This window comes from Bufo bufo, chromosome 4, assembly GCF_905171765.1.
Source record: "Bufo bufo chromosome 4, aBufBuf1.1, whole genome shotgun sequence".
In the NCBI taxonomy this organism is placed as follows: domain Eukaryota; kingdom Metazoa; phylum Chordata; class Amphibia; order Anura; family Bufonidae; genus Bufo; species Bufo bufo.
The window spans coordinates 212449692-212593870 of NC_053392.1; the positions used below are offsets into that span (position 1 = coordinate 212449692).

At 44.6% G+C, this 144179-nt stretch overlaps 3 protein-coding genes across 7 annotated transcripts; 2 read left to right on the plus strand and 1 right to left on the minus strand.

Moving 5' to 3' along the window:
• Positions 1–1231: 1231 nt before the first annotated feature.
• Positions 1232–9837, plus strand: ZNF639 (zinc finger protein 639). Of its 3 annotated transcripts, none has more exons than XM_040428259.1 (5): positions 1232–1373; positions 4014–4079; positions 6395–6490; positions 6814–6921; positions 8272–9837. In XM_040428259.1, the coding sequence occupies exons 3-5, from the start codon at positions 6406–6408 to the stop codon at positions 9375–9377; spliced, it is 1299 nt and encodes a 432-aa protein (XP_040284193.1). In that variant the 5' UTR covers positions 1232–1373; positions 4014–4079; positions 6395–6405; the 3' UTR covers positions 9378–9837. The 3 variants fall into 3 exon arrangements, with proteins under 3 accessions (XP_040284193.1, XP_040284195.1, XP_040284194.1); XM_040428261.1 differs by having other exon boundaries at positions 6875–6921; XM_040428260.1 differs by having other exon boundaries at positions 4017–4079.
• A 9286-nt stretch (positions 9838–19123) lies between these two features.
• On the plus strand, positions 19124–72810 carry MFN1 (mitofusin 1). 2 transcript variants are annotated; one of them, XM_040428265.1, is made up of 18 exons: positions 19124–19169; positions 26151–26270; positions 27220–27355; positions 28162–28324; positions 29034–29158; positions 33796–33904; positions 34895–35002; positions 35243–35396; positions 36229–36296; positions 40764–40885; positions 50082–50208; positions 56949–57053; positions 64178–64280; positions 68117–68343; positions 68822–68974; positions 69736–69932; positions 70012–70146; positions 70927–72810. In XM_040428265.1, the coding sequence occupies exons 2-18, from the start codon at positions 26156–26158 to the stop codon at positions 70994–70996; spliced, it is 2217 nt and encodes a 738-aa protein (XP_040284199.1). In that variant the 5' UTR covers positions 19124–19169; positions 26151–26155; the 3' UTR covers positions 70997–72810. The 2 variants fall into 2 exon arrangements, with proteins under 2 accessions (XP_040284199.1, XP_040284200.1); XM_040428266.1 differs by lacking the exon at positions 19124–19169 and adding an exon at positions 19184–19211.
• A 16943-nt stretch (positions 72811–89753) lies between these two features.
• GNB4 (G protein subunit beta 4) lies at positions 89754–127855 on the minus strand. 2 transcript variants are annotated; one of them, XR_005778255.1, is made up of 11 exons: positions 127552–127855; positions 110000–110108; positions 107440–107478; positions 107243–107349; positions 107029–107092; positions 105834–105996; positions 99601–99667; positions 94433–94634; positions 93986–94202; positions 93258–93788; positions 89754–93107 (listed from the first exon to the last, which is right to left on the minus strand). XR_005778255.1 is itself a non-coding variant. In XM_040428268.1 (10 exons), the coding sequence occupies exons 2-10, from the start codon at positions 110054–110056 to the stop codon at positions 93682–93684; spliced, it is 1023 nt and encodes a 340-aa protein (XP_040284202.1). In that variant the 5' UTR covers positions 110057–110108; positions 127552–127855; the 3' UTR covers positions 89754–93681. The 2 variants fall into 2 exon arrangements, 1 of the variants encoding a protein (XP_040284202.1); XM_040428268.1 differs by having other exon boundaries at positions 89754–93788.
• Positions 127856–144179: the final 16324 nt, after the last annotated feature.

Consider the following 144179-nt stretch of genomic DNA (forward strand, 5'->3'; position numbering starts at 1 on the left):
TCCGTGAAAAAAATAGGACAGGTTATATTTTTTTGACGGACTGGAACCACGGATCACGGACGCGGATGACAAACGTTGCATTAGCCGAGTTTTCAACGGACCCATTGAAAGTCAATGGGTCCGCAGAAAATCACGAAAAAAAGGAACAACGGACACGGAATAAAACAATGGTCGTGTGCATGAGGCCTTAGGCTACTTTCACATTGGCGTTCATGGCTCCCACAAGCGGTCCAAAACGGATCAGTTTTGCCCTAATGCATTCTGAATGGAAAAGGATCCGCTCAGTTTGCCTCCGTTCAGTCTCCATTGCGCTTTGGAGGCGGACACCTGCTTGCAGCGTTTTGGTGTCCGTCTGATGAAACTGAGCCAAATGGATCCATCCTGACACACAATGTAAGTCAATGGGGACGGATCCGTTTTCACTGTCACAATCTGGCACAATAGAAAAGGGATCCGTCCTCCACTGACTTTCAATGGTGTTCAAGACGGGTCCGCCTTGGCTATGTTACAGATAATACAAACTGATCCATTCTGAATGGATGCAGACAGTTGTATTATCTGAACGGATCCGTCTGTGCAGATCCATGACGGATCCGCACCATACGCGAGTGTGAAAGTAGCCTAAGATTTTAGAAATTTCTATACTCAGATAGTTTTTGCACTTTTGTGTAAAAGAAAGTATCGAAGTGTATAAATATGTAGGAACAATGGATGTTCCACACAGTGAACCATAAGTGTCCCTCTTTGATGGTCCAAAACGTTGGGAGGTATGCAGTGGAGATCAGGTGAACAGCAGTGCCACTTGCCCAGCGCTGTGCCCAGCCATTGGCTAAAGAGGTGGACGTGACCCCGGTCTTGCAGGAAGCTTACGCCCAATGAAGAGAGCCTGGGAGACACTGAGCCCAAACAGTGGTAGGGAGCAGAAAAGCCAGCTGGGCAGGTGGGACGATTTCAAACAGTAATACTAAGCCTGGTGATACTTTGCAAGACTTGAAACACAAAGTATTATATTTTATATTCCTAAAACTCCCCTTTGCACTGGCATATGTATGAAATAGCAGGCTAGAGAAGTTTTGTGGAGAAACAAATCTATCTCTTGTAACACGTTCACACAGCACAGTGAGATTTTCAGCGTCGCCTGGGCTGCACTTGTAGTAACATAGGTGACCACTAGACGTCGCTGACATATTTGCTCGCGCTCTCCTTGCCGGTGCCTTTCTGTTCTCCTTTATCCGCTCGCTGCTCTCGGGTCTCGGGAAGGGTTGAGCTTCAGCTGCGTGACTTTCCGGCCTGTCAGGGGAGAGGCGGCCGTGCGGTGAGCTGAGTCAAGTCGCCATTTTACGCCGTCTTCCCCGGCTCTTTACACGTATCTGGTAAGGTAATCGGTGCCCCTTTTAGTTTGGGGGTACAAGGTAGTGTCCTCATTCATTCCCTTTTTTCAGGTGTAGGTCGTGTACCTGAAGGTGCGCATGCTGCACCTCACCTTCTGCGGGGACACTGTTAGTCCCAGCATGCCCTCCATCTCCGAGCTCGGCACCTGACCCTGAGGAGGACAGGCAGTGCAGGGGTTAAAGGTCCCATCAGTCTAGTGTCATCATCTACCCAATCTGTATACTATTTCTATAACTGCCGTATACTATTACTGTAATGCTCCAGTCTCTGCCGTATACTATTCCTATAGTGCTGCGGTCACTGCCATATACTAGTACTATAACGCTGCGGTCACTGCCGTATACTAGTGCTATAACTGCCGTATACTAGTGCTATAACTGCCGTATACTAGTGCTATAACTGCCGTATACTAGTGCTATAACTGCCGTATACTAGTGCTATAACTGCCGTATACTAGTGCTATAACTGCCGTATACTAGTGCTATAACTGCCGTATACTAGTGCTATAACTGCCGTATACTAGTGCTATAACTGCCGTATACTAGTGCTATAACTGCCGTATACTAGTGCTATAACTGCCGTATACTAGTGCTATAACTGCCGTATACTAGTGCTATAACTGCCGTATACTAGTGCTATAACTGCCGTATACTAGTGCTATAACTGCCGTAAATTACTATAATGCTCCGGTCACTGCCGCATACTATTCCTGTAGCGCTCCGCTCACTGCCGCATACTATTCCTGTAGCGCTCCGCTCACTGCCGCATACTATTCCTGTAGCGCTCCGCTCACTGCCGCATACTATTCCTGTAGCGCTCCGCTCACTGCCGCATACTATTCCTGTAGCGCTCCGCTCACTGCCGCATACTATTCCTCTAGCGCTCCGCTCACTGCCGCATACTATTCCTCTAGCGCTCCGCTCACTGCCGCATACTATTCCTCTAGCGCTCCGCTCACTGCCGCATACTATTCCTCTAGCGCTCCGCTCACTGCCGCATACTATTCCTCTAGCGCTCCGCTCACTGCCGCATACTATTCCTCTAGCGCTCCGCTCACTGCCGCATACTATTCCTCTAGCGCTCCGCTCACTGCCGCATACTATTCCTCTAGCGCTCCGCTCACTGCCGCATACTATTCCTCTAGCGCTCCGCTCACTGCCGCATACTATTCCTCTAGCGCTCCGCTCACTGCCGCATACTATTCCTCTAGCGCCCCGCTCACTGCCGCATACTATTCCTCTAGCGCCCCGCTCACTGCCGCATACTATTCCTCTAGCGCCCCGCTCACTGCCGCATACTATTCCTCTAGCGCCCCGCTCACTGCCGCATACTATTCCTCTAGCGCCCCGCTCACTGCCGCATACTATTCCTCTAGCGCCCCGCTCACTGCCGCATACTATTCCTCTAGCGCCCCGCTCACTGCCGCATACTATTCCTCTAGCGCCCCGCTCACTGCCGCATACTATTCCTCTAGCGCCCCGCTCACTGCCGCATACTATTCCTCTAGCGCCCCGCTCACTGCCGCATACTATTCCTCTAGCGCCCCGCTCACTGCCGCATACTATTCCTCTAGCGCCCCGCTCACTGCCGCATACTATTCCTCTAGCGCCCCGCTCACTGCCGCATACTATTCCTCTAGCGCCCCGCTCACTGCCGCATACTATTCCTCTAGCGCCCCGCTCACTGCCGCATACTATTCCTCTAGCGCCCCGCTCACTGCCGCATACTATTCCTCTAGCGCCCCGCTCACTGCCGCATACTATTCCTCTAGCGCCCCGCTCACTGCCGCATACTATTCCTCTAGCGCCCCGCTCACTGCCGCATACTATTCCTCTAGCGCCCCGCTCACTGCCGCATACTATTCCTCTAGCGCCCCGCTCACTGCCGCATACTATTCCTCTAGCGCCCCGCTCACTGCCGCATACTATTCCTCTAGCGCCCCGCTCACTGCCGCATACTATTCCTCTAGCGCCCCGCTCACTGCCGCATACTATTCCTCTAGCGCCCCGCTCACTGCCGCATACTATTCCTCTAGCGCCCCGCTCACTGCCGCATACTATTCCTCTAGCGCCCCGCTCACTGCCGCATACTATTCCTCTAGCGCCCCGCTCACTGCCGCATACTATTCCTCTAGCGCCCCGCTCACTGCCGCATACTATTCCTCTAGCGCCCCGCTCACTGCCGCATACTATTCCTCTAGCGCCCCGCTCACTGCCGCATACTATTCCTCTAGCGCCCCGCTCACTGCCGCATACTATTCCTCTAGCGCCCCGCTCACTGCCGCATACTATTCCTCTAGCGCCCCGCTCACTGCCGCATACTATTCCTCTAGCGCCCCGCTCACTGCCGCATACTATTCCTCTAGCGCCCCTCTCACTGCCGCATACTATTCCTCTAGCGCCCCGCTCACTGCCGCATACTATTCCTCTAGCGCCCCGCTCACTGCCGCATACTATTCCTCTAGCGCCCCGCTCACTGCCGCATACTATTCCTCTAACGCTCCGCTCACTGTCGTTGTAGACGGGATATAGTTCTGGTAAAGCTGTGGTGTACAGTATTGTGCGTCAGTCTTGTCATATAAGGTGGAGTAAAGCTCTAATTGGCGTTTTGTTTTTATGTAGAAGAACTGAGAATTGTAGACGACATATTGTCACCTCTGGCCGATGATAAGTGATTGGCGACCATATGTAAGTATAGTTCACTGGTATAACGGCAGGAATGTCTAGTATTGTGGAAATGTCTAGTTGTGTCGACACCTGAATAGACATCTTCTGCTATGAGTTTTTTTCCTTAAAAGAGATGATATGGCATAGATAATCCTTTTCCATTAGGGACCCTTCAATCTACTCTCTCTACTGAACCTGGGTGTAAATCCTGCTCCAAATGGGCAGCTCACACTCTAGAGCAGGGGCGCACACCACGCGGGCCGCATGCGACCCCTGTCCTGCTGGGCAGAAATGCAGCTGATCGCGCATAGCAGCATTCCAGCTCCTGCACTTGAGCAGAACGGGTCGCTGGCTGTTGGTGACAGCAGTGGCGGGCGACTGGTTAGGCTGATTGGTGGAGGCGGCGGAGCAGCAATTGGCTCATCATACAGGGCAGCAGTGCAGAGAAGAATCACTCTGCTCTTCTTTGAGCTGTACTTTGGAGGCAGTGCACAGGACATGTGGGCTGGCGGCATTTAGCTTCAACGAAACTGGATTGGCAGGAGGCAGTAATAACCAGTCAGTGCCGTCCTCTGTAGTGTAGAAAGCGCTGATTTATGAATAGGAGGCAAGATGGAAGGAAGCGTTGCCACTTTTCTGGGTTTTTCCAGTAAAAAAAATTCTTAACAAGTTCCTGCTGCATAGCTCCTGAAACAGAAGATGCATACTAACCTGCTGCATCGGCTCTCTGCACTGCCCCTGGCGCCTCCATCTTCCGGGCCCTGCGCTGTTTACACCTGGCAGTGTATGGGCATAGTCGCATACACCGCTCCAGTCAATGATCGGCTTCAGCGCTGACGTGCTGCTTGTGTCCACATTACTGCTAAAGCCAGTCATTGGCTGGAGCGGTGCAAGTGACTATGCCCATGTACTGCCAGGTGTAAACGGCGTGGGGATTGGAAGATGGGGGCAGTGCGGAGGACCGGTGCAGGTAAGTATAACTCTTTGGAATCAGGAATGTACTATCGATAATCAATATAACTAAATGAAGACGGAATGAACTGTGGTAGTGATCATTCCTCCCCGTTCATTTTGCATTGGCTTGTGTAGGAGGCCAATGGAAATGTGCGATTGATATTTTTTTTATTTGCTGCCCCTTAAAATAGTGATGTGACAATGTGGCCCTCAGGCCAAAAAATGCAGTGCCCCACTGCTCTAGATGAAGACCATGCTCGGCAACTGAAATCGGTAACCATCAAGGTGCTGTGAAATTCTTAAAGGGGCTGTCCTGTTATTTTAGACTTATTCCTCTGTATAAGGCCCCTTGAAAATGACCGTATGGCTTTTTCAGTATTTTGCGGTCCGCAACAAAAAACCGGATCCTCAAAAAATACAGATGACATCCATGTGCATTCCGTTTTTTGCGGAATGTAAAATCTGGCCCCTAATAGAACAGTCCTATCCTTGTCCGTTATGCGGACAATAATAGGACATGTTCTATCTTTGAACGGAAATACGGAAACGGAATGCATACGGAGTACATTCCGTTTTTTTTGCGGACCCATTGAAATGAATGGTTCCATATATAAACCGCAAAAAACGGTACGTAAACAGAAAAAAAAAGAGCAAGCAACAACTCCTGACCATGAACTACATGACAAGTCACTCATATGAATGGAGACCATGGGATACCATATTTGTCCTGTAGCGCCCCATAGAGCCTTAAGGTACCTTTACGCGAGGCAATGATCGGTACGATTGTGTGCCAAACGAGTCGTTTCTAGTTGTAGTGAACGTTTCCACAATGACCCTTTAGACGTGCCGATTATCGTTCTCAAAATCGTAATTTTGTTCACATATTCCATAGTTTGTAAAGCAGAGTGTTGTGAACAAATAAATCATCTGTAATCGTGCGTGCAGTGAACCATTCCAGTTTTCACATATGAAATTAACGTCCAAAAATGATTTTTGTGCCCACACAGACGATTGAACCAACGAGAAATCCACCAATTGTCGTTTGTTGCCCTATCGCTCAGTGCTTTTACACTGCTCCTATAATCGTGAGGTTTCACTCGATTTAATGATAATTTACAGAATAATCGGCTAGTGTAAAGGTACCTTTAGCAATTATCTGATTATCCAGACAATACACAGGATTGATGCAGTTCACAGAAGCAAATGGCCCCTCAAACTGCCACACTCACCATCCATTGTGTTGACGCGGACCTACGACCTGAACAAGGGATTGTCCAAACCAAAGAACTTCTCTAGTTTTATTCAGCTGTTTTCTATTGGTTTCTGTCTTTATATTTCTCAGTAATTTATGAGGTAAACTAAATGCCTGATTCTGTTCTCAGACTGTAGAGAGATGAATGAACATCCTAAGAAACGCAAAAGGAAGACCTCTTTTCCTTCTCGGTATGCAGGACAGGCTCCAGCTGTTTCTTCTACAGGTAATGCCACAAGAGAAGTCCTTTCCATACCCGGAAACGCATCATAAGGGCTCATGCAGTAGTCCCGCAGGCGGCCTGATGCGCGCAGCCTCATAGTAACCTACGATGCTGTGCGCTCCCGTGCGCACGATGTACGCCGCTCCGGGACATATGGCCCGCTCACGGACGTTATGTCTCGGAGGGCATACAGTCGTGTGCATGAGCCCTAATCCTCATAATAAAAAGCATACTTCTAGCGCTGTAATTCCAGAATGCGCATATATCATAATCTCCTCCTATATATTACTTCTGTAAATACCAGCTTGTTTTTCCTCTCTTCCTAGATGTCCCTCTTCTGGTCAAAACAGTAGAAAATAATGGGATATATTTCGATCACTGTTACAGTGTCTGTTCTATAATTCAAGCTGATCCTAAACTTCCAGAAAGTGAAGGTGAGGAAAAAAAAACAACTGATATTAGGATAGAAAATCTAAGTGATCTCAGTGAAACATTAAAGGCACATTATGGACAGGATGACATCAGTGAAAACAAACATGTAGCCCATAGATTTAGGCTGTGTTCACACCTTTGACACTACACTGGATACTGACAGTGGTGTCCATTGTATCTGGCAGACCTTTAGGACTCTTAAAGGATTTGTGCAGTGGCTTAATATTGAAGACCTATTCTCAGGATAGGTCATCAATGTCAGATCGGTGGGGGTCTAACTCCTGACACCCCCTCCAGTCACCTTTTTGAAGGGGTTATGGTGCTTGTATGAGTGTTGCTTCCTCTGCAAAATTACCTGTGTGCCATTTCCTTTGCAGCTGCAGTGTAATTACAAGTGCTCGTCCCATTCAGGTGGACATAGCTGTACCCTATAAATGTTATAGTTAGTGTTGAGCGAAGCGAGCGTCGGATGCTTCATCCGAAGTCACTTCATTCAAAACTTTGTAATAATACTGTATGGAGATCAGTCTCCGTACAGTATTAGAATGTATGGGTTCCGATCATAAAGTCACATGTGACCTCATTGAATAACTTCGGTAGTTGATTTTAAAAGTGGAAAATCACTTGAAGACTTAAAACTGAACTCGGTTCCGACTAGTACCTTGGAACCAAAGCCGAGCTTGGTTTCAAGTTTTAAAATCAACTACCGAAGTTATTCAACAAAGTCACGTGCGACTTTGCGAAAAACTTACTTCGGCTCATCAGAGCCCATACATTCTAATACTGTAAAGAGACGGATCTCCCTACAGTATTATTCCGACGTTTTGAGCGATGCCTTTATCCGAAATCACTTAGTTCAAAACTTCGGAATAATACTGTATGGAGATCCGTCTCCGTACAGTATTAGAATGTATGGGCTCCGATGAGCCGAAGTAAGTAATACTAGTTATAGTAGCTTCTTCTGTTTGATTCCTTGAGCAGGAGGGATTGTCCCCTTGTCTGCTATAGTAGAAACCGATGTTACAACTCTGACAATTTTAGCTTCCATTTATGTTTTTTTAGGTCACTTTCACACAGTCCGTATTTTGGATCGTATTTGTAGACCAAAACCAGGAGTGGACCCTACATGGACAGATTTCTACCCCTTCCATGTTTTTGACCTGATCCTGGATTTGGTACTGGCCAAATACTGATGGTGTGAAAGTGGCCATGGGCTTTGATTAGTGCATAACTTGGTTCCATTGCCCGTCCAATGTCCAATGCATTTTTGTTAGTCACAAGTCATTTGTAGATGTGGTTGATGGATTGTGAATAAATGAAATATTAGAAATGTTACTCTGTTTGATTCTTAGAGGAACAGCCCAGTACTAATGGAGAAAGCAGAGAGATGTGCGAGTCTCCCACACTAATCCCCCAACCAGTTCACGAAGAGGCAGTTGTAGAAGTCCACACTGAAGAGCCAGAGTGCGTCCCATCCCCTGTCAATGAGGAGGAAATAAAAGATGTCCCACTTCAGATAGAAGAGAGCCCGGAAGGCAGCCCCTCCTCCAATCTGACAACCCCTCAGAAGTGGCCATTGCTGAGGGCCAACAGCAGTGGCCTCTTTCGTTGTGAGCAGTGTGACTACAACAGCAAATACTTCTCGGATCTGAAGCAGCATATGATCCTGAAGCACAAGTGCGCAGAGTCTCACATCTGCAAGGTCTGTAAGCAGAGCTTTCCCAGTGACGAGCTCCTGCTGGAGCATGGGAAAGTGCACGAGGAGGAGGAGGAGCAGCTGAACTGTAAGCACTGCGACTACAAGACCAGCTCGTTTGAGAACCTCAGTCACCACGTGACAGATGTCCACTTCAATGACTTCTTCTACTGGTGCGAGCAGTGTGATTTGCAGTTTTGCACAAGTAGTGAGCTGTACCTGCACTTTCAGGAGCACAGTTGTGATGAACAGTACTTATGCCAGTTCTGCGAGCATGAGACCAATGACCCAGAGGAGCTGCATAGTCACGTAGTGAATGAGCACACGTGCCGTCTAATAGAGTTAAGCGATGCCTATAACAATGGCGAACATGGACACTTCAGTCTATTGAATAAAATTACCTTTGATAAATGCAAGAACTTCTTTGTATGCCAGGTATGTGGCTTCAGCAGCAGGCTCCACACCAATGTGAACAGGCACGTGGCCATAGAGCACACGCGGTTTTACCCACATGTCTGTGATGACTGTGGCAAAGGGTTTTCTGGCATGTTAGAATACAGTCAGCATTTAACCCTGCATTCATCGGAAGGTGTCTACTTGTGCCAGTATTGTGAATACTCAACAGGTCAGCTGGAGGACTTAAAAACTCACCTCGATTTCCGGCATTCTGCAGATCTGCCCCACAAGTGCAGCAGCTGCCTTCTGAGGTTTGCGTCCGAAGATGATCTTAAGACCCATCTTCCAACACATGAGAACACCTGAATCATTGGACATTTGGCATGTTAGACACCTGTTCTGGCGCCTGCCAAGAAATTACTGTATGAGATCCAAACACTTCAGTGTCTCCTCAGACTCCTTGGTCCTTTCTTGTGTAGCAGGCTTTATAGCCAGCTATGGACTGGACTTCTAATGATATGATTCCACCATTCCCAGAAGATATCATTTGTGCCAATGATTAAATGAAACACTCTTGTTTCTAAAGCAGTAGTAATAAACTTTGTAGTGAGAAATGATGGAAATAAAATAAAGCCATCACTGCATGCTCGGTGGATATCACAGATTTTCTATATCTTTATGTATTCTTCCTGAATTTGTTGTTACCTTGTGAAAGTGAAAATGAAACTGTAAGACACTTGATTCCCACGTGTGAAACCCTCAGTGTGAGGCTGAATGGAAATCATTCTCTGTATGTCAGCAAAATATTAAATTGGGGGAAAATAAACTTTGTCATTTGATTTGCAGTCATTGTTGATGTGCCAAGGAGTCTTCTAATATGCATACTACATATAGTAAAGGCGAGGCTCACATCTATGGTATAGGTTTCAGTCTATGGTGCAGATTCTATTAAAATAAAGGACCAAATACCGTTATCCCTCCTGGGAACCCATCAGGCAGCATAATCCAGATCAGCTATTCTATGCCAGAAGAGAGAGGTCATTTCTCAGCAGATGGGAGCCTAGCCTCACTATACATGTGTATGGTACAGTCATGATTAAGTGTTCTTAGAAATTAGTAGGTAATTTTCTATATAGTAACATGACATGGAGATGTATTACTTGGCTTTTGTCTGTGGTCAACGCTAGAAAATAGAAGGCATCTCCTAGAATTTTAAATAATTGACCAAGGACTCATCAGAATCTGTGTTATGGCCAATGTCAGCAGAGGAAGAGTGCTCTAAATATAATGTCAGGGGGGAAATGATTCTAATGTTTGTAAGGCCTTAAGACACGTTTGACATGGAAAAACTATTTTTATATGTTAGAGGTTACCTTGAGGGGAAAAAAAAGTTGCCGGTAGTTTCAGTCTGCAGTCTTTATTCCTTCATTCATGTTCAGATGCCCTGATATTCACTTGCTCATTCTCATGTAGATGTCTCTCCAGGTAATACATGCTGGATCTGTGTGTCTAGGATGCTGCTGTTGTCCCTTACAAACTGCTCTCCTCTGTCACACAGCTGCCACACACAACTTCCTGCTGCTATCTCAAACACTGAGGAAGCCGTCACAAACAGGAGCAGTGCTTTGATGGATTTAGGATGGCGCTGTGTGGAAGCTATGGTGCTCACAGTAGCACTGTAGTGTCATCAAACAGCTGATAGGCGGGGATGCCAAGCATCGGTCACCCGCCAATTACATTCTGAGGACCTATCCTGAGGATAATTCATCAATATTATGACCCAATGTTTACATCACGTTTTTATGTTTAAAGGGGTTGGCCACTTTCTATTTGTGACCAATATATGGCACTTCTTAATATAGGCTTTATTGATATTCTTTACCATTTGCTATATGTGATAAGTCATGCCCCCTTGTTAGGCAAATCTTTGGTGCAGTCCACATAGAGGTCCTGTCCATAACATGGCCACTAATGAAGGATCATGTGACCAGACACATCACTTCCATGTGATGTCTCCTTTATTCAAAAACTGCACCTGCACTAAACTCCCAACAGTACAAGTGCAGATGGCAGGTGCAGTGTACTTGAATGGAAGGGACATCACATGACTTGCCTGGTCACATGACCCTCCATCAGCAGCCATTTTATGGGCAAGACATATGTGGACAGCCCAAAACACTTGGTAAACAGTGAGTCATAAAATATAGAAAATGATACAGAATCCCAACAAAGGCTATATAGTAAGTGCCCTATAATCATCTTAGAAATACATTGTTCAACAGTAACCAGAAAGTAGTCAACTCCTTTAACATTTTAAAGCATTTTTGATGGCTGTTATTTAGTTTCCATGTTAATATCTATATTTAAACAAAAACTATAAAATTCAGATATTTAGAGAGGGCTCACCTACTGCTCAAGAAATGAAAGGGTGCACCTACAAAAGGATTCACCCAATCCTTTAAAAAGATTAAGAAAACAATTTAAAATAGTAGGGCACACCACCACTTGATGTCTCACGGATATTTATTATAACATATAATATTTATGACATATACAGTAAAATTACTAAAACATATAAATTACTACTAAAAATATGATCAATGATATAGTCAGCTAGGCTATGAACACAAATTAATATATTCAACTGGACTGTAATAAAGTTGCAATTTTTCTTATGGGTTAGTAACCCCGATGTAATGTCCCAGGAAAAAAGTTCAATCCAATGGTTAGATTCAATGATTATATGGAAGTCACTTATATTTATGTAGATTACCACTGGATCGCGGTAATGTCGCAAGTAAAACGCTGCCTAATTGCAAGACTATGCCGGAGTGGTTTTACTCACTATTTTAGATGATGCCGGTTTCCATATCACTCGTGGCGTCCCACGTATAGTGAAAGTCTTTTGTAGGCTGCGGTATAGTGCGGTTTTCAGTTGCGGCAGAAGTAAATGGAAGAAAAACGTGCGGGATCCTCGGTGGTTGTAGTTAGCTGTGCCGTCTCGGAGGTCACCTGGAAGTATGTACCTTCTGCAGTGTTTTGTACTAACCACTGAAGAAAGGAGCCGTAGTCTCCGAAACGCGTATGGTAATTAATCCCATGATATGAAAGTACAGAACTGAAGATCAATAAGCGCTTTAAGGAAGGGATCGGTGAACCTGCAGTCTGTTGTAAAGAAAAGCTGGATATCCGTCTTTTTACGCTGAGCTCTCCATTTCCTGGTGAAAGTAAACACTGCAGAAGGTACATACTTCCAGGTGACCTCCGAGGCGGCACAGCTAACTACAACCACCGAGGATCCCGCAAGTTTTTCTTCCATTTACTTCTGCTGCAACTGAAAACCGCACTATACCGCAGCCTACAAAAGACTTTCACTATACGTGGGACGCCACGAGTGATATGGAAACCGGCATCATCTAAAATAGTGAGTAAAACCACTCCGGCATAGTCTAGCAATTAGGCAGCGTTTTACTTGCGACATTACCGCGATCCAGTGGTAATCTACATAAATATGTGACTTCCATATAATCATTGAATCTAACCATTGGATTGAACTTTTTTCCTGGGACATTACATCGGGGTTACTAACCCATAAGAAAAATTGCAACTTTATTACAGTCCAGTTGAATATATTAATTTGTGTTCATAGCCTAGCTGACTATATCATTGATGATCATATTTTTAGTAGTAATTTATATGTTTTAGTAATTTTACTGTATATGTCATAAATATTATATGTTATAATAAATATCCGTGAGACATCAAGTGGTGGTGTGCCCTACTATTTTAAATTGTTTTCAAAAACTATAAAATCCGGCAGTTTTCCTGCTGGCTACTAAGCCTAATAATTTGCGCCACTTCTTGGTCTGTACAGATTACTTTACTGCAGTTACCTGCTTATCTATACACAAGTGGTATCATTACAGGCAGGATTAGTGACAGATAAGACAGTGACGATCCACCATTCACAATAGGAGGTCCCCTCCTGACCATTGTATCTATGGACCATGGGGTTGCTGTAAAGCAATTTTTTTTTTTTTTATGCCTTGTAAATCCTGTTAAGGACAGTTCAGGCAAGATGGCCGCCCCTATAATAATGTTCAGGAAATAAAGTAAAATCTACAATCAGAAAATAAAAATTAGAAAAAAAAAGGATATGTGTCGCTATCTGGTTTTAAATGGCAGAAAAAGAATTTGGTGACACATTTCCTTTAAACACCTTTAATTCAAGAACACTGTGCCAAAGATGTAAGTCCATGTCTAAGGAGCCCCCAATGAAGAGAAATTTATCACTGGCTTTTTGCTGGAAAACTGAATAATTTAGGTAAAAATTTGGGCACTTTCCCAGGAAGTGGGCAGGGTTTAGCTGGCATAAATTTTATTTTCGGACACACTGACAGCCAGAAGATGCAACAAATATATGAAGAGGCATCTTGTCGCTTTTTAGTTTTGTTAAGACTGAATCTCCAGACTTAGGCCTCTTTCACCCGGGCGTTGCGGGAAAATGTGCGGATGCGTTGCGGGAACACCCGTGATTTTTCTGCGCGAGTGCAAAACATTGTAATGCGTTTTACACTCGCGTGAGAAAAATCACGCATGTTTGGTACCCGAACGCTTGGGTTAGGTGTTGTGTAGATGTTATTATTTTCCCTTATAACATGGTTATAAGGGGAAATAATAGCATTCTGAAAGCAGAATGCTTAGTAGGTGATCAATTGAGGGTTAAAAACAAAATCAAAAAATTAACTCCCCTTCTCCTCTTGTTCGCGTAGTTCCCGGTCTCTTCTTTACTTCTTTAATGATGAGCTGTGGGCTAAAGGACCTTTGGTGACGTCAGATCACATGCTCCAATCACATGGTCCATCACCGTGGTGATGGACCATGTGATTGGAGCATGTGATCTGACGTCACCACAGGTCCTAGCCGATAGTTCATCTTTTAAGAAGTAAAGAAGAGACCGGGAACTACGCGAACAAGAGGAGAAGGGGAGTTAATTTTTTTTATTTTTTTTTAACCCTCAATTGATCACCTTCTAAGCATTCTGTATTCAGAATGCTATTATTTTCCCTTATAACCATGTTATAAGGGAAAATAATACAGTGAATAGACTGTCACCTAGCAACCAAGTGTGAAAATCGCACCGCATCTGCACTTGCTTGCGGATGCTTGCGATTTTCACGCAACCCCTTTCATTTCTATGGGGCCTGCGTTACGTGAAAAACGCACAAAGAGGAGCATGCTGCGATTTTCACGCAACGCACAAGTCATGCGTGAAAATCACTGCTCATGTGAACAGCCCCATAGAAATGAATGGGTCAGGATTCCGTGCGGATGCAATGCGTTCACCTCCCGCAACGCATCCGCGCGGAAAACTTGTTCGTGTGAAAGGGGCCTTATAGGGGTTTTCCAGGCTTTTAATATTGCTGTCCGATCTGACATTGATGTCCTATCCTGAGGATAGGTCATCAATATTAAAAGCCTGGAAAACCCCTTTAATAAATTCCCTGCATAGTTTGGGAATTTCCAAGTCAGAGTAAGCTAATGGATAGAGCAGTTTTGGCTCATTGCAGTATATTGTCAAAGCAAGTCACAAATATCACCTGGGTGCTGGGCCGAGTTAAGCTTTCACAGTTTTTGGGGCATTTCCAGAATAACGGTACTTTAACCAAAAAAAGATAATCTGTTTTAATGTTTCAGGAACAACCTACCGTAACGGCAGATATGTTCTATGTATATGTTTGCCAGCAAAATTAACTTGTATATTTTTATTTTTGCGGATTGCAATTTGAAGACAGATTACTGTTATCTATAGGCTGCAGTAAGGTTTCACAATTGGTAGCGTTAATCATGCTTTCTAAGACAGCGCAGAAGGCCTTCGTGCATCAAATAGAGCAAGGTTTTCACAACTGACACTGTTGATGGTCCCCTTTACACACGGGACTAGGAAGGTAAGAGCTGTGAGGACCTTACACTTTAGAGCCATTTTAGGCATCTCAGTACCTGCCTTGTATGATTCCTCCAGTAGACTTTGTAATCTACCAGACCAAGTCCTCCATTTCCCAGACCCCAGCCTCTGATAAGCGCTACTAGTCCAGTGTGTACATTATAGAACCATGGATGAACTGTGACCAGCAATGGTTAAATCGTAACCACACCTGTTCACATGGTGTAGTACTGCACCGCGGCCATTGTTGCTTTGGTGCTGTGCTGGTGGGTTGGTGGGGCCCATTGCCAGGGTGGCTTTGCCAGACAGCGGGGGTGCTGTTTGACTGCTGGGGCGGTGGTCGCTGTGCAGCGCTGCGCCAAGTTTAAAATAGGGTCCCATTCAAAGGCAACCTTGTCGCGGTGAGTGGGCCTATGCTTTTTGATCAAATTGTATACTAATGCCTCATGTACAGCATGCAGCATAGGGGTAGGTATACGATATATTGCGCTGAGAAGCGATGTTTATTATGCTGAGATGCAGTTAGATAAAAGCATAGTATTGAGGATGTGCAATCCAGTTCTTTTTCTTATAGTTTACATGGTTAAATCCTAAGTTTAATGTGACATCATTTTGGCCAATATGTCAGTGTGTGGTAACATAAACACCAGGTATTGATCCATGGAGACCAGCAAATGGGGCAAAGGAAAATTTGAGAGGTAAGGTTCTGCATGCAGATATGTAATTGATTACAGGTGTGGACTGATTAGACACTGTGTCTTGCCCCAAGAGGGTGTAAAAGTGCTTCCCCTGCTGTCCTGCAAGCTCACAGAGGCTACTTTTGGGTAGTGTACCTCTTGCTGATAAATTGTCGACTGCTAGACATGCCTCTATGGCAGAGTCAAATACATTTTGCCCAGTTGACAGACTATAAGGGGGGCAAATCATTGAACTGAAAGAAGCAGGGTGGCCATTTTTCAACAAATTGCCCGCCATCTAGGCCGTTCCAGCTGTTAGGAGTTGTTTGGAGCAGTGGTTACATGAAAGACCGCACACACAGCAAACAGGCTCTTTACAGCCCAGACTATTAAAATATAATCATATTTATTCCATATTGCAAACGGCATAATGGGGGGGGTTAATCTAAATGGTCAATTTACCATTTTTTTTTTATTGCTTCACCTCAAAAAATAAAAATTATCAAAAAGAAAAATAGAATCAATAAAAACTACAAATTGCCTTGCAAAAAATTGAGCTCTCACAAAGCTGCGTATATCTAACTATAAAAAAAGTTATGGGGGTCAGAAAATATTAGTTTAGTAATAAAACTTAACAAAAAATATATAACTGTGGTTTTGCAGTAATCATACTGAACCAGAGAATGGAGTTAACAGATCATTTTTACCGCACAGGGAACACCATAAAAACAAAACCCATAAAACTAAATTGCATTTTTTGGATTCTCTTTCCAGATTCCCCCTACATCGTATGCAATATTAAATGGTGCCATTAGGCAGATGGTGTAGGCCGATCTGTGTGTACTAGTGCTTTGGGTGGCTTATTACGCTTTGGCCAAAATGTACACCAATGCCTCATCCAGCATAGAGGCAGGGCAGAATGCTGGATGTAGTGTGCAATCACATTTGTATTTTGCGTTTGTATATGTATTTCGCCATAGCGATGTGCACCACATCCAGGGTTGTGCTGACTCAATCCCCCACATTTTTTCTTTGTAGTATGTATTGGAGGCGTGGCGATCTCCTTTGAGTCATGCACACCTGACCAGTTAATCTGTCCTGGAGGCTGGTTTTAAAGTCAGTATAAAACTGAGTCTGCTTATATAGAACCTACCAGTAGCCATTTGGCTCCAGGAGAAGTATATGGTGGGCTCAGCGTGCATGTTGGTACTTGCATCCCTGGATCCGATGAAAGCTGTAATGGCACCGGACAGGGTTAAAAGCAGAGTGTGCTTGGCGTGCATGCTGACCTGCATTCCCTGGACTTTGTGTGGCTGTCATGGCCCATAAACAGGTAGGAACTAGTGTTAGGGACCACTCCATAGAGGCGACCTTGACGTGGTGAGTGGCTTATTACGCTTTGGCCAAAATGTACACCAATGCCTCATCCAGCATGGAGGCAGGGCAGAATGCTGGTTGCAGAGTGCTATCAAATCTGTATTTTGCGTTTAGATAGATAGATGAGCCTGGCTGTGACATTTAGGACAGACTGAGGGTGGAGGGTTTAGTAAGACCAATTGGTAATGAAATACAGTGGTCAAGACGAGAATGAATCAAATCAACAACCATTTTAGCCGTTTCCGCCATAAGAAAAGTGTGGATTCTGGAGATATTCTTTTTTTTTTTAAACCAAAATTTTTTATTTCTTTTGATTCATTCAAGACAGATACATTGTATACAATCCAATGTTTACAGAGTTATTACATAAGTCCGTTAACGAGCTTACTCAGGATTGATATCATGAATCATTTCAAGACATAACTCAAGCCTCCCCCCCCCCCCCCTATAACTTCAAGAAGATCAGTTCACACCCTCTCTATCATACCCATAATCTTTTTTGGGAACCAATAGACGTCTGGTTATTCCAGCTTTCCCAAAGTGCCTTTCAATTGTTCCCGTAAGTACCAAGATGTTTGTCTTAGAGGATTCATTAACATTGTAATCTCAGCGTTTTCAAGAACATTAACAATAAAACCTTTCCATCTGGTTATCAATTTTTGCAAGGCCTTCTCCGTATTTTGCTCTGCCAAATAAAATTCCCTATGTAAGCACCATTTCACTTGTATGACAACTTCTCTAATTGAGGGAGTATCTTTCTGTAGCCAACTCTTAAGTATGCATCTTTTTGCCGCCAAAATGCCTATATGAGCCATTTGCGCTATTTTAGCATCATCAGGATTACAGTGAAATAGTATGAGGCCTGGCGTTATTGCAATCTCAATATGCAGGGTATTTTTCAGCCATTCTGAGAAAGCTGGTATTTTTCAGCCATTCTGAGAAAGTTTTTGAGGAGATATTCTTGAGGTGCAGACGACAAGACCGCACAAGTAATTGAATATGGGGAATAAAGAAAAGATCTGATTCAAATATGACCCCAAGACAGCAGGCGTGCTGCCCAGGAGTTATGATAGTGCTGCAGACCGAAATTGAAATATCAAGTTTAGGTGAGTTAGTACATGGGGGAAAGACAAGAAGTTCAGTTTTTGAGAGGTTCAGCTTTAGATACAGAGAGGACATGATGTTAGACAGCTGGCAGACAATTACTGGTGGTTTGTAGTATAGAAGGGGTGATGTCAGGGGATGAAGTGTATAGTGGGGTGTCCTCAGCTTACAGATGGTACTGAAAGCCAAATCTACTGACAGTCTGTCCATCTCAAACGCTGCAGAGATTTATTTATTTTATGCACTTATATAGCGCTACTATATTCCGCAGCACTTTACAGACATTCAGAAGAATCAGTAGAGAATAGTCGCCATTCCTTTTTGCTGTCAGGAGATCGTTAGAAACTTCAGTAAGGTCAGTTTAGCAGAGTGGAGAGGGCGAAAGGCAGATTGTAAGGGGTCAAGAAGTGAGTTTGAGGAGAGAGAGCTTATTAAGTGAGAGTAGACTAGACGTTCCAGGAGTTTCTAGCAGGAAACAAAGGAATGTCACGTCTTAGGAATAGATGCTCCAAAAATGGTATTATAAGGGGGATGCAAGTAGTTACTAAAACTGACATGTCAGGAGAGGTGACAGGTCCTCCTTAAAGACCACACAGCACTCAGGAGATGGCATTTATGGATTACAATGATTCTAACCAATTAAAAAATGACGTTTTATAAACTGTCTTTATTGCCCATAGCCCTCCACCAATCACAGCACAGGTTTAATTTTTTATATTGCTCTTAAAAACTGGCAGCTGGTCTATGATAGGTTACTAGGGACAGCAGTTTTTTACACAATTTAATATATCTACTCCATATGTCAAGGTTGCTGACAGAGAAGCCTCTGCTGGTAGAGAACATGCCCATGTCACTGCGTTATAAGGGGCACAGGTAAGCAGGCTCCCACTGAGTGCACAACATCAATACAATACGGGCCCACTCTAGGAGACAGGAAGTGAGCTCAGTTATCGCTCTCGTAACAGGATCGTGTTCCTTGGGAAGTGACGTGGCGCACTCCCTCTGTTCTGATTGGCTGTGGCCGTGTCAGGTTACCAGGGTCAGCACGCCGGTCAGGTAGGTCTGCTACTCTCTCCCGGGCGGGCAGCGGAGTACAAGGTAGTGTGTGTGCACATAGAGTGCGGGGGCTTGTGCTGGGTGTCACTGGTGAATCTACCCCCGCACGCCATTTCCTCATGCAGGCTCTCTGTGGAGGCTGGCGGCTTACAGGGTAGTGCCTTCATGAAACTACAACTCTCAGCTGTCAGGGCGCGCTGGGAATTGTAGTTGCTGCTCGTTTATTCTGGGATATATGGCCGTGCATATAAGTAATAGGACGTTACCTGTGCCCCCTCCCACAGACCTCCCATTTTTCCTACTTTCCCCTGTATTTGCTCGTTCTCTGTGGGCATTTCTAGTGGTGCGATACAGACTTCTCTGGTTACACCTCATTATATAATATATACAGGAAACCTTCCATGGATTTGTATACCCTTCACCTTGTGATGTCACCACTTCAGGTATACAAAGATTATCTGGTCAGTTTATGCAGCAGATTTCCAGCATGACTTTCACGTTATGCTCTTAATAGGCTGAAATCTGTGGAAAACTCACATGTAGCTCATTTTGCTGCAGATTTTTTTGTGGGGCTTGGACGTACCTATAAAATCGTGTGTGTCATAGTGACCACGTAACTGAAGATCCGGATCACAAATGCGCTGGTGATGCATTTCTTCGAGGGCACACGTGCCGCCATAGCGTCATGTTGTGGTAGTTCCAGATGTCTTATGTTTGTCTAAGGGTACTTTCACACTGGCGGCAGAGGATTCCGGCAGGCAGTTCCGTCGTCGGACGCAAACGGATGCATTTGTGAGACGGATCCGTCTGACAAATGCAGTGCAATACCGGATCCGTCCCTGATGTCATCTGGAAAAACAGATCCGGTATTATTATATATTTTATTTGCATTTTTAAAGATCTGCGCATGCGCAGACAGGAAAGCCGAATCCGTTTTGCCGGCACACTTAATCCCGGATCCAGCACTAACTGCGCATGCTGCGGTATTTTCTCTGTCCAAAAAACGTAAGAGGGACTGGACTGAAGACATCCTGATGCATACTGAACGCATTGCTCTCCATTCAGAATGCATGGGGATAAAACTGATCAGTTCTTTTCTGGTATTGAGCCCCTAGGACGGAACTCTGTGCCGGACAAGAATAACGCTAGTGTGAAAGTACCCTTATTTCTTCAGTCTTGTGATACGCCGTATGGTTGGATATTACCTATATCTTATGACCTGAAATGTAGAAGGTCGAGGGCCTGAAGCCCATTTCTGTGTGCGATTTCGGCAGTCGTTGGATCATGTGACTGCGCAGAACAGAAGGGTAGGACCAGGCGCCTTTGCTGTGTTCTATAGATCATTAAAACTTGTCAGCCTCTTGTATATGGCCCTGTGGTTTCACACATGAACCTGTGAAACCGTGTGGCATTGAGCAATAAGTGAGCGATTGACAACCAGTTTTAGTGATCTATAGAAGACTGCAGCCACCGTCACATCTAGCCTGGCACTGGGGATGCTGTGACTCAGTCGTGCCATTATAGTGACATGTGATCACCCACGTTATTACTTTCATTTTCTTTTACTCTCCTGTCTCATTATAAACTGAAACCGTCCGGCTCGGCCCTTGTTACACTACAGGGCACTCCTCCAGTAGCCCATATAAACTTGTCACTGTGATCTGTAAGGTATTTGCCTCCAGACAGATCATAAATTGCACCCAGTGGGCACCGCGGTACAGGCTGTCTGCTTGTGGCTCCATCAGGTTTGTACTGTACATTATGATCAGAGTGAAGGGTTAAATACCACCTTTCAGATAGCAGGGATTTTAATCACAGTTAGGCTACATGCACACGACCGTATGTGTTTTGCGGTCCGCAAATAAATAAATGCCATCCGTTTTTTTTGCGGATCCATTGTAACAATGCCTAAAACGGACAAGAATCGGACATGTTATATTTTTTTTGCGGGGCTACGGAACGGACATACTGATTTTTGCGAATTCATTGAAATGAATGGGTCTGCATCCTATCTGTAAAAAAAGGAACGGACACGGAAACAAAATACGTTCGTGTGCATGAGGCCTTACCAAGACTAAGAAAATATCTGTGAAAAGTGGATGTCTAGTGCTGGGATGTCTTTATCAGGTCGCCTTGTAACGGTGGAGGCACACGCCGGCTCCGGAGAGGGGGGAGATTTATCAAACTGGTGTAAAGTAGAACTGGTTTAACATCCCATAGCAACCAATCAGATTCCACCTTTCATATTCCAGAGGAGCTGTGAAAAATGAAAGGTGAAATCTGATTGGTTGCTATGGGATGTTAAACCAGTTCTACTTTCCACCAGTTTGATAAATCTCCCCCCATGTGTATAGGTCACAGCTGGCACACTGGCTCTTATGAGTGCTGTATTCTTTGTTACATTCTTTATTTTATGCCTTTCTATAGCAACAACATATTCCACAGCGCTGTACAGAGGTTGTCATCCAGCTCCGTCCCCACTGGGGCTTACAATCTAAGTTCTAAATTAGTCTCTCTATGTTTTATGCCATATGAGATGAAAACAGAGGAGCCCCATACAATCAAATGGGGAAGGTACAAACTCCCTTGGTCAGATTTGAACCCAGGACCCCAGCGCTGCTAACCACTGAGCCACCCGGCTGAACTTCACAGTAGTAATATAAAAGTGTGACTATGATGTAAGCAGAGTTCTCTGTGGAGCCTGTAGTGAAAGAGGTTCTCTGAGGCTTTTCGTTTGGCCAAACAGGGTGCAGGGGTAAAAAAAAAACGGAATCGCCTTTCACTGGAGCTCCAGCGTCAAGCTCCCTTCTTCACTGCTCTGGCAGTGGTCACGTGCCCTTCCTGCACTCGCCGTTTGAACCAGATCGCCAATGACAGGTTAACCGCTGCACTGGTCATATGAGAAGGGCTTCCCAGTCTTGGAGATTCTGAGGTGCAGCTGTGTTCCACATTTTTCGGATTACTCCTCTGAGTCTGTCGACCGTCTGCTTACACACACCCCTCTATTAGCTGAAGTGACCCCCACGTTGTACTGTGGTAGACTACTTTCACACTAGCGTTCCAGGTTCCGCTTGTGAGCTCCGTTTGAAGGCTCTCACAAGCGGCCCCGAACGGATCCGTACAGCCCCAATGCATTCTGAGTGGATGCGGATCCGCTCAGAATGCCTCAGTCTGGCACCGTTTGCCCTCCGTTCCGCTCAGCAGGCGGACATCCGAACGCAGCTTGCAGCGTTTGGGTGTCCGCCTGGCCGTACGGAGCCAAACAGATCCGTCCAGACTTACAATGTAAATCAATGGGGACGGATCCATTTGAAGTTGACACAATATGGTGCAATTTCAAACGGATCCGTCCCCCATTGACTTTAAATGTAAAGTCTGGACGGATCCCAACGTTTGCATTATAGGAGCGGATCCGTCTGTGCAGACACCAGACGGATCCGCTCTGAACGGTAGTGTGAAAGTAGCCTTAGATGCTATGATGCGTCATGATGGAAATTTCTCTTGTGCTCCATTTTTAAGTTCTGTCAACGCAGCCAACGGTGTAAATGATGGATGATTTAGGCTACTTTCACACTAGCGTTTCTATTTTCCGGTATTGAGATCCGTCATAGGGTCTCAATATTGGAAAAAAACGCTTCCGTTTTGTCCCCACTCATTGTCAATGAGGACAAAACGTAACTGAACGGAATGCTCCAACATGCTTTCCGTTCTTATACCGGCGAGCAAACCGCAGCACGCGGAGGAAGACAGATCCGTCATGACCCACAATGCAAGTCAATGGGGACAGATCCGTTTTCTCTGACACAATAGAAAACTGATCCGTCTCCCATTGACTTTCAATTAAGTTCATGACGGATCCGTTAAAGATAATACAACCGGATCCGTTAATAACGGATGCAGATGGTTCTATTCTCAGTAACGGAAGTGTTTTAGCTGACCCCTGCCGGATCCAGCAAAAAGGCTAGTGTGAAAGTAGCCTAACTTCTGATTATATTACTTGTAAAATAATTATTGTAATAAAAAAAATCTCTGTGATTAATAAACTTCATGCCTCTCAGGCTACTTTCACACTAGCGTTCGGGGCTCCGCTTGTGAGCTCCGTTTGAAGAGTCTCACAAGCGGCCCCGAACGCATCCGTCCAGCTACCAATGCATTCTGAGTGGACGCAGATCCGCTCAGAATGCATCAGTCTGGCAGCGTTCAGCCTCCGCTCCGCTCAGCAAGCGGACACCTGAACGCTGCTTGCAGCGTTCGGGTGTCCGCCTGGCCATGCGGAAGCAAACGGATCCGTCCAGACTAAGGCCTCTTTCACACTTGCGTTGTCCGGATCCGGCGTGTACTCCACTTGCCGGAATTACACGCCGGATCCGGAAAAACGCAAGTGTACTGAAAGCATTTGAAGACGGATCCGTCTTCAAAATGCTTTCAGTGTTACTATGGCACCCAGGACGCTATTAAAGTCCTGGTTGCCATAGTAGGAGCGGGGAGCGGTATACTTACAGTCCGTGCGGCTCCCGGGGCGCTCCAGAATGACGTCAGAGCGCCCCATGCGCATGGATGACGTGCCATGCAATCACGTCATCCATGCGCTTGGGGCGCCCTGACGTCACTCTGGAGCGCCCCGGGAGCCGCACGGACGGTAAGTATACTGCTCCCCCGCTCCCCTCTACACTTTACCATGGCTGCCAGGACTTTAGCGTCCCGGCAGCCATGGTAACCATTCAGAAAAAGCTAAACGTCGGATCCGGCAATGCGCCGAAACGACGTTTAGCTTAAGGCCGGATCCGGATTAATGCCTTCCAATGGGCATTAATCCCGGATCCGGCCTTGCGGCAAGTCTTCAGGATTTTTGGCCGGAGCAAAAAGCGCAGCATGCTGCGGTATTTTCTCCGGCAAAAAAACGTTCCGTTCCGGAACTGAAGACATCCTGATGCATCCTGAACGGATTTCACTCCATTCAGAATGCATGGGGATAAAACTGATCAGGATTCTTCCGGCATAGAGCCCCGACGACGGAACTCTATGCCGGAAGAAAAGAACGCAGGTGTGAAAGAGCCCTTACAATGTAAGTCAATGGGGACGGATCCGTTTGAAGATGACACTATATGGCTCAATTTTTAAACGGATCCGTCCCCCATTGACTTTCAATGTAAAGTCTGGACGGATCCGTCTGAAGCTACTTTCACACTTAGAATTTTTTCTACAATATAATGCAGACGGATCCGTTCTGAACGGATCCCAAGTCTGCATTATCCGCTCTGAACGCAAGTGTGAAAGTATCCTCATATAGTTGTTTATGCCATTGCTATGTATATACCTGGACGTACTCGTCAGACTCCTACCGGCTTCCCCCACTGCCCAAAATAATGGATACCTTTGGCCATATAGTGTAGGTAAATCAATGTTGGGCTATGTTCACATCACGTTTGGCACATACTCCACATATATCTACCGGTTGCCATTCACAGAATCCAAAAAAAAAGGCTGTCCTTTTAGCCTTGGTCGGACAGGATACGTTGGTATATCTTTTTGGGGAATGTAATATCATAATGGATTACACTATTACAAAGATGTACAGTAAGAAAGAAATGACACTGTACCAAAACTGAAGGTCCCTGTATATTCTCCCTGTCCTGGCAGAACAACATTAATTGATTGACTTAAAAGGGCATCTGTCAGCAGTTTTGTACCTATGACACTGTCTGAACATTTACATGGGCACTTGATAGCTGAAGGCATCTGTGTTGGTCCCATGTTCATATGTGCCCACATTGCTGAGAAATATGATGTTTTAGTATAAATGAGCCTCTAGGAGCATCGGGGGAGTTGTGGTTACATCTAGAAGGTCTGCACCCTCTGCACTAGCAATAAAACTGCAGGGATTGCAGCAGTTGCAGAGAGAGCTGAGCCTCTAGGTGTAACCACAACGCCCCCGATACTCCTAGAGGCTCATTTATAGTAAAACTTCATATTACTCAGCAATGCGGGCACATATGACCATGGGACCAACACAGATGCTTTCAGCTGCCAAGTGCCCATGTAACAGGCCAGACAGTGTCATAGGTACAAATCTGCTGACGGATACCTCCAAAGATATCTGAAAATGTCTAAAAACTTTGTGGACTTTTTTAGATTGTTATATTGTCTACAGAATCTGTTTTCTACCAAGTAAATGCAGAATAACTTGTAGTATCTTGGAGCTGGTAGCAGTTGTCACAGGGTTGGAGAGTACATGGTAGTATAGTATATGGTATATAGTTGCAGTAGAACAGGCTCCCCACATTGCATTCAGGGCCTGGTGCCGCTGCAGATGTCTGGGATCTTAGCCAGTGCCTGGCAGTGTGTGACCTTCTTTCTCAAGGACAGAAAGGCTCTATGGAAGGAGTAAACAGTGTCATGTTTCCGGCACATCTGAATTCCAAGCTAACAGTCTGTGGAGTGATTTTTGGGAGGCACTTATCAGTAATGTAACATCTGACGTGTGAAAATCCAGTGGTTTATGTCTACAATTTGTTATTTTGCGAGTCTGAAAACTTAGAAGGTCGAACCTTCCCTGAGTGTGTTCCTATCAGTTCATGTACAGTGATGGCATTTTTTTCGTGATTTTTAAAGGGAACCTGTCACCAGTGACCTACCTGTTTTAATGGACATATTGTAGCTGTGATTCACCTGATTAAAACGCTGGTTTTCTTTTGTTGATCTCAGGCTCCATTCCCAAGTCATGATACATTTTCTTAATATGCACATTAGGCCTTTGGTGCAATGAGGGTGTCACCGTTGCTCTGATTGCACACAAGCTCCCCTCCTTTCTGTGGCCAAAACAGCCAGGTTGTCACTGACCACAGAAATGGGTGGAGCTTGGACTCAATGATCAGTGGCCACGCCCTCATTGCACCAAAGGCCTATTTTGCATATTAAGAACAAGTATCATAACTTAGAAACCGAGCCTCCTAATAAGTGCATTTTGTTTACGTTGCATAGAAATCATGGAAGAAAAGGGCGTCTCCCCCCTGAAGCACTTTGTGCAGGCGAAGAAAGCCATCACCTCCATCTTCGATCAGCTAGTAGACTACATCAGTGATGGCGTTACATTTGTAGAAGGTGAGAGGTTTCTTTTATATTTCTCCTGTGATTTGCAGTACATTGTATGTTCATGTGATAGACTGGCATAAAGACTGACCTGCTGTAAGGCTGGCCTTGTCAATACCTGTCTATAGTATGCGTGTCCAACCAGCACCTATTACTCCCAATCCTCCCATACATTTCCATGCTGAGGTCAGCCGAGCAAGCCACTGCCAGACACCAGCAGCAGTTCATCTTCCTGACTGTACTCTAAGCCCACATAAGCATAAGGTAATTGGCTAGTACCTCCGAAATCAGTGACTTTGGCAGACAGACATCTAATGTGTATGGCCAGACTAAGGCTTCCAAAGTTTAAGATACTGGAATTGTGACCAATGACTGGCATTTGAGATGCTAACAATGCTGTAAGCAGCCAGTCAGATTAAAGGGGTTGTCTGGCTTACAGATATTGCCAACCTATCCATCAGTGTCAGATTGGTGGGGGTCAAAGAACCGGTGCCGCCACAGCGCGGAAGCAGAAGACTCTGTACACTGTGTAGTTTCCACCGTATGGCAACTCAGCTCTTATTCACATGAATGGGAGCTGAGCTGCACAACAGCGCCACGGCCGCTACACAGTGTATGGACCTATCTACTTCCAACACCGCACCAAAACTGTAGAGTGTGAAAAGTCCTCACACAATTGTCATTTGTGCTTAAAGGAACACTCCGGGTCTAGTGGGGCAGTGTATGATACAGGATTTCATTCTTGGTGATTTTTTTTTAATCCCTGAGTCATGCACCGTCCCCTCGGAACCTGCTTTAGGCATAAGACAGTGGATCACGCTTCCTTTAAGCAGGTTCTAAGACCAAGCCTTTGATTGGGAGAGGTTGTTGCCGTGTCACTTGGTAGTAACTAGTAGAGCTGTGGTCCCATCTAGATGTTCTCTTTTGCATTTGATATGTATAACATATTATTCTTTAATAGAAACCTATCGAAATCCAGAATTAAGAAACATCACATCAGAAGATGACTTGAAGGAGATTCAGGGTTATAAAAAGAAACTGGCTGGGATTGGGGAAGTTTTGTCACGCAGACACATGAAGGTGGCCTTCTTTGGCAGGTATTTCTAGCATTTTTAAAGTTCTCCATAGTGAAGCTCCACTGAATAAAACTAAGGCATTCAGAGGCCAGGCACTTAATGAAAAGTTAAAGGGGTTGCCCACTTTCGGGGTCCATTTGGGCAGACCCTCCACAGGCCGGACCTGCAGAGAGTTGCCTGCTTAACTGCTCCCTGCCTCTCAGTTCCAGCTCCTTCTCTCCTCCGGTTCCTGCTGTTTGACCGTGGTCATGCAGTTGATGCAGCCAGTAGCTGACCACAGCGGTGACATGTCCCCATGCATCATGGCACGTAATGCATGGGGACACGTAGTTCTAGCAGCCCCATGACCCGCGTTACACAGGAAGTTTTACCAGCTGGAACCTAGTGGCGGGGAGCAGGAAAGTTTGTCCGACCATGTGGTGCGGTCTGTCTGAAAGGCCCCCACAAAGGTGGACAACCCCTTTAAGGCGTCTTGCACATGAGGCGAGGGCTGTCCCTGCAGATTCATACTATGGAGACAAAGGGGATCTGTGTGTCTAGGGAAGAATAACTTTGTAATACAGCATCCGTTTTTTTTTCTTTTTGGCTTTGTATAAAAAAAAAAAGCCTGAAATCCGAGGTATGCAGTGAAACAGTGGAGTCCTGTACTCCTCTATGGGTGCCATGTTATTAATGCGTCATGTGCATGAGGCCTGATACTACTTATCCACTTACTTCTCCATCCTCATGGGCAGGAATGATTATGTATTAATGTGTCCAAAATGAATATTCCTCTGTGCCAGTTTTATGATGACGGATACATTTTTGGTTATCCATTATTGTTTCAGAACGAGCAGTGGTAAGAGCTCAGTGATAAACGCCATGCTGTGGGACAAGGTCTTGCCCAGTGGCATAGGACATACCACTAACTGCTTCCTTAGTGTGGAGGGGACGGATGGAGACAAAGCTTACTTGATGACAGAAGGTTCTGAGGAGAAAAAGAGTGTAAAGGTGACTGCAGTGAGAAGCTGGCTGATCATTATGTAGCATCAAAAACCCAAAAGAAGTGATGCTCACCTCCATCAATCCCCTGCTATTCCCATTCACTGCTACCTTGGTCCTCACTGGTCTTTGCTTCCTGGTCCCTGTCCACCTGCAGAAAATGGCGTTTGGCTGAGTGTTTGAGAGGGCCCCGGAAGTAGAGAGCAGCACAACCTGCTGAATGGGAGGGGTAGAAGGGAGTATCATCCACTTAAAGGGGTTCTCCGGGCTTTTAAGATTGACCAATCCTCAAGATCAGTGGGGGTTCGACACACCCAGCACCCCTGCCTGTATGAAGGGAAGGTGCGCGAGTGCTCTCCCTGCTGCTATGCCTATAAAGAGCAGGAAGAGAGATGGAAGGCTGCACACGTGCAACTTCCCTTCATACAGCTGATTGGTGAGGGTGCTGGGTGTCGAACCCCCGCCGATCTGATATTGATGACCTATCCTGAGGTTAGGTCATCAATATTAAAAACTTGGAGAGCCCCTTTAAAAGGGGTTGGCCTCATTTGAGGGCCGTTGGCCATGTCACCAGATCTGTTGACTCTCCGTGAGTTCATGCAGGTGACAAGTTGCTGTAATGTCGGTCTGCTACAAACTGGACTAGATTGAAATCCTAAAATGTCCTTTATGTAGTAGTTCTTGTGCATAGAGCTAACAAAGTCTTTTCTCCGCACAGACTGTGAATCAGCTGGCACATGCCCTTCATATGGATAAAGATTTGGAGGCGGGTTGTCTTGTACATGTCTTCTGGCCCAAAGCAAAATGTGCACTTCTTAGAGATGACTTGGTTCTTGTAGACAGGTGAGACTTAAGTGTGATGCCACGTAAGTTATTCTCACCATTCTCTTGTATCAGCATGGTACACCTGTATCTAGAACTTACAAGGGCTTCCTTAGTTACCCCATTTCACTATATTCCTATGCCCAGTTCTCGGATGTGGAAAGGATTTATAAGAGAGTACAAATTCTTACACCAGTAGGTTTCTATGGAAAGAGACTGGAACATAGATTTATGTGACCAGAAACATACATAAGGTATTAAAAATCATAATTACTGTTCTGCTTTGTAAGTGCTAGTACAGGAATGCACAGATTCCTGCAGACTATAGGAGCTTGGTGGACTTTTTTTTTTAGCCAGACAGTTCCATAGACATCAATAGAAAGGAGCCCCAAAAATGTGTTAAATCTGCAGTGTGCATATTTAAAAAAAAAAAAATGTGCAGCATTTTGGTGAAATAAAATTTCCAATGATGAACCTAAGGCTACTTTCACACTGGCGTTTCTGGGTCCGCCTGTTAGATCCGTTTCAGGGCTCTCACAAGCGGCCCAAAACGGATCAGTTTAGTCCCAATGCATTCTGAAAGGATAAGGATCCGTTCAGAATGCATCAGTTTGCCTCCGTTCAGCCTCCATTCCGCTCTGGAGGCGGACACCAAAATGCTGCTTGCAGCGTTTTGATGTCCGCCTGATGATGCGGAGCCAAACGGATCCGTCCTGACTTACAATGTAAGTCAATGGGGACGCATCCGTTTTCACTCACACAATATGGTGCAATTGAAAACGGATCCGCCTCCCATTGACTTTCAGTGTAAGTCAAAACGGATCCGTTTGCATTTATAATTTTTTTTTTTTTGTTCATGGTAATGCAAACGGATCCGTTCTGAACGGATACAAGCGTTTGCATTATAGGTGCGGATCCATCTGTGCAGATACCAGACGGATCCGCACCTAACGCAGGTGTGAAAGTAGCCTAAGGTGTTGGCCAACCCAAAAAGTAATTGCATGCAAAAGGTGACATAAGTGATCTTAAAGGGATATCCCTGTTCCAGTGCCGTGGTTCCTGTCCCTGCTGGACTGGACGTGGTAGTCTTCTTTATACACACATGTGACTGCTGCTAGCCAATTAGAGACCTCAGTGGTCACATGCACACATCGCACGTGGTACACTGCAAAGGTGGTTTGAACTGTCCAGCCACCCTTCAAATTCTATTTGATGTCTGACAACCTCTTTAACCGCCTCACGTCCGCCCATAGGATATAAACGTCCTATGGGTGGACGTCTATTTCTGACAGCACGTTTTAAAACGTCCTGTCAGAAATAGCAGCTGCACGCTAATCGTGCAGCTGCTGATCGGGTTGCCCGCTGTCAGTGACAGCAGGGCAACCCTAAGACAAGGCAGGGACAGTGCCCAGGTGTCCCTGCCTTCACGATCGCTGCAGACACATCGCTCACCGAGCGCTGTGTCTGCAGAGCAGGAAGCGCTGTGCGCTTCCTGTTCCGGCCCGGCGGTCATGTGACCGCCGTGACCGGAGAGTGCAGGGGCTGTGTGAGGTCTCTCAGAGACCTCGATCAGCCCTGCTGTGAGGCTGTACAGCGCAGGATTGCTGCTGTACAGCCTCTATAGGGGTGCATTTGTCCTGTAACTGGGGCTACTATGTCAGCCCCAGTTACAGGAGAAATCAACAGTGTAAAAAAAAATAAAAAGTGAAGTAAATGTCCCCCAGAGGTCTTGTATGACCTTATGGGGGACGAAAAGTGTAAAATAAAATAAAAATAAAATAAAGGGTTGAAAAAATAAAATAAAAAAAAGTTTCACATGTAAAAAAAAAAAAAAAATCCCAAGTAAGGAATAAAAAAAAAAATTTTAAATAGAAAAAATTAAATAAAATAGACATATTTAGTATTGCCGCGTCCGTAAAAACCAGCTCTATAAAAATATCACATGACCTAACCTCTCGGGTGAACACCGTAAAAAAAAACTGTCAAAACAAGCAATTTTTGTCACCTTGCATCACAAAAGGTGCAACACCAAGTGATCAAAAACGCGTATGTCCCACAAAATGGTACCAATAAAACCGTCACCTCATCCCGCAAAAAATGAGCCCCTACATAAGAAAATCTCTCAAAAAATAAAAAAACTATAGCTCTCAGAACATGGACACATTAAAACATTATTTTTTGGTTTCAAAAATGCTATTATTGTGTAAAACTTTAAATGAGAAAAAGTATACATATTAGGTATCGCCACGTCCGTAACAATCTGCTCTATAAAAATGTCACTTGACTGAACCCCTCAGGTGAACGCTGTAAAAATAAATAAATAGAAACTGTGCTAAAACAACCAATTTTTTGGTCACCTTGCCCCATAAAGTGTTATAATGAATGATCAAAAAATCATATGTACCCAAAAATAGTACTAATAAAACTGGCACCTTATCCCCTAGTTTCCAAAATGGGGTCACTTCTTGGGAGTTTCTACTGTAAGGGTGCATCAGGGGGCTTCAAATGGGACATGGCATCTAAAAACCATGTGGAGTTCCTTTCCTTCTGCGCCCTGCCGTGTGCCCATACAGCAGTTTATGACCACATGTAGGGTGTTTCTGTAAACCGCAGAATCTGGGTAATAAATATTGAGTTTTGTTTGGCTGTTAACCATCGATGTGTTAAAGAAAAAATTGATTAAAATGGAAAATCTGCCAAAAAAGTGAAATTTAAAAATTTGATCTCCATTTTCCTTTAATTCTTGTGGAACGCCTAAAGGGTTAACAAAGTTTGTAAAATCGGTTTTGAATACCTTGAGGGGTGTAGTTTCTACAATGGGGTCATTTATGGGGGTATCCACTATGTAGGCCCCACAAAGTGACTTCAGACCTGAACTGGTCCTTATAAAGTGGGTTTTGGCAATTTTCTTAAAAATTTGAAGAATTGCTTCTAAACTTCTAAGCCTTCTAACGTCCTAAAAAAATAAAATGACATTTCCAAAATGATGCCAACATAAAGTAGACATATGGGGAATGTTAAATAATAAATATTTTATGAGGTATCACTTTCTGTTTTAAAAGCAGAGAAATTGAAATTTAGAAAATTGCGAATTTTTCAAATTTTTGGGTAAATTTGGGATTTTTTCATAAATAAAGGTGAAATATTTTGACTCAAATTTCTGACTATCATGAAGTACAATGTGTCACGAGAAAACAATCTCTGAATGACTTGGATAAATAAAGGCGTTCCAAAGTTATTACCACATAAAGTGAGATATGTCAGTTTTGCAAAATTTGGCCTGGTCAGGAAGGGGGCAAAGGGCCCAGATGGGAAGTGGTTAAATACACACAAGAGCTAAGCTCACCACTCAACCTGGTGCCTGTATGTAGTGCTGAATACAGCCCTCTTCAAGGAGCCTCACTTTAAAACCATGGGACAGGCGCCATATCTTTGTTGGTTCACACTGTCCTACTATGGTGTCATCCTGCTTTGCTGATCTCTGTAGGGAGCAGTAAACCAAGATGACACCATGGTAGGAAAGAGTGAGCCAACAAACGTGGTGCCTATCCCATGGTTTTACAGTGGTTGTGAGCAATGAAGTGAGATCTTCCAGCATGATAAATACAGTAAGTCATAACTGCAGATCACATCAACATAAGGGTTCATTCACCTGTTCAGTATTTTACGCAGATTTCTGTGCAGATTCCTCCCCAAAATCAGAATTTAATTCCTAAAACTACATCCTATGAATCTGAAAAAGGGTTTGATAACCCCATTCATAAATCCACAAAAATTAGTAGCATGTTAATTATTCCTGCAGATTCCGCATGGAAAAGCCATCAGATTAGCCCATGTGGATTAAATCGGGCTGATCCTTGTGTATACGGTATCTGTGGCACATATCTGCACCAGAAATCCGAGTTCCAGTGTCGGATTTCTGCCATCGATCCAGTAGTAAATATGTACCAGTATACTGCAAATCCAAAGGTGTGAACATGCCCTAAATAGACCAAACTGTTGAAGAGTTAGTTCAGTGATGGCTAACCTCCAGCTATGGTGAAACTACGACCCCCAGCATGCTCCATTCATTTCTACGGAGTTCTGAGAACAGACAAGCAAGTGTGCATCTTGCGAGTCGTAGTTTTACCACATCTGGAGGTTAGCCATCACAGGGTTAGTTGATGCCCTCAAAAACTGTACTGACTGTAGTAATACAATCTGTAATCCAGCTTTAGTCGTCAAGTTGTTTTTGCATTAGCGAATACTTGAATGCAGAAAGGTGCTTGAACCCACAGAGCAAAACCATTCATTGCAGGGTCTTCAGACCCTCACAGATCCAAAATGCCTCATCTGTCAAACTGCACCTCTGTGCGTTCCTCTGTATTATGTTTCACACTGGTAAGAATATACAAGTTGAATGCTTGAATCTATCTACACCGCTCTGTCTTGTATGCCTTTATCTTGCCTGTAAATTGACCGTACTTCTGTTCGGTGTTGCCCAGCCAGAGCTGTTGGCATTTCAGTGTATGGAGTTATTTGTTAGTACATGCGATTTGCAAACTATCATTTTACTGTTGTAGTCACTCATTTTATGTATACTGTGAGGTTTTATATGTGAGTATATTATCAAAACTATTGGCTATGCTTTCTAAAAGAAGTATACCGTCTTATTGCAGCCCTGGAACAGATGTGACTACAGAGCTAGACAGCTGGATCGATAAGTTTTGTCTTGATGCCGATGTATTTGTTCTGGTGGCTAATTCAGAATCTACACTTATGAACACGGTAATACAGGATTACAAGTGTCAAATCTGTTCTTTTTGTTGTGCCTGTATCTGCAAATCAGAAAATAAATCGCTATGCACATACTAGGCAGCATGGATTATCCAGGCAGTCTATGCTCACCCACTCTGACTTAGTGTGCCTTGTCCTACCTGAAGTCATATTTTTATGTAGTTTTCAATAGGACTGCAGGAAACCCTACTACAGTCAGCTATTGGGGATGGTGGATCCAGGGGCGTAGCTATAGGGGGTGCAGAGGTAGCAGTCGCTACCGGGCCCAGGAGCCTGAGGGGGCCCAAAAACCCTTGTGCCACATAAGACACTGACATTATAGAAAGTGCATGCTTTTCAATTTACACCTCTGGCTGGAAGGAAAGGGTTAGGTCAAGAATTTGGCATGAGGGGGTGCCCTTTCAATGTTTGCCTCTGGCAGCAGGAAGGCTATGTGCTCACCTGCCCCTTGCCAACAAGCACTAAAGGAATGGGGGCCCAAGCTGAACTCTTGCACCAGGGCCCATGAGCCTTTAGCTACGCCCCTGGGTGGATCCTGTGTTATCTATATATAGAGGTGATATCTGTCATTGTAATTTTGTAAGCCCTGGCGGGCAGGGTCCGCTCTCCTTCTGTACCAGTTTGTAACTTTTCTTGTTCATGCTTAGTGCAATTGTCTGTATTATGTATGTATACCCCATTTCATAGAAAGAATGGCCCTTTAATAATAAAAACAATTGTAATCCTGCCTGTATTGATAAGCAGATGGCTGAAAGTGATCTGTGCAGACAAATAAATGCTGCCTGTTATTATGCTTAGTGGACAGTGCAAAAATCTAAGGATCTTTTGGATTTTTCAACCTAGATAGCGACATGGAAATTTAAAAATAACATCGCCGACAATGCTTTAAAAATGTATTTAACATAAAAACCTGATTTTCTCATGCCCTATGTTCTGCAGTGAAGATATATATAAAACTTCTTCTTATCTATACCGTTTTAGGAAAAACATTTCTTTCATAAGGTCAATGAGAGACTTTCTAAGCCAAATATTTTTATCCTAAATAATCGCTGGGACGCGTCCGCCTCTGAACCAGAGTACATGGATGATGTAAGTTGAACTTTGTAATATATTTATATGTATTTAGCACTGTATTTATCTGATACCGAGACTCCTTAATTAATAACTGTTAGTATTGTGCTTCTTATATTTGGTGGCTGTGTGTTCAGGGTAACTATACTGGGTATACTCTGTACAGCTGATGTGCCGCTCTTTTCTTGTGTATATTAGATGGCGGTTTTTGTACAGTTGCACGATACTGACATTATATTCTGCTATCCATACGGGCAGGTGCGCAAACAACACACTGAGCGGTGCCAGTCTTTTTTGGTGGATGAATTGAAAGTAGTAGATCGTTCAGAGGCACAAAATCGCATATTTTTTGTTTCTGCCAAAGAAGTTCTGAGTGCCAGGATGCACAAGGCACAGGGGATGCCTGAGGCTGGTAGGTGGAGCGCAACTTCAAGTACAGAGGACTTATTGTTCTTCTTTTACCCTGATTGTAATCCATTTTTAGCATGCTATAGGAATTCTGATTGCTGAATGCCAATCATTCCAGCAACATCCTTGTCATCTTTTCCGTCTGTCTCATTTAGTGTTTATTCATAATCATACATATTTGTACAGTACATGAAATGGACCCAGACACAGACAAGTCACATTAATATGACCACCATAAACTTTAATGGGTGTGTTTGGTCCAGAAATTAAAACTGATCAAAGCTGCATAAAAAAAAACCTCCTTCTGAATATACTCATTGAATTCAGAGAACATGAACCGCACACGTCCTTGATTCACTGACTTGAATAAGGCCTTAGGGCTGTAGGAACGCTAGTTAGTAATGATCTGCCTGTGTAAACATGCCAACGATTACCCGATGAATGAACGAATGCTTGTTCATTGAGTAATCGCATATTTTATGCGGTCACAAAAATCATCCTTTTTTTTTGTGGCAGATCATGCTGTCTAATGACGATTCACTGCCGGCAAATAATAATTCTGTATGGGGGCGAGTGATGACATTAGCCGGGGAGGACATCGCTGCCTCTCCTTCACTGACGAACAGGCATTGTTCCTTCCTGACAATCGTAATGCTCATCTGCAGGTGTAATACAGCTTATTTTACAGTTATTGAACAGAGCTTACAATTTATCTCCGCAGACTTTTAAAGAGCCTAGGGGGTGAGAGGAGTAGAATTGAAATGTTATGTAACACCTTAGTCCATCAACAAAACCTTAGTATTTTCATGTCCTGTTCTGCTTTTTTTCTTCTCTAGGTGGAGCTCTTGCTGAGGGATTTGAGATCAGGTTCTTGGAGTTTCAGAGATTTGAAAAACTGTTTGAGGTACATTGTTGTTATTTAGTATGAGATCCATCCAGCTTTCCTGGTTATATAGTGGATGTAGACTCGGTAAAGCAGTTCATGTAGTTCCTAGTGTTGAGGTGCTGTAGTAGTGCACCGGTAACACGATCAATAGAAACAAACCCACTCACTTCAGACTGTTTATTATAAAGAACACTGCATGGATTATTACAAGCCTAACTAGAGGATGTGATAAGGCAATGTGTTCCTCCTGTGCACTTACTAACCTCTCCTGTCTCAGTCTTTCCTCCATGTCTGTTCCTTCCTAATCTAGCTCTAGCAGTGTGTGCTAACTTGTCAGCTTGTTGTTCGTCATTGCTGACCTCTAGATTCATTTCTTTGGGGGACAATAACCCATTTTCTTCTCATTTTCTGCTTTCTTCACCTTTTTAATCTTATTTCATTTGATATGCTTGAGTGAGAATTATGTATAAAAAAATGTTCTTCCCTTCTTTTTCCTACTAAGTATATATTAGGCTTTACACATGACCTAGATATTACAGGTAGCTAACACCATCTAGGCTTATAGGTGTTGGGTATTCAGCTCCCTTGTAGGTTCCTCCCAATCCTTTGAGTTGTGAGTTTATATGGACGTTTCCTCTTGTATGGAAGTGTAATTGGCCTCCTAAGGCTGGGTTGTAGAGATTATTATGTACACAGTCCAAATGATCTAGTCTGTCGGATTATCTCGACCTTCCCATGGTTCTATTAAAATGGTGATGGGAAGGGTCTAGAAAGTATAAGGCTTAGAATTTCACTTTCCCATCCTTGCAAATTTCTCTGCTAAGCCAAGTATCTAGGAGACTGTAAACCCCAGAAGCATTCAAGCCACAAAGGGTCCAAGATCTAAAATAGCCCCTACAGGAGAGAAAAGATGGCACATACAAAACATCACCATGGGGGGAGATTTATCTTGTAGTTTGAGACAGAGTTCCAAAAGGGGGCGAAAATGGGACGTGGCCAGCTACCCTGACAAATGTATCTTCATTTAGGCCAGAATGAAGACAAATCGACTGCAGCTCTGAGCTGTCGTAGATTTATGTCTAGGTGAACAGACTGCTGGAGGATGCACCTAATTTATGACCAGGCCTGCTCCTCATCATAAATTTGGCGCATCCTCGGGTTATGAAGCCCGGCGCAGGCCTCAGTGTTTGTTTTTACACTGCTCTGCGCACACTGAATAAGGGCCGAATGATTGTTACTACGATTGTTTGCCCCCCGTTCAGTTTGTATATTGTTAGCAGCACATTCTGTGTGTACACGGAGAGATGTACTGTGGACAAGCAACAATTTTTGGTGTCACATTAAAGATGCCACCACCCAAAAAACTAGTGTACACATTTGCTGGCATGTTTTCATGAGGCAGTGATTGGGAACCAGTATTTTTCACTCCCATTCATTGACCATGTTAAAGGGCCCTAAGTTGCCCACATGTAGTGCTACATAGCATTAAAGAATGCCCAGGATCCGCATGCGAATAAAGTAAAATGAAAGCTTCACTCTCATGCTTAATTGATTTCAGTGTGAAAGGTCAGAAAGTTAAAGAGCACCTGTCACCAAAAAAATATACAATGCAATCTGAAAGCACATTGTTATAGAGCAGGAAAAGCTGAGCAGATATATTGTTTTGAAGGAAAAGATTCAGTAGAACCTGTAATTTATACATTTATATTTCAGCTTTTTCTACCTCCTGTGAAGAACTATGGGTACAAGAGGGCAGGGTTATCAGTGATTGATAGCACTGTGTGTGTAAGTGTGAATACAGAGATAGCGATTTCCTGTTTTTGTTCAATTAGGATTACCATAATTATTATTATTATTTGCCAAATGCCAGAATAATGAGAGGTTAAGGCATTTTTATTACTTTCTGCAAAGTCAACATTTTGGATATCATTCCACAAGCTTCTGACAATATAGTTGGTTGGAATTTGGGCCTATTCCTCCTGACAAAACTGGTGTAACTCAGCCATGTTTGTTGGTCGCCTTGCTCGCACCTGCCCTTTCAGCTTTGCCCATACATTTTCAATAGGATTGAGATCAGGGCTTTGTGATGGCCACTCCAAAACATTGACTTTGTTATCCTTATTCTGTCAGCAGGAAAATGGTTATTAACCTGGCTGATTTTAGTGATTGTGCTAATGTCAGCTGAACATAACTATATTAGTGCCATCACTAATGTCAGCCAGGTTAATAACCATTTTCCTGCTGACAGAAACCCTTAAGCCACTTTGTAACCAGTTTGGCATATGCTTTGGGTCATTGTCCATTTGGAAGACCCATTTCCACCCAAGCTTTAACTTTCTGGCTGATGTCTTGAGATGTTGCTTCAGTATTTCCACATAATCTTCTTTCCTCATGATGCCTTCTATTTTGTGAAGTCCACCAGTCCCTCCTGCAGCAAAACAACCCCACAACATGATGCTGACACCCCCATGTTTCACAGTTGGGATGGTGTTCTTAGGCTTCCAAACTTCTCCCTTTTTCCTCCAAACGTAACGATGGTCATTATGGCCAAAAAGTTAAATTTTAGTTTCGTCAGACCATAGGGGATGTCTCCAAAAATGTAGGTCTTTGTTACTCTGTGCATTTGCAAACATTAATCTGGCCTTTTTATGTTACTTTTGGACTAATGGCTTCTTCCCAGCAGAGTGGCCTTTCAGCCCATGTTGATACAGTACTCGTTTCACTGTGGATATTGACACAATCTTAATAGCTTCCGCCATCATCTTCACAAGGTCTTTTGCTTTTGTTCTTGGGTTGATATGCAGATGTCGGACCAAAGCACGTTCATCTCTGGGACACAGAACCTGTCTCCTTCCTGAGCGGTATGATGGCTGGACATTCCCATCTTGTTTGTACTTGCCTATAATTGTTTGTACAGATGAACGAGGCACATTCAGGTATCTTGAAATTGCACCCAAGGTTGAGCAAGACTTGTGCAAGTCCACAATTCTCTCCCTGATATCTTGACTGATTTCTTTAGACTTTCCCATGATGCTACACAAAGAAGCAGTGTGTTTCAGGTGCATTTAAATACATCCACAGGTGTGTCTTTAAATAACTCAGATGTTGCCAACAAACCTAACAGAAGCTTCCAAACACATGACATCATCATGTGGGCAGTCCAGAATTGTTTAAAGGCATAGTAATCTTAGTGTATGTAAACTTTTGACATTGCAGAAAGTAATAAAAATGCCTTAAAACATTCTCTCTCATATTATTCTGGCATTTGGCAAAAAATTATAATTATGGTAATCCTAATTGACCAAAAACAGGAAAGGTTTATTCTGATTTCATGTCTGATATTGAGGAAAAACATGCATATGTGTCTTTTTATATAGTGTATGTTAACTTCTGGTTTCAACTGTATAATCTGCTCAGCTTCTCCTGCTCTATAAGGGTCCATTCACATGTCTGTATGTGTTTTGCGGATCCGCTAAACACTGACACCGGCAATGTGCGTTCCGCATTTTGCTGACCACACATCGCCGGCACTCTCCTAGAAAATGCCTTTTCTTGTCCGCAATTTTATTTTTAATTTTTTTGTGGAACGGAAGTGCAGATCCGCAAATGCGGACAGTACATTCGGGTGCCATTGAAAATGAATGGGTCCGCACCTGTTCCTCAAAATTGCGGGACGGATGCTGACCCATTTTGCAGACGTGTGAATGGACCCTAATATGGTGCTCTCAAATTGCATTGTATTTTTGGGTGACAGATGCTCTTTAAAGGGGTATAGCCATCTCAGCCATTCATGGCTGGAGCTACAGAAGCAAATGAGTTGTCTGTGCTACACTATATCCATAGCTCCTATTAACTTCTATGGGAGTTACTAAAACAGTGTAGCACGGCCTACCGGGCTGTTTCTATAACCCTCTGGCTTCCATATGCGATGGGTATTCCGACATCAGGCATGAATAGCTGAGATTTTAATACCTATTTAAAAATACAATAGTGGATGAGAGGTCTTAATGGTTTGCCTCTCCATCGCTATATAACGTTTCAACTGAATAGAGTTAGCGAGCAGAGTTGTCACTTTTAACCATGGTGAAGATCAGTGGCACAGGATTACAGATCCCAACTGACTGTAATAGAAATTAGTCAGCTTTGGGTGAGGTCATTACATTTCTTTTCCTCACCTCTATAATAGTGATTGAACTAATGTGCTCCATTCCATCTCATGATGTATACCGGGCAGTCATTTCTCCTTGGTTGTATTTTGTTTTCTGCTAATACACATTACTGTGCTAAGCGGATTGTGGAAGGACACAGGCCTGCTGGTCCATCTTCATACCTCATGTTTCTTTTTCATTATGCCATGTCTTTAGTTTGAGTTTCATTTGCGCAGCAGCAGGTCCTTTCCTCAGGCACTAGTGTCACCTGCCTTTTCTTATTCCTGACTTGATTTGGATGGGATCACAGTAATGTGTTGTGACTTGGGCCCCACAGGAATGTATCTCGCAGTCAGCAGTGAAAACAAAGTTTGAGCAGCACACTATCAGAGCTAAACATATTACAGATACTGTAAAAGACATAATGGATGCCATTAACGTGGAGGCTGCTGATAAAAGGTAAGCAGACCTGTTTTTCTATATATCTCCAGGGGTGTTAAGTGCCAAACTAAGAACAGTCTTAAATGGGGTCCACAAGCTGTTTTTCCCAGGAGCTCCTGCTAGAAAGGTAGCCGATAGTCACTCCGTCCCATGTAGCGCTGAGCTTTTCCACAATGTAAAGCTGGCCATAGATTTTAGATAACGATCGGCCAATCAGTCATTCATGCGAACGATCCCACCAACTAAACTGCCCGACCAGGGGTCTGTATTTTATAAAAACAGACTCCCTGGTGCTTGAGCACAATGGAAAGTGATCGACTGAATTCAGCGTATCATGCCATCAACATGCAGTTTTGTCCGATGAATGGCCGAAGTTTTCCATCAAGGTGGATTGCATTTTTCAGCAGACAAGAGTCTGCCATCGGCGATAGTTCGTTTGCGCTAGTTTTCAAACAACAGTTGGCCAGTATGGCCAAAATCTGCCGTCCTGGCCGACTTTAATCCTACGTGAATGGCCACCTTAAATTGAAGGCACTTGGCATTTTTGTAATACAATGTTTTGCCTTGCCCTTCTAGAGTGAGAGCTCCCCCCCCCCCCCCCCCCCACACACTTATTATCTGCATCTGTCCTATTGGTGTAAAACCCTTGAAATTGTAATCTGTTTTCCTGATATTTTGAAGGGGTTTTCCGGGATTTTTATATTGATAGCCTCTTCCTAGGGCACGTCAAATTAATGGGGATGAGCTGCAATACCAGGCACAGGCACTCTCCAATGGATGGCGCTGTGAGGAGGCTAAGGAGCTCACCAGAACTATGGTGAGCACCCTGGCTTCCTCAAACAGACTATCTCATATTTATGACCTATCCTGATGGTAGGCTATGAATATGAAAATCCTGGAAAACCTCTTTTAATTCTGTAACTGCAGCAAAATCCCAATTAAGTTGCTCCATATAAATTTGTAAATGTAATAGCACTTTCCAAGATAGATAACGTTATAATAGTTTAATGAAACATGTGATACTATACCTCACAATATCTTTGTACAGAAGCTGTGGATGCACAAACTAGGGGGACAACATATGTACATGGGTAAAGAATAGATTAAGGGACAGAAAGCAGAGTCGTAAATGGTTTATGCCCAAAATGGGCTAAAGCGATCACTGGAGGACCAAAAGCAGCATTTGGCCTAGTTCTCTTTAGAAGGGACCTGTCACCAATCTGCAGGCAGCATGTTATAGAGCAGGATTTGCTGAGCAGATTGATTGATATATAGCGTTATAACAAAAGATTCAATAAAACATGCAATTTATACATTTAAATCTCTGCACATTCTGGGCTTAGGAGTCGTAGGACTTAGGTCCTCAGTGACTGACAACTAAGGCCACATTCACAAGAAGGTGAACATCCATTAAAAACGGCAGACTTTTTTTCTCTGACTTTCTGGGAAACAGACGTTAAAGGCTATGTACACCTTTGGTGGCAATTTTATTAAATTGGACAATAAGTTTCGGGGACACTCACCTGCTAACTGGTGCCTGGCCTGCTGACCATCTTTCAGTAAGAAACGTATTATTGATTATGAACACAAATGGGCTGGCTCAGTTATTTGCCTTTACTTATTCTACCATCAATAAAAATACATTCCATACAATCCATAAAAAATAAAAATTATATCTTTGATTTTGTGATCCCAGAGCTTTAAATGCGGAGCTCACGCATAAAATTAAATTAAAAAAATTATGTTTTAATGTTTTTATTTTATGCATGAGCTCTGCATTTAAAGGACTGGGATCACAGAATCAAAGATATAATTTTTATTTTTTATGGATCGTATGAAATGTATTTTTTATGAATTGTATGGAATATATTTTTATCATTTTGAGCTGAAAATCATTTTTTCAGTTGGTCTATTTTTTAACCACTTAAGGACCACAGGTTTATACCCCCCTAAAGACCAGGCCCTTTTTTACAAATCGGCACTACACTACTTTCACCGTTTATTGCTCGGTCATGCAACTTACCACCCAAATGAATTTTACCTCCTTTTCTTCTCACTAATAGAGCTTTCATTTGGTGGTATTTCATTGCTGCTGACATTTTTACTTTTTTTGTTATTAATCGAAATTTAACGATTTTTTTGCAAAAAAATGACATTTTTCACTTTCAGTTGTAAAATTTTGCAAAAAAAACGAGATCCATATAGAAATTTTGCTCTAAATTTATAGTTCTACATGTCTTTGATAAAAAAAAAAATGTTTGGGTAAAAAAAAAAATGGTTTGGGTAAAAGTTATAGCGTTTACAAACTATGGTACAAAAATGTGAATTTCCGCTTTTTGAAGCGGCTCTGACTTTCTGAGCACCTGTCATGTTTCCTGAGGTTCTACAATGGCCAGACAGTACAAACACCCCACAAATGACCCCATTTTATTTTTTGTCACAAGTTAGCGGAAAATGATGATTTTTTTTTTTTTTTCTTTTTTTTTTCTTACAAAGTCTCATATTCCACTAACTTGTGACAAAAAATAAAAACTTCTATGAACTCACTATGCCCATCACGAAATACCTTGGGGTCTCTTCTTTCCAAAATGGGGTCACTTGTGGGGTAGTTATACTGCCCTGGCATTATAGGGGCCCAAATGTGTGGTAAGGAGTTTGAAATAAAATTCTGTAAAAAATGACCAGTGAAATCCGAAAGGTGCTCTTTGGAATGTGGGCCCCTTTGCCCACCTAGGCTGCAAAAAAGTGTCACACATCTGGTATCTCCGTACTCAGGAGAAGTTGAGGAATGTGTTTTGGGGTGTCATTTTACATATACCCATGCTGGGTGAGATAAATATCTTGGTCAAATGCCAACTTTGTATAAAAAAATGGGAAAAGTTGTCTTTTGCCAAGATATTTCTCTCACCCAGCATGGGTATATGTAAAATGACACCCCAAAACACATTCCCCACCTTCTCCTGAGTACGGCAATACCAGATGTGTGACACTTTTTTGCAGCCTAGGTGGGCAAAGGGGCCCATATTCCAAAGAGCACCTTTCGGATTTCACAGGTCATTTTTTACAGAATTTGATTTCAAACTCCTTACCACACATTTGGGCCCCTAGAATGCCAGGGCAGTATAACTACCCCACAAGTGACCCCATTTTGGAAAGAAGAGACCCCAAGGTATTCGCTGATGGGCATAGTGAGTTCATGGAAGTTTTTATTTTTTGTCACAAGTTAGTGGAATATGAGACTTTGTATGAAAAAAAAAAAAATCATCATTTTCCACTAACTTGTGACAAAAAATAAAAAATTCTAGGAACTTGCCATGCCCCTCACGGAATACCTTGGGGTGTCTTCTTTCCAAAATGGGGTCACTTGTGGGGTAGTTATACTGCCCTGGCATTTTCCAGGGGCCCTAATGTGTGGTAAGTAGGTAAATGACCTGTGAAATCCTAAAGGTGCTCTTTGGAATATGGGCCCCTTTGCCCACCTAGGCTGCAAAAAAGTGTCACACATGTGGTATCGCCGTATTCAGGAGAAGTTGGGGAATGTGTTTTGGGGTGTCATTTTACATATACCCATGCTGGGTGAGAGAAATATCTTGGCAAAAGACAACTTTTCCCATTTTTTTATACAAAGTTGGCATTTGACCAAGATATTTCTCTCACCCAGCATGGGTATATGTAAAATGACACCCCAAAACACATTCCCCAACTTCTCCTGAGTACGGCGATACCAGATGTGTGACACTTTTTTGCAGCCTAGATGCGCAAAGGTGCCCAAATTCCTTTTAGGAGGGCATTTTTAGACATTTGGATACCAGACTTCTTCTCACGCTTTGGGGCCCCTAGAATGCCAGGGCAGTATAAATACCCCACATGTGACCCCATTTTGGAAAGAAGACACCCCAAGGTATTCAATGAGGGGCATGGCGAGTTCATAGAAATTTTTTTTTTTTTGGCACAAGTTAGCGGAAATTGATATTTTTAATTTTTTTCTCACAAAGTCTCCCGTTCCGCTAACTTGGGACAAAAATTTCAATCTTTCATGGACTCAATATGCCCCTCACGGAATACCTGGGGGTGTCTTCTTTCCGAAATGGGGTCACATGTGGGGTATTTATACTGCCCTGGCATTCTAGGGGCCCTAAAGCGTGAGAAGAAGTCTGGAATATAAATGTCTAAAAAATTTTACGCATTTGGTTTCCGTGAGGGGGTATGGTGAGTTCATGTGAGATTTTATTTTTTGACACAAGTTAGTGGAATATGAGACTTTGTAAGAAAAAAATAATAATAATTCCGCTAACTTGGGCCAAAAAAATGTCTGAATGGAGCCTTACAGAGGGGTGATCAATGACAGGGGGGTTGATCAATGACAGGGGGGTGATCAATGACAGGGGGGTGATCAGGGAGTCTATATGGTGTGATCACCACAGTCATTGATCATGCCCCTGTAAGGCTTCATTCAGACGTCCGGATGCGTTTTGCGGATCCGATCCATCTATCAGTGGATCCGTAAAAATCATGCGGACGTCTGAATGGAGCTTTACAGGGGGGTAATCAATGACAGGGGGGTAATCAATGACAGGGGGGTGATCAGGGAGTCTATATGGGGTGATCACCACAGTCATTGATCACGCCCCTGTAAGGCTTCATTCAGACGTCCGGATGCGTTTTGCGGATCCGATCCATCTATCAGTGCATCCGTAAAAATCATGCGGACATCTGAATGGAGCTTTACAGGGGGGTGATCAGGGAGTCTATATGGGGTGATCACCACAGTCATTGATCATGCCCCTGTAAGGCTTCATTCAGACGTCCGGATGCGTTTTGCGGATCCGATCCATCTATCAGTGGATCTGTAAAAATCATGCGGACGTCTGAATGGAGGTTTACAGGGGGGTAATCAATGACAGGGGGGTAATCAATGACAGGGGGGTAATCAATGACAGGGGGGTGATCAGGGAGTCTATATGGGGTGATAACCACAGTCATTGATCACGCCCCTGTAAGGCTTCATTCAGACGTCCGGATGCGTTTTGCGGATCCGATCCATCTATCAGTGGATCCGTAAAAATCATGCGGATGTCTGAATGGAGCTTTACAGGGGGGTAATCAATGACAGGGGGGTGATCAGGGAGTCTATATGGGGTGATCAGGGGCTAATAAAGGGGTTAATAAGTGACGGGGGGGGTGTAGTGTAGTGTAGTGGTGCTTGGTGCTACTTTACTGAGCTACCTGTGTCCTCTGGTGGTCGATCCAAACAAAGGGGACCACCAGAGGACCAGGTAGCAGGTATATTAGACGCTGTTATCAAAACAGCGTCTAATATACCTGTTAGGGGTTAAAAAAAAACACATCTCCAGCCTGCCAGCGAACGATCGCCGCTGGCAGGCTGGAGATCAACTCTTACCTTCCGTTCCTGTGAGCGCGCGCGCCTGTGTGCGCGCGTTCACAGGAAATCTCGGCTCACGCGAGATGACGCCTATTGGCGTTAGCGTAGCCTGGGGGAGCCGCCGCAATGACGCCTTTCGGCGTTAGCGTGGCGGCAAGCGGTTAAAATGATGAGCCGTTTTCCCTGCACAGCTTTGAGTTTATCTACTATCAGGCACTGTATTTTCTCTCTGCTCTGCCAGGTAGGAAGCTGACAGGCTCCTGATCTCTGACCTTATAAACACTCATTAAAACTCAGTTCATATCTTACTGATAAGATGTGGCTTAAGTGTTTATGACCTTTTTAGTAATTTAGAGATTATTTACTGATCCTCAAAATAACTCTGCATGACTGAGCATAGAGACAGCTGTCAATCACTGATGGGACATCCCACATGACTACTAATCATAGAAAGAGCAAACCTTTAAATTAATAAAAATACAAGTTTTATTGACTCTTTTCCTACCAAACTATATATCAATCTGCTCAGCTCCCCCTGCGCCATAATAGGCTGCCTGCTTATTACACTGCATTTTCATGTTGACAGGTACTCTTTAATCTCTTCATTAATGACCTTTTGAATGGAATAAAAGTAATGTATCCGTTTTTGCTGCTGATATAAGGCTTGTTTTAAATATGCCTGGAGCAGATCCAGCAGGCTGTTTCGGGCCCCATTATAGTGAATGGGGCCAGACAGAATTCCGGCAGCGCATGGTTGTGCCCGGCCCATCATATGTGAAACAAGCCTAAAACTCATGATACTTAAAACTTGATTGTTAAGTACTGCAGAAATATCTGGATAAGGCTACTTTCACACTTGCGTTCGGTGCGGATCCGCCTGGTATCTGCACAGACGGATCCGCACCTATAATGCAAACTCTTCCATCCGTTCAGAACGGATCCGTCTGCATAACAGCTTTTTTCAGATCTGAGTTTTCATATCGTGAAAACTCTGATCAGACAGTATATTCTAACACAGAGGCGTTCCCATGGTGATGGGGACGCTTCAAGTTAGAATATACTCAGAACTGTGTACATAACTGCTGCCTGGTAGCACCCGATCTCTTACAGGGGGCTGTGATCCGCACCTGAGGGGTTAATTGTGCGGATCACAGCCCCCTGTAAGAGATCAGGTGCTGCCAGGTAGCAGGGGGCCAGACCCCCCTCCCTCCCCAGTTTTAAATTCATTGGTGGCCAGTGCGGCCCCCCCTCCCTCCCCAGTATTAAATTCATTGGTGGCCAGTGCGGCCTCCCCTCTCTCCCCCCCCCCCCCCTTCCTAATTAAAATCACCCCCCCATCATTGGTGGCAGCGGAAAGTTCCGATCGGAGTCCCAGTTTAATCGCTGGGGCTCCGATTGGTTACCATGGCAGCCAAGACGCTACTGCAGTCCTGGCTGCCATGGTTACTTAGCAATTTTAGAAGCATTATACTTACCTGCGCTGTCTGTGGCCGGCCGGTCGCTCCTCTTACTGGTAAGTGAAAGGTCTGTGTGGCGCATTACTTATAGCACAGACCTGACACTTACCAGTAGGAGGTGCGGCACCTGAGGGGTTAATTGTGCGGATCACAGCCCCCTGTAAGAGATCGGGTGCTGCCAGGCAGCAGGGGGCAGTTATGTACACAGTTCTCAGTATATTCTAACTTGAAGCGTCTCCATCACTATGGGAACGCCTCTGTGTTAGAATATACTGTCGGATCTGAGTTTTCACGATCTAACTCAAATCCGATGGTATATTCTAACATAGAGGCGTTCCCATGGTGATGGGGACGCTTCAAGTTAAAATATACCATCGGATTGGAGAAAACTCCGATCCGATGGTATATTAATGGGGACCCCTGACTTTACATTGGAAGTCAATGGGGGACTGATCCGTTTGCAATTGCACCATATTGTGTCAACGTCAAACGGATCCGTCCCCATTGACTTGCATTGTAAGTCTGGATGGATTCGTTTGGCTCCGCACGGCCAGGCGGACACAAAAACGCTGCAAGCTGCGTTCGGGTGTCCACCTGCTGAGCGTAACGGAGGCCAAATGGTGCCAAACTGATGCATTCTGAGCGGATCCGCATCCACTCAGAATGCATTGGGGCTGTACGGATCCGTTCGGGGCCGCTTGTGAGAGCCTTCAAACGGAGCTCACAAGCGGAACCCCGAACGCAAGTGTGAAAGTAGCCTTTTTTACATTGTAAAGTTCAAAACTGAATCCAATATTCAAGAAATGGCCCCACAAAGGGTTTATAGATATACTGTGCGGATCACAGCCCCCTGTAAGAGATTGGGTGCTGCCAGGCAGCAGGGGGCAGTCATGTACACAGTTCTTTTAGTATATTCTAACTTGAAGCGTCCCCATCACCATGGGAACGCCTCTGTGTTAGAATATACTGTCGAATCTGAGTTTTCACAAAGTGAAAAATCAGATCTGTAAAAACCAGTTATGCAGACGGATCCGTTCTGAACGGATGCAAGCGTTTGCATTATAGGAGCTGATCCATCTGTGCAGACACCAAACGGATCCGCTCCAAACGCAAGTGTGAAAGTAGCCAAAGAATATAGGAGAGGTTTTAAAGGCAGGCTACTATATAAAATGGGATAGAAGATCTCTTTCAGGGGCAGACTGGCCATAGACCCTACAGGGCCATGCAAGGCTTCCTCATGGACGCTGGCCAGGTACATAAAGATCTGATGCTCTCTGCATTAATTAATGTAGGAGCCCTCAGGACAATGATGCAGTTTCATACTGTGGCGTGGGTATCAGCATTTTGTGCATTGCTGTGGTATTTGGTCCTGCAGAGGCAGTATTTTGTGGTGTGCTGTTGGTTCTGCAAGGGCGGTATTTTGTTCTGCACTGCAGTATTGCAGGCTTCACCTGCTTCTGTTGTCCCAGCCTACATGGGTTGCATCTGCCTTCTATCAGCTTGGACCCACCCACAGCGTGGGTCCAAGAATTTTTTTTTCTAGGTCCGCTTTAGAGGGTTATTTTTGGGAGTTTTGTACTAGTGACCTATCGGGATGGCACTTGGTACCCACACCAATCTGAAGTTTGAAAAAGCATCGGCGCTCCTGCAAGCGCCATGGCCTTCTCGCAGCTTTTTTTAGGCCGAGTGACGACACGTTCATCGATCACGTGGCCTAGGTGCAGCTCGGCTCCATAGAAGTGAATGGGACTGAGCGCGATACCAAGCACAGCTGCTATACAATGTACGGTGCTGTACTCAAGCAGCTGATCAGTGGGGGTCCTGGGTGTCGAACCTCCACCGATCAGATACTGATGATCTATCCAAATCGTGGAAAACCCTTTTAAGTTCCCAGTCCGCCCCTGCTCTTTTATAATGAGCATCCAGAAAAAAAAATCTGACATGTTCAGTTTATATGTAATAAATATTATATACGTGTGGTCAATACAAAGACATGTGACATGATTTATTTGTTGCAAGGACTTTACAATGGACAGGGGGACATTCTTTACTTGTGGAAAGTTGTTATAGGTGTCAATAAATGAAAAGGTTCTTAACAGTTAGAATAGCCAAACTATGGAATTTCCAACTATGTTAGCATTTAAAAAAAGGCTAGATATGTATCCAGAAGCAATAGCATTGGGGGTTGAACTTAATGGACTTCTTTTTCAACCTATACACTTCTTAGCAGTCAAATTGAACAAGAAATCAGGACTGCCTGTTTATTTTGAATACTAGTGCAGACTGTATTGTTTGATGGTCTTTGCTGGCATGTTAGTAAGATATTATATCAATGCCTTGTACATTGACTTTTGAGGTGTGTTGGCATTTTCAGGGTGAAGACGATAGAAAACAGAGAATACCAGGTGGACAGGCTAGAGTTCATACAGAGTCAAATGAAGATCCTTTCTGAAGATGTCCGGAAAAGAATCGTGTACATCACCGAGGTGGTGAACAAACAGGTGAGGCTTCTGGGTCATTACTTAATGTATGAATTAGGAGCTCTACTTTCTTGCCGCTGTTTACCATGGTAATAAAGAAGAACTAGCCGAACCCTAGCTACAGTGATGTGCAGCCTAATGCCAAAAACACAAGGACATCAGGCTGCATTTATCATGTACTTTATAGTTGTGACGTGGAAAAGGAGTGCTTTACACCCTGAGAGGTCCAAGGTGCTCGAGTTTCCTTTTCCCCTACACTAGTCATGCACTCATTGAGTGCTTGTGTTCAGGGAGAACAAAGCATTGAGCATTTGGAAGTTCTGCCTACCCGATCCTTGTTTATCCAGAGACCAGATGCAGCTTCCATTATCACATTAAATTGTCAGCAGGATCTTTTATCATTATCTTATGTATATGGCCAGCTTTATTCACTTCCCACTTTAGCTGTCATTAAAAAAAAAAAGTTCTGACATCACTAAAACTTCAATGTTTTAGAAGGGGGATAAAAAAGGGCACGTTGTTCCGTCTCAGTTGTCAAGTTTATATTTAATGTTTTTTTTAACGACAGGTGCACTTGAAAGCCTAGTTCACATGTGAACGTTTAAGGGTACTTTCACACTTGCGGCAGAGAGATCCGGCAAGCAGTTCCGTCGCCGGAACTGCCTGCCGGATCAGGCAAAACGTATGCAAACTTATGGCATTAGTAAGACTGATCAGGATCCTCATCAGTCGAAAAAATGCATTGAAATGCCGGATCCATCTTTCCGGTGTCATCCATTTATTTTTTTCACCTTTTTTTATTTTTTCAGTCTGCGCATGCGCAGACCGGAAGGACTGTTCCGGTATTCTGAATGCCGGACCCGGCATTAATACATTCCTATGGGAAAAAATGCCGGATCCGGCATTCAGGCAAGTCTTCAGTTTTTTTCGCCAGATATAAAACCGTAGCATGCTACGGTTTTCTCTTTTGCCTGATCAGTCAAAATGACTGAACTGAAGACATCCTGGTGCATCCTGAACTAATTGCTCTCCATTCAGAATGCATGGGGATAAAACTGATCAGTTCTTTTCCGGTATTGAGCCCCTGTGACGGAACTCTATGCCGGAAAAGAAAAACGCTAGTGTGAAAGTACCCTTAGTCAATGTTTGGTCAATGGTTCCCATCACTGCTTGTGAACCAAAATCAGTAGTGGAGCCTACACTGTGATATAATGCAAAGATTTGCCCCAGTTTTGTGTTTTTGACCTGCACTAAGGCTCAGTTCACACCTGAGCGTTTTACAGCGCGTTCCTACGCGCTGTAAAACGCTCAACAAGGAGAAACCAATGCTTCCCTATGGGAATGGTTCTCACCTGGGCGTTTAACAGCGCGTACGATCGCGCTGTAAAACGCCCGACGCTCACACAAGTACAGGAGCGTTTTTTTGGGTGCTTGTCGCGCGTTCCCGTACATAGACTTTCGGGAACGCGCGACACTGTGTGCACACTTGTCTCTGTATGCGCGCTTGTAAACGCCCGTACAATCGCGCATACAGAGCGCTCCTTTCAGAACGCTCAGGTGTGAACTGAGCCTAAGTTGTGGCTCACAATCCCTAATGGAAATCACTGGTCAAACACCAACATGTAAATTAGACCTTAGGGCCGCCATACACATTCAGTAGTTGTCGGCAGCTATCTCTTCCAACTCCCTCCCAGTTCCCCAATACACGTACATGTTCGGCTTGAACAAACGTGTATGTGCATTCAGTGGGGAGAGTGGGAAAAGCCACTGCCCGTGGTGGCTTATTTCCTTAGAGAGCAAAAGGATTGGGTGAAAATATTCACTTTGCCTGATCCTTGTCTACCTGACATCATCTGTCGAAAGAGAATTGAGAGCTCCCCACACACATTAGACTAACGACTGAACCTGACATTCTCAAGGGGTTTGGCTGACAGTACACTACCTTGTATGGGGGCCTTTAGGCTGGTCAATTACATGAGGTACCTGTTGGCTGAATGCTTGTTAGAATGCCTTCTCTGAAGACACCTCCTCCACTGATGGATTCAAGTCAGGCCTCTGCCTGGGCCACTTAACCCCTTAAGGACACAGCCTTTTTACACCTTAGGACCAGGCCATTTTTTGCAAATCTGACCAGAGTCCCTTTAAGTGCTGATAACTTTAAAACGCTTTGACTTATCCAGGCCATTCTGAGATTGTTTTTTCGTCTCATATTGTACTTCATGACACTGGTAAAATGAAGTCAAAAAAATTATTTTTTTTTGCACCAAAAAATACCTATTTTAACAAAAATTTGGAAAAATTTGCAAATTTCAAAGTTTGTTTCTCTACTTCTGTAATACATAGTAATACCCCCAAATTGTGATGACTTTACATTCCCCATATGTCTACTTCATGTTTGAATTGTTTTGGGAATGATATTTTATTTTTTGGGGATGTTATAAGGCTTAGAAGTTTAGAAGCAAATCTTGAAATTTTTCATAAATTTACAAAAACTAAATTTTTAGGGACCAGTTCAGGTCTTAAGTCACTTTGCGAGGCTTACATAATAGAAACCACCCAAAAATGACCCCATCTAAGAAACTACACCCCTCAAGGTATTCAAAACTGATTTTGCATACGTTGTTAACCCTTTAGGTGTTGCACAAGAGTTATTGGCAAATAAGGAGGAAATTTGAGAATTTCATTTTTTTGTCTAATTTTTCATTTTAACCCATTTTTTCCACTAACAAATCAAGGGTTAACAGCCAAACAAGACTGTATCTTTATTGCCCTGACTCTGCCGTTTACAGAAACACCCAATATGTGGCCGTAAACTACTGTACGGCCACACAGCGGGGCGTAGAGTGAAAGGTGCGCCGTATGGTTTTTGGAAGGCTGATTTTTATGGACTGGTTTATTTACACCATGTCCCATTTGAAGCCCCCCTGATGCACCCCTAGAGGAGAAACTCCATAAAAGTGACCCCATCTAAGAAACTACACCCCTCAAGGTATTCAAAACTGATTTTACAAACTTTGTTAACCCTTTAGGTGTTGCACAAGATTTAATGGAAAATAGAGATACAATTTCAAAATTTCACTTTTTTGGCAGATTTTCCATTTTAATATTTTTTTTCCAGTTACAAAGCAAGGGTTAACAGCCAAACAAAACTCATTATTTATGGCCCTGATTCTGTAGTTTACAGAAACACCCCATATGTGGTCGTAAACTGCTGTACGGGCACACGGCAGGGCGCAGAAGGAAAGGAACGCCATACGGTTTTTGGAAGGCAGATTTTGCTGGACAGTTTTTTTTTTTACACCATGTCCCATTTGAAGCCCCACTGATGCACCCCTAGAGTAGAAACTCCAAAAAAGTGACCCCATTTTAGAAACTACGGGATAGGGTGGCAGTTTTGTTGGTACTAGTTTAGGGTACATATGATTTTTGGTTGCTCTATATTACACTTTTTGTGCGGCAAGGTAACAAGAAATAGATTTTTTGGCACGTTTTTATTTTTTGTTATTTACAACATTCATCTGACAGGTTAGATCATGTGGTAATTTTATAGAGCAGGTTGTCACGGACGTGGCGATACCTAATATGTATACAATTTTTTTTATTTATGTAAGTTTTACACAATGATTTCATTTTTAAAACAAAAAAAATGTTTTAGTGTCTCCATAGTCTAAGAGCCATAGTTTTTTCAGTTTTTGGGCGATTATCTTAAGTAGGGTCTCATTTTTTGCGGGATGAAATGACTGTTTGATTGGCATCTATTTTGGGGTGACTTTTTGATTGCTTGCTATTACACTTGTTGTGACGTAAGATGACAAAAAATGGCTTTTTTTACACCGTTTTTATTTTAATTTTTTTACGGTGGTCATCTGAGGGGTTAGATCATGTGATATTATTATAGAGCCGGTCGATACGGACGCGGCGATACCTAATATGTATACTTTATTTTTATTTATGTAAGTTTTACACAATGATTTCATTTTTGAAACAAAAAAAATCATGTTTTAGTGTTTCCATAGTCTAAGAGCCATAGTTTTTTCAGTTTTTGGGCGATTATCTTGGGTAGGGTATGATTTTTGCGGGATGAGATGACGGTTTGATTGGTACTATTTTGGCGTACATGCGACATTTTTGATCACTTTTATTACCTTTTTTGGGAAGTAAGGTGGGCAAAATTTCAATTTCATCATAGTTTTTTATTTTTATGGCGTTCACCGTTCGAGTAAAGTAACATAACCGTTTTATAGATCAGGTCGTTACGGACGCGGCGATACCAAACATGTGTAGGGAATTTTATTTTTTTCATTTTTAATCAGTGATAAATGTTTTTTTTTTTTTTTTTTTTACTTTTTTTTTCACTTTTTTTTTTTTTTTTTCTTTTTTTTTTCTTTTTTTTTTGACCCAGACCCACTTGGTTCTTGAAGATCCAGTGGGTCTGATGTCTGTATAATACAGTACAGAACAATATATATTGTACTGTACTGTATTTTACTTACACTGAACAGATCTATGCTTTTAGCATAGATCTGTTCAGCACCATGGACAGCAGGACGCCTGAGGCGTCCTGTTGCCATGGGAACCTTCCCCGTCTGCTCAGAACTGCGCAGACGGGGAAGGGTAAGCACAGGGCTGAGGGGTGCTCTCTGGGGGCTTTCTCCCTCTTCCATCGGGGGGCTGCAAAGGCACAGCAGCCCCCCGATGGGAGAGGGAGGGAGCTCCCTGCGCTGTTAACCTTTTCCATACAGCGGTCCGTACGGACCGCTGTATGGAAAGGGTTAACGGCTGACATCGCATCGCAGATGTCAGCCGTTTATACCAGGGTGCCAGCAATGTGCTGGCACCCTGGTATACCCACTAGAAACCAACGATTATAGAAGGGGAGGCGGGCGGGGGATCGCGATCCCGCCTGCCGCACCGCCCGCCTCCCGCACTGCCCACACCGCCCGCAACCCTCCCCCTGCATCTCCCGCCACCATAAAATCATTCGGGGGTGCAGGGGGGGGTTAATAAAACATTATTTTAGGCATATAAAGTTTCTGAAACTGCAGAAATCGCAGCAAACCGCAGGTCTGAATTGACCTGCGGTTTGCCGCGATCGCCGACATGGGGGGGGGGGGGGGTCACGGGACTCCCCCGCGCATTTAGCCTAGGTGCCTGCTCGATGATTTGAGCAGGCACCGGGTTCCGATCACTGCCGGCCGGGCGGCAGTGATCGGAACAACACATGACGTACCGGTACGTCATGTGTCCTTAAGTACCAGGACATCATGACGTACCGGTACGTCATGTGTCCTTAAGAGGTTAAGGACATTCACAGAGTTGTTGTAAAACAATTGTCTTGTTGGAAGGTAAACTTTTGGTCCAGAGCACTCTGGATCAGGAATTCATTAAGAATATCTCTGTAATTTGCACCATTCAGCTTTCCCTCAGCTTTGAGCAGTCTTTCCCTGTCCCAGCCACTGAAAGACAACCCCAGAGCATAATGCTGCCACCACAATGCGTCACTGTAGGGATGGTAGTGGGCGGTGCCTGGTTTCCTCCAAAGATGATGCTTGAAATTGAGGCCATAAAGTTCAATCTTTGTTTCATCAGACCAAAGAATCTTTCCTTCTTATAGTATGAGAGTCCTTTTAAGTGCTTTTTTGCCAACTTTTAGGTGTCCTTTACTGAGAATAGATTTCTTTCTGGGCACTCCCTCATAAATCCCAGATTGGTGAAGTGCTGCAGTGATGGTCAACCTTCTGGAAGTTTCTCCCATCTGCACACAGGATCAGAGTTTTGCCAGAGTGTCTATTGGGTTCTTGGTCACCTCACTTGCCAAGGACCTTTCCCCCCCCCCCCCCGATTAATTTGCAGGACAGCAACCTCTAAGAAGAGTCCTGGTTGTTCCATACAACTTCTATTTAAGACTTATGTTCTCCCACTGTTTTTAACCAATAATATTTCTATAGCGCCACCATATTCCGCAGCGCCTTACAATTCAGAAGGTACATGTACAAAACAAAAGACTGCAACATAACTGGTTAATATACAACTGAATCACTTGGAGTGAGGGCCTAGCTCGCAAGAGCTTACAATCTATGAGAAGGTGGGGGTGACACATAAGGTAGTTGATTGTGAATTGTAGTAGTCGAGCCTTTTTTTTTTAAACTGAAAGTCTTGCAGGCTGATCTGCTTTGGGGGTGTGTGTGATGGGGGGGCTATTAGGGGAACAGTCAGTTTAGGAAGCTCAACAGATCCACACAATCTTTCTCTGAACTCAACAGACAGTTCTTTCTTCCTCATGGCTTGGATTTTGCTCTGATACACATCGTCAGCTGCAAAACCTTATATAGACAGGGGCGTCTACTGAATTTACCATAAGTGGACTCCAATCAAGGTGTAGACACATCAAAGATGATCAAAAGAAATGGGAGGCCCTCAGAGATAAATGTTGAGTGTCATAGCAAAGGGTCTGAATACCTATATCCATGTGCAGTTTTAGTTTTTCCTTTTTAATTAGCAAAAAAAAACAACTATGGGACACCTTTTATTAAGACCGGCGTTTTAGACGCTGGTCTTAATAAAGCCCTGCACTGGATCCGCCGAAATTATGAAGAGGCACCCCCTATGTTTTCACTTTCTCATTAAGAGGTATTGAGTGCAGCTTGATGAGGGGGAAAACTTAATTTTTTATTTTTTTTTATTTTAGCACAAGGCTGCAACATAACAAAAGGGTCTGAATCCATAGTCAGGTGGACTGATATATCATTTTATGTTGACAGGTTTCAGACACTATGATGGATGAGATCTGCCATCTATCTCTTCTAGTGGACAAGTTTGAAGGAGACTTCCACCCATCAGCACAGTTTCTCAAGCATTATAAAAATGTAAGATATCATGACAGAACTTGTTGCAGTAAGTACACAGATACATGTTTAATATGGTGTTCTGCTGAAGGTATGTGCACCTTGTAACTTGAAAACTGTTTGGTTCTGGGCTGGTGTGCTCCCTACTAGTTTGTATACTTTATAGGAATGCAAGTTATCAGCATTGAATCACAAAGTGAGATAGGAGCTATAAATCTGTCCGTGGACGGAAAAAAATTCCCAACTCGCAGTTCCCCAATCTACTCCTGCTATAATTGATTAGATGTGTCTGGAGAATGCAGGCCTCCATTTGCATTTTTGGTTGATTTTAATCCTTTCAATACATTTGACATAGAAAAAGAAAATATCAGTATTGCTCTTATGGCAATTTAAAGGGGTATTCCGGTTGGTTGAAGTTATCCACTATCAGAGAATGGGGGCTCAAAACCCCCAGCAGCGCCCCTGTAAAGAACCGACCGTCTGGTTTTACATGCGCATGGCTGTTACATTCATTTCTATGGATGTTCCGGAGATAGCCGAGTATAGCACTTTCCTATCCCTGGAATTCCAAAAATAAATGGAGCGGCTGCACTCATGCCTGACCGGCAGCTCCCTTCTTTTCAGAGGAAGCTGTAGGGGGTACAGGACCCCCGTTCTCGTTATCGCTTGAGATCCAAACATTATGGGATGGGGGGGTAGGGTAAGGGATAACTTTAACCAACCGGAATACCACTTTTACAGAATGGGAGGTTTAATCACCCAAAAAGAAAAGGAGATTAGAGGAAGGCTCTTATCTGCCATGAAGCATCTTGGATTATGACTTTTGAAACTCAATCCTAACTATGAACCTAAAAACAGATTTAACATACTTTTATTAATGTTTAATAGTTTTCAAACGCTGACAAACCGTTTATCATAGCTATATCCAGTTTTCTCGCCCATATTCCTTGGGGGACACAGGAAACCATGGGTATAGCTCTGCTCTCTAGGAGGCGTGACACTAAGTGAAAGCTGTAAGCCCCTCCTCCATCAGCTATACCCTTCAGCCTGGAGAAGAGACTGCCAGTTTTTGCTTAGTGTCCAAGGAGGCAAGACACCCCCTGCTTATGCAGGGTTGTTTTCCTATGATTTTTTATTTTTGCGTTATTTGTTGTTTTTAATTCGATTTTTTTCTACCTACAGGGACAACAGAGGCGCATTAGACCCCTCTGTTTCTCCCGGGGTTGAGTTGCGCCAGTGCCGGTAATTCCGCACTGCCGCCTCCCCCACAGAAGACAAGGTGGACCAGGGCAGCCTCGCTCCCCTGCGTCCCGCCAGCTCAGGGTCGTCCGCACGCCAAGTCCCTCCCCCGGCTTCCTGCCACTGCGGTGCCAGGAGCTGAAGGGGCGACCCCCGCTGGATGGACTGAGGGCGAAGACAGCGTATGGTGAGAGTGGCTGCTCCAGCCTCCCCTTCCTCCCTCCCACCGCTGCTACAGGCCTCCTGGGCTCCCATGCCCACTGCTACATCCCCCTTGGCCACTGCTACATGGCCACTGCTACATCGTGCGACCAATCCAGGCAGGCCCTGGCAGGCCTCAAAAGTCTTTCCAATCCACTCTGATTTCTCCTCTGTGGTGTCTAAGGCTTGGGCTCGCCCGGACGCCCGTTTTGTCAGCCCCAAGAAGCTGGACATTTGCTATCCCTTTCCAGCCGATGTCGTGGCCACATGGTCTTCCCCACCCAAGGTGGACCCCCCTGTGGCCCGGCTGTCAAAGAACACGGCCATCCCTGTTCCCGACGGGTCCTCTCTTCAGTCAGCGGAGGACCGTCGCATGGAGACCCTTTCCAAGGGCATTTTTGCTGCCTCCGGTTCTGCTCTCAGACCGGTTTTTGCCTCTGCTTGGGCAGGGAAAGCAATCTCTGCTTGGGGTGCGCAGCTGGAACAGGAGTTGGACTCGGACGTCCCCATCCAGGACCTACGTTCCTTGGCCCAGCTTATTATTCGGGCCGGGAATTTTGTTTGTGAGGCCTCCCTTGATGCGGGAGCCCTTATTGCACGCTCCTCCGCCCTGGCAGTTTCCGTCAGGAGGGAGCTCTGGCTGAAGGTTTGGAAAGCGGACGCTGCCTCCAAACGTTCCTTGGCGGGGCTACCGTTTGCGGGTTCCCGCCTTTTCGGGGTCCGCCTAGACGAACTTATTTCGGAGGCCACGGGTGGTAAAAGCACCCATCTTCCTCAACCCCAAGCAAGGGGCGCCCCCCGCGGACGCCCTGGTGCGTCTCGTTTTCGGTCCTCCCGCAGGGCCTCTGGGGCTCCCACCACAGCTGCCGCTTCGGCTCCTCCCCAGGACAAGCGTAGGAAGCCGTTTTTTCGGGCCCAGCCCTCCTGGCGCAAGCCGCAGGCTGCCCGCACACCCGCAGCAAAGCAGTCCTCTGCCTGAAGGCGCGCCCCCACCCACCCGGGTGGGGGGCCGGCTCCTCCTTTTCAGGGACGTCTGGATGGCTCACGTCTCCGACGCCTGGGCCCTCGAAATTGTGTCCTCCGGATACAAAATCGAATTTGCATCCTTCCCTCCAGATCGGTTCTTTCGCTCCCGCCCGCCGCGGGACCCAAAAAGCGCGGCTGCGTTCTCCGCGGCCGTTCAAGCCTTACTGGACAGGGGGGTGATTACCCCCGTTCCTCTAGAGGAAAGGTTCCAAGGGTTCTACTCGAACCTCTTTGTAGTTCCCAAGAAGGGAGGTTCGGTGCGGCCCATTTTGGACCTCAAAAAGCTCAACCGTTTTCTCCTCCTTCGACGCTTTCGGATGGAGTCCCTCCATTCCGCGGTGGCTTCCCTGGAGCAGGGAGATTTCATGTCTTCCATCGATATACAGGATGCCTACCTCCATGTTCCGGTAGCCCGGTGTCACCATCGCTTCCTCCGATTCGCCGTGGGGCACCTCCACTTCCAGTTTGTCGCCCTTCCCTTTGGGCTGGCAACTGCCCCCCGGGTGTTCACCAAGGTCCTGGCCCCGGTTTTGGCCTTACTCCGTTCCAGGGGTGTTTTTCTGCTACCGTACTTGGACGATATCCTCATCAAGGCTCCGTCCCTTTCTCAAGCGGTTGCCAGCGTGGATCTCACTCTAGAGACTCTGGCGAGGTTCGGTTGGGTCATCAACTTCCCCAAGTCCTCCCTTCCCCCCTCCAGACAGCTAGTCTTCCTGGGAATGCTTTTAGACACAGGAGCGGCAGGGGTACGTCTTCCCTCGGAAAAACGTCTGACCCTCCGTGGGGCGGTTCGGGGTCTCCTTCTCCACCGTCGACCGTCCTTCCGCTTCTGCATGCGGGTCTTGGGGCAGATGGTTGCCTGCTTCGAGGCGATCCCATTTGCGCAGTTTCACTCCCGCCCTCTCCAACGGGCGATCATCTCCTCCTGGGACAAATCGCCGGAGTCTCTGTATCATCCCTTCCGTCTATCGCCTCCGGTGCGGTCATCTCTCCGCTGGTGGTTACAGTCCCCTCTTCTGGGCAGGTCCTTTCTGCCACTCAACTGGTTGGTGGTTACAACCGATGCCAGTCTCTTGGGCTGGGGAGGCGTGTTTCCTCCCCGATCCATCCAGGGCATTTGGTCTCCATCGGAGTCCAAACTCTCGATCAATGTCCTGGAGCTGAGAGCGGCCCTTCTGTCTCTACGACACTGGACTCATCTGCTGAAGGGTCATCCTGTTCGTGTACAATCGGACAACGCCACGGCTGTGGCGTACATAAACCACCAGGGGGGCACTCGCAGCGCTGCAGCAATGCGGGAGGTCACCAGCATTCTCCGTTGGGCGGAAGCCCACGTCCCGGCCCTATCTGCAATTTTTATTCCAGGGGTGGACAATTGGGCGGCGGACTTCCTCAGTCGCACCACCATCGACCCCGGCGAGTGGTCTCTTCACCCGGAGGTATTCGAGGCCATTTGCCTTCGTTGGGGCATACCGGACATGGACCTCATGGCCTCAAAATTCAATCACAAGGTCCCCGCCTATCTGTCCAGGGCCAGGGATCCGGGAGCTTGCGGAGCCGACGCCCACGTTCTTCCTTGGCGAGGCTTCGCGCGCCCATACATATTCCCTCCCATCCCTCTCCTGCCCAAGGTCCTTCGGAAGATAGCGGCGGAAGGCGTCTCGGTGATTCTGGTCGCTCCGGACTGGCCCCGCCGGTCTTGGTATGCCGACCTCATGCTGCTCCTGGCAGACGCGCCCCGGCCGCTGCCCGCCAGGGAAGATCTTCTCTCTCAGGGACCGATCTTCCACCCGCGTTTAGGGTCCCTACGTTTGACGGCGTGGTTGTTGAGACCACCGTCCTGACGCGTAGGGGTTTTTCTGCGGACGTTGTCCGCACCATGATCCGCGCCCGTAAGCCGTCCTCTTCTAGGATCTATTATAGGACCTGGAGGACCTTTTTGGGGTTCTGTGCCGATCTGGGGATTCCTCCGCTCCGCTTTTCTCTCCCCACCATTTTGTCCTTCCTGCAGAGCGGACTGGCCCAAGGGCTGGGCCTTAGTTCTTTGAAGGGTCAGGTGTCTGCGCTGTCCATTTTGTTTCAGCGCCCACTGGCCCCCCTTGGTCCTGTCAAGACCTTCCTTCAGGGCGTGGCTCACGCGGTTCCCCCGTACCGTCCTCCGGTACCGCCCTGGGACCTGAACCTGGTTCTCTCAGCGCTCCAGGCTTCCCCTTTCGAGCCTCTGCGGACGGTTTCCTTGCGACTTCTGTCCTGCAAGGTTATTTTCCTTGTAGCCGTCACCTCTCTTCGGAGGGTGTCCGAATTGGCTGCACTCTCCTGTCTGGAACCTTTCCTAGTGTTCCACCAGGACAAGGTGGTTCTTCGTCCGGTCCCTTCCTTCCTTCCTAAGGTGGTCTCCGCCTTTCATCTGAACGAGGACATCGTTCTCCCCTCTTTGTGTCCTTCCCCTTCCCACCCGCGGGAGAGGAAGCTTCATCGCCTGGACGTTGTCAGGGCGCTCAAGATTTACCTGGAAGTAACCAGCTCTTTCAGGCATACTGACTCGCTCTTTGTGGTCCCGGAAGGGTCGCGCAGAGGGATGGCGGCATCCAAAGTGGCTATCGCCCGTTTTGTCAAGATGGCTGTTACTGAGGCTTATCTCGCCAAGGGCAAGGTTCCGCCCCTTGGTGTTACCGCTCACTCCACTAGAGCGGTCGGGGCTTCCTGGGCTCAGAGGAATCGGGCTTCTACGGAGCAGATTTGCAAGGCGGCCACTTGGTCCTCCTTGCACACCTTCACCAAGTTCTACAGGGTGCATACTCATGCGTCGGCTGACGCTGCTTTAGGCCGTCTGGTGTTGCAGGCGGCAGTTGATTGATGCCTCTGGTGTTGGTTGAGTTTGTTCTGGTCCCTCCCTTCTGGGACTGCTCTGGAACGTCCCATGGTTTCCTGTGTCCCCCAAGGAATATGGGCGAGAAAAGGAGACTTTTGTATTACTTACCAGTAAAGTCTCTTTCTCGCTCTTCCTTGGGGGACACAGCACCCGCCCTTCATTTGGGTTACAGTTGTGGTTCCGGCTTGGTTGCCCCCGTTGGGGCTCGACAGTTCTTTTTCCGGTTGGTGGTTATCTTTCACTACTTGGACACGCAACTGGCAGTCTCTTCTCCAGGCTGAAGGGTATAGCTGATGGAGGAGGGGCTTACAGCTTTCACTTAGTGTCACGCCTCCTAGAGAGCAGAGCTATACCCATGGTTTCCTGTGTCCCCCAAGGAAGAGCGAGAAAGAGACTTTACTGGTAAGTAATACAAAAGTCTCCTTATTTATTTTTTTGCAGCCCTGAGCATCTTCCCAGAGTGCTCTTGTATTTAAACCATGTGGTGGTTTGTTTTAATGCTGTGAGTAAGAATGCATGTGCAAACGTTTGGGCACCCCTGGTCACAATTACTGTTACTGTGAACAGTTAAGCAAGTTGAAGACTAAATGATCCCCAAAAGGCATAAAGTCTTTCAGTTTTGTGAGATTCCTCGGCCATCTTGCATTCACTGTACTTTTGAGGTCTATCCACAGAATTTCAATTATGTTCAGATCAGGGGACACTGACGATCTTTCAGCTTGTGCCTTTTGAGGTAGTTTCAGGTTGCCATTTCCTCAGTTTGAAATGTAAAAGAAATTGCAGTTAAGAAGAACAGGTGGAGGTCAGGAGAAGGTCTGGAAGACTAAGAAAAAAATAATAATTTCAGAGCCAGTTGCTCGTAGGACTGCTAGAAAGGCAAATCAGAACCCCCTCTTGACTGCAAAAGACCTTTAGGCTGCGCTCACACGGGCGAGATTTCCGCACGGGTGCAATGCGGTAGGTGAACGTATTGCACCCGCACTGAATCCCGACCTATTCATTTCAATGGGGCTGTTCAGATGAGCGGTGATTTTCACGCAACGCAGGCCCCATAGAAGTGAATGGGGTTGCGTGAAAATCGCAAGCAAGTGCGGAGCGATTTTCACGCATGGTTGCTAGGAGACAGTCTATTCACTGTATTATTTTCCCTTATAACATGGTTATAAGGGGAAATAATACCATTCTGAAAACAGAATGCTTAGTAGGTGATCAATTGAGGGTTAAAAAAAATAAAATAATTAACTCACCTTCTCTTGATCGCGTATTTACCGGTCTCTTCTTTAATGATGAGCTGTGGGCTAAAGGACCTGTGGTGACGTCAGATCACATGCTCCAATCACATGGTCCATCACCGACGTCAGCCCTTTAGCCCACAGCTCATTTTTTATGAGGACCGTTTTGAAGCTGTATTTTTTTTTTTTTTGACTGCAAAACACTTTTAAAGACTTTAGCATGTGCTGAGCGGACTATGAGTAATAACAGCACTACCTTAGAGAGGGACATGCAAGCAGCTGTAAATAGAGTTAATGTCTGTAAGGGGTAGAGGAATCATGTGAAATGTAGTTCTTCACATTGGTAAGCCCTGGCAGCATCAAAACAAAGGTGCTATACAGAGCTGGGCAATATAATTAATATAACCACTTCTTTTCTATGGTGGCATCACATGGTAAGCATTCAGATACATGTAAGTACATTGAATAAGGAATTAAAAGTACAATCTTATTTTCTATACATTGCAAGAATATTTATGGTTGATTCACCAGCTTGGAGTTTATAAAACCTCTAATTTTTGCTCTTGAATATGTAGGAACTGAATACCCACATAGAGAAAGGAATGGGGAGAAAGCTGGCAGACCGCTGTTCTGATGCCGTGAATTCTTCTATATGTAAAGCACAAGAGGACATTATAGGTAAGATGATTTCTAAAATCTAGCTATAAAATAATTGAAAATCTAACTATTTTTAGGGCTCTTTCACATGGCGAGTCCAGTGCGGAAATCACGCTCTGTGTGTGAGCGTGATCCTGCGTTTTGGACAGTGGTCGTCTTGCAGGAGTGCACACACAGTATTATCATGATTTGACCTTATTACTACAGAATCATAGTGACCGCTTTATGTCACTATGATCCTGTAGAAATAAGGTTAAGCAGAGGCACACAGCATTATAAATCATGATAACACCGTGTGCTCCTGCAAATCCAGAACGGAGGAACACACTCCCACACGGAGCCTGATTTCCGCACTGGACACGCTGGTGCGAAACAGCCCTTATTGTTTTCTCCTCACTGTGAAACACCCTCACTGACACTAAACTAAGATTTGGGATTGTGAATGATGTGGTGAGGACTGGGGTGATTCACATTAACCCTTTCCCCTGCATGCATTTTTTTTTTAAATCAGATACATTTTTATTATTTTGTAAAGATAAACAATCATTTTACAAAATTCTTGTCATATATTATTTTCAACACAGTGCAAAAATACTCATTGTACAAAACAGGATGGTCAATAAACAGGATCCATAACCTAAAGATCCAACAACCAAAAGTGTTGCAACTGAGCTGCTAAGAAATATATAAAGGGGTTAGGTAACGCCAGTCCCCCCGCTTCTTTACCACGCTGTAATGTTTCATATCGGATTCTACAATTTTTATTTTTCCATAACAAGGATTTAAATATTCTCTGTAACTTATAATAATAATGCATGGGAGTCCATACTTGTGAGTTATGCAATATGTAGAGCAATTGCGGCATCCATATCATCTTAAGAAGATTACCTCTACCCATCATTGACAATGGAAGCTTATGCCAGGTGACCGCTTTCTGTTTAAATCTGTCCATTAGTGGTATTAGGTTATTCGCTACATAAGATCGGGGCTGTACTGAAATAGTGACTCCAAGATATTTAAAGGAGGAGACCACTTTCAGGTTAACATGATCTAAGCAAAGAGATTCTGGACGAGGGGACAGCGGAAGAATAACTGACTTATTCCAATTGATTAATAAACCAGACTGTTTTCCAAAGTCTGAGATTAACGATATAATGGGATCTATTGATGATGTCAGATCACCCACATATAATAACATATCGTCCGCATATAGTGAGACTTTCCTCCACCGTCCCCCTCTCCAGACCTCAAATCAGTGGCGTAGAACGCAAAATAAAAGCCAGGGGCTCTATAGCAATGGCAAACAGGAGGGGTGACAAAGGGCATCCCTGCCTGGTCCCTCTCTCCAGTGTCATCATTGGGAATAGCTTACCATTTATTCGCAGCCTAGCTCTCGGTTGACTATAGAGCAATTTTACCCAATTAATGTATCCAGGGCCGAATCCTAGTTTTGCCATAACCGCCCATAAGTATTCCCATTCAACACTATCAAAGGCCTTTGCAGCGTCTAAGGAGACCACTGCAGGGCATCTCACATCCTATTCTGTTCCCCTCATCTGAATATTGAGGAACAGACGCCTAAGGTTTAATGACGTGGATTTTCCTGGCATAAACCCGCACTGATTTTCATGTATAATGTGGAAGATAACATTCAGGAGCCTATTAGCAAGTACCTTGGTCAACACTTTTATATCTACTGTTAAGAGTGAGATGGGTCCATATGAATTTAGCATATTGGGATCCTTTATCTGGTTTAGGGATCACCACCACCAATGCTTCCCCCTGCATGCATTTTGCTTTTTTCTTTTTCTTTTTTTTTTCCATTGATGCAGCCATATGAGGGCTTGTTTTTTGCAGGACAAGTCGTTTTTAATGGCACCATTTTGTGTACACGGTACACATACCTTACTGATTTACTTATCAACTCTTTTTTGAGGGGTTGGGAAAAAGCATCAATGCTGCCAATACTAAGTTTTTTTTTGTTATAATTTTTGTGGCGTTTGTTTTTCGGCATTAATAACACGATAACTTTATTCTCTGGGTCACTACTACAGAAATACCAAATATGTAAAGTTTATTTTTTGTACATTTTGCTACTTTTGCACAATAAAAAACCTTTCATTAAAAAAATAAAAGATTTTGCATCCCAAGACCCATAACTTTTTTTTTATTTTCTGTTTACGGAGCTGTGTAAGGCTACTTTCACACTAGCGTTTGGGGCTCCGCTTGTGAGTTCCGTTTGAAGGCTCTCACAAGCGGCCCCGAACGGATCCGTCCAGCCCTAATGCATTCTGAGTGGATGCGGATCCGCTCAGAATGCATCAGTTTGGCACCGTTTGTCCTCCGCTCCGCTCAGCAGGCGGACACCTGAATGCAGCTTGCAGCGTTCGGGTGTCCACCTGGCCGTGCGGAGGCAAACAGATCCGTCCAGAAGTACAATGTAAGTCAATGGGGACGGATCCGTTTGAAGTTGACACTATATGGCTCAATTTTCAAACGGATCCGTCCCCCATTGACTTTCAATGTAAAGTCAAAACGGATCCGTTTGCATTATCATGAACAAAAAAAAAAAAAAAATTTTTTTTTTTTTTTTTTTTTGTTCATGGTAACGCAAACGGATCCGTTCTGAACGGATCTAAGCGTTTGCATTATAGGTGCGGATCCGTCTGTGCAGATACCAGACGGATCCGCACCTAACGCAGGTGTGAAAGTGGCCTAAGGGCTTGATGTTTGGGGGACAACTTATACTTTTTATTGGTACCATTTTAAAATATATAGCACTTTTTGATCGCTTTTTATAACTTTTTTTTTTTTTTTTTGTGGCAGCTAAGCAAAAAACAGCAATTCTACCATTGTATTTTTTTTTATGGTGTTTGCCATACGGGATAAATTACATAACTGTATAGTATGGGTCGTTATGGGCATGGTAATACCAAATATGTGGAGGGGATTTGATTTATTAAAATTTTTTCCATTAAAAAAGCTTTTTTCCTTTGATCAAATAGATGTTTTTTTTTCTGTTGTAATTTTTTTTAATTTTTTAACCATTTATTTTTTGCTTCTATAATACCCTGCACTGCTTATAGAATGCAGAGTATATTACTGTCATTGCTATTGTGACATCCACCAGCAGGTTGTGCTAGAGAGGCGCACCCTACTAGGATACACTGCAGGCAGCTCTGGGGCCTTCCATAGATCCCAGACTGCTGTAACAGACATTGGCCTCATTTGTGGGGTGCCGATGGGGGACAGAGGGAGTAACTATGTAGATGCTGTCGTCACTATTGACCACCGCATCTAATGGGTTAAACAGCCCGGATTGGCACTTCTGCCGGACCGTTAGAGCAGGGGCCTGGCTGTCATGTGAGAGCCGAGCCCCTGTTCTCTGCTGCATGAAAGACCTGTGCAGCACTTATTCCTATCCGCCATAGAAAGCAGGCTGGTCCGGAATAAAGCCCATTATTGACTGCCATAAAAAGCCGTATCGGCAGTCATTAAGGGTTTAATAAGAAATTGAGTTGTATAGCTTTAACTGCAGCAGCACTGAGAGAAATAGCTGGAAGCCTCCCTGAGCCTGCCTGTCTAAAGACCCCATAAACATTAGTGTATTGTTGGTCGAACTACAGTATAAACTGTATGGGAAGCGCATAACCCTCCCCTGACTCCTTTAATGATTTTAACCTTGACTGCAGTTTATTAGACAGGTGACTTCTCAGATAAGTATTCCAGAGCACTTGACATATCTTCTTAATACATCCTTTTCTTCTACATACCGAGATGCACTAGACATTTCTGTACCTTCCCCCACTGTGTAGAATTGCAGGATTCATTGGTACTTTTTGATATCACATTTTCAGAAAACTTAAAGCCTTTGCTGCCATCTGCTGTCCAAAGTGAATACACCACATGCCTACCATGCAAGAAATTTGATCTCAGTTATAATTTAAACTGTGAGATGTTGTGCAGTGATTTCCAAGAAGACATTGAGTTTCGTTTTTCTCTTGGTTGGACGTCGCTTGTTAATCGGTATTTAGGTGCCAAAAATACCCGAATGTTGCTAGGATTAACGGATCCAGTTTTTCAGGTATGTTAATACATTTGTTAATGGAATTGGCCAAAATATATGCAGGATATGAAATCCTTCTTTTTTCATTTTTTTTTTTATTCTTTATTTAAGAAAATTAGAAAAAGCAAATACAATAGTCTGACCTCTCAATAAAGATGGTGGGTGACTGACAAATATGAATGTTGAGAGGCCTATTAAATAACACCTACAGTACATTATATCTTGTTCAACAAGGCATGACCAGTCTACATATATCAGTATAAGTATCAGATAGATAAGAAATACCATCTTGTTTTCATTTGCCTAACAGAGGATGAGAGATCTTCACATACATGCCGAAATATACTATGGGCAAGGGGCAAACAAACAGCAACTGGACACTGGAGGGGGGACAGACTGGAACAGTAGGGAAGGTGGGGGAGACGGATGTAAAAAATAAAATCGGTCTGAAATCCTTTTATAATTTTTTTTTTTTTTTTTTTTAAATATATATAAGATCCCACGACCTGTAAGCACCCCCACCACGTCATGTAACCCTGCCCAAACTCCTGAAGCTGTATCCCAAGAAGAGCTAATGGTTACAGTGATGTCTGGATTGGCATCACTAACATCAAGAGGTTCTATGGGTGTCATAATCGTTGGAGGAGTGGTAAGTGATTAATAATAGACAGGGCGTTTATTAGTAGTATAACTTTGGATGCAAATTTAATTGACTTCTATGGTATTCATATGCAAATCTATAATCCAAGATGCTCTAAAGCTACAACACTGCAATGTATTAACACATCAAGAAAATGTGAAGAGCGGTTTGACTGGTGGAAATTTGTTCCATTATCAGTAACAATTTCTTCTCATTTGTTACTCATTGTATAAAAAAAGCAGTCATGCACAGTGTTTGCATCACCAGCTCCAATTATGCACCTGGTTCAGACATGGAAATATTGGCCTTTTTGAGTCATTGCCACTTCTGAGAGTTGAGAGGAGCAATAGCGGGAACTGAAAGAAACCTCCATGGAGGTGGATATTTCCATTAGTTGTATGGATAGGATAAAGGAACTGTAGTGAGTCCAGCCTGTACACTCGAGACCAACATGCTAACATTTTTAGGGTCAGTCAGCAAATGTCACTTGAAAGGAGTTGAGATCCAATGCCAAGCACGCCCCACGGGTAAATATGGCAGCTATGTTATGTCATACATTCTTGTTACAAGATAGATGTGATTGAGCTACCAGATATCACTAATTCAGCTTAGATCTTCTTTGTCTTCTTTAAATGTGGGATGCAGTGACGTAGAACCACTGTTAAGGGATCCATAGATCCGTCTGCTGCAGTATCCTATGTAGATATCTTTAATGATCTCCTTGGAGCTACATGCTGTGTACTATTCCCAAAAATGTTTGTCCTCTGCAGATCTGGAGAGCTGTGGGCTGGAAGCTGATTGCCTGCTCACTTCTAGCCTATGGAGGCTTGTACACGTACGAGAAGCTGACGTGGACCACAAGAGCGAAGGAAAAGGCTTTCAAACAACAGTTTGTGAACTATGCTGCCCAGAAACTGCAGTTGATAGTTAGCATTACCAGTGCCAACTGCAGCCACCAAGTGCAGAAGTAAGTACGATGATTCAGGTAAATGTACTTCAATGAAGCCTCCTGAAAATCTTCTTGTGGAATTGATCTTTCTTCTTAGGGAGCTGGACAACATCTTTACCAAACTCTGTCAGCAAGTAGATATTACTCAGAGGGGTCTACTGGAATCCATTAATAGAGAGTCAGAAGAAATAAGACAGCTTGAGAAAGTTCAAAGCCAAGCCAAGGTCTTAAGGTATTTGTGTCCCTCTTGCTTTCAGTTACAAACTGAATGATGGCCTTTTAACTGAATAATTGTAGAATATTCACATTATATATGGATATGTGAACTTCATGCTGTATATTAAGAAGTTGGGGACAGATGGAAAGGAATAAGACTGCAGGGTCAGACTACACTGGGTTTTTAGCACAGGGTGGGCCACAGAAAACCTGATTCCCATGTGTGGTTTCTACAGGACAATGGTTATCAGGTCTCATACAAGAAAACTGTCTTTGATACCCACAGTAACCAATCAGATCTCAGCTTTCATTTTACAAGATTAAGAAATGAACGAGGCCTCTTGTATGCGTTCCTCCCAGTCGAGTGGTACTCTTTGCGGAGGGCAGTAGTGTTGTGCCTGAGTGTGTCCAACACGCTGGATTCAGTTTTAGAAAGAATTGTGATAGTGGAGGCCTATGTACACACACACTCAATCAGAGAAACAGAACTGTTTTACTGGTCAATTTCTGGACCTTTCCATTCCAGCAGAAAACAGTATACATAGTTTGGTGTGTAAGCGGCATAACACAGGATCCATAGCAAATGCCAAAAAATAGACAACCACATGTTAGGATACCTATTGCTGCATACATCAACCCATATATTATCCCAGCAGGTGCATGTCAACAGAACTACATGTTGACAAGTCACCTGCAGCCATAGGCACTGTTAGGGCTATGTACAGTTTATGATATATCAGTTTGGTAGGGGACAGAAAAAGTTTCTCTTTTTAACTGTGGTTGTTGCCTTTTATAGAAAAAAAGCTGTACACCTTGAGAATGAGCTGGATCACTTTACCAAAATGTTCCTCAACCAAAATAAGTAAAGGTGGGGATGCAGAGGATGGTTCACACTTATTCAAGCACCGAGATGACGATTCCTGGTCACGGTACACTGTATTCTATCACTCATCTGCCAGGACTTTCTGAGCTGTAATGTGAAGGAACTAGCATGAATCTGTGAGAGGATGGCATTATTACCTCCTGCTGGACATAACTCTACACATTCTACGTATCTCGCATTACCTTGCAGAGCAGTCACGTTATATTGACTTCGCGATCAGAAAATATTTCTTCATTTTTGTAAAGTAAAAAATTGCTGATTTGCCTAAATCCATTGTGATTTGAGAAAATATCAAGGTTCATTTACGTATTTATTTTAATATATGATGAGAGATCAAAACTTTATATTCATTGTTTCAAATAATTGTTAAAGGTTGACAAAGAACCCCCACCCCTCTTTTCTACCACTCAGGTACAACGGCAGAGATGTTCACAGCAATGTCCCCACGTTGTGGGATACCATAGTCAGAATAGCAGTGTTAATGGCATTAGTTAAAGGAGAACTCTTCATTATATTTATGTTCAGTCATATGTGTTCTGGAAATGCCGCAGTCACTTCCTGTTAAAGGCATTTCTCTAATGTGGGCAAGTCCTCAGTAATGATGATGTGACGAGACAGATGGCAATATATACGATCCAAAAATAAACACTGCCCATGTAATCTGAAGGCCAAAAGTGATATGGAATTTAATAAACTGTCCAGTGGCGCTAATGAGCCCTTTTCAAGCATACATAACACTGGCCATGTGCAGGTATGCATACATAATGATGACCTGCAGAGATCTCATAGGACTCCATAGCAAAACTTTCTATAGGACCCCCTGCCCCACCTAGTTTCCCAGTACGCATGCGTCAGACACTCCCTGGCAACGCAAAGCGCAGCGCCCAAGATTTCTGCCAAATCTACAATTTTTGAGTTTATTAAGCAGTAGGAATTTTAGTGTGTAAAAAAAAAAAAAAAAGTTGCGCTCACCCACTTTATGTAGGAAAAAGTGGAACAGGTGTTTAAAAATATTGTGCTCATCCTGAACAGCATATTTCTCAGCTACATAAATACACTGATCATATCGCTCTAAATCACTGCTTCCCATAGGAATTGTTACGGTTACCATTGACTGCAGTGGAAGCTGTCAGACCCTCTCTGAACTGAGCTTCCCTAGTGCCAAACAGAAACGGTAGAAGCCGTTCAGCGCTGGGCCACATAACAGTTCTGTGGTCTGCCTCTATAGAAGGTATGCCACTGGATGACATCATAGGTTTGAGGCCAAAGGAACTGATATCCGTGGCATCAGTAAGGGGACCTGTATGTAATGCAATATGTTATGGATATTGTAATAACTCATTGTTATGCAATTTAATTTTATTGTATTGGGTACACTTATGATGTCATCATTACGTATCTATACCTGCTCATGTTCAGTGTTATGTATGCTTGGAAAAGGCTGCTTCTAGCAGAAACATTGCATCACTGGATAGGTTGTTGAATGAAATTCCTTGTGGCTTCTTGCTTCAAATTACATGTGCTGCCTTCCTTATATTATTTGACTGTGGACCAAGCCCACTTCAAGATGTGCATCAGCCAGACTTCTATTCTATACCAGGAAGTGCTACCCAGTTACATCATCTGGAGACATGATCACATGTCACTTTAGAGAAGCCGCTTAAAAAAGATTTAATCACACGTTTACAGTTTTCCTACACTTGTAAGAAGTGGCACTGATTTTTCTATACATTATGTCTACTAATGTATATAGCAGTTTGAGGCAGAAAACAATAAATTGCAGTTTTATATTTCTCACTACAGTTGTCATTGTGTATTTATTCAGTGTTTTACAATTGGGTGCAGTTAGCATTTGTGGAGATTTAGGGAGAGCTGTTTTTGAAGGTTTAACAACCCAAAGTCTATATCATAGAGGGGGGCCTATAGTGTTCCACCGACTGGATCACTGCAGTCCTCTCCACCTAAGTCCAATGTGGACAAACCCCTGAAAGAAGCATTCCTGGCAAACACTGAAGAGCTGAGCTTTGCCCAGGATCCACCAGCACAAGAGCAAGTCCTCCCCTAAACAGAGGTGTTAAAGAAGCATTCCCACAATGTGCATGATGTAATCTGTAGTGAATGTAATTTTCTTACCAGTGACTGTAGTTGTGATTAGAGTTGAGCGAACCTGCCTTGCGGCAGGTTCGAGATCGGGTTTGGGTTTTAAGTGAATTACGTAATTGTTTCTATTCTCACATAATCCATAACGTAATTCAATGCTGGCTTTAGAGGCATTCTCTTTTGCATGCCATCATAATGCAAGTGTATGGCCCTCAGAACGGAACCTTCGGGGCTGGCCATACACTTGGAATTATGCGTCATGACGGCATTGATTCTGTGAGAATGGAATGCATTACGTAATTCACTTAAAGGGACACTGACAGGCCCCATAAACATATTTTGATATTCATATGCAGTCATAGGTCTATTAAAGTGTATTCCAATGATATAAGAGTACCCCCTGTCCGCATTGTAAACAATGTAAAAACAACTTTATATTCATCTGTCAATCACATTCCTTTGTGCCCATGGGGCGTTTTTTCTCCTACCTTCGTGCCCAGCCGTGCCCCAACTGTCGATTCCTACCGCCGCCCAGCTCATTATTATTCACTGCGCTGGGCAGCTCTTACATTCCCTGATTCTGTCAGATCCCGCGCATTCCCGATAGAGACAGAGAGCAGCAGCCTAGAAAAAAATGGGACACAGGCGTAATCAATTTCAGGCTTGGGAGGGTGCCGGATACAGGTATCTGGCGCATGCGCAGATGGGCCGATTGAGGCCGATTCCCATAAGTCTCTATCGGGCATGCGCGGGATCTGACAGGACCGGGGAATGTAAGAGCCGCCCAGCGCAGTGAATAATAATGAGCTGGGCGACGGTAGGAATCGACAGTTGGGGCGCAACTGGGCACGAAGGTAGGAGAAAAAACGACCCATGGGTACAAAGGAATGTGATTGACAGATGAATATAAAGTTGTTTTTACATGGTTTACAATGCGGACAGGGGGTACTCTTATATCATTGGAATACACTTTAATAGATCTATGACTGCATAGGAATATCAAAATATGTTTATAGGGCCTGTCAGTGTCCCTTTAAACCCCGAACTCAACCCTTCCAAAAGGCAGGTTCGCTCAACTCGATTTGTGATTTATTCCCTACCTTCTGGTCCTCAGCTGTGTCATGTGACTGACACCATGGCTCTCTAAATAACACAGGGTCTTATGTGTGGACAGGAAGACAGTTTCTCTATGTATTCTCATAGGAGCCTAAATGTCAGTCTCATAGAAATGAATAGAGAAGTAACTGACTTCCTGTCCTGTGTCAGTTGGAAAGTCTGCTGGTCACATGACACAGCTAAGGATAAGAAGGGAGGTTATAACTCACAAATACAGCCACTGGTAAGAAGTTTATATCATGGGCCAGAGAATAAAAATGTTTGTGGGACTGCTACTTTAAGTAAGCAGAAGCCAAACTTAAAATCAATTAACTTATTTTACGGCACGGCAATGTGTGGATTTTCTGAATCCGATTTTGCTTTGTTTCTGAGGCAAAATCCACTTGTGTATACATGCAAATTTGTTGCAGATTTTACAACTGATTTCACTAATACTCCCTGTTCAAAGAGTGTATTCCAGGGTAAAAATCTGCAGCTTGAATTCTCATTCTGCAGCACTGCAGTGAAAGGAGAATTTTAAGGTCTCGTTGTATATGGCACTACTGTAATCTGCTGTGGATTTCCACCCACAATTCTGAAGAAAAATCTCCATCATATCTGCCACATGTGTGCATATCCTCATGCTTAAAGAGGACCTTTCACCGATTATTACACTATGAACTAACTATACAGACATGTAGAGCGGCGCCCGGGGATCTCACTGCACTTACTATTATCCCCGGGCACCGCTCCGTTCTCCTGCTATGTCCTCCGGTATCTCCGGTCACAAAGTTATGGTAGGCGGAGTCTGCCCTTGTGCTGCTGTAGCACTGGCCAATCGCATTGCAGAGCTCACAGCCTGGGAGAAAATAACCTCCCAGGCTGTGAGCTCTGCGCTGCGATTGGCCAGCGCTAGGGCAGACTCCGCCTACCATAACTTAGTGACTGGAATCTCCGCCTACTATAACTTAGTGAGCGGAGATACCGGAGGGCATAACGGGAGAACGGAGCGGCGCCCGGGGATAATAGTAAGTGCAGTGAGATCCCTGGGCGACGCTCTCCATGTATGTATAGTTAGTTCACAGTGTCATAATAGGTGAAAGGTCCTCTTTAAGTTGATTTGATTTTCCTATGGAAATAAGTGCCTGAAGTTCAGGTGTCTATTTTCAGCAGTTTTTGTCCTCCAGGGTTAGATTTCAGTCTATCTGCAGACTTCTATTTTACACTGAGTTACGTCAGGTTGCTGTTCTGACTGCTGGATCTATAGCCCTTATCAGTGAACTCCTGACAGCTCATAAACACTCACTATAACTAAATTCTTATCAAACTAGGAATATGGCTCAAATGAGTGACTGCTGTTTTTAATAGACCACTTTAAAAAAATATGACTTTCCCCAGCTCCCCCACAACTGCACTCACTGGAGGGTTTTCCCACCTCTGAGGGACAGAAGACATCATAGAAGCAGCTGATAACAGCCTCCTCCTATTTTCCTGCTTCACTTACTGTCCTGTCCCTTGGAAAGGGTAGAAGTGCACCTGTCTTCACATCGTGATACATTTTTTTTTTTTTTTTTAGCTTACTGGCCCAGTCTGTTCTCTTCCCCGGAGCCCTGGTGCAGGAAACTAGGGCTGAGGGACAGCACATCTTCACTTTCTCATTTCTGGCATGAGGCAGCCCCAGGCTTGCATAGATGTTCCTGAGTGGAGGTCTGGCACAAAGGGGTCAATACACCTGCTAAGGAATTTGCATCAGCAAAAAAGGCTTACATTTTCGTGGTGGTGTCAGAATTGGACCTCCACTGATTGCCAAAGGGTTGCCTTCTCTGAAGAGCCACATTTTCTGCTTCATCGAATGGATGGACATTGCCATGTCAGAGAACAAACACCCTTAGAAGTGGACTGGGAACTTAGTAGCCCTGTTTTGTAGTCTGATGGAAGGCAGGTCCAGCAATACCATATTGTGGCATGTTATAGCACCCCAACAGAGCCAAAAACCACAGTACATGACAAAATACTGCAATCAGCACAAAATACATCCCCAAAAACTTCCACTGGCCAGCTGTGAGGAGGGCCCAGGAGGCCAACCTGGAAATTTCCTTGTAAATTCTATGGCCAATCTGCCCCTGAACACCCTGCAACCATTGCTGGAAGAACACAAGCTGGTAGTAGCAGTGTTATGGTATGGGAAATGTTTTCATGGCATTCTCTTGGCCCACTGATCCATATGAACACTCGATTTGGGTATGAATCCATCCTTGCAGATTGCATGCACCCTTACATGCTGATTGTCTTCCCTGGGGCGGATGTGATTTTCCAGACAAGGCAAAGTGACGTCACATAGCTAAAAATGTCTGACCTTGGTTGGAAGAGTATGACCAAAAGTTCCAAGTACTACCCTGGCATCCTTATTCCCCAGACTTTTGACCCCAAATTGAGTATCTGTGGGACCACCTCGATCGTCATGTTGACTAGATCCTCCTCCATGCACCCTTCAGCAGCTGTGGTATGCACTTGGTCAAACATAACGGATCCATCTGGTTTCCGTTTCATTTGCATTTCGTCTGGCCATTCCGTTATAAACGGAACCTAACACGGAATGGCATAACTCTAGTGTGAACCCACCCTCACTGAAGCAGGAAATGGGGAGGAGGCTTTTAAAAGCTACTTTAACATTGCTTCTTGGCCCTTGGAGGCTGGGAAACCCTCCTGTGAGCATTATTGTGGAGGCTATTGGAAAAGGTAATAACCTGTAAGAGTAATTATCTTTTTAGCCCAAATTTAAAACAAAATGTCCCTGAAGATGTTCATAGTCAATACAAAGCAGAACAAGAGAAGGTGGCAGATAAAACATGTCCTGATTGCCTTCAATGAAAAAATACAAAAAGCAATTGTTTAACACTTTAGACTCCTGGACTCCAGCCATCCGTGTAGTGCACGCACAGAATTTGAAGTAATTAGTGAAAAATCTGAGGGTAGTAACAGTGGATGAGATTTCATCTGCCATGTAACTCGACCTGCAATATGGATTTGAAATCTGTAGCATATCAATTTATGCTGTGGACTTTCTTCACAGATTTCCCACTTTGCAACGCATAAGGTAAAAACTGCATGTAACATGGATTTTCGTGCAGATTTTGCCATGAGAGCATGTTGGCTGCACCATGTACATCTCAAAAAAGATAATTACCCTTACCGGTAATTGGATTTTCCAGAACCCATGACAGCATTATAGAGAGATGGATGCGCCCCCACAATTGGACAGGAAGCCCCAGAGCAGTGATTCCAGAGTAGATCAGTAGGATCCGTACAAAATAGAATTCCTATAACTTCATTCTTTCTTCTGTTTTTTTTTTTTTTTTTACTTCAAAGAAACAATTCAAATAAACCATAAGGACCAGGGAAGGAATTAGAGGTGTACTGTCATGGGTTCTGGAAAATCCAATTACCGGTAAGTGTAATTATAATTTTTCTCTTCACCCATGACAGTACCATAGAGAGACCGAATACCAGAGATAAAAACCACCCCTCAGGAGGGACAGTGCTTGAAAAGTAATGTAAGCTAAGAATACCCAGAAGGAAGCATAGGGAACCCAAAGGCTAACAAGAGGTCTGAACAAAAAAAAAAAAAAAAGTCAGAACAATACACATTCTAAAACCCAGGAAATTTCAATACTAGACATTATACTTTAAACCTAGCATAATCTTATAAAAGAAATCTCATATGGGTTTCTCATCAAGTGTTAAAGGATAACTTGTATTTTTTTATTTATTTTTTGGAGTATTGGATTGTGGTGATTAATATCACCTTGGTGGCCCTATTTCAACTTTTCACGGTGTATTCAATTACCCCTTAATGCCACATTTTTGTTCCCTGTACTGCCTACTTTTACTTGTGCTTAAATTAGGGTTGCTAGGCATGGTTCGTCTATCTGTTGAAGGACGGAGCACGCAGCGTGCAGGGTCACATTACTGACAGCCAGGGACTGTAGGTAAATGATTAAAGCCAGTTCCTCCCCAGCAGCTGATAACCGTGCCTGGGCTGTGTGCACTTCTCCCTGTCCCTGCGCTTGGCAGACGCTCCCTCACTCAGCAGAGCTGAAGAATGCAGAGTTGAAGCAGTGCACAACAGGGAAGGGAGATCTGCCATCTGCTCAGTGTATAAATGAAAGCAACATGTGGTAAGAAGACCCCTTTGTGCTGCAGATTAACCCTTTAGGGGGGAGGGCTCTGGTTACTGACACTTTTGGGGGGCTATTGTTACTGGCTAATGAGGGCAGACTGGTTGCTAAGGGCTGAATCTTATTAAATATGGGGTAAGTCAGTCTAATAGTAACTGATTCTGGAATATCATGTTATTAGTAACTACATATATAAAAATTGAAATTAGGGTCTAAATGTTAGAATTATCCTTTAAAAATAATCAACAGATCTAACAAAACATTTTTAGAGAAGTACTTGTCTTGACATAGAATGATCCAAACTGAAGATGATTACTGAACACACATTCCTTTGGTGCAGATTATATTGCGAGACGTTTTCATCCAAAATCCACTGCTCGCAATCTGGCATCCATGATGTAACCCTACCGTGGCATCCATCCATTTTCTGGAGGAGCTCATGGATCTGCTGCATGAGGTTCAAAGAGCTCCTAGGGTCCCCACCGCCGGAAACTACCACACAAAGGACCCCAGCAGACAACCACCGACCCTCCAGGGACTCCCTGGGAAGTTCCAGATCGGTGGCAAGTATTTATAGGGTTTTTATGGTGAGCCATATCTCCTGTAGGCCATCCAGACTAAATGGACCAGCCCATCTTCTTACTCCCAACCAGGAGTCATATAGGGCTTTATTGATACACCATATGTCCTGTAGGCCGTCCAAACAACATGGTCCAGCCCATATCTTCACTCCCAACCAGGAGACTTTATAGGGCTCTGCTGGTACGCCCTACTTTCTGCAGGCCATCCAAACCATCTGGTCTAACCAATCTTCTCACTCCTCTCTAGGAGTATTATAGGGCTTAGTTGGTGTGCTATGCTTAAACTACAAACTATCAACCAGGTATAGCCACAGAACTAGTCCACCGTGCGGGAATAGCTATCAAGGTAGACAGCCACTAAGACATGTTGGTACCTCGGGCACAGCCGGTCACATAGACACCCACTCAGAGCCAAGTACAGTCATCCAAATACTGATGCGAAAGCCATCAGCCATGCTGACATGGCGGCAGAAGCCGCCAACCATGCAGACCCAGCCGCAGTGTAAACTAAGTAGCCGATCAAACACAACTGCACTAGATAAGCCCAGAAGCAGACAGCTACAATGCAAATCTGCAGGCGCAGACATCCCAGCAAGCATGAACACAGAAGCAATCAGCTCCATAGGTATATGAGGCCCTGCCTTTTTATATTACATATTCAGGAAAGTCAGCCAGAAAGGCCCCAGCTCATAGGCGTAGACTCAACGGCAGCCAGCAGAACAGGCATGGACACACAGACATACAACCACACACAGGCGCTCAGACGAAGCAGGTATAGATGCGAGACATTTAGCCAAGCAAGAATAGATGCACAGGTGGTCAGCCAAACAGGCATTCAACCATGCAGGCATAGATGCACAGGCATCGGTATTCAGTCAGTAAGGACTGAAGACAGTCATCCAGGCCCCGAAGCCATGAGGCAGGCAACCAGTCCCCGAAGCCATGAGGCAGGCAACCAGTCCCCGAAGCCATGAGGCAGGCAACCAGTCCCCGAAGCCATGAGGCAGGCAACCAGTCCCCGAAGCCATGAGGCAGGCAACCAGTCCCCGAAGCCATGAGGCAGGCAACCAGTCCCCGAAGCCATGAGGCAGGCAACCAGTCCCCGAAGCCATGAGGCAGGCAACCAGTCCCCGAAGCCATGAGGCAGGCAACCAGTCCCCGAAGCCATGAGGCAGGCAACCAGTCCCCGAAGCCATGAGGCAGGCAACCAGACCCCGAAGCCATGAGGCAGGCAACCAGACCCCGAAGCCATGAGGCAGGCAACCAGTCCCCGAAGCCATGAGGCAGGCAACCAGGCCCCGAAGCCATGAGGCAGGCAACCAGGTGCTGAAGCCATGAGCCCGTCATTTAGGTCCTGAACATGTTGTACACAGGCGTTCAACCGCTCAAAAAAATCAAACGTATCAATCATGCTAAAGAAACCAACAGAATCCTACCAACCACATAACACAAATATTCGCTGTATAACCTAAGTTCAATCCTTCATAAGGTGTTCATTGTGTCCAGGCTCCTCTGTCCGGAGGACAGGAAACCACACTGAGGGAGGAAGTGGGTGTTCCCTTTTTTATTACTCTGTGGCTTCCTGTCCAATTGTGGGGGCGGATCCATCTCTCTATGGTGCTGTCATGGGTGAAGGGAAAAATTGCAATTTATGCATGGAATTTACAGTAGGATGCAAGTGCAAAGCTGTAGTCGAGCGAGGTGCACAATATATCTCATGAGTCCTTTTTATCCTACATGTGAAAGGTTATAAGTAGTGTTGAGCGAACTTCTGTTTTAAGTTTGGCGTCTAAAGTTCGGCTTCCGGTTAGCGGAGAATCCCGATATGGATTCCGAATTCCGTTGTGGTCCGTGGTAGCGGAATCAATAATGGCCGATTATTGATTCCGCTACCATGGACCACAACGGAATTCGGAATCCATATCGGGATTCTCCGCTAACCGGAAGCCGAACTTTAGACGCCAAACTTAAAACAGAAGTTCGCTCAACACTAGTTATAAGAAAATGGGGGAGATTTATCAACATTGGTCTAAAGGAAAGCTGGTTTATTTGCCCATAACAACCAATCAGATTCCACCTTTCCTTTTTTATTTTTAGAGCTCCTTTGGAAAATGAAAGGTGAAATCTGATTGGTTGCTATGGGAAACTAAACCAGTTTTCCTTTTCATCGGTTTTGATAAAATCTCCCCCAGTGTGTTTTACACAGCACTACACTATTCAGTATTTATCAAAAGGCATCTGCCAGCAGATTTGTACCTATGAAACTGGCTGACCTATTGCATGTGCGCTTGGCAGCATAAGACATCTGTGTTGGTCCCGTGTTCATATGTACCCACATTGCTGAGAAAGATGAAATTTACTTACCGATAACTGGATTTAGCCTCCACAATGGCACTCAGCAATTATATATATAATTTCATAATTTTATCTTTTTTCAAACTCAAAATAAAACTTTCCTTGATGCACCTTAAAAATAGGTGCTGTTGTGGAGGCTAAAGGAAAATCTAATTACCGGTAAAGCCTCATTCACACGTAAGTGTTTCACAGACGTGTGCTGTACGTGTTCTCCACGGACAGCACACGTCCCCATTAATTTTAATGTGTGTATTGAGACATCAGTGTTTTAGCATGGTCCGTGGGTAAGTGTTTTTAGCACGGATGCATGTTCTATTTTGTCCGTGTTCATGTATCCATCACGTCGATTATAGTCTATGGGTCCATGAAAACCACAAATGTAACACGGATGCCATCCATGTTTCACGGATCAATAAGAAGAGATGCTTTGAAAATCATTTTTTCAGCTGTTCAGTGCTAGTGAAACACGGATGGCACACGGAGAGCAAAAAACGGACACATGGACTCAATGTAGATCTTTCACAGATTCATCACTGACCACCTGCTCAAGGATTTGAGCACGGGCGTATGAAAGAGGCTCAAGTAATTTTCATGTTTTCCCCACGCCTCCACAACGGCACTCAGCAGGAGGATTAACAGACTAGGGTGGGCCCACAGCAGATAGCACTTTACACGCAAACAGTAGATCTCGATTTTCAAGAACATCCAACTTATAATTTTTAAACAAAGTTGATGGAGAGGACCAAATTACTGCTCTACAAATTTCCTGTAATGAAGCAGACTTTGCAAAGAACGTTTATAGTGAACGGGTTGAATGGGCTTTTAAACCTTCTGGTGGAACCATATTCCTGGTTTGGGAACACAAAACCATAGTGGAGTATATCCATCTGGCAATTGACGTTTTGTAGCTGCTTGTATTCTATTCGAGCCAAAGAATTGAATGAAGAGGAACGATCAGACCTTTCAAAATTCCTTTGTGGCATCGAGGTAGGTAATAATGCATCTGCAGACATCCAAATTGTGGAAACGGACTTCTTCCTTAGAAACTTCCGCTCTTCCGTAGACACCTCCGTATCCTAAGAGAATTAAGTAATGTCATAGCCAGACCCTTATTTCTGATATTTACAGACTCTATACTGAAAGGGAATGTTCCACAGGATTGGCTCATAGCAAATGTGGTGCCAATATTCAAAAAGGGTCCAAAAACAGAGCCTGGAAACTATACGTTTAACATCTGTTGTGGGTAAACTGTTTGAAGGTTTTCTGAGAGATGCTATCTTAGAGCATCTCAATGGAAATAAGCAAATAACGCCATATCAGCATGGCTTCATGAGGGATCGGTCATGTCAAACTAATATAATCAGTTTCTATGAGGAGGTAAGTTCTAGACTTGACAGCGGCGAATCAATGGATGTCGTATATATCTGGACTTCTCCAAAGCATTTGACACTGTACCACATAAAAGGTTAGTATATAAAATGAGAATGCTCGGACTGAGAGAAAATGTCTATAAGTGGGTAACTAACTGGCTCAATGATAGAAAACAGAGGGTGGTTATTAATGGTACACACTCAGATTGGGTCACGGTCACTAGTGGAGTACCTCAGGGGTCAGTCCTGGGCCCTATTCTATTCAATATATTTATTAATGATCTTGTAGAAGGCTTGCACAGCAAAATAAAAATTTTTGCAGATGACACTAAACTGTGTAAAGTAATTAACAGGGAAGAGGACAGTCTACTGCTATAGATGGATCTGGATAGATTGGAGGCTTGGGCAGAGAAGTGGCAGATGAGGTTTAACACTGACAAATGTCAGGTTATGCACATGGGAAGGAATAATGCAAGTCACCCGTACATACTAAATGGTAAAACACTGGGTAACACTGACATGGAAAAGGACCAAGGAATTTTAGTGAACAGCAAACTAAGCTGTAGAAACCAGTGTCAGGCAGCTGCTGCCAAGGCCAATAAGATAATGGGTTGCATCAAAAGGGGCATAGATGCCTGTTATGAGAACATAGTACTACCACTTTACAAATCACTAGTCAGACCACACATGGAGTACTGTGTACAGTTCTGGGCTCCTGTGAACAAGGCAGACATAGCAGAGCTGGAGAGTGTTCAGCAGAGGACAACTAAAGTAATAACTGGAATGGGGGGACTACAGTACCCTGAAAGATTATCAAAATTAGGGTTATTCACTTTAGAAAAAAGACGACTGAGGGGAGATCTAATAACTATGTATAAATATATCAGGGGTCAGTACAGAGATCTCTCCCATCATTTATTTATCTCCAGGACTGTGACAAGAGGACATCCTCTGCGTCTAGAGGAAAGAAGGTTTGTACACAAACATAGAAGAGGATTCTTTACGGTAAGAGCAGTAGGACTATGGAACTCTCTGCCTGAGGAGGTGGTGATTGTGAGTTCACTAAAAGAGTTCAAGAGGGGCCTGGATGTATTTCTGGAGTGTAATAATATTACAGGCTATAGCTACTAGAGATGGGTTGTTGATCCAGGGAGTTATTCTGATTGGAGTCGGAAGGATTTTTTTTTCCCCTAAAGTGAGGAAAAGTGTCTTCTACCTCACAGGTTTTTTGTTTGTTTTTCCGTCCTCTGGATCAACTTGCAGGATAACAGGCCAAACCGGATGGACGGATGTCTTTTTTTAGCATTATAAACTATGTTACTATGTTACTATGTTACCTCTTGCTGGCAGTGGAACTTTGAATCCACCTTTGGCAGAAAAAAAGGAGAATGTCTGAGAATGGGTTTGTCGTCTCTAATCATTAGTTAAGGGGCCTTGCAGGAAAAGGCTTGAATCTCTCCTACTTTCTTTTCAGTAGTTATGGCTACCAAAAAAGCTGTTTTAAACGTTAATAATTTGATTGGAATCTCAGCGGTGGTCGTGTTTGCACACTATAGGAAAAAGCATCGGCCTCTCTGGTGGACAGGACTATGGGAGTGCGCATAGACTGGGACTGTTTCCTACAGTGTACAAGCACGACCACCACTGCTGGATTGCAGGGTGGTTGTAACCATTGAAACGAGCAGTGTATAATGTTATGGAAAAATGAATCAAAGCAGCAAAGGAAGCAAAATGGACAATCACATTAGTAAGTGGCTTGTATTAACTTCCTCTAGATGATAAATGCTACTTACTGAAGTGAGACAACCCCTTTTAAGGCTGAAATCTGCACCTTTATATTACTTTGCTTTAGACCACCTATGTAGAGATGCCTGTAGGAATTTATGGGCATACAAGGTCTCACCTATCTTTAGCAAAGTCTAAAAAGGCTTTCCATGATCTAAGATGAATCTTAGAAGTTACATGCTTATGACTAGACATAATATTACAAGTTCAGACAATCCCTTGTTTCTTGATGGATCCCTTGTCAGATAGAGCTGTGTGATGTTTGGATGGTAGATCAGGCTGTTGTAGGAGATAGGAATGTTTGGAAGTATCCAGAAGTTCCCTGCCAACAGTGAGGAGAAGCAGAAACCATGACCTTTTTGGCAAAAATGGAACTAGGAGGATCACCTGAGCCCCTTCTTCCATCGTCTTATTGTCCTGGGAGTCAGCGAAAATGGAGGAAAAGCAAACAGAATCCCCTCCGGCCAAGGTTGAGAAAAGGCATCCACGAACAGTGGTTGGTCTCTAGGATAGGTAACAAAACATTGCTGTCTGTTTACCATGTCTGCAAACAGGTCCAATCACAGGGTAGCTCCATCTTTCCATGATCTGCTTGAAGATTTTGCAATTCAGGAACCATTCTGTCTCTTAGACTTAAGGGGTTCCTGCTCAGGAAGTCTGCAATCTGGTTTTCTTCTCCTTTAAGGTGAACTGCCAGAACTGAGGCAAGATTTTTCTCTGCCCAAGAGAATATTTTTGCTGACACTTCTACTATAGGACGTCTCCTTGTCCCCCCTTGCTTGTTCAAATATGTCTCTGTCATGACATTGCCTGAGAGCACTTTTACATGTCTCAGATTTTTGGGAAGAGGGCCCTGAAGGCCTCCCAAACTGCTGAAAGTTCTCTTACATTTGAGGATGCTTGAAGGCATCCCCATTTGCCCTGAACAATCATCTGAGGAAAGTGGCACCCCATCCTCTTTTGCTGGTATCTGTGGTGATCGTGACTAGATTGGTCAGTCTCCACCACACCTCTTGGGTCAGATTCTTTTTCATCAACCACCAAATTATGGATAACTTTATTTGAGGGGGTGTTTATCTTTTTCTCCAAGGATAATTTGGCTTTTGTCACTTTTCTTTAGTAAAAAGGACTGAAGGGAGCTTCAGTGGGCCCAAGTCCATTTTATTGCTGGGATAGTAGAGGTTAATGAGCCGTGCAACTGCCATGCATATCGCATCTGGAAGAGTAAAACTCTGGGACAACCTTTATTGCACGTTTCTGTTGGAGAAGCAACACCTGTAGTGCCAGCTGATGTCTGGTATTTAGCGGTTTGTTTACCGTGAACTTTTCGGGGGGGGGGGGGGAGAGATTCAATCAGATAACCTGCCTTTATAATCGCCAGGACCCAGGGGGAATTTGAAACTTTTTACCAGGCCTGAAAATATTCTTTTAATCTTCCCCGCACCTGACTTGAGGTTATTGGCTTTTCTGTTGTTGCTGGGAACAATTTCCTGGGCTGAAAAGGAAACCCTTACCCTTTCCTCTTGATGACTGCCATCGACTAGAACGTTCCCTTTTTTTTCTGGTCTGTCTTAAGTTTTTGTGAACGAAAATTACGGTATGTCTTTGCTGAAAGAACCTAGATTCTACCGGGAAACCTTTTTTCCTGTCTGAGGCTCTCTCTAATATGTCATCTAAGCCTGAGCCAAACAGTTTATTACCTTCTCAGGTGATAGCACACAGTTTATTTTTATATGATGCACCTCCAGACTACTCTCCTCATAGCATTGGACAGGGCTGCAGACCTGGCCACTAGTCTTAAAATGTCGGCAGAAGCGTCAGCCAAGAAATTTGAGGTATTTTTCAAGACCGGAAGGGAGGCAATTATTTCTTCCCTTGGGGTGCTGGCTACTAAATGTTCCTCCGAATGATTTATCCAGAGGGACAGAGAACTTGCTGTGCCAGTGGCCACAGTGCTAGGTCTAAAAAGGTCAGTAGAGGATTCACATGATTCGATTTTATTTCTTTAAGGGACTGGCATCTTTTATCCATAGAATCTGTAATTAATCCAGTATCTTCAAATGCAAGGGAAGATTTTTGTTAAGTTCTGGCTACCAGAGCATCTACTTTTGGATATTTATCGCACACGACAGAATCTTCCTCTGCAAAAGGATATTCTTTAGTAATAAGTTTAGAAATACTGACATGAAGGGGAAACAATTTCTTTTTTTTCCTCCTAGGTCTTTGAATAGATTTTGGTTGCCTTGCTTCTTCCAAATTCAGAGGCCCTAATGGTTTTTAGGGTCTCTGTTTCTTTGAAGGAACAAAGCAGATGCCCAGAATCTTCCTCAGAAGACAAGGAGTCTGAATCGGAGACCAATTTACCTTCATCCGCATCTATATCTAAATCCAGGTCTGGAGAAGCCTCAGCTCTAGCAAACAAGGTGGAATGTTTAGGAGACATCCTAGAATCCACTGCTTAAATTTACTTCCTCCGATTATGGTTCTGATGTTATCGAGCAAGTAGGGAGACTCTTTAGAAATCACATTGTCTGTGCACTTTGAGCAAAGCAGATTTTTATGTGAAGAGCCTAGGACTTTCTTGCAAATGGTGCACTTTCAGGATCGCCAGGATCCTTCATTGCCAGTTTTTTGAGACACCGCGGAGAAACATTAAACCATAATCAGGGTCCTGCTGACAGAAATGGATAAGGACCTACCACCTTAGGGTTATACAGAAAACTTAACACCCTAAATAAGTGCATCAAACCTAACACTATAATAACCAAATAAGCATATTTGCTCCAGAGGAGGAGGCATAACTGGCTGAGGGCTCTGGGTGCATCTATAGGCTTATGTGCAGTCTCTTCCTCTGGTCCCGACATCAGTACTTCCGGGCCCAGTCTGTTATGCTCGCCAGCAACACCCCCATAGCAACTAGAGGCTCATTTGTAAATATTAAAACTTGGGACCAACAAAGATGCCTTCAGCTGCCAAGTGCACATGCATCAAGTCACCCTTTAAACTTTATCATCCTGCACCCAGAGCAAAATGCCAAGCTGTAGGAAATGGCAGATGGGCAGCTCACCTCTGCAATCCCCCACTGCTGTTATCTCTTCCTATAACTGAACTAGCTGCGATTTAGGATTTCATTAAACACAGTATGTCCCTAAGCATACCGTTCTTCTCACTCATAGATCAGCATGAATGTAATGATAACTTCCCTTTTACCAGTTTTAGGCACCAGAGGCAATGCATGAATCTTCCTCCGAGACCTGGACAGCCCCCACTGTAAAACTGGCTATACACATTCAACAGCTGGGGGCAACTTATCTCCTGGGAGAACAAAAGGATTGGGCGAAAATATTCAGTTTTCCCGATCCTTCTCTCCCCCAATATCATGTCAGGGGAGAGTCAGTAGCTTCCTATACACATTAGGCTGTCAACCAAACATGCGGGTTCAGCCAACGCAACACTAATGTGTATGGGGGCCTTACAGGAGTTTTCTGGATTTCTGATATTGACCAATTGCCCCACTTAAGTGAATGGGAGGAAAGTGTGAACATGAAAGGAACACACAAAAAAAACTAATCTACAGTACCATCCCTAGTGCAGAACTTGAGGGGATGCATAACTGGGACTTCCCTCTAGTTTTTGGATCATCTACGATTCTGCAAATATGGTGCAAAATGATGCCAAGGACACTGAAGGACAGAACAAGTAAAATACAGCAGGCCAGGTGTTGCATCCCATCCCTGTAATTTTCCATACTGACTCACCAATGACCCAGACAGTGGGTAGTCCGGGCCATGTGGTGGATCTTACATTGGAGGCCTGAAGGCTGGCTGTTCAGTAAATTATTAGTAGAATTGGCTAGGGTTAGATCAAAATCCTATCCCTTTATAAATCAACCCTTAATAATATATATGATAAATGTCAGATAAACCATAGATTCCAGGGAACCAAAAAAAAAAAAAAGTATCAAGTAGTGGCAGGTAATGAATCACACTTGGCTGAGGGTCATTCACTTTGTCTTTATGTTCAAACGGATGACTTGGTTAGGGGTCATTCATCAGGGCGCTCAATACTGGCTCAGGGTGCAATTATCCCTACACTCACTCAGTCATCTACTCGGATATCAGAAGGATCACTGGACTGGCAGAAAGTAACTTAGTGAATGACCCCCAACCAAGTGTGAGTAATTGATATGTTCTCTACCACTAGGTTTTTTGCATTTATCTTTTATCAGATTTTTTTAGGGGTTATCTGACTAGCTAGATGGGAATATAGGGAACTGGCAAGTCACCATAATTCCTTACTTGGATCACTAGAATGCATGTGTGTGTAATTATAATTTTTAAAGGGGTTATTCGGGAATTGGATATTGATGACCTCTCCTCAGCAGGGGCCCAACTCCCAGGAACCCTGCCAATCAGCTGTGTAAAAGGCCGCTGTGAGCACTTATGTCTCTCCCTAGGCCAGTGACATCACCGTACAAGTGAACGGGGCTGATCTACAAAATACGGCGCTGTGCATGGCAAGCTGTGAAATGTCTGCAGCGCTCACCTGACCTCTAGTGAGCAAAGCAGTCTCTTCAAACAGATGATTGGCGGGGGTTCAGGGAGTCAGACACCTGCCGATCTAATACTAATGACCTAATTCTGTGGATCGGCCATCCATTTTAAATTCCTAGATCACTTTTAAATACCTGTCTGAAGAGGTCCGGCTCATCATGTATAAAACTTTAAATTTAGCTTACAGATAACTGCTCTCTAATATTAAGTCAATGGTCTTTGGATTTATGGTGTTCTGCACAGGATGTAGGTTTATTATAATTATTCATTTTAATATTATAATTAGTACACACTTTTCACCTTTGAGAGCATAGGGAGGGGATGGGGATCTTAACTTTACAGCAGGCCAAGCAGAACACGCACTATTTAAGATAAGGAGTAGAGATGAGCGAATTTCAGGTTATGAAATTTGTTCACTGGTAAAATTGCGTTATGGATTCAGTTACCACGGACCATAACGCAATTCTGACGGAATGAATAACGGAATGCCTCTAAAAGGCATTCAGTCATAGAATTGCACTATGGTCCGTGGCTACTGAATCCATAATGCAATTCTGCTTTTACTAGTAAAACGAAGCGTGAACGAATTTCATAACCTGAAGTTCGCCCCACTGTAATTGGGGGTAAAAAAGCACCGTCTGCAGCTTTGTAAAGGGACTGAACGCATTCTTAGTGGGTAAATTCACACAAACGCTGCAGGCAAAAAGGCACATACGACACGTATCTGGTTAAAAGCACTTGTTTATTGGTTACAATATCAATTCATGGCAACATATTGGTTTCACTGAGCCACTGTACAAATACAAAGAAAAAAAAATCAAATGTGGAAAAATATAAACAAAACGTTTATAGCAAGTGATTATTTCACAGGGAAATCTTTTATACAACAGCGACTGTTATAAAGGGAGAGAAAAAAAATAAAAATAATGCATGGCACGTCCCTGGTTTTTTTAATTGGCTTAAAATCTTTAAGACAGTTCTTAATACGTACACGATCCAAAAGGCAGTGCAGAATTAATTCAGAATCCATATTTATAAAGCCTTTTGTCAGCAACAGATGAGTAAAAATGTTATAAAATGAATGTGTGAGAATTGTCCTCCTGGAAAGTGTAGATATATATTTTACAGCAACAAAAGCAACTAAACCTTGGACTTCTATGGATAGAAAGTGTAAGAACTCACATGTTAAAAGATGCTTTTTTTTTTTGTTTTTGTTTTTTTAACCATTTCCCCTCCCTCCCCCAGAATGGAGAAACACACAGGATTAAGCACCACTATGTAAAGAAAGCAATAAAAGGCCGTAAAGATCTAGAGCTACTCTCCACTGAAGTCCATATTAACTCGAACCCTAGCACACTGTGTGGTAGAAGAATTTGTGAGGCACATGTAATGTGTTTAATCATTTTATATCAATCAGTACACTGTTTGCACATATTACCATACGACACGGCATTAAACATTCTGCATGTATTTTATACAACCAGCAATTGGATAAAAATAGAAGAGAGACGAGGCCGGTGGTGCCTCGAAACTTAGGAAGAGATTTCACTAGCATGCATGCCAGAGTATGTATACAAGGTGCGCCATTAACCCATGCTTCATTACTTGCACAAACGCAGTCTTTCATTCTGTCACTCAACTAGAAAATTTCAGCTCAGGATGTAAAGCAGTCTGCCGTCGCCAAACTGCGTGAATACAGTACTTCAACCTCACAGCTGCAAGTCTCTTTCATTAGAGTGTTGGAATGTAATCTAGAGTGAGCAGTTTATACTGACAGGGGAAAGTGCAGTGTATGGATGATGCAGACTACAGTTCCACTCAAGTCAAATAGAGAAAGTGGTCTTCTTTGTCCTAGGAGGAAGAAGCATGTGGCCATTTTCGCCACTTCAGTTTACGTCGCAGATGGGTGGACCATAAGACAGTTAGATCAGAGTCCAGTGCAGGGAAATTGGCACAGTCTACTTATAAACAGCCTGGTAGTTGCACAATGTTGCCAGCTCCACCATGCACTGAAGCACAGCATAGAAGGTAAGGTAGTACACACCAACTTTCTACAGGCTGTGATAACGTGATGTTCCTTCACGCTCATATGGTCATTAAAAAGGCATCTGCGCAAGCGCTGGGCCAGCCGTGCTGTGGGATCACCCCAGTCCTGCCCATCAATTCACTAGAAATCAATGATGGGGCAGACTTCTCCCCATGAATTGACACGGTAACAGGGGTTCCTTCCACAGAAGAGCTGCCCCAGCGACGACAGGTATAAGGACAATGTGCCTATAGGTGCAGGCTGCACAGAGGTCATTTCCATTGCACAAAGGCGACAAGTAAACATAAAAGGCAGGCAAATAAAATACATTACAGTTGGCATTAATACAAAGGGTTATATATTGGCACATAGTGAATTCCCCAAAGTTATCTTAAAAAAAAAAAAAAAAAAAAACACAGAACAAGTAGAACAATTTGTAGGTGTCAAAAGTCTCACAAGAGCAGGTGGTGGGTACCTTGGTGATCGGGAAGTACAATCTCTAGAAACTACTATACCCAGATACGACACACCTGGCACGGTTAGTGTATGGGAAACTGAAAATGTATTTTATCCTTGGTGTCCAATGTCTCACTTTCCACCTTAGAACATACTAGGAGACCTATACTGAAAAATGGTGCTCTGGTTATTCTAACTAGCAAAGTACAAGACCTGATCACACAGAATCACTTTTCCCACTGCTCCCCGTCACAAACAGATCTACCTTTCCGACAGCAGAAGAATCTGCGGATTTTACAAATGACGCCAGATTAACGCGTGGTCAGGACTTTGCAGCATGGTTAAGTGCACTGAGAAATCACCATTCACGGGGATACACATTATGTCATGTGCTGAAGTCTGTTTGGTCTCAAAAAAAAAAAACTGTTGTGCTCAAAGGGAACACCATTATGGTCAAACTTGTCAAAACTTCTCCCATTCCTTTAGTAACCAGAACAAAGAAAAAAGCTGGCAAAAAAAAAAAAAGCAGAAAAACGGTTCTAAACTATGCAGAGAATACTGAATATCCCGCTCGCAATTTGGTCCTCCATACTGAATTATCAATAGAATACTTGTGCAAAAAAAAAAAATAATCGAAATTTTAATAGTGTGATCTGCCTGGTATTTATTGGCACTTTTGAGAAGAAATGTGACAGAAGGCACAGTGCATCACAAAGGCTGCCTACCCCCATAAACGGGTCGCCTACCCACGGTACATGCAGCCATTTTCTCGCCTCACAACCTGGCATATCAAATAAAGTGGCTGCCAGTACAACCTGTAGGAAGTACACCCCGATACTGAAGGACAAACTGATTTGGCACTGGATGCTCCAAGGGAAGGAATCAGACTGTATTACGTTATAAAATCTAAATTTAACAGGCCGTCACATTCTCCAACTGAGGGAAGCCGAGACTTGGACGCTGGATTTATCTGGAGAATCTGGGGTATCACTTCTGTGCCGCTAACACAAAACAAAGCGACACGTGGCGCTACACTGGAGAGGTGTTGGCTGTACAATTATACAAAGGGTCTGACGCATCACAACTTACAACACAGGGTTTCAATAGTCCGACTTGCCTACAGTATCGTGTATATGATCAGGGTGCTCTGGCTAGAAGTGACAGGAAGTCTGTGTTACCGACTCTAGACTCTTATTAGGGCTTTAGGTTGGATTGGTCTCAATTTTCATTGGGTTTAAAAAAAAAAAGAAAGAAATTTCAAGTATTTTTTTCTTCTTCTTCAGTGCAGGTAGATGGAAAGTTTAGCAATTTACATTAGTGCATTCAAGTCAGAAACTAGAATAGCAGATTGGATTTTCCTGCATATTACTTGGACTGCACAAAGGCATCAGTACACAACACCAGAGGTTCGCTGTCCCATTAGGCCAAACAATGGAAGGGGGCAAGGTTAAAAACTGGCCTGCCTAAAAACGTGAAGATATACTACAACCGTATGGATACAAATACAAAGCAATGACTTCATTTCATCCACAGCAAATTCACAAAGAGGAAAAAAATAAAAACAAAAACAACAATCAAGTATATTTATCACTAAACTATTGTGGCGCTCAAAAAAGCTACAATTCATATTCTTTAAATAAAAAAGGCATTTCATATTTGTTTGTTTTTTCTATTTTTCGGTTTTGTTTTTTTACATACAAACATTACATGATCGGCTGCTATAGTGTGTACATTCAATTATGTACAAAAAAAAGATAAAATATCAGTACAGACTCAGCAGACTTTGAGCACAAAGCAGAAATCTTTTAACCGTGTGGCTGCTGTAAAGGTCTTACACATAACCGACTTTTCTAGCAGCAAAAGGGTTAAAACAACTTAACCAAACCACAAAATAAAGACTGGCTCCTAGACTCTTGGTCACCATGATCCTGTGTGCTAGCCCCTTGAAATAGTCACCAATGCTCTTTCCCCTTTGAACCCCTAGGACTTCATTTGATTTTGTACTAGTTTAAAGAAAGCCTTTTTTTTTGTGTAATAATAATCAGTGAATAGAAAAACTTCACCTGCAAATACAAGGTAGAAATGTTATTATTTCACAGCTACAGGCTGCAGCATTGACCTCTCCAGATCTCGGTGGAGAATTTACAAGATCATTTTTCTTTGCCCAAGTTAATTCCAGATTCTGAGAAAACTGTCCCAAGACCCTGTAGCTACAGCCATGCCATCGTCGGTTACACCTAAACAGCTCACGCGGTTATCGTGGCCAGCAAGGACTCCTGCGGAGACAAAACAGACACAAACGGGTTAAACTTAACGCACTGGCCTTCATGGTGGAGGTGCTCATTTTCTTATAGTCTACCGCACAGATCCCCATGATGCTAATGACCTGGCTGAGGCCTGACTATGGAAAAAAAAATAACCGACCCCCACATTACGAGCACACTGTTCACCTGGGGGGCCAGCAAACACTTACCTGCCCTTTCGCCTTTCAAAGTGTCCCACACGTTGCAGTTGAAATCATCATATCCTGCTAGTAACAGGCGGCCGCTTTTTGAGAAAGCTACGGAGGTGATTCCGCAGATGATATTGTCATGGGAATACATCATCAACTCCTGGTCTGCACGCAGGTCAAACAGCCGGCAAGTGGCATCATCCGATCCAGTGGCAAATGCATGCCCATTGGGGAAAAACTGAAACAGAGTTACAGAAATGGTACTTAAACTCATTTTAGGAAAACATGATAGTTGCGTTTATCTATCCAGTCCTATGGTTTCCAGGGAGGTAGGTGCAGTGCGGCAACCACTGAACAACCCTCCTGCCACTATGGGAACAGGACTAATAGCCGTCACGGTGTACACGGTCAGAGAAAAGGCATGGCACGCTATATTTTACTGTATGTCAGCCACTTTGTGATACTTACGCAGACTGCATTGATATCAGAAACGTGGCCAGTAAAAGACTGTCTACACATGCCATCACGAATATCCCACAGCTTAGAGGAAGCATCACAAGCACCAGAGACGAAGGTCCTCATGTCAGGGCTCAGAGACAGGCTCATCACATCTCCAGTGTGTCCGGTAAAGGTGGTCGTTTGCTGTCCAGTCTCTATATCCCACAAAGCACTGGAAAAAACATCACATCTTTAGCAAAGTCTACATCATCCATTTTAACAGGAAAGGTATACACATTTCTACATTCATGGGGGTCTTCTCACCTCAGTTTGGCACCCCACAGTACATGAGGTGAAGAGGTGGCCATGCACGTGTGCAGCCATCTTCATTATAGATTTATGGGCGTACCCCGTGAAATAGTCGGCCGTATCAGCAACTGAAACTACGATGGAGAGCAACATGCATGGTCTCTACCATTCTGGAGAGCGAATGAGGGAGAATCTGACTGCAGATTTTAATTTTTGGTCTATTTTCTGAATATGATTATGAGGGTAGCCTACGGGGAAAATTCCTGGTGGGCCAAAACCCAGTGGGCTACCCAAGCCAGGTACATAATGATTATCATCATCTGCTGGGGCGGTATATTGTGTTGCACTGGGGTATCTGGCTCTGCTGGGGCGGTATATTGTGTTGCGCTGGGGTATATGGTTCTGCTGGTGCGGTATATTGTGTTGCGCTGGGGTATATGGTTCTGCTGGGGCGGTATATTGTGTTGCACTGTGTTATATATGGCTCTGCTGGGGCGGTATATTGTGTTGCGCTGGGGTATATGGTTCTGCTGGGGCGGTATATTGTGTTGCGCTGGGGTATATGGTTCTGCTGGGGCGGTATATTGTGTTGCGCTGGGGTATATGGTTCTGCTGGGGCGGTATATTGTGTTGCACTGTGTTATATTTGGCTCTGCTGGGGCGGTATATTGTGTTGCACCGTGGTATATGGTTCTGCTGGGGCGGTATATTGTGTTGTATTTTGCCATTTGGTTCTGCTGCAGAATCATATACCAAAGTGTAGTACAATATACTACCCCTCTATGGTTTTGCTGCCCCTGACTACACCCACTTATGTTAGCCCCACCTTCTGTCAATTTGGACCCACTTTAAAAGGGAATGAGTCATCAAAAAATGACCTATAGTTTAAATCAAATTTTTATGTTTAACATACTTTTAAATAACTTGTGATGTTATTTTTACATTTTCCATGTCACTATCTATATTTAAAATTTAAAACAAAAAACCCTGCAGATTTTGCACTGGCCACTAAGGCTACTTTCACACTAGCGTTTGGTGCGGATCCGTCATGGATCTGCACAGACGGATCCGTTCAGATAATACAACTGTCTGCATCCGTTCAGAACAGATCCGTTTGTATTATCTGTAACATAGCCAAGGCGGACCCGTCTTGAACACCATTGAAAGTCAATGGGGGACGGATCCGTTTTCTATTGTGTCAGATTGTTTTAGAGAAAACCGATCTGTCCCCATTGACTTACATAGTGTCAGGACGGATCAGTTTGGCTCCGCTTCATCAGACGGACACCAAAACGCTGCAAGCAGGTGTCCGCCTCCAAAGCGGAATGGAGGCAAACTGAGCGGATCCTTTTCCATTCAGAATGCATTAGGGCAAAACTGATCCGTTTTGGACCGCTTGTGAGAGCCCTGAACGGATCTCACGAACGGAAACCAAAACGCCAGTGTGAAAGTAGCCTAATAATAGGCGCCACTTCTAGGTCTGTACAGATCAGTTTACTGCAGTTACCTGCTCATCTATATCTAGTCATGCTCTGTGACCTGTGCTGAGGTCAGGAAAGAATAGATATGTTCTAACAATCACCTATTGTGAATGGGGGATCCTGTGTTATCTATACAGGGGTGATACCTGCCATTCTAATTCTGCCTGTAATGATAAGGAGATGACTGCAGTAAAATGATCTGTACGACCAAGAAGTGGTGCCTATTAGTCTTAGTGGCTAGTGGGAAAAGCAGGATTTTATTATTATTATTTTTTGTTTAAATACAGATATTGACATTAACAAAAAATTTCTTTAAAAATATGTTTAATGTAAATACATAATTTAAAGGGGAGTCTTTCACCGAATATGACCATTACAGACCACACAGATCAGGTTCTCCATTACTTTCCCCAGATTACTATGATTAATTTCATATTGCAGTCCATCGCCGATTTGCTCCAAAAAACACTTTTATACCATATGGTAATTAGGTTCTGAAGGTGCCCAGGAGCGGCGTTCATGCCAGGGACTTTCAATGCGCATGCGCCAGCCTGCGCAACACGATCCAGCCGGCGGAGGCACAGGATTTCAGACAGAGAGGAGGAGGTAATCAGATTAAACAAGGGCGGGCCAGAGGGGTGAAAGAGGAGGGGTTTGGTAAGCAAAGCGCCCAGGGGCCTGGGCACCGGCCGCATGAACGCCGCCCCTGGGCACCTTCAGAACCTAATAACCATATGGTATAAAAGTGTTTTTTGGAGCAAATCGGCGATGGACTGCAATATGAAAAGGTACCATAGTAATGTGGGGAAAGTAAAGGAGAACCTGATCTGAGTGGTCTGTAATGGTCATATTCAGTGAAAGACTCCCTTTAAACAATAGGTTATTTTCTGATGACATTCCCGTTAAATCTATAAGAATCCTTTTACATAGGCAATGAGCACTAATTGTCAATAATCGGTGCTTGTATAAGGACCTTCATAGGGGCTGATAAATGCCCAAACAAGCAGCCACATGAATGATCCTCTCTTTAGATGGGGCAACGTTCTGCTGGCATAAAGAGCTGGTCAAACCAATATTTGATGGCTTTTTGGCTGACTGGGGTATAGATGGGCCAAAAACATTCCTTCCTTAAGGCGCTTGGCCTAGAAAAGGTTTTGCACTCCCGCTCTGAGGTAATAAAATTCTGCTCTGGCCATGTATCATGGGGCACACTTGTCCTAGAATTTCCTTCATGGTTCTTCACAGTGTATTACATTCAGTGACCATAGTGTGACTTCTCTGCGTGTCAGTAATGCAGCGTGCTCAGATCAGAATTATTACACCACATCCACACTGTGCATATTACACATGGAAAACCTGCGGCATAATACAATGTCCGCTAAGTAGATGAGATGGTCTACACTGTGCAGAAATCTTCAGCGGGGAAACTGAGCTGTGGATTACGAAATCCTCAGTGTCAATTGTTTGTGTGAATTTTCAGTGCAATGCAAAAGGGTGAAATCTGGGGCAAATCCGCAAGTAACATAGGTGCATTTTGGTATGGATTTGGCACAGAAATCCACATGAAAATCTGCCCATCTATGCTGCTGTGTGCTTCTGCCCTAAAAGGCTGAAGCTTCCTATGACGCCAATCAGGCAGCCCTCAGACGGATTTCAATGGACTCTGCTCCTGGTATTTCTGAATGAACCTCGTAATGCAATTATACTGTAGCGGCATATCATATGCCTAAACATTTGGCATACATACAGCCCCCTCTCTGACCAGTCCCATGATTAACATAAAAAATACATTAGATATCAAAGTACATGACAATCTCTTCCTGACAGCCCTGTACCTCACATTGATCCAGAGATCTCCCCATTCATTGCTCTGCTAGATTTATATCAAGCTGACAGCTCAAGGGGAGTGTCTTTCCTGCTGCAGCTCAGGGGGCGTGTCCATGCTCTGCCTATCACAGCTCAGAAGGCGTGTCCATGCTCTCCCTATCACAGCTCAGGGGGCAGTTGAAGGATGAAACTGAGCATGTGCGGCCACCTCAGTGAGCAGGACAAAGAAAAAAGAAAAAAAAAGATGTTGCGAGAGAGCTAGAGATCAGCAGGGGGCACTATACAGATACATTTTATTGAATAACTCAGTGGCTATGATAAATTTTTAATTACATAAAATTACAAGTGTATTCAGATCCAGGTGCTGGTTTGAAAACTGCAGATTTTGCGTGCGACAGTCCCTTTAAAGGGAACCTGTCACCAGTTTTATGGTGTCCTAACTAAGGGCCACATAAATAAGTGACTGATTCTCTTAGCAAAATGCTAGGTCACTTTCTTTAATTGACCCAGTCAATCTGCCAACATCTTGTATTGAAAAGCTCCAGCTGATAATGATGAGTCATGAATATTCATGAGCTCCTGACTCTCCCCGCCCACCTGCTGCTGAGTGACAGTTTGTTTCCATAGGAATCAGCAGCAGGTGGGCAGGGGAGTGGCTATAGCTCTGAATTAAAAAAAAAAAAAACGCTTGACTCAATGACATCACACTGGACTCAAATCAGCTCATTAGCATACGGCATCTTTGTGTGTATATTATGAGGTAACCATCTGTCACACCAGTAAGTTAATACATCTAAGGCACTTTTTAGTAATTAATGATTGTATATAATTAGTTAGATTATAATCAAATATCCACATGACAGGTTCCCTTTAAGTACATGTGGCTTCAAAAGCTATAACTTTTTTTTCCATCACATTATTTACATAATTTGTATGCCTGCATACGATACATGGGGCTTTTTTTTACTTCAGCATTTTTTGTTTTTATATCCAGGAGAATCTTCACTTTTTTTTTTATTTTCTATAGCACATAGTTCAACTATACATTTTTAAACTGTGTCCCCTTAAGGTTATGGTCGTGTTGATACAGAGGACAGTTAATAGTCACCAGAGGCAGGGCTAGAAACAGCAGTGCAGGCTAAATGGTGGAATTCCTTATTTTGTCTTCATTTTTCACTTTATTTTATACATTGTGCTCCCCCCATAAAAGGTCAGACAAGGCCTTTGGGGCATTTTATATTATAGCTTTTTTTTTATTTTTTATTATTATTGCTGCTGATTCATCCTGTAACTGGCTGGGGCAGACGTATTAGCACCAGTCCCAGGTGGAATACAGCTCCCTGACATGCACTGCAGACACTGCCTCCTCTATGGGGAGCCCACCGTCACCCACAAGCTCCCCGCTCCCGCACAGTTTAAAGGGCAACTGTCGGCACATTTGTACCTATGAAGCTGGCTGCCCCGTTACATGGGCGCTTGGCAGCTGAAGGCATACGAGCCAGTTTCATCTGCTGACAGATGCTCAAAAAGCAATGGACACAAAGAAAAGGGTTTTAGGTTATTGTTTTCTGCAGTATTTACCAAGTTGTATCTCCAGAGCTCGTGACGATCTGGTTGTCATCTAGGAAGCGGCAACATGATAGGTATCCTGAAAGTGCAGAAAGAAAACTTCTGTAAGTGACGGGTACAAACAGTAACACTCACTCCAAGGAGTTAACTCCCCGAAAAAAAAAAGAAGAAAAAAAAAAAAAAAAAAGAGAACCCTCCATAACTACGTCCCAGAAACCACCCACAAATGTTGCACCAATATCAAAGCCAAACACATATGGGTTTTGCATTAAATAGGCTCGCATGTAATCTATCCATCCTACTGCCTTTTGAACTAACGAGTAAAGTGTATTTTACATTGAACCACCAGAACTGGCTGCTAAAGGCGGACTGTTTACAGCGCTCAGCACAGGGAGAATAGGGGAAGCACTTTATGTACTACTTCCCCATACTCCTCTACTATCAGACTGAAGGATCCAATAAACAGAAGGCCTTGCTTTATGACAGTTTATGTATGCAGCACTGCAGACAGAATACAGACCGCCGTGAACAGCACATTGTGTGCTGCCGCTGACAGCGGAGGATAGGAGCAGCCAAATTAGGTCTTACCGTTTAAACTGATGACTAATGCTTGGCATGAAGTCATTCCTACTACCGATGGATCTGCAGAGAGACCCCAGTGCAAGTTCTCCAGAGGTTAGCAGGCCCATACACACGTGCTGGTCTGAGATTGGCTGCAGCAAACCAAACACTGGCCTTAAAGGGGTTGTGCCGATATTAACTTAGCCCCTGTCCATAGGATGGGTGAATACGCATCTGACCGCTGGGAGCAGGTCCGGCATGCAGACTTCAGCTGCATTCATTCTCTATGGGATTGCCAGAGTACACAGCTCTGCCATTTCTGACAAGCCCATAAGGAGTGAATGCAGGGGAAGTGTACATGCTCAACCTGCAGCTCCATTTATTTAACCCCTTAAGGACTCGGCCCTATTTCACCTTACAGACTTGGCCATTTTTTGCAAATCTGACCAGTGTCACTTTAAGTGGTGATAACTTTAAAACGCTTTGACTTATCCAGGCTAGGGATCGACCGATTATCGGTTTGGCCGATATTATCGGCCGATATTGAGGATTTTGAACGTTATCGGTATCGGCATCTATTTTGCCGATATACCGATAACGTATGGGGAACACAGAACGCGCTGCTCTCAGCGTGTTCTGTGTTTCCTCCGCAGCACAGGGGAGAAGGAAGCAGTGTCTCCTCCCCCTGTGCTGCTGCTGCTGCCGCCGCCAATGACAGAAGAGAAGACAAGAGGAGGGGAGGGGCTGTGGCCGCTGCGCCACCAATGAAGATAAGCCATTCATTCATATACAGGAGGCGGGAGCTGGCTGCAGAATCACATAGCTGGCTCCCGGCCTCTATGAGCGATAGCCGCGATCCGCGGTAGTTAACTCCTCAGGTGCCGCGGATCGCAGCTACCGCTCATAGAGGTCGGGAGCCGGCTATGGGATTCTGCAGCCAGCTCCCGCGTCCTGTATATGAATGAGAGACTTATCTTCATTGGTGGCGCAGTGCGCCCCCCCCCCCCCAAGCCCCCCAGTATTAATCATTGGTGGCGCAGTGCGCCCCCACCCCAATCCCGGCCAATAGTAAAAAAACATTGGTGGCGCAGTGCGCCGCCCCCCCCCCCCCCACCCCACCCAGTATTACTCATTGGTGGCAGTGGCCACAGGATCCCCTCTCCCCTGCTCCTCCGATGGGAGCCCCAGCTGTGTAAGCCTGGGGCTCCGATCGGTTACCATGGCAGCCAGGACGCTATTGAAGCCCTGGCTGCCATGGTAAGCTCCATGCTGCTGTGTGCACAAAGCACAGAGCAGCAGGGACAGTGTGAGATCCTATTCACCCTGATAAAGATCTATCAGGGGGAATAGGACAAGGGTTCTAGTCCCTAAGGGGGCTAAAAGTTAGTAAAAAAAAAAAAAAAAAAAACCACAAAAATATTAAGTATAAATGAAAAAGACTTATAAAAAAATATACATTAACAATAAACAAAAAAATACACATTAACAATAAACATATTAATTTTCAGCAGATTTGTGTAGGAATTTTTATTTTTTCTCAAAAATGAAAATTCCCAGAATATCGGTATAAATTATCGGCTATCGGCCTGAAAGTTCACAAATTATCGGTATCGGCCCTAAAAAATCAATATCGGTCGATCCCTAATCCAGGCCATTCTGAGATGTGTTTTTTCGTCACATATTGTACTTGATGACAATAGTAAAATAAAGTTAAAAAAAAAATCATTTTAATTTTCTTTTTTAAAATACCAAATTTACCAAAAAATTTTTTAAAATTACAAATTTCCAAGTTTTAAATTTCTCTACTTCTATAATACATAGTAATACCTCCAAAGATAGTTATTACTTTACATCCCCCATATGTCTACTTCATGTTTGGATCATTTTGGGAATGATTTTATTTTTTGGGGATGTTACAAGGCTTAGAAGTTTAGAAGCAAATCTTGAAATTTTTCAAAAACCCAATTTTTAGGGACCATTTCAGGTCTCAAGTCACATTGAGAGGCTTACATAATAGAAACCACCCAAAAATGACCCCATTCTATAAACTAGCCCCCTTAAGGTATTCAAAATAGATTTTGCAAACGTCATTAACCCTTTAAGTGTTCCACAAGAGTTATTGGCAAACTGAGATGAAATGTCAGAATTTAATTTTTTTTGCAAATTTTCCATTTTAATCCATTTTTCCCATTAACAAAGTAAGGATTAACAGCCAAACAAAACTCAATATTTATGGCCCCGATACTGTAGTTTACAGAAACACCCCATATGTGGTCGTAAACAGCTCCATATTCTGAGCCATATTTTATTTATTTTTTTGGGAGATTGTCTCAGGTAGGGGCTCATTTTTTTGCGGGATGAGGAGACTGTTAGATTGGTACTATTTTGGTGGGCAAACGCCTTTTTGATCGCTTGCTGTTGTACTTTTTGTGATGTAAGGTTTATTTAGCACAGTTTTTATTTTTTATGGTGTTCATCTGAGGGGTTAGGTCATGTGATATGTTTATAGAGCCGGTCGATACGGACGCGGCGATACCCAATATGTATACTTTTTTCCCCCTATTTTTTTTTTTTACTTTATTTGGGGAAACTTACGTTTTTGTTTATTTTTACTTGAAACTTAATTTTTGGGGGGGACGGGACTATTTTTTCAACTTTTTTTTCACTTTATTTTTTGTCCCACTTTGGGACTTTAACTTTCGGGGGTATATTCCTTTACAATGCATTCCAATACTTCTTTATTGGAATGTATTGGTTGTATGAGTAATACAGTGTGTATTACTCATACAGCTTCCGGCCTGTGAGATCCGCAATGTACTTTTAAACTTAGGACGTACCGGTACGTCCTGAGTCCTTAAGCACTCGGCAAACATGGCGTACCGGTACGTCCTAAGTCCTTAAGGGGTTAAGGGAACAGGATCTCAGTTCTTGTGACTGCTGGAGGTCCCAGTGGTCTAACCCCCACCAATCAGATGCCTTTAGTGGCACAATCCCTTTAACAGCATCTTTGAGGCCACTGATTGGCTGCTGTGGTCACATTAATTGCTGTGACATCAACTCTGCAACCCTGTAAGGCTGCGTTCACACAGGCGAGATTTCCGCGCGGGTGCAATGCGGTAGGTGAACGCATTGCACCCGCACTGAATCCGGACCCATTCATTTCAATGGGGCTGTTCAGATGAGCGATGATTTTCACGCATCACTTGTGCGTTGCGTGAAAATCGCAGCATGCTCTATATTCTGCGTTTTTTCACGCAACGCAGGCCCCATAGAAGTGAATGGGGTTGCATGAAAATCGCAAGCAAGTGCGGATGTGGTGCGATTTTCACGCATGGTTGCTAGGTGACAGTCTATTCACTGTATTATTTTCCCTTATAACCATGTTATAAGGGAAAATAATACAATCTACAGAACACCGATCCCAAGCCCGAACTTCTGTGAAGAAGTTCGGGTCTGGGTACCACAGTCAGTTTTTTTTATCACGCGCGTGCAAAACACATTGCACGGCGGAGGGGGAGTGGATTGGTATGAAAATGACCCAGGGGCCTGGGCACCGGCCGTAGTAAGGCCGCCCCTGGGCACCTTCACAGCCTAATTTGCATACGGAATAAAAGTGTTTTTCGGAGGAACGATGATAGCAAGCAACATATGGTAAGAACAGTTTTAAAAGGGGGGATGCCGTGGACATAAGTCTGTTAATAGGTTAATAGGGTCAATCGGCGTGAAAGACTCCCTTTAAATTTACACCACCCCTGCAGGTGCCCCACTGTTTCTTTAAAGGGCTTCTGTCACCCCACTAAGGGGTACTTATAATCCCTATACTGCGATATATCTATACATTATGTTATTAATCATTTTCGTTCTGTAGATAAGGCAAAAAACATACTTTTATAATATGCTAATTACCTGTCTACCAGCAAGTAGGGAGTCTATTTGCTGGTAGCAGCCGCAAAAAACCGCCCCCTCCTCTTGTTGATTGACAGGGCTAGCAGCGATCTCCTCCTCCGGCTGGCTATGTCTGCATTTCAAAAATCGCGCACCTGTCTTGATTGGCGCAGGCGCTCTGAGAGAAGGAGGCTCGCCTCCTCAGCACTCCCTCAGTGTGCCTGCGCCGATGACGTCTTCTCTTTCGGCACCTGCGGCTGCTACCAGCAAGTCGACGCCCTACTTGCTGGTAGACAGGTAATAAGCATATTATAAAAAGTAAGTTTTTTGCCTTATCTACAGAACGAAAATAATTAATAACAATGTATAGATATATAGCAGGATAGGGATTATAAGTACCCCCAAAAAAAATAATAATGAGTTTAGTGGGGTGACAGAAGCCCTTTAACCTGGGGAACTCAAACAGAAAGAGTAAGCTTCAAAAGAAAGTACACAAAATACACCGACTGCAACCACAAAAACCGCAGAACCCGGCAATATTAGAGGAGTCTTGGGAACTCAGATATGCACAGTCAGTAATCGTAGTTAACGTAACCAATTTGAAAAAAAGATTATGATCAAAAACACAATACAAAAGAGATACAGACCCTAGTACTCCCCAATGACATCTTCCGAGTTAATGCAGCCCTCGCCCCGATAAGGGCAACCCCAAATGGCATCCTGCCCCTGGGAAACCCTAATTTTGGTGGCATAATAAGGGGAATAAAAACAAGTGTGTCCTCCATATAAATCATCAAGTATAGTTATATGTACCCAGAATGCTGTGTACCAAGAAACCGGCAAACAGAATAAAAACCTCCCTTTTTTGATTGTGGGTGCTAGTTTATTGGCTCTAGAGTATTTAATAATGCATTTTCTAATCCGTATGATGCATCACAACTGAGGCCTCGAGTAAGCGTTGGACGCCACGAAACAGCAGTTGACCGGCGATCTGAGCTACATTTTTACTCCCTGTATCGTCCACTGCAAATTAATAAATGGATGCTTTTGAATGGGGTGAATGCCGTGGACAATCCCTTCATCGCATTTCAATTATGTGGGTTTTTTCACACTGTGCACCCCCCGTTATTATACCGCCACCCTTGGGCCTGGATCCGGTGGTCTTCGCGAGTGGTGCTGATCGTCTATTTTTGTCTTTGGCGTTCTTCTGATGCCACCAGACACAAAACTCATCAGCTTCCCTTAAAGGGTTGTCCAATTGCACTAGAAGAAACTGAAAAACTTGGAGGTTTGACCTATAAAGAATGGATGATTGCTTACATGACTGCACCACTGTTCCCGTTCTTTTGGCAGGGCTCTGTATTCCTAGATGCACGGTTGACGTCATGTTCTCAACGTGATGTCACCGCTGCAGCCAGAAAGAAAAGAGCCCTGCTGGGAGAACCTGAGCAGCAACGTGGGATCTCTCAGGTAAATAATCTAGTCCTTATTACAGCTCAACCACCTGAGTTGTCCCGTTTCCTCTTGAAACCAGACAACCCCTTTTATTATATAAAATAAAGAAAAAACTAAGACGATTAGATTGCCAGACATATGAGGGACCCTAAGTAAAGGCTTACTGTTCCTACAAACCTGTCCAAAAAGCTAAGGCTAGGCTTCTACAGTTATGCTGTGACATAACAAATAATCTTGAGACAACCTTCAGGTTATCATCTGGGGTAATCCCCGATTCCACACACCAGCACCATGAGTTCCAGCTGGCGATGCACGAGGACGCACGTTTTTGTCATGGTTCTTACCTGTGTGTCCTGGGAGCTCTCTACTCACTCGCACATTTCCTTCTCTGGTTTTCAGGTTATAAATGGAGCAGATATTATCTAATCCTCCACAAGCTACATAGTTTCCAGATGGCGCATAAGCACAAGTCATCACCCAGGAGGACCGCAGAGGAATGGCGTGCATCTAAAAGAAGCGAGAGCAGCACAGTTACCATATAACAAAGCCTGGTCCGGAATTATTCTTTATTATCAGATCAAATGAGCCGCGATCAAGCATCAAGACATGCAAAAACAATCATAGGAGGCTCTGTTAACATTTTTCTTTACGGTCATGAGATACACTGGTAAAATCTCGACATATGCAAGCAAATCCACTGGCAACAAAGTAAAAAACTTTGGGGCATGCCAATATTGAGCTAAAATTTCCAACTTTCGATCAAGTGGGTAGGGCCTAGCAGAAGTGGTAGTGGGCTCTTCGGTGCTACAGATTTCTTATTGGTGTAAATCTGGCAATCTGAAATGTATGGCATCAATGACCAGGTGTCGATTTCAGTTTGTAGAATACGGACAGGCTGAGAGGAGCCAAATTTCCTGTATTTTTACTCTAATGGACTTTTAGTAAGGCTACATGCACACGACCGGTGTGTTTTGCGGTCCGCGGCATGGACAGCCTTTAATATAACTGCCTATTCTTTTCCACAAAGCGCGGACAAGAATAGAACAGGTTATATTTTTTTTTGCAGGGCCACAGAACGGAGCAACGGATGCGGACAGCACACAGAGTGCTGTCCGCCTTTTTGCTGACCCATTGAAGTGAATAGGTCCGCATCTGAGCCGCCAAAACTGCGGCTCGGATGCGGACCAAAACAACAGCAGTGTGCATGCTGTGGCTTCTGAAAGAGGGACAAGGCACGTCACCATGCTCAACTGGTCAAACCCTAAAATAATCCAAACTTTTACTAAACCGCTGAAATGATAGAAAAGCATTTGTCTTCAGGAGTGAGAATGTATAGGGGTGGTCACATCACAGACAACCTCTAACATGGAAGCTGTGGGTCTGCCCCCTAGACAGGTGCATCCACTATACATTACCCATGTACCCGATATATGAAGGGATCCGAGAACGATCCTGAAGAGGGCATGTCAAGGTGAGACCACCCCTTTAAAACATAATAGACAGCAGTACATGCACATGGGAAATCGAATGGTCATTTACCTTATTTGTTGTATAACTGTCCCAAATAATTAATTTCCCATCTTGAGATGCGCTCACTAATAGCCTAGGGAAATACAAGGAAGACAAGTGTAAGAAACGGTAAAAGCAATGGCAATCCCCATCAATGGGAAAATTATGAGGAAGGCATCCGAGGCACGGGTGAGATTTGTAGACGCAGTTTACTATACCTAGCTGTGATATAAAACACACATACCTTGAATCTGAACCCCAGTGCATGGCATAAATTTTAGCTAAGTGACCTCGCAATGTGCGTCGAGTACGCATTTGGATTCGGCCTACGGAGTCCAAACTGGTTGTGATCTATGGTGGCGGGAAAATTGAAAGAGAAAAAATTACAAGGGAACAGTGGAAGGGAGTTGTCAGAAAAGTACGTTCACATAGAACAAGTACCTGAACAAGGGTTGTGTCGCTGCATGCTTTCCGGGCATCCTAAGGGGAAGAAGGGACAAATCAATTGTAATGTATCAGAAATGCAATACAAGTGGTCCCTCAAGATACAATATGTTCAACATACAATGGTCTTTCCTGGGCCATGGCAAGTTGAAACTAGACTCAACATACAATGTCTCAGACTCTCAGATCCAACCAATCAGCATGGCCATTTTACTGGTAAAACACCAGTATTGGTTGTGATCTATGGTGGCGGGAAAATGTGGTACTAAATGTTCTGTACTGCCCTCTGTCTGTGCCAGGATGAGCTTCTCCTTTGGACACCAGGTGAGCGGCGGGTCAATTTTATTTTTCTGGTAACTTGCGAGTACTACACAAGACCCTGAAGAAGTTTCTGCCCTCGCCATAGAAAGTAATCTACAGCTTCCAGCATCTATTCCTGTCTGTTTTACTTAAAGGTGTAATCTAATACTATAAACTGCCCCCCCCCCCCCCCCCCCCCAAATGCTGGGCCCTCACAGGGAATATACTTAACCCGCTCCTGGTCCCCGCACCACCGCTGCCGCTTCTCCCCATGCACCGACGAAAATACCCAGTGTCAAGGGGGGAGGAGGGGGGGTTTGGGGAGCAGCCAATGGCAGGCAGGGACAAGCCTCCCTAACATCGCGGGTGATGCTAGGGAGGCTCATCCCCATCTGCCATTGGCTGCTCCCCACCCACCCTGGATGTTTTCATTGGCGCACAGGGAGAAGCAGCGGCGATGCAGGGACCAGGAGCGGCACAGGGAGCGGGGTAAGTATATTCCCTGTGAGGGGCCCGGCATATGGAGGGGGGAAGTTTATAGCATTGGATAACCCTTTTAAGGACTTCCTTTATATGTCTTGGTTATCTGCTTATTTTTCTTAAAACTTCATTTTTTTTCTTATTCTGGGATGATATTTGGGGGCTTTGGAACCAATTACCAGTTTTCCATAGAATTAGGGACACAAGGTACTATGGTTTCAACATACAATGGTCGTCCGGGAACCAATATTGTAACTTGAGGGACGACATACCTAAGCCATCGGTGTAAGGCTGGATTCACACACATGGATTCCAGAGTCTGCATTCTTGATGCAATACCCAGTCTGCCCACTGGCATGTATGCCTAACTTCACAGTATCATAGTACCCTATGACCCTGTGAGTACAGTCTGCATATAAAACTTGTAGTTGACGCAAATGCATTTTGTCAATGTGTCCGTAAGTTCCTGGCAGATTATTAGAAAATGCCAGTAGTTCAAACTGCTTTAGGATCAGGTTTATATTCGCACAATGAGGCTGGAACCCCCGTCCACTTTTATAGCCTTTCCTAATAAAAGGCTTACAAGGGTATTCAGGTCGTTTAAAAGTTATCCCCTATACAAAGGATGGGGATAACCATTACACTGGTGGGGGTCCTACCACTGGTTCGCCAACCGATCATGAGAAAGAGAACCCCATACCCCCCACAGCCCCCGAAATGAAAGGAGCAGCAGGTTCAGCATATGCTCGGGAGTTAGAGACAGCCAAGCACAGCCACTTCCAGAACTCCCATAGAGATGAATGGAGCAGAAGGTCGCATGCCCTACCTGTCACTCCATTCAGGGGTGCTGGGTCCCCGTTCTCATGATCACTGGGGGTCCGAGCAATAGTACTCCCACAATCCAATAGTTATCCTCTATCCTGTGGATAGGGTATCCCCTAAATGGAATACATCTTTAAATGCAAAATAAATAAATAAATGGTGAAAGGTGTTAAAACAAAAGGAATATGCACTCACTAATTCAACCCCACTCTATGATTATATGGCTGCAGCAGTGACGAACCTGTGTGCAGCACATGATTGCTGCAGCCAACCACTGGCCTCGATGGTCTTGTCCTGACTACTGCTGAGGCCACCAGTCACATCATGGCTGCAGTGGTGGGGCAGATGGAAGTGGTGGTGCATTCTAATCAGATAACGTCAGCAAAGAATTAAACAAAATGAAGGGTGCAGTTCTACAATACTGACTTAAAAGGGGTATTCCAGTTAGTTTAAGGTTTGGACCCCCCCACTGAACTTTTAGTTATTCCCTGTGGATAGGGGATAACTTTATTTAACTGAAAAATCCCTTTAAAGGGTTTGTCACCAGATTTAACCCTATTAAGCTAGCTGTCAGCTAAACCTAACTAGCCTATTCCTACTTTTATCTATGCCCCTGTTACTCCAGAAATCTAACTTTTATAATATGCTAATTAGCCTCGAGGAGCGGGGGGGGGGGGGGGGGGGGGGGCGTTGTTCCTGCTCCTAGAGGCTCCGTTCTCCCACCTTTGTCGCCTCCCTCCAAGTCCTGATTGACAGGGCCAGGCAGCGCTCGCATCTGTCTGCCAGCCCTGTACTCTGGTGAAATCTCACGCCGCAAGCGCGGTGAGGAAGCTAGCAGCCTGCGAGAGTCTTTCCCTCACCGCACCTGCGCCAAATGATGAACGGCACGAGATTTCACTCTTTAAGGGTCCAGTGTATTCTGTTAGAAAAAAACAGGGAGAAAAGAAGGTCTTACTCGGATCTGATTCCGCAGCTGCTCTGCTTCTTGTCGTAACTGTTCCAGTTCACTCATCTTGAAAGCCTGGAACTATTACACACCTAGGCCACAAACAGCAAGAACAGATCTGGAAAGAGAAGAAACACCAGATAATATCAAGTGAATTAGTCACACAACATTCACTTCACCTATAGGAATAACACCCACCCCATAAACCCACCAGATCTAGCAATACTTCTACCTGGATATTTTCCGTTTATACACTGGATGCTGTTGTGCTTTTTTATTTTTATTCTTTTTAGTTAAACCATTCACACAGCCGAATGCCCTATTTCCTGCAACAGTCGGGGTATTTCTGCAGATTAACTTTTCAAAGGAATTCCACCAGTTTTATGTATAGAGAAACCCATCTAAACTTACTTCTGAAGCCCACAATGCCACTTTGTCAATGTAAATTTGCCTCATGTCTGTAACGGGGGTCACAGACTGCCATGTACACTCTGTGCCAAACAATGTCCAGAGGGTCTTAAACCCCTCAAACCAGTGCTCAAGGGTGCAGTCACCTCCAGTGGTGCCTCAGATGCACAAAGCTTCCTCAGTGCTGCCACCAAACACGCAACATACACTGAAGGAGATCAGGATTCATTAAAGGGGTCCTCTGCGAATGATTTAAAATGGCCACCAACAACCTGTCCTAGAACATGAGCAGGACCGATTGACTCTTCTTGCAGGGGGTGGGGTGAGAGGGTAGCCCTCACTAAACACTCTACAATAGATGGTAATGATGTGACCCTGCCTACAATATGCCATCATGACAGGAACACCAGAGTAGGGGTGGGCGATATGGCCTAAAATCTATATTGCGATATAATTTTAAGCATGTGCGATATGCGATATATATTGCGATATATTGTTTTCTATATTTGGGGGGGGCGTTTAAACTTTTTTTTACTTTTTATTTAATAACTATTAGTCTCCTTAAGGGCTAGAACGTAGAACCCTTGTCATATTCACCCTGATAGAGCTCTATTAGGGCGAATAGGACTTTACACTCTCCCTGATGCTTTGTGCACACAGCAGCAGGGAGCTGATCCCCCTCCCCTAAACGTTGCCATCCCCAGATCCCCCCCCCCTCCCCTAAACGTTGCCATCCCCAGATCCCCCCCCCCTCCCCTAAACGTTGCCATCCCCAGATCCCCCCCCCTCCCCTAAACGTTGCCATCCCCCCAGATCCCCCCCCTCCCCTAAACGTTGCCATCCCCAGATCCCCCCCCCTCCCCTAAACGTTGCCATCCCCAGTCCCCCCCCCCCCCCCCGACACTCACAGGAATACATTTAAAAACTAATCAGTAACTTTATTCATTGGTGATCTCTTTACTGTATACCTTACTAGGTCTTCGCTCCGATAACAGCAGGCAGTGCGGGGGGCGGCGCTCACTCACTGACGTCACGCGCCTGCGCCGCCTAGTGGGAGGAGCAGGCGCGTGACGTCAGTGAGTGAGCGCTGCCCGCTCGGCCTGCTGTTACCGGAGCTAAGACCTTTTAAATGTTCTACTGTCAGCGGCGTGGCCCTGTATATTCTAACCCCCAGGCAAGCATCCCTGTCACCATGGGAACGCCTGGGGGGTTAGAATATACCATCGGATTTGAGTTTTCACGCGCTCACTGAGATCGTGAAAACTCAATGATTTACTGTCAGTCCCTCCCCTCCTCCTCTTTTGTCATTGGTGGTCAGCGGCAGCCGCGCACAGTGGGGAGGGAGGGAATCTCTCCTTCTCCACTGTGCCGGCTCAGGAGAAGATGGTGCGCGCAGAGAGCGCGATCATATCGCGGTCCGGTGATATAGGCGATATGCTCAAAATCCATATCGTGGCACAAATTTATATCGCATATCGCCTATATCGCCCACCCCTACACCAGAGGGTAGTGTTTAGTGAGACCCCCCCCCCCCACCCACCCACCAGCAGCTCTGCAAGTGGAGGCAACCAGCCCTGCCACATTCTAGGACAGGCTGCTGGTCGCCATTTTAAGTCATTCCCGAAGAACTCCTTTACATGTTCTTCTTGTGGAACCCATATAAACGAGAACACCACAGGAGGACGAAATGACGACTTACAGATATCACTGTACAAACCAGGGTAAGATAAAGTGCACAGCATAGCCTTGGGCTAATTTCACACTGGCGTTTTGGCTTTTTGTTTGCGACATCCGTTCAGGGCTCTCAGAAGCGAGCCAAAACGGATCAGTTTTACCCTAATGCATTCTGAATGGAAAAGGATCCGCTTAGAATGCATCAGTTTGCCTCCGATCAGTCTCCATTCCGCTCTGGAGGCGGACACCTGCTTGCAGCGTTTTGCTGTCCACTTGACGAAGCAGAGCCAAAAGGTTGTCCCTGACTCAGTCTGGCACAATAGAAAATGGATCCGTCTCCCATTGACCAATGGTGTTTAAGACGGATCCGCAAAGAAGGCTAGTGTGAAAGTAGCCTTATTGAGATATAATATAGATGCCCTCACCGACATGTAATAACGGAGAGTGCGCAGCATGTGAAAGTCACAAGTGATGTTCAGCTCCATGTTTCGGCAAGTCTCAGTGATGAACACAATGTGACAGGCAGTTCTTGCTGCCGGGTTTCTATATACACACACACTTGCCAGGATCACAAATCTAGCGTACACTTCAGGCTATCCCCACCAGGAGGCAAACAGGAAATGATCTTGGGTGCAACCTTGATCTGAGGTCACTGAGCTATTGTCTTCCCCCTTGTGCAGCTCTGGAAGTGTGCGAGGTGCCTCCATCAGACATTTAGCACAAAAACAGGAAACCGTCTGCCACACCTCTGGTAAGGAAGTAAACGCCGCTTTACCCTGCGCTTCCACAGGCTCCACATAGTAACAGTCTGACAGTCATACCAGAACAGGACCAATTACACCCCCGCAAGGTAAACCCGGCACTCCAACACTTGCCTGCTCACAATGACCCAAAGCCAAGTCACAGAGAATACAGAAACCAACCAGTCCCATTTATCCAAATATTTCCGGAGGGAATGTGCACATGGCATGGAAACTGCTGGGGAACCAGAAGTTACATAGTTAATACGGATGAAAAAAGACAAACGCCGTCCATCAAGTTCAACCAAGGGCTAGGTGGGGACGCGAATCCCAGAAGGAAGTGAGATTTCTACACATTTTCATAAGCATTTGTTTTTTTACTTTTAAGAATTCGTCTAAACCCTTTTTGAAACTGTCCACTATTCCTGCTATGACCAGGTCCTGAGGAAGTCTATTCCACAGATTCACAGTTCTCACAGTGAAGAAGCTTTGACGCTTCTGGAGACTGAACTTTTTCTTCTTCAGTCGGAAGCAGTGCCCCCTTGTTACACGCGGATCTGTTGCAGATTTCACCCCAAGTATTGCAAAGAGTGGAAATCCGCACAATGAATAGGCAACTGGAAATCCAGACCTGCACAGTACAGCAAGGTGGGGACTGGCGACTTTCCTCAATGCTGACAGTCTACATGACTGTAGCCATATACACCGATTGGATTAAAGGGAGTCTTGTCAGCAGTTTTTACCATGCTAGATTGTTAACAGCACTAGGTAGGGTCTGGGGAGAGCAGAACATACCTTTGGTGGAGCTTTTAATATCAGGAGTAGTGTGAATATGAACCTTTAGGCCAGACACACACGAGCAAGTTCAATGCGAGAAACTCGGGCCGTGTGTCAGCATGAGGTCCCATTCTGACAGCCTCTCCTCTAACAATGTCAGTGCAATTCAGTAGAGTCCTGGACTCAGGGTCACACAGCATTATAAATAATTATAATGATGTGCGATCCAGTCATAGGAGTGGAGATCAGAAGGGGACACTGACACATGCTGAGAGTTTATTGCATTGAACTCGCTCGTTTGGATGTCGCCTTATTCTGCCACGTTCTGCTCCTGCAAGTGCCCAGGGCGAAGCTTCACTGTGAAAATCTGTCTGCATTCAGCTGTTCCACAGCCTATCCCCCTGAGTGACAGCTGTACCAACCAACCAGAAGACAACTACAGCTGTCAGAGGAAGCAGAGTCGGCGCTGAGCACTAAGTGCATCAAAACCTGAATTAAAGGTCAATATACACAATACTCCTGATCCAAAAATTATGGCTCATCCTGCCATTATTTTGTATCAGTAGGGGGGGGTCAGACTTTTGCTACATGCCTTACATCATCATACATCCAGTTCTTGCGGACGCAAGAAGCCAGTTACCCCGCTCTATCAAGGCTTGTTTCACACTACGTTTACCGATCCGGCAGGCTGTTCCAGCTGGGAACAGCCTGCTGGAGCCAGCATTGCCAGAATGAAATCCAGCTCCATTAACTATAATGAGGTTCGGCAGACTGGAAAATATGCAGAGAATTGGCCGGACAAATGCCGCCGCGCGGAATGGTTTTTGCCCAGCCAATTTCCTGGCGGAAGGCTGTACCGGCAATGTGAAACCAGCCCAACATGGACTACGGCTAAAACAATAATTCTGCATCTAACACATTTGAACAGTAGATCTGCCTAAATGCAATGCGTTAGATTGGCAGGAAATGGTCTATAAAGATGGCCATAAGCACTGATTTCAGCGAATCCGTCAATGATGTGTGTGGGACTCCTCACAGCATGTGTCAGGAGAAAGAAGCATCGGCAGAACATTATTTCTACATTCTCGTGTGTATGGCACTGGTATATTTTCCAGCAGATCTGACAGGGCAATGGGCATTTTTAAACCAAAGCTCGAAAAGTTTGAATGGAATCAGATAAACCTGCTCACTGGCAGACTTTAGATCTGGAGTGGTATGACTGGTCCCCCAACATGTCCTCTTCTTGGAACTTGGTGTAAGGTCTCGCATATCTAGATTTTAGTAAGGCTTTTGACACTGTCCCACATAGAAGACTTATCAATAAACTGCAGTCATTGAGCATGGACTCCCATATTGTTGAGTGGATTAGGCAGTGGCTGAGTGACAGACAGCAGAGGGTTGTAGTCAATGGAGAACATTCAAAACAAGGTAATGTTACCAGTGGGGTTCCACAGGGATCTGTACTGGGACCGATTTTGTTTAATATCTTCATAAGTGATATTGCAAAAGGCCTCGCTGGTAAGGTTTGTCTTTTTGCTGATGACACAAAGATATGTAACAGGGTTGATGTTCCTGGAGGGAAACGCCAAATGGAAAAGGATTTAGGAAAACTAGAAGAATGGTCAGAACTCTGGAAACTGAAATTTAATGTGGATAAGTGCAAGATAATGCACCTGGGGCGTAAAAACCCAAGGGCAGAATATAGAATATTTGACACAGTCCTGACCTCAGTATCTGAGGAAAGGGATTTAGGAGTAATTATTTCAGAAGACTTAAAGGTGGGAAGACAATGTAATAGAGCAGCACGAAATGCCAGCAGAATGCTTGGATGTATAGGGAGAGGTATAAGCAGTAGAAAGAGTGAAGTGCTTATGCCGCTGTACAGAACACTGGTGAGACCTCACTTGGAGTATTGTGCGCAGTACTGGAGGCCATATCTCCAGAAGGATATAGATACTCTAGAGAAAGTTCAGAGAAGAGCTACTAAACTAGTACATGGATTGCAGGATAAAACTTACCAGGAAAGGTTAAAGGACCTTAATATGTATAGCTTGGAAGAAAGAAGAGACAGAGGGGATATGATAGAAACTTTTAAATACATAAAGGGAATCAACTCGGTAAAGGAAGAGAGCATATTTAAAAGAAGAAAAACTACCACAAGAGGACACAGTTTTAAATTAGAGGGGCAAAGGTTTAAAAGTAATATAAGGAAGTATTACTTTACTGAGAGAGTAGTGGATGCATGGAATAGCCTTCCTGCAGAAGTGGTAGCTGCAAATACAGTGAAGGGGTTTAAGCATGCATGGGATAGGCATAAGGCCATCCTTCATATAAGATAGGGCCGGGGGCTATCCATAGTATTCAGTATATTGGGCAGACTAGATGGGCCAAATGGTTCTTATCTGCCGACACATTCTATGTTTCTATGTCTACATTAGACACAAATCAAGCAAACTCACCAATTTTGGCAGGACTGGCCAGCTACGTATTGGGAGGTTAGGTGGGTGGCCCCAACATCAGATGTGGGCAAAGGGGAGGATTGGGCTACTGGATTTCAACAGGCCCAATTCTTTGTTCCCACAAGAGAACAGACACTGTTAGGGGTGCCTGCCAGTGCCTTATGCTCCTATCCCCATTAAAAATTCATGAAAAGAATAGATGCCCAAAGTGCATTGCCACTTTTAGACACAACTAGCACATTTTATGAAGTGATGCACCATGAGAAAACACTGTTGTATGCATCACAGTTATAGATAATACTTATCAAGTTACTAGAGGGTTATTCAAAGGAGACTATACCCATATGGATGGAGACCAATGGAGCATACCATGCTGGATCTGTACAGTATCTGACAAAAAAATTAACTGTGCCTCCGTATGATGTCAGAGGTACAGGAGAGGCCCATACAAAGCACAGCCATAATACAACCATGAGCATAAGCCCTAAATCTAAGATTTAACTTGTAGAATCAGCCAAGTGGACCAACAGAACCAAGACAGTCCAGAGAACAACATTCAGGTAAAGCTACTTTCACATTAGCGGTTTTTGCGGATCTGTCATGGATCTGCAAAAATGCTTCCGTTACCACAATACAATCGCATGCATCCGTCATGAACGGATCCGTTTGTATTATGTCTTCTATAGCCAAGACGGATCCGTCTTGAACACCATTGAAAGTCAACGGAGGACGGATCCGTTTTCTATTGTGTCAGCACCTGCTGGCAGCGTTATTCTGGAGCGCAACCAAACGGAAAGGAATGCATTTTGGTGCATTCCGTTTCGTCACAATGAACGGGGACAAAACGGAAGAGTTTTCTTCCTCTATTGAGATCCTATGACGGATCTCAATAGCGGAATTGAAAGCGCAGATGTGAAAGTAGCCTAATCTCCCACATTATTGTACACCATAAAGTTTAAAGGCAATGTTGCATCACAATTTATGGGACTCTAGCATAGAAGATAATGTGATCCCAAGATTTCAGTGATGCCTCAGAAGCTATATAATGGGTGCACCTTTTGCAAAATAAAATTAAAAATAAAATGAAGGCACACAGTGTTAAAGATGTTTTTCCTATTTATCTAATGTATTACTGTATATAAAAAAAGAAATATATAAAAAAAAAAAATTAGGAACTGCCCCCCCTCACACCTTTTGCAATGGCAGGAATTTTACGGGGATTCCTGAATCATTCTCCTCAACTGGAACATTCAGCATTTATCCTTATGGCTTAATTGTCAGCTTCCATGTGCCTCAGAACTTTACTGAGCCACATGCATGGTTATCCTCACCTCAATACAGCTATCCCTAGGAGGAACAGTGGCTTATAACTGAAGTTAAAGGAGTCATTCACTCTTGAGGGCCTCTTCGGCAGACCATCCAGCATTGCTGGACCTGCATTACGTGACGTGTGGGAAATAGGTCATCCCTGCAGCCAGTCAGCGGCACGTGACTCATCTTAAAGCACATGTTAAAGCGGGGAGACCTCAGATCGGCAGCAGCCTGGGGGGAAAAGGGGGGCCAGAATCCAGCAGCAGGGATCGGGCAAGTATGATTCCCTATGCAGGCCCCCCACAGGGGTGAAAAAGCCCTTTAAATCCAAAGTCTAGTTTATCAGAGATGACCTTAGAGCCAAGGGCTCATGTTCTTCATCTTGGAGCCAATCTGGTGCAAAACAGCTCCAAATGTATAAAAATGGTGCATGCTACATAACGCATTTATTCCAAATCCGTCAGCTTGTCACAACAAGCGGTGCAACCGGACACATTCATATGATCTTGCTGGATTGTCCAATTCCACTGGTATTAATAAAGAGCTGGCCCCCTTTTGCAACTTCCATAAGAGCATTGGTGAGGTCAGACACTGAGGTTGGACGTACGGGGGGCATTTCTCAAACTGGTGTAAAGTAGAACTGGCTTAGTTGCCCATAGCAACCAGATTCATCCTTTGATTTTTCCAAAGGAGGTGTCCAAAATGAAAGGTGGAATCTGATTGGTTGCTATGGGCAACTAAGCCAGTTGTACTTTACACCACTTTGAGAAATGACCCCCAAGGTTCGACTCACAATCGCTGTTCTAATTCATCCCAAAAGTGTATGATGGGATTAGGGCCAGGGCTTTGTGCAGGCTACTCCGGTTCCTTCACACAAACCATGTCTGGATGGACCTTGCTTTCTGCATTGTGGCACAATCACGCTGGAACAGGGAAGAGTCTTCCCCAAACTGTTGAGAAAAATGAAGCGACAATACTGTCTAGCCATGAAAGCGTCAATAATGCTGGCTGCCATCTTCTGATTGAAGGTGAACATTAAGGAGATATTCACCTTTACCAGAGAGCAGACAATACTGGCATTCAGGAGAAGAGGATGGAGCAAAGTGACAGCTCAAGTCCTGCTGTACCCAACACCTAGGGCTGAAACGATTCATCGATGTAATCGAAGCAATTTCCCTGCATCGAGGATTCGTTTAAATCACATGACCAGGGAGCGCGAGTGAAGTGAAGCCTCTCACTCACCGCTGCGTGGTCTCCCGACTCAGCACCGCACTGCACAGGGGCTTGTGCGCACACATTCAGTGCGCTGGCTAACACTGTATGTGAGGTCAGGTCCCTCCCAGTGCATGCTGGGAAGAAGACGCGGTCCGTCTCCTGCAGACTCCATATCAGCGCACTGCTGGTGCCAGGAGAGGTAAGTATAAAGTAGCGGGGGGGGGGGGGGGGGGGGTGGCGCAGGGGACATGGAGGCACATTTTACGGTTGCAAAAACAGAAAAAGGTTCCAGAAACGTTTTTGCACCTCACTAGACCCTTTTGTACAGGGTGCAGTAGTATTGGGATGGGTAGTTTGGTACTCCACCTTCCTATCCAGCTGTTTGCATAGAGACAGATTACAACACCGTTTCTCTTTTGTTGATCCGAGGCTCCCTTCCTGAGTCATGAGACATTTCCAAATTATAATACTTTTTCTTAATATGCAAATTAGGCCTTTAGTGCAATGAGGGCGTAACCATTGCTCTTGTTGCGTCCAAGCTCCGCTCCTTACTATATTAAGCCTCTCCATGGCTGCTTTGATTGACAGGGCCTGACCGTGGCAATGCAGTGAGAAAGGGGCTTGCCACAGAAAGCGGTGGCGCTTGGGTACATCAAGGGCAATGATGATGCCGTCTCACCGTTTACCGCTGGCCCAGTGACGTCACGGCTAGTATCAATGGCCTGGGCGGGGCTAAGCTCTGTTCACTTGAACTTCGCTTAGCCGCGCCCAGGCCAGTGATAGTCGTGACGGCAGTGGGCCTGCGGTAAACAGTGAGAAGGCCGCGGCGCTGCTGGAGCACCGCTGCCTTCTCAAACAGCTGATCGGGTGTCGGATCCCCGCCGATCAGAAGCCGATGATCTATCCAGAGGATAGATCATTAGTTTAAACAAAGTGCAGAACCTCTTTAAAGGGTCACCGAAAGAGAAGACGTCATCGGCGCAGGCGCACTGAGGGAGTGCTGAGGAGGCGAGCCTCCTTATCTCAGAGCGCCTGCGCCGAATCAACACAAGCACGCGAGTTTTGAAATGCTGACAGGGCAAGTCGGAGGAAGAGATCGCGGCTGGCCCTGTCAATCAACAGGAGGAGGGGGCGGTTTTCTGCGGCTGCTACCAGCAAGTAGACGCCCTAATTGCTGGTAGAAAAGTAATTAGCATATCATAAAAGTACGTTTTTTTGCTAAATCTACTGAACGAAAGATATTAATAACAATGTATGGCAGGATAGGGATTGTAAGTACACAAAAAAAAAAAAAAAGTTTAGTGGGGTGACAGAAGCCCTTTAAGGATGCGACAATTTTTTTTTTTCGTTTTCATATGCATATTTCAAAAACCTTAATAGCACCATTTTAGGATACAGTCATTGTGTAACTTAAAATTTTTTGGGGTGTTAAGGCGTGAAAAAAAGGTCATTTCACCATCGTTTTTGGGTTTGTTTTTACGGCGCTCAAGTTTCTAAGTGTTGATGCAACACTGTAGCCCTGCTATAGCCATTTTCATATATACCTTTATGTCCAGAACAATGTTCACTATTACCCCAAAAACATGGTTTTAGAAATATGCCAATTAGGTTGTACTTTTCCCATGCTGGAGACATCAGCGGTGAGCCCCGCTACTCCTCCCTTTCTCTTCTCTCCACCTCCAGCCACTCCAAATCTTGCACAGGCTGCGGGTGCACACAGAAAGGAAACGTGCGCCTGCACAGTCAGTTATCTTCTGCTGGTAGCGGGGTTCATGACGTTGCCGCAGCAAGGAGGTGAAGAAACTTCCAGAAGGTCAACCATCACTGCAGCATTCCACCGAGTGGCCGGAAAGAAGCCACATGAAAGTTTGCAACCTTAAAGACTCTCCTACTGTGAGAAAGAAGATTCTCTGGTTTGATGAAACCAAGATTGAACTTTCTGGTCCCAATTCTAAGGGCTCATGCACACATGTGGCTTGGATGCGGACCCATTCACATCAATGGGCCTGCAAAAGATGAAGGCAGTACTCTGTGTGCTGTCCGCATCCGTTGCTCCGTTCTGTGGCCCCGCAAAAAAACTGAACATTTTCTATTCTTGTTCGATTTGCGGACAAGAATAGGCATTTCTATCATGGGCCGCCTGTTCCGCAAATTGTGGAATGCACACGGCCGGGCATCCGTGTTTTGTGGACTGCAAAACCCGGCGAGGTTGTGTGCATGAGCCCCAAGTGTCATATTTAGCACTGGCCAATACCATCCCTACAGTGAAGCCTGGTGGTGGCAAGTGCAGGGCCCAGCCAGAGCCCTGAATTGCACAACTCTGAAGAGATCTGAAAGTGGCTGTCCACTGATGGTCCTCATCCAAGAGCAGAAAATCCCCAAATCCTGGTGTGCAAACCTTGTAGCATCATACCCAAGAAGACTGGAGGCTGTGATCCCTGCCAAATGTGCTTCACCCAAGTCCTGAGTGAAAGGTCTGTGCAAGATTTTCCCTTTCAATAAATTAGCTAATATTTGGAACATTCTGTTTGGACTCTCATTGTGCGGTATTGAGTGCAGAATGAGGGGGGGGGATTTTTAGCACAAGGCCGCAATATAACAAAATGGGAGAAAAGTGAAAGGGTCTGAAGTTGTATGAACCTGACTCGTTCATCACAGTAATTTACCTGTGGCAGAGGGACAGTCTCTCTACCGCCGGTAAATTGCATTTTTCCCTATGAGATGGCCGCGGGACTCGCAAAAAAAATCTTGAGCATGCGCTGTTACTGTGAGTAGTGGAGCATGCACAGATATACTCATTAACAAACCCGGGACTGTGGTGCGCACCACAATCGACTAGGAATCTGGGTTCGGATTTGGTGCGCACCACAGGACTCACAGGAACAGCGGATGGGTGAGATTAAGACGTACTCGCAAGACCCCCAGCAATTTTATTCTGATCACATAACATAGGGGGGGGGGGGGGGGGGGGGGACTGCAGTAGACTACACAGCTAGAAGAGGTATAGTGATGTACCCACCGACAGAGGCAAAGGATAATAGAAGGAGCATTAAAATAAAGTAATTTGCTTAATCTTTCTAGGATTTTTCTTTAAGTTCTGCTGGACCAGCGAGTAAAATAAAATAAATAAAAATCTAAAAAAATAAAAAACTAGCGTCCAGGTGTATCCACATAAAGGAGTGCTGCAATTACCAACAGGAACAGCTGAGTGACCTATGTACTTCCCTTTTGTCCTGAGGTCCGTGTATGCAGAGCTCTACAGCAGAGGTCCTCACCGCTTACATGTGAAGTGGACGCAATCTCATGGCTCAGGGACTAATCAAAGAAGACGACAAATAGAAGTGGGGATGATGCTTATTGATTACAGAAAATCTAGACTTCAAGAAGTAGGAGGCTCTGGGACTGGAGGATGCGCCAACAAACCAAGTCAAAACCTGTGTCTGAGGGTCTTAGATAAACAGCGCCAGATCGGCTGGTGGCTGCTGAGCTTCCACCTGACGCGACAGTAAGGCCTTATTCACACAAACATCGCTGATTTGCATCTGGGGGGAAAAAAAAAAAATATATAAAATGTTTTGCATCCATATAAATTAATGCCTGTATTGACCCCTATGCGCGTTTGTCATCTGCCTAAAAAAATAAAAAAATACTGTTTGTGGGTGACGCCAGTGTGCAGTTTTTTTTTTTTGTTTTTTTTACATGTGCCCATAGACTTTAATGGGCATGACTGGTCCAGAAAATAGACCAGGACATACAGTAAGTTTGGCTCAAAGGGCAATTCATTAATTCAAGAAAAAAAAAATTAAAAGGCTGAATAAGGGAAGATATCCGTTGTCAGTGAAGTCCAAGTATCTATCCATGATTAGCTTTACTCAGTGCAATGGACCTAAGAGGCATGGTGGAAACCATCAACAAGCAGGATGAATACTGATTTTATGTAATATAAATCTGCAGTGCCAGCCCAGTGTTCTGGCTGATAGACCTACATCCTTGCACTGGATACTGCTGGGTAAGGGGTTGACTATAGTGTCATATACAGACCATTCAAATGAATTGTTTGTGTTTTTGTAACACAGGGATAGCCCAGGTCTGCCTGACACTCGCTCTACTCTGGATCCCAAAGGCCCCCCCATATGTCGTCTATGTGCCAAAACAGGGTACGGTATATGGAAGGGTGTTGTGCTAATCCCTGTAACAAGCCACATCCTAAGGACTCAGCTTTTTCATTCCTCAGTTACTTGGGATTTGCTTCCAAGGCCTTATAATAGTGCTAAGTGCCCAATACTGAACCATACACCCATCAGAGGGTGTGAGGGGGAGAGACATCCCCGCGAAAAAACAAGGAGGAACATAACTTTACAACAGATTCAGAAACGCTACTATGCCATTCTCAGGGGGCTATATATGCAACTCAAATTTGGAAGAAACTGTTTAGCCCCGAGAACCACTTTAAATGCACAAGACTGTCTGCATTTAGGTTAGCAAACCACAGACATCCAATACCGGATCTGGACACCTTACTTATGCATTCCACATCTTTTTATAATTTGCAAAGTGGCCACAAGGATCCACAAAGTATATGGGTGTGATGGCCCCAACGACCTGAATGGCTCAGTGTGCCATCTACAAGAAATGCAAAGAGCACAAATTAGAAGAATACTGTTGAGGCCTTCTACTGTGTAGGTTCACCAAATGCCTCCAAACCAGCTTCGACTCAATGCACTGCCTCGGCAAGATCTCTGAAGGTACCCAACACCATGATATAAGCAACAGATCCAAGTGGGACATCCATGAAATAGACTTGTTTTCCTGAACATGCCACAGATGCTCGATCGGACTGACCTGAGGAATTTTCAGGTTACCTTCTCAAACCACTCAATGTTTGCTGAAAGAGGCCACTGCCATTAGGGAATATCTCTGCCAGGAGAGGTTATACTTGGTCTGCAGCCATGTTCAGGTAGGTGGTACAAGTCAAAGTAACATCCACATGAATGTTAGGACCCAAAATTTTCCAGTAGACCATTGCCCAGAGCATCACTGCATCTGCCGCCTTCATACCACAATGCATCCTGGTGCCATCTCTATCCTGGGCAGGTGATGCACACAGACCATCATTTCACGTAAAAGAAAACCTTCTTCATCAGACCAGGCCACCTTCTTCCCCTATTGTAGGCACTTTCAGCAGTGGACGGGGGTCTGCAAGGTTGCTCTGACATCTTTCTATCAAGTCCACCAACTCCTGCTATAGTCACTCCTCTATGGAATGATCTAAAAAAAAAACTACATATCAGGACCACCACACAAGACCTGCCATTTTGGAGATGCTCTGGCTCAGGCATGCTCAACCTGCTGCCCTCAAGCTATTGGAAAACTACAACTCCCATAATTCCCGGACAGCCAGTTTTACAACAGCTGGAGGGCCGCAGGTCTGGCTCATTTGTCTAGCCATCATACTTTGGCTCTTGTCAAAGTCCCTCAGACCTCGCTTACAGCACCTCAACATGAAGAACACTTACTGCCCAATAGATTCCACCACCTGACAGATGCCACTGTCACAAGATAATGTTATGGCTGATCTGAACATATATGTCCCCTACTGGGCAAAGTGTCAACAGGACAGTATGGAAGAACTGTATAGATGTGGACCAGCGATCGAGCAGCTGCTCCATATAAACACTATATGAAATATGGAAACTGATTAGTGCTCGCACTTACTATACCAGAACCCTAGTGGAGAGGAAAGGGGGATGTGGGACCATGCCTTAAAGGGAACCCATCACCTCAAAAATGCATCTACACCCGCCAGCAGTACCTTATAGTAGTCCGCAGCCTGTTAACCATACATTTCATCCTGTTGTCCGATGTTGCGCAAGTTCAAAAAACACAGTTTTATTCTCCATCAGCGGCATAGGGCTGGCCATCTTAAAGTCAAGGGGGCATCGGCCTCCTTGCTTCAAGTCAAGGTAACCACGCCCCCTAACCGCCTGCTCTTGCCTGAGAGTGAAAGCATGCAGTGCGGCCGCGATTCCACAAGTCCCGCGCATGCACATTGCGCCACTAAAACCCAGCTAACAGCGGCAGCAGATGGGATAGCGCATTACTACCGAACGCACCGCGCGAGACTTGGGGAATCGCAGCCGCACTGCAGGCTGTCACTCTCAGGCAAGAGGGGGCATGGTTACCTTGACTTGAAGCAAGGAGGCCGCTGCCCCCTTGACTTCAAGATGGCGGGCACTATGCCGCTGATGGAGAATAAAACTGTGTTTTTTGAACTTATGCAGCATCGGACAACAGGATGAAATATATGATTATTAACAGGCTGCGGGCTACTATGAGGTACTGCTGGCGGGTGTAGATGCATTTTTGAGGTGACAGGTTGCCTTTAAAAATCACAAGAGGATCCAGGGACCCTAGATGGGTGTTAACTCACTTAAAGGCAGCATGTCATAAGGCGTTGTCTCATTAAGACCGACATTGTCCATATGTCTTACTGCACATGGACATCATCGGGTGGGGGTCCATGTATGGCCAGGGGTTTAACGAGTCCATGACTAGACCAGGAGGGAAAGAGGGCGCACCCGGTTCCCCAAGCAAATGCCAGTTTCAACTGTATCTTCTGCAGCTGAAGAGTATGGCGGACCAGACGGCATTGGCTCTGTGCCCCACATTTAGTCTGGTAAGTGACAGCCAACTGGCCGAGAGCAGCCTTAAAGAGGTCGGGAACACGCAAAGTACGTCAGGCGGCACTATAAAGTCATTATATCAGGCCCCAGACAGTAAGAAAGAGCAAGTGGACTAAATCCAGATGCTCATCATGGAATGGCGAATAGGTCAGTAGTTTTTTTTGTTGTTATTTTTTTAGTTGATGCAAAGGGGGCTGAAGAGGTACAAAAGGGACAAGAATTTGGATATTAGTCTTGCGGTGGGGGGGGGGGGGGGTATGAGTGTAAGGCTAGGGCTACAAGGCGAGATTTGTCACGTGCCTTCTTGTCTCAGAAAAGGGGTATTCCAGTTATATGAAGTTATTCCCTAACCACAGGATAACGGATAACCATTAGATCAGTGGGGGTCCTACCGCACTATTGGAGCTCCAGAGGCAGCCAAGTACAGCGCTCCTTTATCTCCGGAACTCCCATAGAAAGCATGCCCGACCAGCCGTTCCATACAGTGTCCCCATTTTGTGATCAGCGGAGGTCCCAGCAGTAGCAACACAAAGGATCCAATAGGGGGTTCTACTGCTGAGGGTAGGGAATAATTTCATGTAACCGGAATACCCCTTAAACTCTGCAGACATGTCTTGTGGCTGGAAGAAGTCGTCATAGCAGTCTGGGCCAGATTGAGAAGAAAAGATCTGATCAGTCACTGGATATAACTGTAAACAGTCTACGGAGTGCTTGTATAGAACTGGTACCTACCACTATATATGGTCACTGGAAGGTGGTAGTTTTGATCTTATACAGTGGTTTCTATCCAGTATTAGTATGGCAATATTAGCAGTTATTATGTGGTGATAATTTGTGTTCATGGTCTAAGTTTTTTTTATTTTTAGGGGGTGGCACGGAGGGGAGGAGTCTCTATAGACTCTAGCAATGCCCCTTGGTCTCACATATCTGAGCAACGTGGGGAAGGGGGATGATCCAGATGCACAATTTGTGCTAGGGCACATGTTATGGCCCCGTATATGAAGGCATGAGCTTCAAAGCAACCGGATAAGGATCCGCTCAGAACGCATGTTTGCCTCTGCTTAGTCACCATTCCGCTCTGGAGGCGGACACCTGCCTGCAGCGTTTTGCTGTCCGCCTGACGAAGCGGAGCCAAGCGGATCCGTCCTGGCACACAACGTAAGTCAATGGGGACGGATCTGTTTTCACTGACAATAGAAAACGGATCCGTCCCCCATTGACTTTCAATGGAGTTTATGACGGATCCGTCTTGGCTGTGTTACAGATAATACAACCGCATGGATCCGGTTGTATTATTGTAACAGATACGTTTTTTGCAGATCCATGAAGGATCCGCCCAAATCGTGAGTGTGAAAGTAGCCTTAGCAGGTGAGCATCGGATATTTTTTCGTTTACCACATGCCATGCTGTTAGGCTATTTTTTTTAAATCCGTGGACAACCCCTTTAACCGAAGGTACAATGGAGCCCAATGGACACCACTGACTAACAGTAAAGAAATATACTTGACCCTTGGGAGTTTACAAAGGAAGTAACCAAAAACGGACATCTAATGGAACCCAGATTCACACCAACATATTTTCCGCCAACACGGTATTTCTGGCGTTTCGCACTTTTATGCGCCTGCTGCACAAATTATAGAACACGGCCTATTCTGGCCCGTATTGCAGGCGATAGTAGGCATTTTGACTCTGGGGCCCGCAGAAATTACAGGACGCCCACAGCTGGTATCTGTATTTTGCAGATCTGCGGTTTGCGGACCGCAAAATACATATGGTCGTGTAGATGAGGCGTGAGGCCATCTTGTAGAGAGATACATATTCTAGAAATCAATGGAGGCATCAAGGAGAACATATGGCCCCATTTCCTAAAAATAATGAAACAGCTGCCAACAAGCCTTGGGGGGGGGGGGGGGGGGGGGTGAACTAGATGGCATCCAGGACACCCCACCACCTGAGGGGCACACTGACAGGGACCCCCATAAGCCCATCCTAGGGAACTGCTATTAATAGAGGAGCCGGGGGGAAATCCGGGACCTCGGGGGGAATCAGCATTTTGGAGGGAAGTGGATCAGGAAGATGGAGAATGAGAGGCCAGAAATGGGGACGAGATGGAAGGGAGAAGAATGAGGAAGTCGTGAGGATGATGGGAGTAATGGCAGCCAAGAAGCGGGGAGCGCACGGGCAGATAATGGGTGTCAGAGCAGGGAAGCAGACATGAAGGCGGAGGCTGACGGCTCCGTGTAATGGAGGAGGCGATGCGGGCGGATGGGCCCCGGGGGAATGGGAGAACGTACCCGCTCCTGGCCTGCGGCCTCCGCCTCGGTGATCCTGGCTCCCCGCCGCCTCTTCAGCCCCGGATCCCGTTAGAAGGAGCAGCCTCCTGCAGCCTGTATCACACGGCCCCGAGATCCGCCACACCCAGGCCCGAACCATACACTCGGCACGGAGGGGTGTCACACAATAAACCCGCACAAATCTAATAAGCCAGCGACGTCTTCCGCCCAGATACCTCCCCGTCCTGTCACGTTCTGTGAGGAGTGTGCTGCTGCGGCGCTCCGATACCGTGCCCACACAGGCTGCGCGAGACCCGGGCTTTTCGTCGCCTCCCCCTCTAAAAAAAAAAAAATAGTATGACCCGGAGCGAGAGCACGGACGCTACCAAGTAACGCAAAGGGGAGGGGAAATGACAGCACTGAAGGCTCGCTTCCTTTTGATAATCAGATTGCCCTGCCGACAGTGACATACCAGGGGGAGTCAAAAATTATCCGCACAGTGGCTGCAGAATTTATTTCAATCAACTTTCAGAAAAGACAAAGGCCTCCTACTCCGACCTGATCTCCCCAGTCACCGCTGGGCGGGTTTGAACTAGTTCATTTGTGACTGCGGTGGGAGAAACAATGGCTGCCCCACTTGTGACCTGCACCAAAGAAGAGCAGCGAGCAGTGATTCGCTTTTTGTGGTCAGAGGGGGTGTCAGGTGCTGATATTTATCGCAGACTTCGTGCCCAGTATGGCAAAAGTGTTCTGTCCAGAAGAAGTGTGTATGAATGGATGGAGAAGTTCAAGGAAGGTCGCACGAACGTCAGCCATGAAGAAGGAGCCGGGCGCCCGTCCACCTCCACCACGGAGGACAACGTTGAGCGCGCGCATAAGCTCATTCTGTCGGACAGAGGAGTGACTGTGGATTACGTGGCAAGTCATCTGCAAATCAGCCATGGCTCTGCCTATGCAATAATCCACGACAGGCTCGGGTTCCGAAACGTTGGTGCGATATGGGTCCCCCAAAAATTCCCGGAAGAGCACAAACAGAAGCATCTGGACATCTGAAAACGGAACGTTTCTGAAAAAGGATTATTGACGGTGAAGACGGCGGTGCGTTGGTGGCTCCCAGCTCAGCCTAAAACCGTTTTTAATGACGGAGTACGAAGGCTTGTTGACTGATGGACAAAGTGTGGACAAAGTGCATCTTCTCTGAAAGCTGATAAAAATCTATTCTACAGCCGGACTCGCCCTTGTACAAATGTCACCAGCAGAAGACGTTTCCTTTCCTACAGTGCTGTTTGTTAAAATATGTAACAATATCTGTATACAATACACTGGTCCCTCAAGATCCAATATTAATTGGTTCCAGAATGACCATTGTATGTTGAAACGATTCTACTGTAAGTTTAGTAATTGGTTCCAAAGCCCCAAAATGTCATTCAAGATTTAAGAAAAATAAGCAGATAAAACAAATCCTTACATATAACAGTCAGGAATAGCTGCCAACTAGCAACTAATCCAGCTCATAACCAGAAAAGTGGCCTTGGTTGGTTGGATCTAGTTTTAACTTACGATGGGTCAGAAAAGACCATTGTATGGGGAAAATATTGTATCCTGAGGACATTGTATCTTGAGGGACCACTGTATAGATAAACATGTATACATACATATACACACAAAACTACACTGCCTGTCCAAAATAAGTCACCACCTGGATTTAACTAAGCAAATAGTTATGAGCCTCCTATTGGATAATTACTGCATGGGCGATTATCTTTCAACTGGCAATAAGTAATTTAACCCCAACTGGTGCAATGAGTTGCTTCTCATTTCTTAAACAACCATGTCGAAAGACACATCTCGTGGTCGTGGAAAAGATGTTAGTCTGTTTGAGAAGGGTCAAATCATCAAGCAGAGAAAACATCTAAGGAGATTGCAGAAACTACTAAAATTGGGTTAAGAACTGTCCGACGCATTATTAAAAACTGGAAGGATAGTGGGGACCCATCGTATTCGAGGAAGAAATGTGGCGTGAAAAAAATCCTGAATGATCGTGATCTGCGATATCTTAAACGTTTGGTGAAATCAAATCGAAGAAAAACAACAGTAGAACTCAGGGCTATGTTTAATAGTGAAAGTAAGAGCATTTCCACATACACAATGCGAAGGGAACTCAAGGGATTGGGACTGAACAGCTGTGTAGCCGTAAGAAAACCACTAATCAGGGAGGCAAACCAGAAAAAAGGGCTTCAATTTGCTAGGGAGCATAAAGATTGGACTCTGGAGCAATGGAAGAAGGTCATCACGTGGTCTGATGAGTCCAGATTTACCCTGTTCCAGAGTGATGGTCGCATCAGGGTAAGAAGAGAGGCAGATGAAGTGATGCACCCATCATGCCTAGTGCCTACTGTACAAGCCTGTGGGGGCAGTGCTATGATCTGGGGTTGCTGCAGTTGGTCAGGTCTAGGTTCAGCAACAGTATGTGCTCCAAGAATGAGGTCAGCTGACTACCTGAACATACTGAATGACCAGGTTATTCCATCAAGGGATTTGTTCTTCCCTGATGGCACGGGCATATTCCAAGATGACAATACAAGGATTCATCGGGCTAAAATTGTGAAAGATTGGGTTCAGGGAGCATGAGACATCATTTTCACACATGGATTGGCCACCATAGAGTCCAGACCTTAACCCCATTGAGAATCTTTGGGATGTGCTGGAGAAGGCTTTGCGCAGCGGTCAGACTCTACCATCATCAATGCAAGATCTTGGTGAAAAATGAATGCAACACTGGATGGAAATAAATCTTGTGACATTGCAGAAGCTTATCGAAACAATGCCACAGCGAATGCGTGCCGTAATCACAGCTAAAGGGAGTCCAACGAAATATTAGAATGTGTGACCATTTTTTTTTGGTGGCGACTTTTTTTTGTACAGGCAGTGTAGTTACAAACATACCGCTTTTACTTGACGAAATGAACATCAGTACCACAGACATGAAAATTTGAAAATCTGACATTTTTATAATTTTGTTTTACTTTTTTTTTTTTTACAGTCAGTGCATCCCCGTCAGTTATGCCACAGCCCCTTCAGTACAGTATCGGGCAAGGCAACATCTATATAAGCATGGCCGTGCCTGCTACTGCATCGCATCCCATTCAAATGAACAGGGCCCAGGTACTGCAGAGATGGGTTCATTCGTTCTGCTGGGGACTGAGGAACCCAGGGGTTTGATCCTTAAAGGGGTTGACCACTTTCTGGCTACGTGTTTGTAAGATAACTAATATGACACTTACTAATATAGCATTTGTTGATATTCTGTGCATGTTCATATTTCTTAAAGATATATCCCTTGTTTTCCAAGTGTTTTGTGCTGTCCGGAGAGAGGTTCTGTCCATAAAATGGCTGCTGACGGAGGGTCATGTGACCAGACACTTCGCTCAGTCTCCTCTATTCAAACACACTGCTCCTTACTAAACTCCCAACAGTGCAAGTGCAGATGCCAGGTGTAGTGCATGGAGAATACATCGCATGGAGGTGATTGCCCTGGTCACATGATCAGCAGCCATTTTATGGACAGGACCTCGATGTGGACAGCACAAAGACCTGGCAAACAAGGGCGATATCTTAAAATGAACGAAAATGGCACAGAATTTCCACAAAGGCCATAACAGTAAGTGCCATATGGTCATCTTACAAACACATTGGTCAACAGTAGGCAAAAAATGGCCAACCCCTTTGATGATCACGCTTCAAGGAGGGACAATATCAGCGGTGGCAAATCTTTTTTTAACATTAAGGCCTCATGCAGATGACCGTATGTATTTTGCAGTCCGCAAAATACGGATGATGTCTGTGTTGCATCCGTTTTTATTTTTTTGCAGACCCATTAACTTCAATCTGCATTTTGCGGCCATTAATATCTTATTAGTAACCTTAAAGGGGTTGTCCAGGACTTTGACACTGATGGCCTCTCCTCATATCAGATTGGCGAGGGTCTGACACCCTGCACCCCCACAGATAAGCTGTCACCTTGTGGCTCCAGTGCTAAAAGTTGGCGCTAGAACTCCACAGCTGTGTAGTTCCCACACCAGGCGCTACATTGTGATAGCTGCCTGCAGGGGGTGCTGGGTGTCAGACCTGAGGATAGGCCATCAATATCGAACTCCTGTACAACCCCTTTAAAGGGTTTATTCAGCTTTCTAATATTGATGTCCTCTCCTCAGGACAGGCCCAGCGATCAGTCGTTTGAAGCACCACAACCTCATCAGTGCTTACATCGCACTGTACTATATTCAAACTCCATCGTTTTCAGAACCACTGTGTTGATGTCCATCTTTTTCCCACTTGCAGTTCAGTAATCTGTAGTCTGTAATCATTCTGCATCATGCACCGAGGTCCTGGTGAGCCTATGATAGACGTGTGTTCATATACACCACAGCAGCCAATCTCGTGCCGACGCAGAGGGAGAACCCCTGTGCCACCCCCTCACTTAGTTCTCCGTTCACAGTGGTGATGCCCCTTAGTGTCCCCTACACTGTAAAGGTGTGCCATAGAGCCCCAAGTAATGCCCCCTTAGTGAGCTCACATAGCATGATGTCCGTTTAGTGCCTTCCAATACAGTATGTTACCAACCTTAGTGCCTCCCAACAAAGCATGATGCCCCTTTAGAGCTTTTCCACACAGTATAATGCCCCCTTAGCGCTTCCCTAAAAACAGTATGTCCTCTTAGTGCTCCTGTCAGAGTATTGCCATACAATATGATGACCCCTAAGTGCCCCTCCACACAGTGTGATGCACCCTAGGTGCCCCATAGTATGATGCCCCTTTAGTGCTCCCACATACAGTGCTGATCTGTGGCTAGGGGCAGCAGCCCACCCTCCGTAGATACTGATGTGCATAGCATTTTTGAGCCCCTGACTAGGCAGCCTGAATTTACTCCTTTGCCCAGCCCTGATGACCAGTGGACATCTCTAGGAGGTGACCCTGTTGGTCTCCAAGAGAGTGTATGGATCCCGCAAGGTCATATATGGCGGCCAGGCCTGTTGCTAAGCAGCAGTCTGACTCATTTGGCACTGTCTTGGTTCTTGCAGAGGTTATTCATTAGGGCATCTGCAGAATAAATAAATTGAATGCAAAACTGAAGTTTTCACCAGTTTTCCTGAAAGGATTTGTCCCATTACAGAAAAAGGCATTTATCATGTAGAGAAAAGTTAATACAAGGCACTTACTAATGTATTGTGATTGTCCATATGGCGTCCTTTGCTGGCTTGATTCATTGCTGCTCCCATACCGGCCACCTTGTATCTGCTCTGCAGCGGTGGTTGTAACCATGGAAACAAGCCGGGTATAATGTGATGCCAGTGCCCGCACCTGCTGCACTCTTCTGGTTCAACTGAGGGCACCAGCTTCAACTGTTTCACTGGGCATGCACTGAACACGTCACTTGGCTCGGCGTACGCCCAGTGAAACAGTTGAAGCTGATGCCCTCAGTTGAACTGGAAGAGCGCAGGCAGTGTTCGGCACTGCGCCTGTTGGCTATGCTAAGGGAAAAGGGTGGGCGGGGTTATCGGCAGCTAGTGACTGGGGGGGCGGCAACGGCGCTGCTGAGGGTGTAGTGTGTGAGTGGAGGAGAGGCGTGCTTGGGCTCTGTAGGGGGGCGGGCCTGGGCACTCGATGGGGGCGTTCCTGGGCACCTTTGAATGAAAATAACGCCCCTCTGGACACCCTAAGGCCTCATTAGCATATGGATTAAAGTGGATTTTATGAAGATATAATACAGGCTGCAAAGAAAAACATATCGAAAGAAGGTATGAAGTATTATAAGGACTATATATGCACTTTATTGTACTTTGTTATGCACGTCATTGACACCCCACCCCCTGTCCTTGTAGTCGTGGGACTACTGCCTTAGACAACATAATAGGATTTTTTCATATTATAAGCAAAGAAATGAGAGACATTTTTCATTATGTTGTCACAGTCTCTGTCACTGGGCACATTTTTGCCTAAGGCCTTATGCACACGACCATATCTGTTTTGTGGTTTGCAAACCGCGGATCTGCAAAATACGGATACCGGTCGTACACATTCTGCATTTTTCTACTAGAACTGGCTAGTCTTGTCCACAAAAATATTTTGTGGAATAGCCACATGAATGTGGAGCCATAGAAATGAATGGGCTACATGCGATCTGCAAAAAATATGGATCGAATGCGGACCAAAACTACGGTAGTGTACAACATGAAACCTCTTATAGAACAGGAGGAGCTGAGTAGATTAACATACACAGAAAAAGATTCATTATAACTTTTTGATTAAAATCTTTCTACGCTTAGGTGTCCAGTGGGTGGAGTGACTCAGTGATTGACAGCATTTTTCAGAGGCTAAGTGGTGTGTCTGGTCACATGACCCTCCATCAGCAGCCATTTGATGGACAGGACCTCCATGCAAACAGCACAAAAGACTTGGCTAAGAAGAGGGCATGTCTTTTGAAATGTAAAAAATTGTGCAAAATATCATAGAAACATAGAATGTGTAGGCAGATAAGAACCATTTGGCCCATCTAGTCTGCCCAATATACTGAATACTATGGATAGCCCCCGGCCCTATCTTATATGAAGGATGGCCTTATGCCTATCCCATGCATGCTTAAACTCCTTCACTGTATTTGCAGCTACCACTTCTGCAGGTAGGCTATTCCATGCATCCACTACTCTCTCAGTAAAGTAATACTTCCTGATATTACTTTTAAACCTTTGCCCCTCTAATTTAAAACTATGTCCTCTTGTAGCAGTTTTTCTTCTTTTAAATATTCTTTCGTCTTTTACCTTGTTAATTCCCTTTACGTATTTAAAAGTTTCTATCATATCCCCTCTGTCTCGTCTTCCTTCCAAGCTATACATGTTAAGGTCCTTTAATCTTTCCTGGTAAGTTTTATCCTGCAATCCATGTACTAGTTTAGTAGCTCTTCTCTGAACTCTCTCCAAAGTATCAATATCCTTCTGGAGATATGGTCTCCAGTACTGAGCACAATACTCCAAATGAGGTCTCACTAGTGCTCTGTAGAGCGGCATGAGCACCTCCCTCTTTCTACTGGTAATGCCTCTCCCTATACACCCAAGCATTCTGCTAGCATTTCCTGCTGCTCTGTGACATTGTCTGCCTACCTTTAAGTCTTCTGAAATAATGACCCCTAAATCCCTTTCCTCAGATACTGAGGTTAGGACTGTATCACTGATTTTATATTCTGCTCTTTGGTTTTTACGTCCCAGGTGCATTATCTTGCACTTATCAACATTAAATTTTAGTTGCCAGATTTTTGACCATTCCTCTAGTTTTCCTAAGTCCTTTTCCATTTGGTGTATTCCTCCAGGAACATCAACCCTGTTACAAATCATCAAAGGTTATATTAGTAAGTGCCATATAATCGTCCCACATACACATTGACCAAGAGTAGCCAGAAAATAGGCAACCCCTTTAAATTACTAATTAGGCCTCATGTACACAACTCAAAATTTTAGAAATGTTTGCAAATTTATTAAAAAGGAAAAACTACAATTTTGTACGGACATAAGTATTCAGACGCTTTGCTCTGGCACTTGAATTTTAGCTCTGGGGGCCTCCCATTTCTCTTGATCTTCTACACCTTGATTGGAGTCCACCTGTGGTAAATTCTGTTGACTGGACATGATTTGTAAAGACACACCACTGTCTATATAAGATCTCACAGCTGACGTATCAGAGCAAAAAACAAGCTATGAGGAGGAAAGAATGAATGTAGTGACAGGATCTTTTGGAGGCACAGATCTGGAGAAGGGTTACAAAATTTTGGCTGCACTGAAAATTCCCAAGACCACATTGGCCTCCATAATTCTTAAATGGAAGATGTTTGGAACAACCAGGACACTTCCTAGAGCTGGCAGCCCCACCAAGCTAAGTAACCGGAGGAGAAGGGCCTTGGTAAGAGAGGTGACCAAGAAACCAATGGTCACCCTGCCTGAACTCCAACTGTGTGCAGATAGGAGAAACATCCAGGTCAACTATCACTGCAGCACTCGACCAATCTGGGCTTTATGGCACAGAAGTCTGAAAGAAGCCACTCCTGTCACGACCGTAGACAGGGAGACACATTCACACGGTGAGCCCTAACTGGAACCCAACCCGCTGTCCCTGCCTATTTGCAAAACAAGCCCTAAACAGCGAGTCCACAACTGGTTGACTTGTCCATATGCTGGTAATGCAGAGAGCCAAACCAAGCACCCGCAGTAAAAACTGCAAGGACCTGTTCACACAACAGAAAACCAAAACTGACAAACACACAGAGAAGGGTAGTACAGAAATAGGTTAAAGCCGGAAGGTCAATACAGTACCAAATCACAGACAGGAGGGTGGTCACAAATAGCCAGGGGTCAAAACCGGACGGGAAACAGGATACAAAATCGCAGTCAAGTCGAAGTCAAATCCAAATAGCAACAATCCAAAAACGCACAGTATCAACAGGAGCACAGCAAGGGGAAACCTGTAACTGGCAAGGGTGTATTGCCAGCAGGTGGTTTAAATAGAGCGCCGAGTCCCTGGATCAGAACCTGATAGTGTCAGCGCCCCAATGGACTAGAAACAAGCAGTCCTGAGATAGGCAGGCTGAACAGTCAAAGATACATGAATATTTGCAAAAAGAAAAAGCACCTAAAGAACTCAGACTGTGAGAAACAAGATTCTCAAGTCTGATTAAACCAAGATTGAACTTTTTGGCCTCAGTTCTATACCTCATAATTGGAGGAAACCAGGCACTGTCCAATACCATCCCTACAGTGAAGCCTGGTGGTGGCAGCATCATGCTGTGGTAGTGTTCTTCAGTGACTAGGACAGAGAGACTGGTCAGGGTTGAGGGAAAGCTGAATGTAGCTAAGTACAGAGATATTCTTGATGAAATGCTGATCCAGAGTGTTCTAGACACTATCCAACAAGACAATGACCCTAAGCACACAGCCAAGGCAGCATAGAATAGCTTAATGACAACTTTATGAATGTCCTTGACTTGAACCCAATCAAACATCTCTGGAGAGACCTGAAAATGGCTGTCCACCAACGGTCTCCATCCAACCTGACAGAGTTTGAGAGAATCTGCAAAGAATGGCAGAAAATCCCCAAATCCATGTGTGCAAACCTAGTGACATCATACCTAAGAAGACTGGAGGCTGTGATCACTGCCAAAGGTGCTTCACCCGAGTAAAGGCTCTGAATAATTATGTCAATGCAAGATTTAAGTTTTTCCTTTTTCGAACATTCTGTTTTCACTGTCTCATTATGGGCAATTGAGCGCAGAATGAAGGGGGTCAATTTGAACCTTTTTTTATTTTGGCACAAGGCCGTGAAAAAAGTGAAAGGGTTTCCACGTGTAGTATCATCATCGGCAGTAGGGATCATTGATTCCTGTGGAGCCTGACCATGAGAAAATAAGATAGTTGTCACCACCCATTTAGAGTTCAATAAATATTCATATACAGTACATACATATGTCTCCAAGAGGCCTGTCACACTTGGTCATTTTTTTGTAACGACAAAACCAGAAGTGGGTCAAAAACGCAGAAGAATGACAAACACTTCCATTATACTTTCTCTCTGTGGCTTCACATAATTTGCAGGTCACGATGAGCTAAAAGCGGACACATATGAAGCTTTCGATACGTAAACCACACTAAACACAATACCTATAAAACAGCTCTGTTGTATTGTACCCCAGCATTATATTTCGCATGAAATTAGCCGACTAAGTGAACCTGAAGGGTTAATTTGTCTTTTCACCTAGCAACATGCTTCACAGGAATACTGACGAGAACAATGATGCAGAGACGCTGATACACTTTGCCACTAACGGAATCATTTTTGGATAGTTTACGTTTCATAGGAACCCCTCCTCTGCAATATGCTCATATCCATTCTGCTACATTGCAAGGAGCTGTCACGTGAACAGTCAGCCGCACTTGGGTGCCTGTTCTTAAAAAAGCAGCGAGCATTGTAGATAGAGGGGCCAGGCCTCAACCCTCCAGGATGTTCAACTAACAATAAAACACATGGACGAAGCAGAAGAGGTCATCTGAGCAGTAAGAGATTTTCCATGCTACTTACTGACACCGAAGCCTAGCAACTCCCAGCAGCAGGAAGCTTCTTCCCCTGCAACACAGGCTGAGCCCACATGACAGACAGTTGCCATGGGATTCACAGGCCTGCGTCACAAAAAAAAAAAAAGGAAACTTAACCGGTTCATTGCCTAGAATGCCCCATAAAGTATTAGAAATCCTATCATGGAAAGAAAGAGTATTCCGGTTGCTATACAGTAAAATATGAACAAGATTGTACCAATTTGATATCTAATTTTTTACAAAAGCCATGTACCACCTGCAGACAATTGCTTCGCAATCTTGAAGGTGCATGAAAAGGTGCCCATACACATAAGAAGAAAGTCGGCCAAACCTCCTTTTTTGGCAGGATCAGCCGACTGTCTCGTGTGTATTGGATTGAGATAAGCAAACTTTTTGAGATTCGGCTCGTTGCAGGTTTGCAGAATTTTTTTAAAAAAAAGTTCAGTTCTGACCCAAATCAATTCGACCTGAAGCAAATTTGCTCCAATTGCTTTGGAAATTGGTGTTGTATAATGCCCTCTAGTCTCCTAGGACCAAGCGTTTGAACGCAAAGACAGCAATAGTATGTAATGTTAGAGTGACCCTGACATACCTAGCTATGGGTAAATCCCAATGCGCAGGTGCACGCCGCCATGGCTAGAAACATAGAGAAAAAAGACAGAGATCGCCTTGACGTTTGGCAGACGGGTTCAGATGGTTTTGTACAAAATGCATTTGCCAAGCATCTCACTTTATAAATAAGCGTAGCATTAGCACTTGAATATTTTTTGTGACTATGGCATTATTGTTCTTTATCTGGTTTGCAGAGTGCTGTTGCAATGTCTTTTTTCTCTAGCTATGGGTAAATGCACGTTTGCCGGGGTTAACATACAGCGCCGACACATGTCTTATGCTTTTTCATATTTCAAAGCTTTCAAAAATTGTCCCTTATCAGGGGTAGATAATGGTTAAACACACACGGTGTTATGGGATAAAAAAAAAAAAAACTGGCTTGTTGGGGGACCAAGTAGGGTTGGACGATATCAAAAATATTCCCACGATAACGATATTAAGAAATTTATCGCGATAACGATATATATCGCGATAAATACCCATTTTGCAGAAAAAAACACTTGGGGCCAAAAGGAGACATTATATTGTATGGGGCAGCCACAAGGAGACGTTACACTGTATGGGGCAGCCACAAGGAGACGTTACACTGTATGGGGCAGCCACAAGGAGACATTACACTGTATGGGGCAGCCACAAGGAGACGTTACACTGCATGGGGCAGCCACAAGGAGAAGTTACACTGTATGGGGCAGCCACAAGGAGAAGTTACACTGTATGGGGCAGCCACAAGGAGACGTTATACTGTATGGGACAGCCACAAGGAGACATTACACTGTATGGGGCAGCCACAAGGAGACGTTATACTGTATGGGGCAGCCACAAGGAGACGTTATACTGTATGGGGGGGCCACAAGGAGACGTTACACTGTATGGGGCAGCCACAAGGAGACATTACACTGTATGGGGCAGCCACAAGGAGACGTTATACTGTATGGGGCAGCCACAAGGAGACGTTATACTGTATGGGGCAGCCACAAGGAGACGTTACACTGTATGGGGCAGCCACAAGGAGACGTTGCACTGTATGGGGCAGCCACAAGGAGATGTTACACTGTATGGGGCAGCCACAAGGAGACGTTACACTGTATGGGGCAGCCACAAGGAGACGTTACACTGTATGGGGCAGCCACAAGGAGACGTTATACTGTATGGGGCAGCCACAAGGAGACGTTGCACTGTATGGGCCAGCCACAAGGAGACGTTGCACTGTATGGGGCAGCCACAAGGAGATGTTGCACTGTATGGGGCAGCCACAAGGAGACATTGCACTGTATGGGGCAGCCACAAGGAGATGTTTTACTGTATGGGGCGGTGGGCCACAAGAAGACATTATACTGTATGGGGCAGTGGGCCACAAGGAGACGTTATACTGTATGGGGCAGTGGGCCACAAGGAGACGTTATACTGTATGGGGCGGTGTGTGGTAGTGTAGGGACGCCTCTTACGATCCATCTAACTGGGGTAAAATCCTATTAGGATAATTCGTGGAGGAAGTCTTCTTTGGGAGATTTTAAAGAAAAGGACAGGGCTCCACATGGGCTAGAAGTAAAAACTGGTATGGGGGGGGGGGGGTCATTCCGTGGTGATGTCACTCTCCACCCCCAAAATAGCACTACATAAGAAGCTGACTTCAAATATGAAGTTCTCCTACCCCTATAAATCACCCCCATGGACAGTGACTGCAGTCATTACCTGAAGGAGTAGTGAAATAGCCAGGGGTTATGTTAGCAGTCAGTAGTGGGCTGTCGGTCACTAAAAACACAGAAAACACCATCAATGTAAACCATCAGTCTACCGGAGCCCAGTACACACAATATATACACATCATGTATGTACACAATGACATCTCTATTTATATGCGTATCACATCACAGGTGGACACTGGAGTGAAGACACTTGCGTTGGTGACACATATTGGGTCCAAAGAATATGAACTTAGTAGCAGGCTGCATAGAGCGGCGCCCAGGGATCTAAGTGCACTTACTATTATTCCTGGGCGCCGCTCCTCCCACTTGCACCGAATGTTGAGAAATTACCGGGGGCCACAGCAGACGAACGGAGCGGCGCCCAGGAATAATAGTAAGTGCACTTAGATCCCTGGGCGCCGCTCTATGCAGCCTGCTACTAAGTTCATATTCTTTGGACCCATGAAAGGTCCAAGTCTTGGTAAAGTTGCCATCACAGGTTTAAATAAAGTGTAGGAAAAAAAAAAAAAAGTCTGCTCGTCCCTGCAGCCAGGTTCAGCCCTCCGCGTGCTAGTAGTAATGCAGGAGGCAGAGGCCAGTGACCGGGGAACATAAGCAGGTGGAATCTGACATTTTAGAAGTAGGTCAGCACACATGCGACCACTCCTATGACGTCATTAAATACCGCGTTTTTTGGGAAATGGTGATATCGCCATATCGCCGCTTTTTAATATCGCGGTATATCGTGGATACCGGTATATCGCTCAACCCTAGGACCAAGTGTCCAAAAATTCTGCCTGTACAGGGGCAAAATGCCTGCCTATATGGGACACACAAGTGCTACTAGTCAGAAGAAAGAGTGGCATGTTGAGACCAATCCTCCAAAAATGATGCTTTAAAGGGGGTAGAATGCATGTACAAATGATAACAAAAGTGGCTTATTCTGATTGATCCTAGAAAAATTCTCCCTTTTAATTAAGAGCAGCAAAAGTACAGTGTGGAAAGGGTAAGGTAATAGAGGCCACAACAATAGCAGCAGAAGTAGCAGCATAGCATGGAACAAGGCAGTATGGGTAGTAGTATTATTAGTGCCGTATGCATAGCATTAATTCTGGTGGAAGTACAGGAATAGGAGCGGCAGCAGCAGCCACCATATAGTAAATGTTGGCAGACAGCAGTGGCATGATAGCAGCAGCCATAGGTGACATGATGGTAGGCAGGCAGGCAGGTAGACAGCAACAGTGGCAAGATGGGGCACTATCAGCCAGGCTAGATCTACACTGCGTGCAGAATTATTAGGCAAATGAGTATTTTGACCACATCATCCTCTTTATGCATGTTGTCTTACTCCAAGCTGTATAGGCTCGAAAGCCTACTACTAATTAAGCATATTAGGTGATGTGCATCTCTGTAATGAGAAGGGGTGTGGTCTAATGACATCAACACCCTATATTAGGTGTGCATAATTATTAGGCAACTTCCTTTCCTTTGGCAAAATGGGTCAAAAGAAGGACTTGACAGGCTCAGAAAAGTCAAAAATAGTGAGATATCTTGCAGAGGGATGCAGCACTCTTAAAATTGCAAAGCATCTGAAGCGTGATCATCGAACAATCAAGCGTTTTATTCAAAATAGTCAACAGGGTCGCAAGAAGCGTGTGGAAAAACCAAGGCGCAAAATAACTGCCCATGAACTGAGAAAAGTCAAGCGTGCAGCTGCCAAGATGCCACTTGCCACCAGTTTGGCCATATTTCAGAGCTGCAACATCACTGGAGTGCCCAAAAGCACAAGGTGTGCAATACTCAGAGACATGGCCAAGGTAAGAAAGGCTGAAAGACGACCACCACTGAACAAGACACACAAGCTGAAACGTCAAGACTGGGCCAAGAAATATCTCAAGACTGATTTTTCTAAGCTTTTATGGACTGATGAAATGAGAGTGAGTCTTGATGGGCCAGATGGATGGGCCCGTGGCTGGATTGGTAAAGGGCAGAGAGCTCCAGTCCGACTCAGACGCCAGCAAGGTGGAGGTGGAGTACTGGTTTGGGCTGGTATCATCAAAGATGAGCTTGTGGGGCCTTTTCGGGTTGAGGATGGAGTCAAGCTCAACTCCCAGTCCTACTGCCAGTTTCTGGAAGACACCTTCTTCAAGCAGTGGTACAGGAAGAAGTCTGCATCCTTCAAGAAAAACATGATTTTCATGCAGGACAATGCTCCATCACACGCGTCCAAGTACTCCACAGCGTGGCTGGCAAGAAAGGGTATAAAAGAAGAAAATCTAATGACATGGCCTCCTTGTTCACCTGATCTGAACCCCATTGAGAACCTGTGGTCCATCATCAAATGTGAGATTTACAAGGAGGGAAAACAGTACACCTCTCTGAACAGTGTCTGGGAGGCTGTGGTTGCTGCTGCACGCAATGTTGATGGTGAACAGATCAAAACACTGACAGAATCCATGGATAGCAGGCTTTTGAGTGTCCTAGCAAAGAAAGGTGGCTATATTGGTCACTGATTTGTTTTTGTTTTGTTTTTGAATGTCAGAAATGTATATTTGTGAATGTTGAGATGTTATATTGGTTTCACTGGTAAAAATAAATAATTGAAATGGGTATATATTTGTTTTTTGTTAAGTTGCCTAATAATTATGCACAGTAATAGTCACCTGCACACACAGATATCCCCATAAAATAGCTAAAACTAAAAACAAACTAAAAACTACTTCCAAAAATATTCAGCTTTGATATTAAAGGGAATCTGTCACCTGCTTTAACCATTTTTAAGCTGGCACCATCGCTATGTGGACTAAAGTACCTTGTTTCCAGCAGTCTTCTTTTTACTTGATTTCGTTTTGTAGTTTTGATATAAAAGCTCTTTTTCTGATATGCTAATTAGGGTCCAAGGAGCCCAGAGGGGCGTTTTTTTCCCTCTCCGGAGCCCAGTGACGCCCCCCTGCAGTGCCCAGCCCGCCTTAATTTGAATTCCAAGAATGCCTCCTGATCATCAGATAACCTCCCACAGCCCGGCAAATGGTTCCGCCCCCTCCCCACGTCATATTCTACCTTATAGAAATGCCCCGTCCTTCTTCCTGTCTGCGGCCCAAAAACTTGCGCAGGCGCAGTACCGCCTGAGGCCTGCGCCTGTGCGATCATCAACCTCCTGAGGGCAACAGCCTCAAAAGTCTCACTGGGCATGCGCCGAGCCCAGTGATGTGACCTGAGCGCTGCTGCCCTCAGGACGTTGATGATCGCGCAGGCCGCAGACGGTACTGCGCCTGCGCGAGTTTTCGGGCCGCAGACAGGAAGAAGGACGGGCATTTCTATAAGGTAGAATATGACGTGGGGAGGGGGCGGAACCATTTGCCGGGCTGTGGGAGGTTATCTGATGATCAGGAGGCATTCTTGGAATTCAAATTAAGGCGGGCTGGGCACTGCAGGGGGGCGTCACTGGGCTCCGGAGAGGGAAAAAAACGCCCATCTGGGCTCCTTGGACCCTAATTAGCATATCAGAAAAAGAGCTTTTATATCAAATCTACAAAACGAAATCAAGTAAAAAGAAGACTGCTGCAAACAAGGTACTTTAGTCCACATAGCGATGGTACCAGCTTAAAAATGGTTAAAGCAGGTGACAGATTCCCTTTAATGAGTTTTTTGGGTTCATTGAGAACATGGTTGTTGTTCAATAATAAAATTAATCCTCAAAAATACAACTTGCCTAATAATTCTGCACTCCCTGTATTCATCGGCCTCAACCAGAGGAGTGTAAAAAATCCTCCCGGATCCAGGACTGGTTCACTTTCACAAAAGTAATGTTAGACACTGGCGGAGGACAGCTTAGTCCGTTTGACTGTTACCACGCCCCCTGCAGCGCTGAAAACCCTCTCTGAGGTGACACTAAAAGCTGAGCAAGAAAGAAGACAGAGTGCATGCTGTACCAGTTCAGGCCACGGTTCTAGTCTGCCTACCAGAAGTCCATGGGGTCAGGGAAAAGGTTAGGCGCCGAAGACAGACCAGAGACTGAACCTGCACATGGAGGTGTTAAGTCTCCAGATGCTGATTTGCCTCAGCCTTGCGAGGCTCAGGAAAAAACTGTTCCATCATATTGAGGAGACTGAATTGGCGGCTTCTGCTGTTTGTGGCACCGGAGAGGGCGGGAGGTGGGTGACTGCAGTGGGCGGACAAGGGCCAAGTCCTACCTTTCAGACACGCTGGCAACCGTTGA

Coding starts and splice junctions, on each gene's coding strand:
- GNB4 (XM_040428268.1), bottom strand. CDS start 110,056: ATGAGTGAACTGGAACAGTTACGACAAGAAGCAGAGCAGCTGCGGAAT. Junction 107,479..109,999: donor AGCTGCGGAATCAGATCCGA/GTAAGACCTTCT, acceptor TCTTCCCCTTAG/GATGCCCGGAAAGCATGCAG. Junction 94,203..94,432: donor CTGATATCAATGCAGTCTGC/GTAAGTATCACA, acceptor ACTCTGTTTCAG/TTTTTCCCCAATGGGCATGC.
- MFN1 (XM_040428265.1), top strand. CDS start 26,156: ATGGAAGAAAAGGGCGTCTCCCCCCTGAAGCACTTTGTGCAGGCGAAG. Junction 40,886..50,081: donor GTGGAGGCTGCTGATAAAAG/GTAAGCAGACCT, acceptor TGGCATTTTCAG/GGTGAAGACGATAGAAAACA. Junction 68,975..69,735: donor TCATAATCGTTGGAGGAGTG/GTAAGTGATTAA, acceptor TGTCCTCTGCAG/ATCTGGAGAGCTGTGGGCTG.
- ZNF639 (XM_040428259.1), top strand. CDS start 6,406: ATGAATGAACATCCTAAGAAACGCAAAAGGAAGACCTCTTTTCCTTCT. Junction 6,491..6,813: donor TCCAGCTGTTTCTTCTACAG/GTAATGCCACAA, acceptor CTCTCTTCCTAG/ATGTCCCTCTTCTGGTCAAA. Junction 6,922..8,271: donor TAAACTTCCAGAAAGTGAAG/GTGAGGAAAAAA, acceptor TTTGATTCTTAG/AGGAACAGCCCAGTACTAAT.